Source organism: Palaemon carinicauda, chromosome 10, assembly GCF_036898095.1.
Source record: "Palaemon carinicauda isolate YSFRI2023 chromosome 10, ASM3689809v2, whole genome shotgun sequence".
Lineage (NCBI taxonomy): Eukaryota > Metazoa > Arthropoda > Malacostraca > Decapoda > Palaemonidae > Palaemon > Palaemon carinicauda.
This window is the reverse complement of record NC_090734.1, coordinates 75,300,022-75,444,200: the sequence shown is the minus strand read 5'-3', so window position 1 is coordinate 75,444,200 and position 144,179 is coordinate 75,300,022. Positions and strand designations below refer to the sequence as shown.

General features: G+C 42.4%; 2 protein-coding genes across 2 annotated transcripts; one reads left to right on the top strand and one right to left on the bottom strand.

The window, feature by feature from the left end:
• Positions 1–8,469: 8,469 nt before the first annotated feature.
• Positions 8,470–9,390, bottom strand: LOC137648057 (early endosome antigen 1-like). Its single transcript, XM_068380999.1, has one exon. It carries the CDS (start codon positions 9,388–9,390, stop codon positions 8,470–8,472), a length of 921 nt encoding a protein of 306 aa, XP_068237100.1.
• Positions 9,391–65,662: 56,272 nt separating this feature from the next.
• LOC137648649 (membrane protein BRI3-like) lies at positions 65,663–127,102 on the top strand. The gene is made up of 4 exons (XM_068381652.1): positions 65,663–65,817; positions 66,446–66,488; positions 82,064–82,381; positions 126,564–127,102. Exons 2-4 carry the CDS (start codon positions 66,462–66,464, stop codon positions 126,705–126,707), a joined length of 489 nt encoding a protein of 162 aa, XP_068237753.1. The 5' UTR covers positions 65,663–65,817; positions 66,446–66,461; the 3' UTR covers positions 126,708–127,102.
• The last annotated feature ends 17,077 nt before the right edge of the window (positions 127,103–144,179 follow it).

Below are 144,179 nucleotides of genomic sequence, written 5' to 3'. Positions count from 1 at the left end.
TATCTCTGCATCAAGGGGTCGGTTGCCTAATGCGCCCTCTCCAACCTTCTTTCCCACTGTTATCTGTACATCAAGGGGTCGGTTGCCTAATGCGCCCTCTCCAACCTTCTTTCCCACTGTTATCTGTACATCAAGCGGTCGGTTGCCTAATGCACCCTCTCCAACCTTCTCTCCCACTGTTATATGTACATCAAGGGGTCGATTGCCTAATGCGCCCTCTCCAACCTTCTTTCCCACTGTTATCTGTACATCAATGGAACGGTTGCCTAATGCGCCCTCTCCAACTTACTTTCCCATCGTTATCCTTACATTAAGGGGACGGTTGCCTAATGCGCCCTCTCCAACCTTCTTTCCCACTGTTATCTCTGCATCAAGGGGTCGGTTGCCTAATGCGCCCTCTCCCACCTTCTTTCCCACCGTTATCTGTACATCAAGGGGACGGTTGCCTAATGCGCCCTCTCCAACCTTCTTTCCCACTATTATCTGTACAACAAAGGGGTCGGTTGCCTAATGCGCCCTCTCCAACCTTCTTTCCCACAGTTATCTGTACATCAAGGGGTCGGTTGCCTAATGCGCCCTCTCCAACCTTCTTTCCCAATGTTATCTCTGCATTAAGGGGTCGGTTGCCTAATGCGCCCTCTCCAACATTCTTTCCCACTGTTATCTGTACATCAAGGGGTCGGTTGCCTAATGCGCCCTCTTCAACCTTCTTTCCCACTGTTATCTGTACATCAAGGGGACGGTTGCCTAATGCGCCCTCTCCAACCTTCTTTCCCACTATTATCTGTACAACAAAGGGGTCGGTTGCCTAATGCGCCCTCTCTAACCTTCTTTCCCACTATTATCTGTACAACAAAGGGGTCGGTTGCCTAATGCGCCCTCTCCAACCTTCTTTCCCACAGTTATCTGTACATCAAGGGGTCGGTTGCCTAATGCGCCCTCTCCAACCTTCTTTCCCAATGTTATCTCTGCATTAAGGGGTCGGTTGCCTAATGCGCCCTCTCCAACATTCTTTCCCACTGTTATCTGTACATCAAGGGGTCGGTTGCCTAATGCGCCCTCTTCAACCTTCTTTCCCACTGTTATCTGTACATCAAGGGGACGGTTGCCTAATGCGCCCTCTCCAACCTTCTTCCCCACCGTTATCTGTACATCAAGGGGTCGGTTGCCTAATGTGTCCTCTCCAACCTTCTTTCCCACTTTTATCTGTACATCAAGGGGTCGGTTGCCTGATGCGCCCTCTTAAACCCTCTTTCCCACTATTATCTGTACATCAAGGGGTCGGTTGCCTAATGCGCCCTCTCCAACTTTCTTTCCCAATGTTATCTCTGCATTAAGGGGTCTGTTGCCTAATGCGCCCTCTCCAACCTTCTTTCCCCTCTGTTATCTGTACATCAAGGGGTCGGTTGCCTAATGCGCCCTCTCCAACCTTCTTTCCCACCGTCCTCTCCATCCTTCTTTCACACCATCAACCCTACATAAAGGGGTTGGTTGCATGATGCGCCCTCTCTATTGCCTTCTAGCAAAGGCATCATCTTCCACCAAACTTTAATCGATCTCTGATGATTCTTTGAGGGAAAATTTTCAAATTAGCGTTCTTTTTGCTCACTAAATCTGACCTGAATTATATATTGAATTTGGGCCATTTACCAAGCTCCTGGGCTATGGAGGCCATTCAATGCTGATGCAAGATAAGGGGAGGAGCGGGTGAAACAACAGCCGCATAATGAAGTAAAAGGTAGAGGAGTTGGAAAGCAAGATGAAGGAAAGGAAGCGAGAACTTTATAAGCTTTTTTGGGATGCCATTGCTACACGTAGCATCTATAAAACAGTCCCACACTTATCTTTAACCAACGAAATAAAGCATGCTCGACACACTGGCGTTTATTAATCTGTTGAAAGACCCAGGCCTACATATCTGACAACTATGAAGCATGAAGTGGGAGATGATGATTGGAGAAGTATTGAATTTACAGCTCAAGATAGAGACGACTGACGAAATCCAACCGAGGCCCTTTAATTCCAGCGAGTCGTTTTCATTCCTTTGCTTAAACGTAGCGAGAAAAACGGACGTTGAACTTGAAACCTGTCAGACAGGTCTAGGTAGACGGAAAGGCAAGAAGCGGGGAGAGGATGTAGTCGTACCCTGGGGAGAGGGTGTCGGGTGTCTGTTCATATATAAATATTTATTCGTTATTTTGAAGGGTCGCGTACAATAGTGAAAAAAAAATAATAATAATAATGATAATGATAATAATAATAATAATAATAATGATAATAATAATAATAATAATAGTAATAATAATAATAATAATAATAAGAAGAAGAAGAAGAATAAGACATCAGCATTAACTGGCACAGACACGTGTCATACTTAATTACCTCCGTTTTGGTGGGGGGGGGGGGGCTGGTTAGATATAGGCCAGTCTAATTAATAGCTTCTCTTAATTATTTTATGAGAGACCAGTGAAATTAATGACGTCACAGCACCATTTGACTGGCGAATAGGAAATGAAGAAATAAACCCTTTGAAATCCTAAAGCATTAAGTAGTAAATGTCCTTTTTCTCGATGTTGTGGCCGATGTGGTAACGTCCCTGACTGGTGACGCCTGGCTGGGGTTCGAGAACCGCTCGAACTCGTTAGATTCTTTGGTCGCTGCAACCTCACTATTCTTGTTAACTAAGGATTAGAGTTTTGGGTGAGCCTGTAGGTCTATCTACTGAGTCATCAGCAACCACTGACTGGCCCTCCTTGGTCCTAGCTTGGTTGGAGAGGGGGCTTGGGCGCTGATCATATGGATATATGTCATATGTATATCAGTCTCTGCCATTCATGAGCGGCCATTAAACCTTTAAACCGATGGTGATAGGATGGGAGAAGGAAGTTATCATGTCATATGAATCATAAAATCCAATTGTGACTAATCAAAGGCACTGATTAAATTAATGAAAAATTATGGATAATTAATTCACGAGATTAAAAACAACAAGAAATACGGCACTTTAATCCCTTCGGTATTTTAAATAATTATCAAAATTTCAATGTTTAAAAGAATAAAATTATTGTTAAAACAAAAAAAAAAATTTTCTTGGAAGAAAAAGATGTAATAGCTTCATTTTAAACAGTTTGAAGTCTCTCTCTCTCTCTCTCTCTCTCTCTCTCTCTCTCTCTCTCTGTATATATACAATATATATATATATATATATATATATATATATATATATATATATATATATATATATATATATGTGTGTGTATATAAACACACATATATCAATATATATGTATATTATGTACAATTTATTTATATATATACACGTATATATTTGTATATGTATACATACATACATACATATATATATATATATATATATATAGATATATATATATATAAATATATATATATGTGTGTGTGTGTGTGTATGAGAGAGAGAGAGAGAGAGAGAGAGAGAGAGAGAGAGAGAGAGAGAGAGAGAGACAGAGAGAGAGAGACACATAAACAGTATATATATATATATATATATATATATATATATATATATATATATATATATATATAATGATTGGGAGACCAAAAAGATCTTGGTTTAAGTGTGGAAATAACAGACTCAATTCTAAATAGCAGAGGTTTTAGATTTGCAAATAATATGATAAAGAAGAGATGTTCCTTACATCAACAGAACGAGGATTTGAATAATACTTATAAAAAGATTGAGACATGTGGGTGTGTGTGTTTGTGTGTACGTAAAAATTACGATAGCTGACTAATGATGAGCATAAATTATGCATATTAGTCATTAAAGGAAAAATTAAAAGACTTAATTGGAGTTAGTACTTTAAGAGTCACATTATGTCGCTGATAAGACTGACTTCGATCCAGTATTTACATCTTGCTTTTCGTGGTTATATATATATATATATATATATATATATATATATATATATATATATATATGTATATATATATATTTATATATATATATATATATATATATATATATATATATATATATATATATATATATATATATATATATATATATATATAAATCATATATTATATATGTGTGTATGTATTTATGTATAAAAATACATTCATACATATTGATTCCATTCATACATACTACTACCACTATTATTTCAACTGTGACTACTTAAGGGTTTCGCCCAGACCAAAGGGCTCATCGGGTGGCTTTTGCCAACTTCTATATTTGTAGCTTGGTTCCCACGACCCTTTCCTAAAGCCCAGCATCCTTAGGCCAGGCATTTAAGCCATTTATTATAAGGCCAGACATTTAAGCCATTCATTTTCAGGCTAGGGATTTAAGCCACTCGTCCTCTGGCCAGGCATTTAACCTTCCATCCTAAGGCCAGGCATTTAAATCATTCATCCTAAGGCCAGGCATTTAAGCCAAACATTATAAGGCCAGGCATTTAAGCCTTTCATCCTAAGGCCAGGCATCTAAGCATTTCATTATAAGGCTAGGCATTTAAGCCATTCATACTAAGGCCAATCATTTAAACCAATCATTATAAGGCCAGGCATTTAAACCATTAGTCCTAAGGCCAGTCTTTTAGGCTATTCATTATAAGGCCAGGCATTTAAGCCATTCATTTCAAGACCAGGCTTTTAGCCATTAATTTTAAGGCCAGGCATTTATGCCATTCATCCTAAGGCTAAGCTTTCAGGCCATTAATTATAAGGCCTTGCATTCAAGCCATTCATTATGAGACTAGGCATTTAAGCCATTCATTATGAGACTAGGCAGTTTAGCCATTCATCCTAAGGCCAGACATTTAAGCCAATCATCTTATGGACAAGCATTTGAGCCATTCATAATAAGGCCACGCATTTAAGCCATTCATTACAAGGCTAGGCATTTAAGCCTTTCATCCTTAGACTAGATATTTAAGCCATTCATTGTAAGGCTAGGCCTTTAAGCCATTTATCAGTAGGCCAGGCATTTAAGCCATTTATCAGTAGGCCAGGCATTTAAGCCATTCATTATTAAGCTCTGCAGTTAAACCAAACATCATTAGGCTTGGCAAAGGCAAGCATAATTGTGCCAGGCATTTAAGCTAAGCATCCTTATGCCAGGCATTTAAGGCAAGCTTCTTTATGCCAGGTATCCAAGCCAAGTATTTTTTTGCAATACAGTTAACTCAAGCATTATCAGGCCAAGCAGTTAAGACAAGCATTCCTATGCCATTAGGGAAGCCGTCCCTCCTTAGGCCAGGTAGTTAAGCCAAACTTCTTAGGCCAGTCAGTTAAGCCAAACATCCTTAGCTGAGGCAGTTACGCAAAACTTCTTTAGGCATGGCCTCTAAGCCATAGTTCCTAAGGCAAGGCATTTAAGCCATACAACCTTAGCCCAGGCAGTTAAGCCTCGCACACCTATACAAATCAGTTAAGCCAAACATCCCTAGTCCAGGCGTTCATGCCAACATTTTAAGTCCAGTCACCTAGGCCCTTCTTCTTAGGCCAGCCAGTTAAGCGTTTCGGTTTTTTCCGGACAGATCAGCCACACATAGAGCAGGTAGTTAAGCCAAACCTTCTTAGATAAGGCAGGTCAGCCAAACATCCTTAGGCCAGGCAGTTAAGCCATACACGCTCAGACAAAGTAGTTAAGCCAAACATCCATAGCCCTGTCAGTTGAGCCAAACATCCTTAGCCAAGACAGTTAAGCTAAGCACCATTAGGCCAGGCAGTTAAGCCAATCATTATTAGGCCAGGCAGATAAGCCAAGCATCTTTAGGCCAGGCAGTTAAGCCAAGCATCAGTAGGACAGGCAGTTAAGCCAATAATCACTAGGCCAGTCAGTTAAGTCAAATATCACTAGGCTCGGCAGTTAAGCCAAGCATCATTAGGCCAGGCAGTTAATTAAAGCATCATCTGGCCAGGCAGATAGGCCAAGCATCATTAGGCCTTTCAGTTGAGCCAAGAATCATTTTGCCAGGCAGTTAAGCCAAGCATTATAAGGCCAGGCAGTTAAGCCAAGCATCATTAGACAAGGCAGTTAAGCCAAAAATCACTAGGCCAGGCAGTTAAGCCAAGCATCATTTTGCCAGGCAGTTAAGCCAAGCATTATTAGGCCAGACAGTTAAGCCAAGCATCAATAGCCCTTGCAGTTAAGCCAAGCATCATTATGCCAGGCAGTTAAGCCAAGCCTCATTAGGCCAGGCAGTTAAGCCAAGCATCATTAGGCCTTGCAGTTAAGCCAAGCATCCTTAGGATAGGCAGTTATGCCAAGCATTATTAGGCCAGGCAGTTAAGCTAAACATCATTAGACCGGTCAGTTAAGTCAAAAATCACTAGGCCAGGCAGTTAAGCCAAGGATTATTATGCCAGGCAGGTAAGCCAAGCATCACCAGGCTAGCCAGTTAAGCCTAAAATCCTTAAAAAAAAAAAAAAAAAAAAAAAAAAAAAAAAAAAAAAAAAAAAACATGCCGGGCAGTTAGGACAAGCATCATTAGCCTAGGCAGTTAAACCTGGCATCCTAAAACAAAATAGACCAGGTGGTTAAGACAATCATCATTAGCCTAGGCAGTTAAGCCTGGCATCCTTAACCCTAAAAAAAAAAAAAATATGCCAGGTAGTTAAGACAAGCATCATTAGCCTGGGCAGTTAACACTGCCATCCATAAACCTAAAAAAAAAAAAAAAAATAGGCCAGGCAGTTAAGGCAAGCATAATTAGCCTAGGCAGTTAAGCCTGGCATCCTTAACCCTAAAAAAAAAAAAATATGCCAGGTAGTTAAGACAAGCATCATTAGCCTGGGCAGTTAACCCTGCCATCCATAAACCTAAAAAAAAAAAAAAAATAGGCCAGGCAGTTAAGGCAAGCATAATTAGCCTAGGCAGTTAAGCCTGGCATCCTTAAACCTAAAAAAAAAAATATGCCAGGCAGTTTAGACAAACATAATTATACTAGGCAGTTAAGCCAAGCATCATTAGCCTAGGCAGTTAAGCCTGGCATCCTTAAACCTAAAAGAAAAAAAAAATGCCAGGTAGTTTAGGCAAGCATAATTATGCTAGGCAGTTAAGCCAAGCATCATTAGCCTAGGCAGTTAAGCCTGGCATCCTTAAACCTAAAAAAAAAAAAAATATGCCAGGTAGTTCAGGCAAGCATAATTATGCTAGGCAGTTAAGCCAAGCATCATTAGCCTAGGCAGTTAGGCCTGGCATCCTTAAACCTAAAAAAAAAAAAATATGCCAGGTAGTTTAGGCAAGCATAATTATGCTAGGCAGTTAAGCCAAGCATCATTAGCCTAGGCAGTTAAGCCTGGCATCCTTAAACCTAAAAAAAAAAAAAAAAAAAAAAAAAAAAAAAAAAAAATAGGCCAGGCAGTTAGGACAAGCATCATCAGCCTAGGTAGTTAAGCCTGGCATCCTTAAACCTAAAAAAAAAAAAAAAAATAAGCCAGGCAGTTAAGACAAGCATCATTAGCTTAGGCAGTTAAGACAAGCATCATTAGCTTAGGCAGTTAAGCCTGGCATCCTTAACCCTAAAAAAAAGAAAAAATATACCAGGTAGTTAAGACAAGCATCATTAGCCTAGGCAGTTAACCCTGCCATCCTTAAACCTAAAAAAAAAAAAAAAATAGGCCAGGCAGTTAAGGCAAGCATAATTAGCCTAGGCAGTTAAGCCTGGCATCCTTAAACCTAAAAAAAAAAAAAATATGCCAGGCAGTTTAGACAAACAATTATGCTAGGCAGTTAAGGCAAGCATCATTAGCCTGGGCAGTTAAGCCTGGCATCCTTAAACCTAAAAAAAATATATATATATATAAAATAATATTCCTTTCACAAAAATAATAATACCGGTATATTCATTTTATAAAATAAGCAACGTCGCTATGAAATAAAAATAGTTTTCCTTTCACAAAATAACTTAAGAATATATTCCTTTCACAAAATAAAAATAAGATAATATTCCCTTAAAAAAAAATGAAAAGTATTCTTATCTAAATTTTTCTTTTTTTAATTTTTAATTTTTTTTTTTTTATTTATATTTTTTTTTTGGTTTTTCATTTTTATTTGCTTTCTTTCTGGCTTCTTAATTATTTTGGATTTTTTCCTCCTGAGTTCGTTCGTTATGAACCTTATTTTCGCCTGTTTCCAACTACGGGACCAAGGGGGACCCAAGAGAACTTGTCCCGTTTTGGTTTCTTCTTCTTTGGTTTCCTTACCAAAAGTTTCCTTGTAGGTCCTTCTCCTTCTTGTTTTTCTTCCTTCACAACGACTACTCTCTTGTCGTCTTCTGCTGCAGTTTCACACCTTTCAACGTCACCCATTCCTTCATCTTTTATAGCGTTTTCCAAATCTCTTTTCTAAAGTTCCTTCTTCAGTGAAGAGATGACATCCTTCGCTGCAGACAATTCTTTTTTCATTTGATCTTCTACATTAGTCATTCGAACAATCTTACCGTTCAAATTTTTTTCTCGTTTACCTTTGTTCTCCAGTTGTTCTCAAAGACCTTCGTTCTTTTTTGTGACTGTGAACACTGCCTCCTTTAGCTCATGATTTTGTACTAGAGCTTTAGAAATCTCTCCCTGCAGCTCTTCTACTAGCCTTTGGTGTTCTTGGCTTCTTTTCTGATCATTAACACGAGCCTCCATCAGCTCTTTTTCTAGTTTGATTTTCTCTAGAGCCAATTCTTTATTAAGGAAGCTGCGTTCCTTATTGGATATTTTGAGAACTTCATTCTCTGCCAGAAGGATCGATTTCAGCTCGTCATGAGCCTTGATTTCCTTCTTGGCCTTTTCCAGTTCCTCATTCAACTGAACTATTTTCACTGTGTTTTCTTCATCCAAAGTCATTTTATCTTCAAGCTCTTGTTTCAGAGCTTTCTTCTCTCTCACAAGTGCTGACTCCATCTGATTTTGGATATCATTTTTCTTTCGAGCCATTTTCAGTTCCGCTTTCAACTCTTGGATTGATTGATAGTAATCAACAAGTTGATTTTCATGTGCTTCAATTACAGCCTGTTTATTGGCAAGTTCATTAGCTATGGTCTCATTCTTTCGCCTGAGATCTTCAATCTCGGTGTCTCCGTCAGTCTGAACTGTTACATCTGTGTTAGAGATGGGTGCAGGCTCTACCTGAACTTCTACCTCTCTGTTATAGATAAGATGTTCAGTCTGTACCTGAACGTCTGTATCTCTGTTAGAGGTAAGAAGTCCAGGGTGTACCTGAACTTGTACATCTCTATTAGAGATAACACTCCCTGCGCCTCCTGGCAGCAGCAGCTGTTCCTCCTCGCCGGAAAGTGAAGGATCTTTCCTACTGATGACAGCTTCCGTCTCCTCAGAAACTCCGTCGAGTTCCTCCTGGTCCAAGACAGGCTCGAGCTCCTCACTCTTTTCCTCCTCGGCCCAGAATTTCCTCATCAGAAGACCACCTCCCAAAATGAGGCGTAGTCCTTCCAGTTCCATCAACCGGGGTTGCTGGTTCTGAAACCCGTCTTCGGAAGAGGGACCTCCAAGTAGATATTTCTTCCCGTACTCGCTGATAGCTTTCAATGCGTTGTTTGTGAACATCGTTGTAAAACACAGAATGCAGATCACTTGACTTTGATCAGGTATAATTTGAAGAAATCGAGGTAGGTCCTCGCAGAAATATCAACTCCAAGATTGAAGGAGTTTTGAAGACTGGAGAAGTCTTCGTTGGCTTCGAGCTCGTCTCCTGAAACTGATTCCGATTATAATTTGAATGAGAGCGAGACTTTGAAGACATCTTCGTTCGGTTTGGGAAAAGTATTCACTCGGTCTTCACCGAAACTCACTTTCTACTCCTGAAGAAGACAAGTTCGTCTCTACTCCTAATTTTTTCCAAAACCGAATTTTATTCCGCCAATGGATATTCCTTAAGTAATTTCTTTTCCCCAAAGGAAATATATAGATAGATAGATAGAATGTATAGATAGATAGATAGATCGAATATATAGATAGATAGATAAACAGATAGATAGATAGAATTGTATTTATAAGAAAAAGTTAAAATTTTTATGAGGTGTGAATGAAGACTCGGAGGAGAACGGGATGGTGTGAAACCCTCTGAAGACATCGTTGGGTCGGAGAAGAATCTTCTTCTGGTCTTCACCGAAGATTTCTTTTTGCTCCAGTAGAAGACTTGCGTTTTTCTCCCCGAAGGAAATCTTTGAAAATATAAAAAAAAATCAAATCAAATTAACATAACAATTAATCTCGTATCGAGTTCCGGCATTTTGTTTTAGTCTCTGGAAAATGTTAAAGATTTAAGAACTGAAAAAATGACTAATTTATAATCTTATTTACTTTCCTTTTTCTCTATCGAAAGATTTATAATTTTATTTTTTGTTGTTATTTCATATGAAAATTAAAAGTAATTGCATTATTATAATTATTATTATTATTATTATTAATATTATTATTATTTTCAAATATTTTGATGTTTATTAAGCTTGTATATATATATATATATATATATATATATATATATATATATATATATATATATATACATACATATATATATATATATATATATATATATATATATATATATATTAATTATTATCATCATCATCATCATCAGCCGTTACTAGTTCATTTCATGATATAGGCTTCAGACATGTCTCCATTTTCGTCTGTTTATGGTCATTCTATGTCAATCTATACTTGCAAGTTTTCATATTTCGTCAATCCTTCGTCTTTTATTCCTTTCAGTGATTCTTTTGCAGTTACTAGAAACCCATTCTTATATTCCTAATGTTTATATATTATTTGTTCTTCTCATCGTGATAATTTTATGTCCTACCCATGTCCATTTCTTTTTCTTGTGTTAGAATACCCTCTTCTTTAGTTTACTCTCGTGTGTGTGTGTGTATGTGTGTTTGTGTGTGTATATATATATGTATAAATATATATATATATATATATATATATATATATATATATATATATACTGGATATATTATATTATCAACAACAACAAATACAGCCATTCATAGTCCACTGCATGACAAAAGCCTCAGGCATGTCCATATTCCTCACCACGGTGGCTACTGCAGATTGGTGATGGTGGGATACTTTAGTCTGATTGCTCATAACAAACCAACTTAGTAAGGGTGATCTTGACTAGTCCGGGTCAAGCTATCCCTACTGGGATAGGAATATATATATATATATATATATATATATATATATATATATATATATATATATATATATATATATATTACTTATCAGTCACAAAACTGCACGTGACATATATTAAAGGGTAAAATCCACAGGAAACGTACGTAATACACGAAAGCGCTTGGTACCTGGTCTTTTCCTTTCCTGTTTCCTGTGGATATATATATATATATATATATATATATATATATATATATATATATATATATATATATATATATATACATATATATGTATATGTATATATATATGTCTTGTGTCTCCTTATTCTGGACGGAACGTCCCATCACGAAAATTGGGTTAATGAGAGAGAGAGAGAGAGAGAGAGAGAGAGAGAGAGAGAGAGAGAGAGAGAGAGAATTAAACATTGTGTTACATCAGTAGGAAACAACTCTTCGTTGTCCATCTTTGATCTTTGAGATTTAGGAATAAATTTTTACCTCTACCAACGGAGTTGGGATTAGGTTATGTTTTCGCCCCTGTTCGTCCTTTTGTTTGTGTGTGAACAACTTCTTGGGCACCATTTTATTCATAGTGAAACTTTCAAGAGTTAATTGTTATGTTCAGACATGGAAGGGATTCAATTTTGAAAGTCCGAGGTCAAGGGTCAAGGTCCTAGAGTAGTGAAACTTTCAGGGATTCATTGTTATGTTCAGACATGGAAGGGATTCATTTTGAAAGTCCGAGGTCAAAGGTCAGGGTCCTAGAGTTGTGAAACTTTCAGGGATTGATTTTTATGTTCAGACATGGAAGATATTCAATTCTGAAAGTCTGAGGTCAAAGGTCAAGGTCCTAGAGTAGTGAAACTTTCAGGGATTCATTGTTATGTTCAGACATGGAAGGGATTCAATTTGAAAGTCCACGGTCAAAGGTCAAGGTCCAAGAGAAGTGAAACTTTTAGGGATTCATTGTTATGTTCAGACATGGAAGGGATTCAATTTGAAAGTCCGAGGTCAAAGGTCAAGGTCCAAGAGTAGTGAAACTTTCAGGGATTAATTGTTATGTTCAGACATGGAAGGGATTATATTCTGAATGTCCAAGGTCAAAGGTCAAGGTCCAAGAGTAGTGAAACTTTCAGGGATTCATTGTTATGTTCAGACATGGAAGGGATTCAATTTTGAAAGTCCGAGGTCAAAGGTCAAGGTCCAAGATTAGTGAAACTTTCAGGGATTAATTGTTATGTTCAGACATGGAAGGGATCAATTTGAAAGTCCGAGGTCAAAGGTCAAGGTCCTGGAGTAGTGAAACTTTCAGGGAATCATTGTTATGTTCAGACATGGAAGGGATTCAATTTGAAAGTCCAAGGTCAAAGGTCAAGGTCCTAGAGTAGTGAAACTTTCAGGGATTCATTGTTATGTTCAGACATGGAAGGGATTCAATTTGAAAGTCCGAGGTCAAAGGTCAAGGTCCAAGAGTACTGAAACTTTCAGGGATTCATTGTTATGTTCAGACATGGAAGGGATCAATTTGAAAGTCCGAGGTCAAAGGTCAAGGTCCTGGAGTAGTGAAACTTTCAGGGAATCATTGTTATGTTCAGACATGGAAGGGATTCAATTTGAAAGTCCAAGGTCAAAGGTCAAGGTCCTAGAGTAGTGAAACTTTCAGGGATTCATTGTTATGTTCAGACATGGAAGGGATTCAATTTGAAAGTCCGAGGTCAAAGGTCAAGGTCCAAGAGTACTGAAACTTTCAGGGATTAATTGTTATGTTCAGACATGGAAGGGATCAATTTGAAAGTCCGAGGTCAAAGGTCAGGGTCCTGGAGTAGTGAAACTTTCAGGGAATCATTGTTATGTTCAGACATGGAAGGGATTCAATTTTAAAGTCCAAGGTCAAAGGTCAAGGTCCTAGAGTAGTGAAACTTTCAGGGATTCATTGTTATGTTCAGACATGGAAGGGATTCAATATGAAAGTCCGAGGTCAAAGGTCAAGGTCCAAGAGTACTGAAACTTTCAGGGATTCATTGTTATGTTCAGACATGGAAGGGATTCAATTTGAAAGTCCAAGGTCAAAGGTCAAGGTCCAAGAGTACTGAAACTTTCAGGGATTCATTGTTATGTTCAGACATGGAAGGGATTCAATTTGAAAGTCCGAGGTCAAAGGTCAAGGTCCAAGAGTAGTGAAACTTTCAGGGATTCATTGTTATATTCAGACATGGAAGGGATTCAATTTGAAAGTCCGAGGTCAAAGGTCAAGGTCCAAGAGTAGAGAAACTTTCAGGGATTCATTGTTATATTCCGACATGGAAGGGATTCAATTTGAAAGTCCAAGGTCAAAGGTCAAGGTCCAAGAGTAGAGAAACTTTCAGGGATTAATTGTTATGTTCAGACATGGAAGGGATTCAATATGAAAGTCCGAGGTCAAAGGTCAAGGTCCAAGAGTAGTGAAACTTTCAGGGATTCATTATTATGTTCAGACATGGAAGGGATTCAGTTCTGAAAGTCTGAGGTCAAAGATCAAGGTCCAAGAGTAGTGAAACTTTCAGGGATTCATTGTTATGTTCAGACATGGAAGGGATTGAATTTTGAAAGTCCGAGGTCAAAGGTCAAGGTCCTAGAGTAGTGAAACTTTCAGGGATTAATTGTTATGTTCAGACATGGAAGAGATTCAATTTTGAAAGTCCGAGGTCAAAGGTCAAGGTCCTAGAGTAGTGAAACTTTCAGGGATTAATTGTTATGTTCAGACATGGAAGGGATTCAATTCTGAAAGTCTGAGATCAAAGGTCAAGGTCCTAGAGCAGTGAAACTTTCAGGGATTAATTGTTATGTTCAGACATGGAAGAGATTCAATTCTGAAAGTCCGAGGTCAAAAGTCAAGGTCCTAGAGTTGTGAAACTTTCAGGGATTCATTGTTATGTTCAGACATGGAAGGGATTCAATCTTGAAAGTCTGAGGTCAAAGGTCAAGGTCCAAGAGTAGTGAAACTTTCAGGGATTCATTGTTATGTTCAGACATGGAAAGGATTCAATTTGAAAGTCCGAGGTCAAAGGTCAAGGTCCAAGAGTAGTGAAACTTTCAAGGATTCATTGTTATGTTCAGACATGGAAGGGATTCATTTTGAAAGTCCGAGGTCAAAGGTCAAGGTCCTATAGCAGTGAAACTTTTAGGGATACATTATTATGTTCAGACATGGAAGAGATTCAATTCTGAAAGTCCAAGGTCAAAGGTCAAGGTCCTAGAGTAATGAAACTTTCAGGGATTCATTGTTATGTTCAGACATGGAAGAGATTCAATTTTGAAAATCCGAGGTCAAAGGTCAAGGTCCTAGAGTAGTGAAACTTTCAGGTTTTAATTGTTATATTCAGACATGGAAAGGATTCAATTTTGAAAGTACGAGGTCAAAGGTCAAGGCCCTAGAGTAGTGAAACGTTCAGGGATTCATTGTTATGTTCAGACATGGAAGAGATTCAATTCTGAAAGTCTGAGGTCAAAGGTCAAGGTCCTAGAGTAGTGAAACTTTCAGGGATTCATTGTTATGTTCAGACATGGAAGGGATTCAATTCTGAAAGTCCGAGGTCAAAGGTCAAGGTCCTAGAGTAATGAAACTTTCAGGGATTCATTGTTATGTTCAGACATGGAAGAGATTCAATTTTGAAAAACCGAGGTCAAAGGTCAAGGTCCTAGAGTAGTGAAACTTTCAGGTTTTAATTGTTATGTTCAGACATGGAAAGGATTCAATTTTGAAAGTACGAGGTCAAAGGTCAAGGTCCTAGAGTAGTGAAACGTTCAGGGATTCATTGTTATGTTCAGACATGGAAGAGATTCAATTCTGAAAGTCTGAGGTAATAGGTCAAGGTCCTAGAGTAGTGAAACTTTCAGGGATTCATTGTTATGTTCAGACATGGAAGGGATTCAATTTTGAAAGTACGAGGTCAAAGGTCAAGGTCCAAGAGTAGTGAAACGTTCAGGGATTCATTGTTATGTTCAGATATGGAAGAGATTCAATTCTGAAAGTCTGAGGTCAAAGGTCAAGGTCCTAGAGTAGTGAAACTTTCAGGGATTCATTGTTATGTTCAGACATGGAAGGGATTCAATTCTGAAAGTCCGAGGTCAAAGGTCAAGGTCCTAGAGTAATGAAACTTTCAGGGATTCATTGTTATGTTCAGACATGGAAGAGATTCAATTTTGAAAAACCGAGGTCAAAGGTCAAGGTCCTAGAGTAGTGAAACTTTCAGGTTTTAATTGTTATGTTCAGACATGGAAAGGATTCAATTTTGAAAGTACGAGGTCAAAGGTCAAGGTCCTAGAGTAGTGAAACGTTCAGGGATTCATTGTTATGTTCAGACATGGAAGAGATTCAATTCTGAAAGTCTGAGGTCAAAGGTCAAGGTCCTAGAGTAATGAAACTTTCAGGGATTCATTGTTATGTTCAGACATGGAAGAGATTCAATTCTGAAAAACCGAGGTCAAAGGTCAAGGTCCTAGAGTAGTGAAACTTTCAGGTTTTAATTGTTATGTTCAGACATGGAAAGGATTCAATTTTGAAAGTACGAGGTCAAAGGTCAAGGTCCTAGAGTAGTGAAACGTTCAGGGATTCATTGTTATGTTCAGACATGGAAGAGATTCAATTCTGAAAGTCTGAGGTCAAAGGTCAAGGTCCTAGAGTAGTGTAACTTTCAGGGATTAATTGTTATGTTCAGTCATGGAAGGGATTCAATTCTGAAAGTCCGAGGTCAAAGGTCAAGGTCCTGGAGTAGTGAAACTTTCAGGGATTCATTGTTATGTTCAGACATGGAAGGGATTCAATTTTGAAAGTCCGAGGTCAAAGGTCAAGGTCCTAGAGTAGTGAAACTTTCAGGGATTAATTGTTATGTTTAGACATGGAAGGGATTCAATTTTGAAAGTCCGAAGTCAAAGGTCATGGTCCTAGAGTAGTGAAACTTTCAGGGATTAATTGTTATGTTCAGACATGGAAGGGATTCAATTCTGAAAGTCCAAGGTCAAAGGTCAATGTCCTAGAGTAGTGAAACTTTCAGGGATTAATTGTCATGCTTAGACATGGAAGGGATTCAATTTTGAAAGTCCGAGGTCAAATGTCAAGGTCCTAGAGTAGTGAAACTTTCAGGGATTCATTGTTATGTTCAGACATGGAAGGGATTCAATTCTGAAAGTCCGAGGTCAAAGGTCAAGGTCCTAGAGTTGTGAAACTTTCAGGGATTAATTGTGATGTTCAGACATGGAAGGGATTCAATTCTGAAAGTCCGAGGTCAAAGGTCAAGGTCCTAGAGTAGTGAAACTTTCAGGGATTCATTGTTATGCTTAGACATGGAAGGGATTCAATTTTGAAAGTCCAAGGTCAAAGGTCAAGGTCCTAGAGTAGTGAAACTTTCAGGGATTAATTGTTATGTTCAGACATGGAAGGGATTGAATTTTGAAAGTCCGAGGTCAAATGTCAAGGTCCTAGAGTAGTGAAACTTTCAGGGATTAATTGTTATGTTCAGATATGGAAGGGATTCAATTTTGAAAGTCCGAAGTCAAAGGTCAAGGTCCTAGAGTAGTGAAACTTTCAGGGATTAATTGTTATGTTCAGACATTGAAGGGATTCAATTTTGAAAGTCCGAGGTTAAAGGTCAGGGTCTTAGAGTAGTGAAACTTTCAGGGATTAATTGTTATGTTTAGACATGAAAGGGATTCAATTTTGAAAGTCCGAGGTCAAAGGTCAAGGTCCAAGAGTAGTGAAACTTTCAGGGATTAATTGTTATGTTCAGACATGGAAGGGATTCAATTCTGAAAGTCCTAGGTCAAAGGTCAAGGTCCTAGAGTAGTGAAACTTTCAGGGATTCATTGTTATGCTTAGACATGGAAGGGATTCAATTTTGAAAGTCCGAGGTCAAAGGTCAAGGTCCAAGAGTAGTGAAACTTTCAGGGATTAATTGTTATGATCAGACATGGAAGGGAGTCAATTTTGAAAGTCCGAGGTCAAAGGTCAAGGTCCTAGAGTAGTGAAACTTTCAGGGATTAATTGTTATGTTCAGACATGGAAGGGATTCAATTTTGAAAGTCCGAGGTCGAAGGTCAAGGTCCTAGAGTAGTGAAACTTTCAAGGATTCATTGTTATGTTCAGACATGAAAGGGATTCAATTTTGAAAGTCCGAGGTCAAAGGTCAAGGTCCTAGAGAAGTGAAACTTTCAAGGATTAATTGTTATGTTCAGACATGGAAGGGATTCAATTTTGAAAGTCCGAGGTCAAAGGTCAGGGTCCTAGAGTAGTGAAACTTTCAGGGATTAAATGTTATGTTCAGATATGGAAGGGATTCAATTTTGAAAGTCCGAGGTCAAAGGTCAAGGTCCTAGAGTAGTGAAACTTTCAGGGATTAATTGTTATGCTTAGACATGGAAGGGATTCAATTTTGAAAGTCCAAGGTCAAAGGTCAAGGTCCAAGAGTAGTGAAACTTTCAGGGATTAATTGTTATGTTCAGACATGGAAGGGATTCAATTTTGAAAGTCCGAGGTCGAAGGTCAAGTTCCTAGAGTAGTGAAACTTTCAGGGATTAATTGTTATGTTCAGACAAGGAAGGGATTCAATTTTGAAAGTCCGAGGTCGAAGGTTAAGGACCTAGAGTAGTGAAACTTTCATGGATTAATTGTTATGTTTAGACATGGAAGGGATTCAATTTTGAAAGTTCGAGGTCGAAGGTCAAGGTCCTAGAGTAGTGAAACTTTCAGGGAATAATTGTTATGCTTAGACATGGAAGGGATTCAATTTTGAAAGTCCGAGGTCAAAGGTCAATGTCCTAGAGTAGTGAAACTTTCAGGAATTAATTGTTATGCTTAGACATGGAAGGGATTCAATTTTGAAAGTCCGAGGTCAAAGGTCAAGGTCCTAGAGTAGTGAAACTTTCAGGGATTAATTGTTATGTTCAGACATGGAAGGGATTCAATTTTGAAAGTCCGAGGTCAAAGGTCAAGGTCCTAGAGTAGTGAAACTTTCAGGGATTAATTGTTATGCTTAGACATGGAAGGGATTCAATTTTGAAAGTCCGAGGTCAAAGGTCAAGGTCCTAGAGTAGTGAAACTTTCAGGGATTAATTGTCATTTTTGAAAGTCCGAGGTCAAAGGTCAAGGTCCTAGAGTAGTGAAACTTTCAGGGATTAATTGTTATGTTTAGACATGGAAGGGATTCAATTTTGAAAGTCCGAGGTCAAAGGTCAAGGTCCTAGAGTAGTGAAACTTTCAGGGATTAATTGTTATGCTTAGACATGGAAGGAATTCAATTTTGAAAGTCCGAGGTCAAAGGTCAAGGTCCTAGAGTAGTGAAACTTTCAGGGATTAATTGTTATGCTTAGACATGGAAGGGATTCAAATTTGAAAGTCCGAGGTCGAAGGTCAAGGTCCTAGAGTAGTGAAACTTTCAGGGATTAATTGTTATGCTTAGACATGGAAGGGATTCAATTTTGAAAGTCCGAGGTCAAAGGTCAAGGTCCTAGAGTAGTGAAACTTTCAAGGATTAATTGTTTTGCTTAGACATGGAAGGGATTCAGTTTTGAAAGTCCGAGGTCAAAGGTCAAGGTCCTAGAGTAGTGAAACTTTCAGGGATTAATTGTTATGTTCAGACATGGAAGGGATTCAATATTGAAAGTCCAAGGTCAAAGGTCAAGGTCCTAGAGTAGTGAAACTTTCAGGGATTAATTGTTATGTTCAGACATGGAAGGGATTCAATTTTGAAAGTCCGAGGTCAAAGGTCAAGGTCCTAGAGTAGTGAAACTTTCAGGGATTAATTGTTATGTTTAGACATGGAAGGGACTCAATTTTGAAAGTCCGAGGTCAAAGGTCAAGGTCCTAGAGTAGTGAAACTTTCAGGGATTAATTGTTATGTTTAGACATGGAAGGGACTCAATTTTGAAAGTCCGAGGTCAAAGGTCAAGGTCCTAGAGTAGTGAAACTTTCAGTGATTAATTGTTATGTTCAGACATGGAAGGGATTCAATTTTGAAAGTCCGAGGTCAAAGGTCAAGGTCCTAGAGTAGTGAAACTTTCAGGGATTAATTGTTATGTTCAGACATGGAAGGGATTCAATTTTGAAAGTCCGAGGTCAAAGGTCAAGGTCCTAGAGTAGTGAAACTTTCAGGTTTTAAATGATATGTTCAGACATGGAAGGGATTCAATTTTGAAAGTACGAGGTCAAAGGTCAAGGTCCTAGAGTAGTGAAACTTTCAGGGATTAATGGTTTTGTTCAGACATGGAAGGGATTCAATTTTGAAAGTCCGAGGTCAAAGGTCAAGGTCCTAGAGTAGTGAAACTTACAGGGATTAATTGTTATGCTTAGACATGGAAGGGATTCAATTTTGAAAGTCCGAGGTCAAAGGTCAAGGTCCTAGAGTAGTGAAACTTTCAGGGATTCATTGTTATGTTTAGACATGGAAGGGATTCAATTCTGAAAGTCCGAGGTCAAAGGTCAAGGTCCTAGAGTAGAGAAACTTTCAGGGATTCATTGTTATGTTTAGACATGGAAGGGATTCAATTCTGAAAGTCCAAGGGCAAAGGTCAGGGTCCTAGAGTTGTGAAACTTTCAGGGATTCATTGTTATGTTCAGACATGGAAGGGATTCAATTTTGAAAGTCCGAGGTCAAAGGTCAAGGTCCTAGAGTAGTGAAACTTTCAGGGATTAATTGTTATGTTCAGACATAGAAGGGATTCAATTCTGAAAGCCCGAGGTCAAAGGTTAAGGCTGAGCAATACGTCAACCGAATTAACCCTAACCCTATTCAAACATGGTCATCACACGAACTTCAATTACGTCTACGTCCTAAATTGATTCTGAGAAAATCAAGCTGTGTTTGAGAGGACTGCACTCTCGGAGTGCTTATCTAGTTATTATTATTATTATTATTATTATTATTATTATTATTATTATTATTATTATTATTATTATTGTAGGTGGTGGTGTTATTACTTGCTAAGCTACTACCCTAGTTGGAAAAGCAGGATGCTTAAGCCCAGGGGCTCCAACAATGAAAATAGCCCAATGAAGAAAGGAAAAAAGGAAAAGAAAATATTTCAAGGAGAGTAACAACATAAATATCTCCTGTATAAACTATAAAAACTTTAACAAAACAAGAAAATGAGAAATAAGATAGAATAGTGTGTTCGAGTGTACCCTCAAGCAAGAGAACTCTAACCTCTTACAGTGGAAAACCATAGTACAGAGGCTATGGCATTACCTAAGACTAGAAAACAATGGTTTGATTTTTGAGTGACCTCCTAGAAGAGCTGGTTGCCATAGCTAATGAGTCTCTTCTACCCTTAGCAAGAGGAAAGTGGCCACTGAACAATGACAGTGCAGTAGTAAACCCCTTTAGTGAAGAAGAATTGTTTGGTAATCTCAGTGCTGTCAGGTGTATGAGGGCAGAGGTGAATATTTAAAGAATAGGCCACAATATTCAGTGTGTGTGTGTGTGTGTGTGTGTAAGCAAAGAGAAAATGAACCGTAACCAGATAGAAGGATCCTTCCTTATTCTATCCATAGTATCGCTCCTCCTCCAAAACCATTTCACCCTCCCTCCCTTGCTTTTCCCTCCCTCTTTTATCATTTCCATGTTCTGTCTCCTCCCTTTCCTCCCCTACCTCCTCTCCCCCTTCTATCATCCTTCCATTCTTTTTAACAAGACAGTCGCTTGTCATTAATGGAAGGGTATCGGAAGACAACCTTAACACAAAGGTCCAAAGAATGAGAGAAGGTATTTCTAGAAAAGGGGGAAGCTTTGTTGATCCCCTTCATTTTACCCTTTCCATCAGCCTCCCTTGCCCCCCCCCCCTTCTCCTAAACCCCCCCCCCCCTCTTCCACCAACAGGAGGGAGGCGTTTCGGAGATCAAAGAGAAATTCTTTGGAAAATTTTCGAAGAGAAAACTTCCCAAGTATTTGTTTACCCTCATCAAAAACTGTTCGATTTGTGGAGTTACCTTTTACTTTATAAACTTAATCGAGTGATTGATTGATTGATATATACTTGTTTGAGCAACATCTAAGGTAATTTATGTTATTTATTGTTATTCATCTCAATGCTTCATCTTTTTCTAATGAGTTTTTTTTTTTAATTCTTTTGAATCTGTTCAATGTATGGATGTTCTTCATTTCCTGTAATTAAGTTTTTTAGTTCACGTTTAATATGAGATTTAGAGTACTGAGGAAAGACGAGCAATTGCCTCGGAGGTCTGAAAGAATAAGAGTTATAATTAGGAAGGTTTCATGTTCAGACCGTTTAATAAATGATGTAAAATGAAGGGGACTTTAAAGCATAGATATATTTATATGAATCATGTTGAAGAACCTGTTTTTTGACCTTTGCATATATCTATTATTATTATTATTATTATTATTATTATTATTATTATCATTATTATTATTATTATTGCTATTACTTACTAAGCTACAACCCTAGATAGAAAATCAAAATGCTATAATCCCAGGGGTTCCGACAGGGAAAACATCCCAGTGAGGAAAAGAAACGAGGAAATAAGAGAATTCATTAACAATTAGATTAAGATATTTAAGAACAGTAACAACAATTAAAATAATTATTTCCTATTTAAACTATAAAAACTTCAATGAAATTAGAGAAAGAGAAATAAGATAGAATAGTGTGCTCGAGTACCCTCAAGCAAGAGAACTCTAGCCCAAGACAGCGGAAGACCATAGTACACACACACACACGCACACACACACACAGAGAGAGAGAGAGAGAGAGAGAGAGAGAGAGAGAGAGAGAGAGAGAGATTGATTTGATGTTTTCTGGCATCCTAACTATGAGAGAGAGAGAGAAGGATATATATATATATATATATATATATATATATATATATATATATATATATATATATATATATGTGTGTGTGTGTGTGTGTGTGTGTGTGTGTGTATGTATATATATATATATATATATATATATATATATATATATATATATATATATACATTGATTTATTTATTTATTTATTTATTTGAGGTATTCTGGCATCATGACTATGAGAGAGAGAGAGAGAGATACATTGACTGATTGATTTTTTTTAGGTTTTCTGGCATCCTGACTATGAGAGAGAGAGAGAGAGAGAGAGAGAGAGAGAGAGAGAGAGATTATCAAATTGCAGGTAATAAAATTTCTTCCTTATCGATTACACAGCTGTCGTACAGAATTAGTAGATAAATAAAGAAGAAATAACATTGTTAACTGGAAAATCTCTCTCTCTCTCTCTCTCTCTCTCTCTCTCTCTCTCTCTCTCTCACCTTCGCCACTTTCCCTCACAAGCTAATGACATTCTGTTTGCATCTTAATTTGCTAATGGACAATTGTGTTCCATTTATGTTGTCTTAATGGGGAAACCAGGGATGACTGGAGTTTGGGGAGGTGGTTGGGGAAGAGACGGATGCTGGGGAAGGGGAGGTGGGGGGGAGGTTGACAGTGTGGGGGAGAGAGAGAGAGAGAGAAGAAGAAGATAGTGTAATTGGGGGATTAATTGATAGTGGAAAATATGTTTAGGAGACAATGTTCAAATTGCTCTTCACATCAAGTCGATTTTTTCTTTTAATAGAATCTTTAAATTGAAGTATTTTAATTGTTTTTATTTTCGATTTTTTTCAAATTTTGATTTTACTGTTCGCAACCTCACCATCCTTGTGAGCTAAGCATATATGGTCTGGGGAATCCTATGTGTTAACCTGATGAGTTATCAGCAGTTACTCTCTGGCCCTCCCTGGTCTTAGCTAGGGTGGACAGTTGCTTGAGAGCTGATGATATGCATATATAGTCAGTGTCAAGGGCATTAACGCTATCCCTTGCTTTTGCCATTCATGAGTAGCCTTTAAACCTTAAAATTCTATGTCGTGTTTCTATAACGCCTGGCGATGTATTACATTGGTAGAATTTTACTGATGAAAAACCGCTTTAATAGAAGCAATTGCTATTATTGAGAGGGCAAGTCTTGTGTCACTTTTATTTGGGGGTTAAAGAATTGCTGGTGGGTTTAATGTAAAGTAAGATTTATATTTTAAAAGTAAGGGATTTAATCTTCATTTTCAGGTCTTCGTGTGTTTCCTTACCTTAAGCTCTCAACTCTCTTAAATAAATCCCTTTTTTTACAAGGCAGAACGATAACCCTCTTCTCTTATCCTGTCTCAGGATCCTTCAGGAAGCTGGGATAGATTTCAAAAGTTAATCTATTGATTGATAGGATAATATTTTTAGCGCAGTTTAATCACGAATGGTCGACATACCTTAAACCAAACTAGGGGTTGATTATTATCATTATTGTTATTATTATTATTATCATTATTATTATTATTATTATTATTATTATTATTATGTGGTAATATCAGTCATAAATGTAAACTATTTTTTTTGTTGACATTTTCTGGCACTCATTCACTCTTTACTTTTTTTTTTACAGGTAAGCTTGGCCAACCAACCGAAGTCCTAAGTTGGTAAGAGGCGTTTAAGTCAGCTTTTGAACATTTTTGAACCATCCAAGACACTGTGAGTCTAATTTTTCAAATCAGGTCATCTTTATCTATGATTATTTTATATTCGCTCTTACTGTTCCTCTTGAAGATGTTTGAAATGAGGGAGAAACCGGTCAGAATTCTTGCTTTGTATTTTGGGGTTCCTAGTATATTATAATATATATATATATATATATATATATATATATATATATATATATATATATATATATCCCATTATCATGTTGAAATAGATATAAATCTATACCTTTTAATACGACCGAACCCTAGTCTTTCAATGTGAGGAAGAAATTTGTTTATATATGTATATATATGTATATACATATATAATATATGTATATATATAAATATATATATGTATATATATATATATATATATATATATATATATATATATATATATTTATAAATATATATATATATATATATATATATATATATATTCTGTATATATATATATATATATATATATATGTATATATATATATATATATATATATATATATATATTTATATATATATATATATATATATATATAAAATTAGTATTTTATATGGCCTTCGAATAAGGCACTACTTTTGTATGTAGTGCCATTAGTGTCATTTTCCCTCGACCAATTTGCAAATAAAACAATAATCATAGATACTTTTTGTCATAAACAAACCATTTAATGAAAGCAATTAGCCTCTATCAATTATACAATTACCTAAAATGAATTTACCTTTAATGTTTTTTTCGTCATTGTAGGCGTAAGTGCAATTAGACTTCTGTTTGATGTATTTTCATGGAAGATATTTCACCGCTGGTAGAACTGTAATCTAGAACTCGCAAATATGATAGAAATATAAACTAGAGGGGCACTCAATAGAGCGCAGACCTCCGCTGCAGAAGCTTATTTCTTGACATTTTGTTAGACATGGACCTTTGAAATATCCATGTATTAATTGGCATTGCTTTTCATGTTCTTAAATTTGAACCAAGTTTGGAGTCTTTGTGACACCGTTGTCCAAACTTTAGCTGATTACGTGAATTGGACATTTCGCTTGACTGTGACCTTGACTTTTGATCTTGGTCTTCCAAAACTTAGTCATTTCCAGCATTTTACATAACAGTTGATCCCTGCAAGTTTCATTTCTCTACGATTAAAATTGTGGTCATGAAGCTGTTCACGAACATAACCAACTTTGTTGGTGGAGATATTGATAAAAAGATAATAACTACTACTACTACTCACTACTACTACTACTACTACTACTACTACTACTACTGCTGCTGCTGCTGCTGCTGCTGCTGCCAATTACGATGACTAACCTAGCCTAGAAGATGTTGGACAGCAAAGTAGGAGACGGGAAGTGAAAAAAAGAAAACTTTACAACTTGGGTCGTCTCGCGGGAGGAAATTTATTTGACGGAAAAGTTCATCTCCTAAAAACTTTGTCTTTAAACCTTTGTTTACGAATTTTCCAATTGTTTACTCTTTTGTCTAGAACGTCTTGTTTCCTCTTCTTGTTTACGTGGACAGATGGCAACAGACGTCCAAATCGGACGATTAAATCTCAGTGGCTCAAAACAAAGAAACGTCTCTCTCTCTCTCTCTCTCTCTCTCTCTCTCTCTCTCTCTCTCTCTCTCTCTCTCTCTCTCTCTCTTCTTACTGGAGAGAGAGAGAGTAAATACAAATTTCTATACATTAATACATAGATTTTTCAACATGTCTGTCTCGGTATATAGACAGGTCTATGAGAGAGAGAGAGAGAGAGAGAGAGAGAGAGAGAGAGAGAGAGAGAGAGAGAGAGAGAGAGAGAAACAAAAATTTCCATAAAATAATCCTTTGATTTTTCAACAAGTCTGTCTAGGTATGTAGATAGGTATATGAGAGAGAGAGAGAGAGAGAGAGAGAGAGAGAGAGAGAGAGAGAGAGAGAGAGAGAGAGAGAGAGAATTTTTCTTAGCCTCACTTATAAACTCTGGTATCAGACGTACATTGGTTGTAAGTGATATCGATAGGAAAAGCAGAAGATGTCTTGGGATGAGGTTGCTGGGCATACGCCCTTCAACCTGGCTCGGAAAAAGAAGATCTATGGATTTATTAAGATCAGTTCCTTTGAATTTCGTCTTCATTCCAAACTTTATCCTTACATCAAGGGGACGGTTGCCTATTGCGCCCCTTCCAACCTTCTTTAACACCGTTATCCCTTCATTAAGGGGTCTGTTGCCTAATGCGCCCTCTTCAACCTTCTTTCCCACTGTTATCCTTACATTAAGGGGACGGTTGCCTAATGCGGCCTCTCCAGTCTTCTTTCCCAATGTTATCGTTACATTAATGGGACGGTTGCCTGATGCGGCCTCACCAACCTTCTTTCCCACCGTTATCCTTACGTTAAGGAGTCGGTTGCCTAATGCGCCCTCTCCAACCTTCTTTCCCACCGTTATCTTTACATTTAGGGGACGGTTGCCTAATGCGCCCTCACAAACCTTCTTTCCCACCTTTATCCTTACGTTTAGGGGTCGGTTGCCTAATGCGCCCTCTCCAACCTTCTTTCCCACCGTTATCCTTACGTTAAGGGGTCGGTTGCCTAATGCGCCCTCTCCAACCTTCTTTCCCACCGTTATCCTTACGTTAAGGAGTCGGTTGCCTAATGCGCCCTCACCAACTTTCTTTCCCACCGTTATCCTTACGTTAAGGAGTCGGTTGCCTAATGCGCCCTCTCCAACCTTCTTTCCCACCGTTATCTTACATTTTGGGGACGGTTGCCTAATGGGCCCTCTCCAACCTTCTTTCCCACTGTTATCTCTACATCAAGGGGTCGGTTGCCTAATGCCTCCTCTCCAACATTCTTTCCCACCGTTATCCCTACATTAAGGGGTCGGTTGCTTAATCCCCCTTCTCCAATGCCTTTTAGCAAAGGCATCAGCTTCCACCAAAATTTAATCGATCTCTGATTATTCTTTGAGGAAAAACTCCCAAATCATCGTTCTTTTTCCTCACTAAATCTGACTTGAATCATGTATAGAATTTGGGACATTAACCCAGCTCTGGGGCTATGGAGGCCATTCAATGCTGATGCAAAATAAGGGGAGGAGCAGGTGAAACAACAGCTGCATAATGAAGTAAAAGGTAGAGGAGTTGGAAAGCAAGATGAAGGAAAGGAAGCGAGAACTTTATAAACTTTTTTGGGACATTGCTACACGTAGCATCTATAATAAAACAGTCCCACACTTATCAATAACCAACGAAATAAAGCATGCTTGACACACTGGCGTTTATTAATCTGTTGAAAGACCCAGGCCTACATATCTGACAACTATGAAGCATGAAGTGGGAGATGATGATTGGAGAAGTATTGAATTTACAGCTCAAGATAGAGACGACTGACGAAATCCAACCGAGGCCCTTTAATTCCAGCGAGTCGTTTTCATTCCTTTGCTTAAACGTAGCGAGAAAAATGGACGTTGAACTTGAAACCTGTCAGACAGGTCTAGGTAGACGGAAAGGCAAGAAGCGGGGAGAGGATGTAGTCGTACCCTGGGGAGAGGGTGTCGGGTGTCTGTTCATATATAAATATTTATTCGTTATTTTGAAGGGTCGCGTACATTAGTAAAAAAAAAAAATTATAATAATAATAATAATAATAATAATAATAATAATAATAAGAAGAAGAAGAAGAAGAAGAAGAAGAAGAAGAAGAAGAAGAATAAGACATCAGCATTAACTGGCACAGACACATGTCATACTTAATTACCTCCATTTGGGTGGGGGGGGGGGCGGGTAGAAATAGACCAGTCTAATTAATAGCTTCTCTTAATTATTGTATGAGAGACCAGTGAAATTAATGACGTCACAGCACCATTTGACTGGCGAATAGGAAATGAAGAAATAAACCCTTTGAAATCCTAAAGCATTAAGTAGTAAATGTCCTTTTTCTCGATGCTGTGGCCGATGTGGTAACGTCCCTGACTGGTGACCGCCTGGCTGGGGTTCGAGAACCGCTCGAACTCGTTATAGACAGGTCGGAGCCAGGCAAAAACTGCCCTTTTTTGGGGTCAAGGTTTTCTAAACTGATTCTGGTATTTTGAACCATGCTGATTCAAATAAGCTTTTGGGCCATCTGAAATTTTGCCCGAAATCCAGGATGGCGGCCAAAATCCAAAATGGCCGCCAAAAATCACAAAATATTTTTTCAAGGCGTTGGGTTTAACTATCAAGATGCTTTTTTCTTCCAGAATAGCTATTTTTAGGCAGAGGAATATGACCCTTTGGTTTAAATTCCGAAAAAATTGATTTATCCTGGCGAAATCCAAGATGGCTGCCGGAGTCGGCCCACCAACTTACGGATTGCGATATCTCCAGTTCTAGATGGGCTATGACAATAATATTGGTCTCTATCCCTAGGTTTTCAAGGGCAAGGAATCCGAATTTGTCATCATTTTGAACCACAGGCTACTCCATCATGGTTATAATGCATGTTGATGGATGTAAAGCGGCACCGGTGACACCTACAAGACTACCAATGTTACCAAATGTGAATGAAACTGCATTCACACTTGATTCTACAAATATTAAAAACAAATTTGTAAAGAACAGGTGTATTCCTAACATAATCATACAATGTTTTTTCTGATATAGTCTTGAAAATAGGTACAAATGTCCATGATGTCAAATATCAGAGAGCTTTTACATTAGTGCCCTAACTGAGCACTTGCGAAAGCTCTCTATTTTGTGTCTTTCCAGGTCCTATTTTTCCTCAATATGAAATGTCAAGATCACTGCATCTGTCAGAGCTCAGACTTTCACAACTGTCAGTCACTGAGGTATCATCATCCAAATCTGTATCGTCTTCAGAAGTATCCTCATACCCATCATCGTAGTCAACAGCAGTCATCAGCGGTGTCACATGAAGTTGATTTTCCACTGTAGGAGTCGGCTCTGAAACTTGAAAGAAATTATTATAAAGGTTTGAAGTTTTATAATGATTCCAAAAAGAAAACACTTTGGTTTGCCAGCATATTATAGAAAATGGTGTACCTTGCCTCTGTCGCTTCCTGGTTTCAGTCACTGAGGTATCATCATCCGAATCTGTATCGTCTTCAGAAGTATCCTCATACCCATCATCGTAGTCAACGGCAGTCATCAGTGGTGTCACATGAAGTTGATTTTCCACTGTAGGAGTCGGCTCTGAAATTTGAAAGAAATTATTACAAAAATTTGGAGTTTACTAATGATTCCAGAAAGAAAATACTTTGGTTTGCCAGCATATTATAGAAAATGGTGTACCTTGCCTCTGTCGCTTCCTAGTAGAAATTCCAGCAACGGGATCTCTTGTTCTCTTCTGCCTTGACCGAGCACGACCATCTTTATCGACCATCTCCGAATCTGCATCATACATATCAATGGCTTCTGTACCTTAATTAAAAGACATGGACACTTTGAATTACAGTAGTTACTTGTGTGCTTTGACTGTTGAGAACTATTTTGACTATTAGGAATTCAAATCCATGAGCTGTCATTAAACGATTGGTAGGAACATCAAGTAGTTACCAAATATTGCTATTAGATGCATAAGAATGAGGATCATTTTAAGGGCTACATATCTCTGTTTGGGTCTTGATTAGACCTTTCCTTGGTCAGACTTGGTGGCAGTCTTGAACAAAGATACCATACTGGATGAATTCCCTCGCTTGTACGCTGCCATCCTCTGTCAGCGATGGAGGGATAATCAATATTTGGTTGAAGACACTGGTACCATATCAATGCCTGTAGGTCACTCCTTTTAATGTGTTCATCTGCACTGCTTCCATCAGGCAAGATTCCCACACTTGATTTCACCTGCTTCTTGTTGAACATTCTGATTCTTGTTTCAACAAACGTCTCCTTGTCGGGTCCTGAATACATACAGGTCTGCATGAATGATCTGGGACCTTCCATCTTTTGAACGGAATGGACGGATGATCCTAATTCTGCTAAGAGATGTACCTTTCCCTTTTGACGCATCTTCTTGAGTGGTTTTATCTTTCCTACCCTGTACGGGAAGGACGTTGTGTCGCAACCAGTTATACTGTGATACGCAGGTAGGACCTTGCAGGCATCATCTCCGAAGTGTTCAACAACTTTCCTGACACTGACATACCTGTCATCTACCTTCATCATCCAGTTGTCTTCAGGGTTGCAGACTGAATATGCATAGCAAAGCAGAACCAAGATATCTGTGTATGTGGCTCGGATAAGGATCTTTGGCGATGGAGGCATGGTAGACAATCCTGGTATGTGCTTCATGGTGGTTACAGTTTGGTAGAATTTCTGTACCAGATGCAGTGATCCTAAAGGTTTCTGATTCGTGGGTAATGACCAAAGGTATCTCCAGCTTTGATGACTTGAAGTAACTGGCCAAGAACTTGATTAGCTCACTTTTGTTCTCACCATTAGTCAGGAATGAATTCCAATCCTTGCCTGTTGGCATGCTCTGGTCGGCATTTGTGATATGTACCCTGCGGCCTGGTGTACCACCAGCTCGATGAATTTGAGTCAGTTCTTTGGTAGTAGCTGTACCATACGAATCAAAGATAATTCCAACCTCCAGTGGCTTTGAAGAACTTGGTGGTAAGCAGAACTTCAACAATTTTTCACCGTATTATCTCCATGTCTGCTGGGGAGGGAGAGTTCTAACTGCTGCCATTCCATCAACAAGCCAAATGCTCTGATCTGGAGGAGTATATTCTATAGATGAAGATTCCCCCATAAGGTAATTCCTGAGAGATGACTTCGAAGTTTGCCGCAAATCTCTGTCTGGGGTCGCCAGCACCAGTGGGAGGCTCGTCAACGGATGAGAATGGGCTTCTTCTGGAGATGCTGCCTTTCCAACCAATAAGCCAAATACCAGTCTATCTTCTTTCAAGATATTCACGGCTTTTGGCGGCTTCTGTACTTTATCTAGTCCTGTTTTTATCTTCAGTTTGACTATGCTATCAAAGAAGTTAACCCTCTCATCTCCTGTAGCCTTCAACCGGAAGTGTGAAGTTATTGCTTGTGTCATATATTAGTGTTTATGAGACATTATTATGGACATTCAGACCCTCTAACATGACAATAAACCTTAAATGATTGAAATTAAGTAGTGCACAGTGTGAAGATATTCACAAAATCACAGTGATTAGGAAATAACCGATAATGCATATCGGCCTATGCAGCTATAGTGAATTTTCACCGTGACAGAGTAGCCTATGGTTCAAAGTGATGACAGATTTGAATTCCTTGCCCCTGAAAACCTAGGGATAGAGACCAATATTATTGTCATAGCCCATCTATAACTGGAGTTATAGCAATCCGTAAGTTGGTGGGCCGACTCCGGCGGCCATCTCTGATTTCGCCAAGATAAATCAATTTTTTCGGAATTTATACTAGAGGGTCATATTCCTCTGCCTAAAAATAGCTATTCTGGGAGAAAAAAGCATCTTGATAGCTAAACCCAATGCCGTGAAAAAATATTTTGTGATTTTTGGCGGCTATTTTGGATTTTGGCCGCCATCCTGGATTTCGGGCAAAATTTCAGATGGCCCAAAAGCTTATTTGAATCAGCATGGTTCAAAGTACCAGAATCAGTTTAGAAAACCTTGACCCCAAAAAAGGGCAGTTTTTGCCTGGCTCCGACCTGTCTATTACATTCTTTGGTCACTGCAACCTCACTATTCTTGTTAACTAAGGATTAGAGTTTGGGTGAGCCTGTAGGTCTATCTACTGAGTCATCAGCAACCACTGACTGGCCCTCCTTGGTCCTAGCTTGGTTGGAGAGGGGGCTTGGGCGCTGATCATATGGATATATGTCATATGTATATCAGTCTCTGCCATTCATGAGCGGCCATTAAACTTTTAAACCGATGGTGATAGGATGGGAGAAGGAAGTTATCATGTCATATGAATCATAAAATCCAATTGTGACTAATCAAAGGCACTGATTAAATTAATGAAAAATTATGGTTAATTAATTCACGAGATTAAAAACAACAAGAAATACGGCACTTTAATCCCTTCGGTATTTTAAATAATTATCAAAATTTCAATGTTTAAAAGAATAAAATCATTGTTAATACATAAAAAAAAAATTCTTGTAAGAAAAAGATGTAATAGCTTCATTTTAAACAGTTTGAACTCTCTCTCTCTCTCTCTCTCTCTCTCTCTCTCTCTCTCTCTCTCTCTCTCTCTCTCTCTCTCTCTCTCTCTGTATATACACAATATATATATATATATATATATATATATATATATATGTATATATACACACTATATATATGTATATACAATATATATATATATTATATACAATTTATTTATATATATACACGTATATATTTGTATATATATATATATATATATATATATATATATATATATATATATATATATATATATATATATATATATATATAAATATATATTTGTATATATATATGAGAGAGAGAGAGAGAGAGAGAGAGAGAGAGAGTATATATATATATATATATATATATATATATATATATATATATATATATATATATATATATATATATATATATATATATATATATATATATATATATATATATATATATAATGATTGGGAGACCAAAAAGATCTTGGTTTAAGTGTGGAAATAACAGACTCAATTCTAAACAGCAGAGGTTTTAGATTTGCAAATAATATGATAAAGAAGAGATGTTCCTTACATCAACAGAACAAGGATTTGAATAATACTTATAAAAAGATTGAGACATGTGGGTGTGTGTGTTTGTGTGTACGTAAAAATTACGATAGCTGACTAATGATGAGCATAAATTATGCATATTAGTCATTAAAGGAAAAATTACAAGACTTAATTGGAGTTAGTACTTTAAGAGTCACATTATGTCGCTGATAAGACTGACTTCGATCCAGTATTTACATCTTGCTTTTCGTGGTATATATATATATATATATATATATATATATATATATATATATATATATATATATATATATATATATATATATATATATATATATATATATATATATATATATATTATATATGTGTGTATGTATGTATGTATGTATAAAAATACATACATATTGATTCCATTCATACATTCTACTACCACGTTTACTTCAACTGTGACATACTTAAGGGTTTCGCCCAGACCAAAGGGCTCATCAGATGGGTTTAGCCAACTTCTATATTTGTAGGCTTGGTTCTAACGACCCTTTCCTAAAGCCCAGGATCCTTAGGCCAGGCATTTAATCCATTTATTATAAGGCCAGACATTTAAGCCATTAATTTTCAGGCTAGGCATTTAAGCCACTCGTCCTCTGGCCAGGCAATTAACCTTCCATCCTAAGGCCAGCCATTTAAATCATTCATCCTAAGGCCAGGCATTTAAGCCAAACATTATAAGGCCAGGCATCTAAGCCTTTCATCCTAAGGCCAGGCATCTAAGCATTTCATTATAAGGTTAGGCATTTAAGCCATTCATACTAAGGCCAATCATTTAAACCAATCATTATAAGGCCAGGCATTTAAACCATTAGTCCTAAGGCCAGTCTTTTAGGCTATTCATTATAAGGCCAGACATTTAAGCCATTCATTTCAAGACCAGGCTTTTAGCCATTAATTTTAAGGCCAGGCATTTATGCCATTCATCCTAAGGCTAAGCTTTCAGGCCATTAATTATAAGGCCTTGCATTTAAGTCATTCATTTTGAGACTAGGCATTTAAGCCATTCATTATAAGGCTAGGCATTTTAGCCATTCTTCCTAAGGCCAGACATTTAAGCCAATCATCTTATGGCCAGGCATTTAAGCCATTCATCCTAAGGCCACGCATTTAAGCCATTCATTATAAGGCTAGGCATTTAAACCTTTTATCCTAAGACCAGATATTTAAGCCATTCATTGTAAGGCTAGGTATTTAAGCCATTTATCATTAGGCCAGGCATTTAAGCCATTCATTTTTGGGCTCAAGCCATGTCGTCCTGATGGAAGTTCCTAAAGGGTAGCTTCCTTGGGTATATTATAACTACGGCAATATTACCAGAGAATTTACCTTAAGGTACCCAGAATTCTAACTCCTGGAGCGAATATCCCTGATAAAAGAACCAGGGATATGGCGAAATATCAGAGGACGTATTCTTGACACTCCACATAGCAATCTGCACCCTTCGAAGGGGTCAATTGGCAAGAAAACGAAAACGAGAAAGAAAGGAGAGCCGCTCGCAAGGTATCTCTCCTCTCCCGTTCCGTGAGCGTGCATTGCGCCGCTCACGGCGCCATCTGTATCCTTTTTTGCGTAGCTCAACAACTCGGTGTTTTTTTCCTGTGTTTCTCGCAATTCTTGGATTATTTAAACTTATAATGCTTTCTCCAACTTCTTCTGCTTTTGATAAGTTGAGTATTATTTCTTTTATGTGTAAATGTAAGCTCTTGGTAATTTTAAAAGTGATTTGATAGTGATATCGTTGTTACAAGAGCTGTTGCCTTCCGGAGGCGTCCTGGACGCTGTCGTTCGCTAGGTATGAGTTATTTAGTTAGCCAGAGCGACGTTCCCGGCTGTTTTGCTTTAATAATTTTAGCTGTTTAGCGTTACATAGGATTTCTTTATTTGATGCTTTGAGTATTTTTTTTTTGGCGAAGGATTTGCCGATTTTGGCCTACGCTAGGCCTTGAAGCCTAGTTGTTTGGCCCTAGTACTTTCCTGCATGATATTCAGATTTCCGAGTGTTTTAAAAATAAATTTATTGAAGCTTTAGGCAGTTTTATACATTTAAGATTATGTTGATTTCTTCCAAGATAGTATACGAGTGAGTTTCGGTGATTTAGGTAATCGATTCTCTTTGCGCCTAGGCTAGTTGTCTGTGGGGCCTTAGTATACTTTCTCACACTCCCCGGTTGCTCTCTTCTCTTCGGAAAAGGTGTGCAATCCCTTTCCCTCTGTTTAAGCCTTGGGCTTAACCCTAATGGTTTATCTGAATTGACTTTAGATACAACTATATTAGGGTGATTCTGTTCCTTCCTGTTTCCAGTAAGTCTGGCTTCAGGGAGGGAGCAGGACATCAGAGTTTTTAGTCTGAGTCTGTTTATGTCTAGCTTGTGGTTGAGATTCCCTTGCTAGACTGACATAGGAGGCTTAGCCTCCTTAGTTCACTTTCAAAGGTTTCTGTACGAGATGATTCCTTCTTCCTGTGATTTAGCAGACTAGTCCTGTGTTGTTGTTCTCGGTGTGGTGGATAAGATTCTCTTTTCCGTGAATAACAACGCCTTCCTTGCTTTGGTTCAGAGGGAGGTGGCAAGTATTGCTGGCCTCCCTCCTCGGATCTCCCCTAGGCTAAGATGAGTTTTCTTGGCTGCGAGTGATTCATTATCAGAGCAAGGTTGGCAGGACCCTCTTCTCCCTTTCCCCCTCTTTCCTTTGTGATGGCCTAGCCATTGCATTCCTGTCCGTCATTCTACATCTGTACCTAGCATAGGTTAGGATGTGGGGTTGACTAAGTCCCTTGCCGGCCGGCAGTGCGTGCCGGCCGGCAAGGGTCTTCTGCTTTGAGTGCTGCCCAGACCTCCCTTGGTCTCATCCATGTTTGTCTGTAGAGCCAGATGGCATTGGTCAGCAAGCCTGAAGTTATATTCTCCCCTTCCTTATGTGCACTCTTTCGGGTTGCCGGGTTATGAGGTAGTACAGTCTCTTATCCCGGCATCCATTCTGTTTTTCTTCTAGTGTTGTACCCTAGCCCGGCTGCCGGCTTGAGTGGCCGGCAGCCGGGCAGTCGGAGTTCTCTGGTTCTTTTGCTGCCGGCCGGCATTGGTTTTATACCTTTGCCGGCCGGCTATATATCACACCACTGTCTGCTGGCCGCTACGATTGGTGGCCGGCAGCCGGGTGCTATCTTGTGTAGTTGCCGGCCGGCAGTTATTGCTGGCCGGCACATGCATTTGAACCAGCGTTCTTCCACCTTATAGTTCTTAAGTAGTATACTTTGGAACTAGTTAAGGTGTGTGCCGGCCGGCACACTACCTTCTATACTATAGCTAGTATTTTTCAGTATAGTATATACTGTAGGGAGAAAACTATAGTATAGTATTTGTTACAACACTAAGTTTTTCTAACACTTATGTGTTGTCTCGCACAACCCTTTGGTGTAACCTTACAGATGAAGAAAGTGAGTTCTTTCTTGTCTACTATCCAGCATTTTAAAATCATTTTTTGGGTGTGAGCTACACCTGTTTCCTCTGGAAATTATTCATTGGTTGCTCTAGAATAGATTAACCATACGATTTTATTATCTGGAAGGTTGCAGCAATTGACTGTGCGGGAAATACAAGTGTGTGTCTTTCCTTTCTAGTTTAGTTGTGCTAAGCTATGTATATCCAGTGATACGTAGTTCACTTGATACTCATAGAATTTTTTTCTCTTTACAGGAGGACCATCCGAAGTGTGGAAGCGTTTTCTGTAACGTCCGTACCAAGAACTTCTGCGGACATGATTTGTGTAGGAGGCACGCAGCATGCGCAGTCTCCAAAGGTGATCTCCGGTATTGGGACCCGCAGGTATGTACCGTGTGCACAAACCTGATTACTGAGGCTTTTGATTCCCCTAAGACGGCGGAGTCAAGGGACGCAGCAAGGGAGAAGCTTCGTACCTGGGTAAGGGGCTTTCAGAAGAACACTTCTGGGCCCTATCTTCCAAGTGAGAAGATGAGGGCTTACCTTTTTCCCAGGGCGTCAGCTGATGCAGTGATTCCCCAGCCTCAAGTGGAGATACCAGTGGTTCAGATCCCGGTGGATGCTGAGGTCGCGGACGCCCTGCAGGACATCCAATTGGACGATAGGATGTCGGAGGTGTCCGAGCGTCTGGAAGAGGACCTTCTGGCAGAAGACCAGAATGAAGAGCAGGCTCCAGACAATGAAGAGGAAGAGGTCGACGAGGTGTCGGCTACTCTGGTTCAGGCCCCTGAACCTATTCCCTCAACATCGTCCTCTCTCCCAGATGAGCTGGGAAAGACCCTTTCCTCCATCGTTGGAATGAGCCAACAGATGCAGAGGGAGAATAATGAGAAGGCGGCTGCAATGGAGCTGGAGATGCGGAGACTTGCAGCATCACGTGGGCCCCAGAAGAAGCTCAGCGTGAAAGACCTTCCCTTGTGCTCAGATGTTAACCCTTGGAAGTATGCTGAGCACATGCCTATGACGACGGGAAAAATCGTCATTTCGGAGAGAAGTTGGGCTCAGTCCCCCTTGAGGAGGTGGAATTCTGGCCCAGCAAGGAATCGTACCCGGACTGCTATGTCCGTCTAAGGAAGGAACCAGCCTCAAAAGAAGAAACAGAGCCGAAGGAGGTCATAGTTTTGGACCATGCTAAGGCTCAAGCTTTATTGTCAAGCTCGATGAAAGAGAGGGGCTTCTCGAACTCGAAGTTACCTGCTTTGAGTAAGAAGCACCCTTCCTTTGTGTCCTCTCCTTCTAGAGCCTTCCCCTTTATGCAGAAAGGGTTTACGGCTGTGCTGAAAGCAGTCGAGGCAGGTAAGCTATGCCCCTCCTTGGAGGAGTGTAAACCTCTGTCTTTGGCCCTACCCATGGACCAGAAGGACTGGAAGGACGTCCATCTTACCTTCTCAGTCGGGAAGTTGGAGGCTGATATTGCCGGACGTCAGTTCGGTGAGAACCTCCCCAAGCTGTCTGACTTTCTTTCGCGAAGGGAGCTTGAGACAAAAGAAAAACTTGCTGCCTCAATGTCTCATCAAACAACTATGGAGACAATGGCAAGTGACCCCAAGGTCCATGAGATCTTCATGGTAGTGGCTAAGACACACCTAGTCACAGTGACGAAAGACCTTTATAGCTTCGTCAAAGCTAGGAGGGCTTATAGGGAGTTCGTGTTCGCCTCGGCTGCGGTGAGGCACGAGCCTAGGAAGCTAATCTCTTCCAACATTTGGGGCAAAGACCTTTTCCCTAGTGAAGCGGTCAAGGAGGTTGTAGATAAGGCCGCCACGGAGAATAGAAACCTTCTCCAGAAGTGGGACCTATCCCTCAAGAGAAAGTCTTCCCCGGATGAGGGTCCCCAACCAAAGAGGAAGACTAAGAAGACTAGGCTACCCTCTCGGCCAGCCAAGCCATTCAGACAGCAGCAGCAATAGCAATTTCCTATGCCTACAGTGCCCCAGATGGTGGCACAAACCCCGACCACGTACCAGTGGGTACCCCAAGCCGTGTCGACGCAGTCTCCGGCATTTAACCCAGCGTTCGAAGGGCAGTCAACTACCTTTCGAGCGAAGCCTAGAGGAGCAGCCAGAGGTTCGTTTAGACGCCCCTCAAGGGGGAGGGGATTCAGGGGTGGTCGCGGTCAAGGAGGCAAGACCTCAGGACAACAGCAGTCAAAGTGAGATGATACCGGTAGGAGGGAGACTTCAGAATTTTCGGGATTGGTGGACCTTCGATCCCTGGACCCACAGCCTACTCAAGAATGGACTGGGTTGGAGCTGGTACAGCACTCCACCCCCGTGCCCTCGATTTTTCCAACACTCCACCCCCGTTCTGGAGGAGCATATTCAAGAACTGTTGGAGAAAAGGGTAATCCGAAGGGTAAAGTCCATCAAATTCCAAGGGAGGCTGTTTGTGTTCCCAAGAAGGACTCAGAAAAACTCAGAGTCATTCTGGACTTGTCGCCACTCAACAAGTTCAGTGTGAACTGCAAGTTCAAGATGCTAACACTGCAACACATAAGGACCTTACTGCCCAAGAGGGCATTTACCGTCTCCATGGATTTGTCAGATGCCTATTGGCACGTTCCAATCAATCATCAACTCTCCCCCTACCTAGGGTTCAAGCTACATAGAAGACTCTACACCTTCAGTGCCATGCCATTCGGGCTAAACATAGCCCCAACGATCTTCACAAAGCTTGCGAGCGTAGCTCTCAAACAATTACGCCTAAAGGGAATCCAGGTGGTAGCCTACCTGGACGACTGGCTAGTGTGGGCAGCATCCAAGACAGAATGTTTGCAAGCTTCCCTACAGGTGATCCAGTTCCTAGAGTATCTAGGCTTCAAGATCAACAGAAAAAAGTCTCGACTTTCTCCATCTCAAAAGTTCCAGTGGTTGGGAATCCACTGGGACCTAGTGTCACACCAACTCTCCATCCCGGCGAAGAAGAGGAAGGAGATAACTGGTTCTGTCAAGAGACTTCTGGATTCTGAAAGGATATCAAGACGCGAACAGGAGAGAGCGCTGGGTTCTCTCCAGTTTGCCTCAGTAACAGACCCAGTGCTGAGAGCACAGCTAAAGGATGCAACTGGAGTTTGGAGAAGTTATGCATCAAACACGCGAAGAGATCTGATAAGACCAGTTCCGCTTCGTCTACGTACGCTTCTCAGGCCTTGGTCCCAAGTCAGGCAACTAAAGAAGTCGGGTCTTCTTCAGCCACCTCCCCCCTCGTTGACTATTCACACAAATGCCTCGAAGGAGGGGTGGGGAGGTCATTCTCATCGGAAGAAGGCCCAAGGGACTTGGTCCAATCTATTCAAGACATTTCACATAAACTTTCTGGAAGCTATGGCAGTACTCCTAACCTTGAAGAAAGTCTCCCCGCGTCGCTCGATCAACATAAGGTTGGTGCTGGACAGCGAGGTGATTGTGAGATGCTTGAATCGACAAGGATCGAGGTCACCACCACTCAACCAGGTGATGTTGGCCATCTTTCGACTGGCGGAAAAGAAGAAGTGGTACCTGTCGGCAGTTCACCTTCAAGGAGTCCGCAATGTGACAGCGGACGCTCTATCCAGGTTCACATTGATAGAGTCGGAATGGTCCCTAGACGCAGGATCATTCTCCTTCATCTTGAGTCAAGTCCCAGAACTGCAGATAGACCTCTTTGCGACGAAAGATAACAAGAAGTTACCCCTTTACGTGTCCCCGTACGAGGATCCCTTGGCGGAAGCAGTGGACGTGATGTCCCTCGACTGGAACAGATGGTCCAGGATTTACCTGTTCCCTCCTTACAACCATCTGTTGAGGGTCCTCAACAAACTGAGATCTTTCAAGGGAGTAGCGGCAATAGTGGCTCACAAGTGGCCGAACAGCGTGTGGTTCCCTCGGGCATTGGAACTACGGCTGAAGTGTCTACCGTTACCAGATCCAGTTCTGACCCAGCGAGTCCAGAAGTCGACTGTCTGCGCTTCATCACAGAAAACCCGGAACCTGCAGCTCATGATTTTCTCTCCCTAGAGGTGAGAAAACGTTTCGGGATTTCGAAAGACAGTATAGACTTCCTAGAGGAATATAAGTGCAAATCTACTAAAAGGCAATATGAGTCATCTTGGAGGAAATGGGTGGCCTTTGTCAAGGCGAAGAATCCGCAAAAGATCTCGATGGACTTCTGCTTATCTTTCTTCATCCACCTCCATGGTCAAGGGTTAGCAGCCAACACAATATCAACATGTAAATCTGCTTTGACAAGACCCATTTTATATGCCTTCCAGGATGACCTCGCTAACGATATTTTTAATAAAATTCCGAAAGCCTGTGCTAGGCTCAGACCATCAGCACCTCCAAAGCCCATTTCATGGTCTTTAGATAAAGTTCTTCATTTCGCTTCACTGTTGAACAATGAGGAGTGTGCTTTAAAGGATTTGACCCAAAAAGTTATTTTCCTATTTGCACTCGCGTCGGGGGCCAGGGTTAGTGAAATTGTAGCCCTCTCGAGAGAGGAGGGTCATGTTCAGTTCTTGGATGGGGGAGAACTGAACCTGTTTCCGGATCCTACGTTTCTCGCCAAGAACGAGTTACCCACCAACAGGTGGGGTCCCTGGAGAATCTGCCCTCTGAAAGAAGATGCATCTCTATGTCCAGTGGAATGCCTAAAGGTCTATCTTCGTAGAACTTCAGACTTCAAGGGTGGTCAACTATTCAGGGGAGAAACATCAGGCTCAAATTTATCACTGAAACAACTTAGGGCGAAAATCACCTATTTTATTCGCAGAGCGGGTCCAGACAGTACACCCGCAGGTCACGATCCGAGGAAAGTTGCCTCATCCTTAAATTTCTTTAAATTGTATGGATTTTGAACATCTTCGTTCATACACTGGCTGGAAGTCTTCCAGAGTGTTCTTTCGTCACTATGCAAAGCAAGTGGAGCAACTAAAGAGGTTTGTGGTAGCAGTGGGTTGTGTCATTAACCCTGCTGTTTAACTCTACGAGGAACAGTGGATTTAATTGGGACGATTAATTCCTTGGTGAGTGTGTAGTTACGAACTGTTCTACAAACTAAGTGTTAGGGCACTGGGTTGCCCACGTTGACTGTTCCACTTTCAAAGGTGAACCTAGCATAAGTGCAGACATGTGTCCCGAGCGCTTCCAACGCTAATGTAACTGATTAGTGATACAGACTTTTATAATTTTGATACCTCTGTATGTTAAAAGGGGCGCTAATGTTTTTCTTTCAGATAAACAAGTTTCTGTTTACTATCATGCTTATGCTTATTTGTTGGTTATCCTCCTCTTATATATATATAATGGTTGTTTAACCTCTTTTATTTATTGTTTGTCAATAAACTAGGTTTTGGGAACCTTGCGTCTCCTTCACCTGTGTCAATTTATTTGATATAATTTTGCATTACGTTCTATGTATATTTATCTGGGATAATTCTAATAGATTGTTCCTTTATGCAAGCATTCTTTGCATTGGTTTATACTTTCCCTTGGCGGGAGGACTCCATGCCCTGAGGGGACAGTGGCGGATATGAAAGTTTTCCGCCTACTCGGATATAAACCTTTGTCCAATCCAGCATTGAACGGAGAACTGGTCGATAATTCATATTGACCCTGTGGCTCTTTACAAACTATGCTTTACATGATATAGGGTGAGACCACTATATTGGCTTGTCTGTTATTTATACATAGGTATATGAACTCTTCGAGACTTTTCCAGAGTCTAGTAGGACTCTTCCCTGTAGGGGGCAGGAAGCACTAACATGGTCTATGGTTAGTTGAAAAGATGTATGACGGTACAATCTTAGGTCTCTAGGTCTAGTTAGCCGGGAAATACCTTCAGGGAGTACGGCACGTTTTGAGAATCCACAGATATAGTAATGCTCTGGTATACCTCCATCAGGACGACATGGCTTGAGCCCAAAAAACGGATTTTGAGCGAAGCGAAAAATCTATTTTTGGGTGAGATGGCCATGTCGTCCTGATGGACCCGCCCTTCCTTTTCTTTTATAGGGCTGTAGGTCCCCTCCCTACATACAGTATCTGTAGCACCTCGTGTATCGCTACAAGGAATACAGATGGCGCCGTGAGCGGCGCAATGCACGCTTACGAAACAGGAGAGGAGAGATACCTTGCGAGCGGCTCTCCTTTCTTTCTCGTTTTTGTTTTCTTGCCAATTGACCCCTTCGAAGTGTTAACTCTGTTCGGGGTGCAGATTGCTATGTGGCGTGTCAAGAATACGTCCTCTGATATTTCGCGATATCCCTGGTTCTTTTATTAGGGATATTCGCTCCAGGAGTTAGAATTCTGGGTACCTTGAGGTAAATTCTCTGGGAATATCGCCGTAGTTATAATATACCCAAGGAAGCTACCCTTTAGGAACTTCCATCAGGACGACATGGCCATCTCACCCAAAAATAGATTTTTCGCTTCGCTCAAAATCCGTTTATTAGGCTCTGCAGTTAAGCCAAACATCATTAGGCTTGGCAAAGGCAAGCATAATTGTGCCAGGCATTTCATAATTGTGCCAGGCATTTAAGCTAAGCATCCTTATGCCAGGCATTTAAGACAAGCTTCTTTATGCCAGGTATCCAAGCCAAGTATTTTTTTTGCAATATAGTTAACTCAAGCATTATCAGGCCAGGCAGTTAAGACAAGCATTCCTATGCCAGGTAGGGAAGCCGTCCCTCCTTAACCAGTCGTCGAACTGTTCCTCCTTTATTCGGGCAAACTCAACAAATGACTGTGCTGGGTGCTTATTAAAATTACGAAACCTGAGGCGATAGGCCTCTGGGACCAGATCATATGCTTTCAACACCAAACTCTTAACTTTATGGTAGTCCCGTGCTACTCCCTCCTCCAAGGCATTATATACCCGAATTTCCTTGCCAACTAATTTACACTGTATAAGAACGGTCCACATCTCTGTGGGCCAAGACAAACGGGTAGCCACACGTTCAAATGGCTTAAAGAACTCGGGGACGTTTTTGTCATCAAACATTGGCACTAATTTAAGTGCTGCCCCTACATCAAATTTTTCCTCCAGCCCTACCCTTGGTGAGCTAGCCCAATTTGCACTCTGCAGCCTAGCCATTTCCAACTTTATATTTGCCATCTCCCTCTCATGACGCCTAATCCGTTCGCTTTCCTCAAATTCCAATTTTTTCAACTCTATACGCTTACTTATCAATGTAAACTCTTTGTCTGCCTCAGACTCACCCAAAGCATTAGAAGGGGGAACGGGTTCCACGGGTACATTGGAAAAAGGCAAAAACGGATTGTTAGACACGTTCCCACTACTTTTAAGGGGCCCTTAGGGAAAGTTTGCAGGACCTTTATACAGTGTACCAATACGAGGAGGATCCTCAAACAAGGTTAGACCAGCTGACACACTCACCTTGTCACTCTCCACATCCTCACTCCCCTCACTAATACCTCCTAAATCATCCTCCTTATCATTAATCAAATGCTCTGCGTCAGCCATATGCTGACTAACCTTACTCAGGACTAACATCAAAACTTCCTTCCTCGTGTCCGAAGCCTTCACCACAATACCCAACCACCGTGCACACTCTAACAAAAGTTTCTTATTCAACACCAGCAGATGATTCAAACAATCAGCCGATCCCAAAAACTCAGAAAAATCGAAAACAAAATCCTCCATGATGCAAAAAAAATTAAATAATTCGGGGGGAAAGGCAACAATACTCAAAAATATACCAAACACTGAAGTAATCACTCGAGTGCCGCTCCACTGACCCAATCACTGAACACCCTGAGCTCTCTATCCTGTCACGGTCGCCACTTTGTTACGACCTCGGGTGAGGCCGTGGTGCAAGATCTTTAAAGCACTCGGAAAGAGAGGTCAGTGGTTTTAAATGTTCAATGAAAAAGGGTCAATGGAAACGAAAACACGAGAAAAACTTAACAATGTTTAATATACACTTAAAACTACAAATGAAAATTATCAGAACATATACAAATATCGGTCAGCCTTGTGACAACAGGACCAAAAATCACGTCCTTAGAATAAACATCCAAAAGGATGACCTAACCTCTAAAATATAAATCCCTAAGACAGATGAATAAATAAACAACACAAGCAATAAATCAGGGGCCCAAATTTAGAAAACTTACCTATTACTAAATAAGGTTAGGAAGGAAGGAGGAGAGCACAGTGAGGAAATACTTAAAACTCCTACCTATAGTATAAAGCTAAACCTTATAATTAATAACATTAATCACAAATCCAACAAAAAAAAAAACCCTTCTCCATACTTAAAGAAACTAATAAAGTATAAATATATATATAAATGACACAAAACAAATAAACTCTTCAATTATAGAAGGAACGAAGTATTTACAACATGGCGGGCGTCTCCCGGTGCTAGGCTAATATTTAAAGCCCCAGGGAACTCTGGCATAGATTCCCGGCAAAATAAACACTCACACATCAAAGCACTGCCATCAGAGGGAGTACTGGAGAACAGGTAAGCACGAGGCATAGGCACAGCAACGTCCTCTCAAAAACAAAATGGCTAGAAAATTATTACCTGGACTCAGTCTCCCAACATGCCTCCTCACGAGCTAACAAGCTCCCCACACAGCTGCACAGACGAAAAGACGTGCTGCAGAGGTGCCCCTCCTGCGTCCACTCGACCGGGAACAAATCCTGGACAATGGCCTGAGCCCGCAGGAAGTCCACACCCAACACTAGCCAAGTCAAGGCTGAAAAGCTCAGATACACCGTGGGTGGCAGTTCCTGAGCAAACTACCATTAAGGTAATTCAGAGGATCCAAGATGAGGTAATCCAAATAACAGCTGCAGTAAAAAGGTATGGGAGGCATTCAAGTCTAGCCCGAACTGTCTTTTTCCTTCTCTCCTGGCGAGGAAGAAAACATTCTCCCCTATGACGACAGCATAAACAAACTGACGGAGAAACTGCTAGTCAAACTCCATAATCCTTGGCAGCTTTGATGAAGAATACAACAGGTGGGGTTAGTAATACATATTATAATTCATACTAAAATACCGGAGAGGAGGCCAACAAATGTCTCTGGCAACACTGCCTTGTCAAAACTTAAACTTTAAGATTATTACGGTAATAGCTAATAATTTGTGAATTGAAGAGATGTATAACCAGCTCATAAGATGGGTCCCACTCAAGAAGGATTAAGTAAATGTATGTAAATTACATAAGACTTTCGTCATTCATTTAGTTGTTTTTTTCATTCAGTTCTGTATATGTAAGTTTATGTCATTTTAAAGAATTGAATTTTCATTTCACGTAGTTTAGTTACGAAGTCTTATGTGAATTTGTTAAAAGATATGCTGTATGACACGTATGCTAGGAATTGCATCATGTTTCCACGTGGTTGGAAGTTGCAGGAAGGTTCTCAACTAGAACTTATTATTCTTTTTTAATTTTGTGAGAGGAGGTGGGCGGAGTTAGCTGAGAGTGTTGCCTCATCGAGCAACGATAGTACCCTACTTCCCTAAGCCAAGTTACCAACCTTGTTGGCGCTAGATCCATGCGCCCATGCTAAGCGAATGCTTTACTAGAAGTTTCTAGAGTGAATTAAGATTATATATATATATATATATATATATATATATATATATATATATATATGTGTGTGTGTGTGTGTGTCCTAATTCTTTTATGAAGATATGTATTGTGCGTCAAGGTAAATGAACTCTATAATCATGAGAATTCTACAAAACCTAACTATTCAGCATGTTTGTTGTGGCAAGATTTCTTCTTGCTTGCGAGGGGAGTTAGTTGCCTTTGTGCATTCAAGTAGACAAGGCACTCACCTGAGAGAGTGTCAGTTGTACAGTATACTCACGAACCTTTTGTAATAAAGTGAAAAAACCCATTCTCCGATGTCTCATTATCCGCTGACACGGGACATATTGGTGTCAGGTGTAAAAATACGTCTGTTTGTATATGCTGTGAACGAAGTTGTTCTTTAAGCCGGTAAATTAAAGTTCAAGATGCCTAGATACACGAGAACTAACATAGCAGACACTGCTACTGCAGGAGAGGAAAACGAAGGAGCAGTTGGTTATAGAGATGAAGAATATATACAGGAACTAAGAACACAAGAATTGGAAAATAAGTTAGATAACCTAGCCGACTTAATAAACAGATTCTTGGTTGAACGAGAAGAGCAGCAGCGCGCAACCACTGCATATCCGACATACATGAATGAAGTCCAAACACACCCAAGTGAAAGTACACATGCACAGCCGAGTGAAGATACGTAAATCATAGTTCAAAAGTTCCCAGAACTCCAGGCAAGTGTTGAGCCTTTTGATGATCAGCGGCCTAACGAAGGGTTTCAATCGATTGAAGTGCTTTTGAGAGACTTTGAAGTAGCCACATATGGGTGGTCGGAAAGAGAAAAAGCTATTCAAGTAATCAGATTGCTAAAAGATGCTCCTGCAATGGAGGTAATGTGTTTTCCACAAGACAGTTTAAGAAGTTATACTGAAATAAAACGACGTTTAATTGAGAAATATGCCTTGCCTGATGCAAGAAAGGGGAACATAAAAGAAAATTACAAACCCAAACTTCGTGAAGGTGAATCCATTCTTAGCTTTGCAACTTGCATTTTTCGGGATTGCGATTCATTTGCTACCCAGAGTGCCAACCTCCCGGAAGGATATAAAAAAGTAATTGCCCGTAAACATATTCGCAGATTAGTTAACCCGTATTTATGTGGTTTTTTGTTCGATGACAATCGCTCGTTAGCAGACGTAGTGAGCATGATACAAAATATTCTAGACAGTTTGCCAGAAGAAAAAATGAATGGGAATAACTGCCCCAATTCAGAGAAGTTGGCAGCCGTGAGAGGCACTCACCAATCTCCAAAGCAGGAGAGGGAAGAACGTAGTCAGCAGGTGAGAAGAGTCTTCAGATGCTGGCAGTGTGGAGGAGAGGGGCACCGACAAGTGGAGTGGCCCACCCAAGGATCTCCTCGCTGTTACACGTGTCAGGCCTACGGTCATCTATCTCGAGAATGCCAAACAAAAACGTGGAGGGTGGGTGGGCTGTGGTACACGCACACCTCCCCCCGCCCAACATCTGAGGAAAAGGAAGCAGAAGCTAGGGGAGACGAGGAAGATCAATACCCCCCTCGCATGACATCAGAAGAAGCAGCTGAGCCAGCGATGGGAGTGAAGACAACAGACTTAGAGCAGGCAATTGGACCTCCATCGGTACCCCCGACCTCACCCCCGCAGCACTAGGTAGCAGTGGCATTGCAGCTGAGGTCATTGGCCTGTGCCCCATATATCGTAATGGCCAACTAGGAATGTTAGCAGTTAGGATTGACCTGCCAGATAAATCCATTCAAGCGCTGATCGACAGAGGAGCCAGCGTTTCACTGATTGAAAAAAGATTCTCCTCAAACCCACTACAGTTAGCGGCATCCCTCGTCCTTGACACGCCAGGAGGAAATAAAATATACATAAACCATACAACGATCGTCAACTTTAAGGTGAGATCTGTGAAATTTACACATTATTTTTTTTGTCTTGCCCACCTTGGGAATTCCAGGAATCTAGGCTATTTTCGGAATTGATTTCATTTCTAGTAATCAAATATGCATTTTGGGGGGAAAAATACAATAACAGTTAAAGCAAGAGGGTGCATTTTGCCCATAGAAAGTCATGAGAGAGTAAGTGCTTGTGCGGGCACGGAGAGACATTTAAGTAAGGTAACAGCTGTACTTGAGAGAGGAGAAGTGTTGTCTCCCCAGACACTTACGAGCATATCAGTGATCCCGTGTCACCCTCTTCCGGAAGGAAACAAGGTCGTTATTAAACCCCATGACAATTGGGCAAATGTAATTTTAGAGGGCCAATCGGAAATATAAGGGAACAGAGATGATATAACGAAAGTTAATTTGTCAAATAAAAGAGTTGTGTTAGGAAGTGATTCTGTGTGTGAATTAGAGTTATGTGAAATTGCTAATAATGTGATGTTGGGAGCCACAAGTCCAACCCGCACAGACCAACACACTCTAAATTTGATTATGCAAGTGCAAAAACTATGTCCGTCAGAATATCAACCTGTAGTTAGTGACATTGCTAACGATTATTCCGATGTAATTGTAATTGCAGATGAGCCACCCAGGAGGATTGACCGATTTCCCTTTAGCATTGAAACTGGGCAGGCGGAGCTGGTCAGGTCAAGGCTTTATAAGGTACCCATTCATTTCCAGGGAGAGTAGAAAGGGAAATTGATAAATTAAGGGGACAAGAGATAATCGAGGAGAGCAAATCCCCCTGGGCTTCTCCAATTGTAGCTGTTAGGAAGAAGGATGGGTCGGTAAGATTGCGTGTTGATTATAGGAAGTTGAATGTAGTCACTAAGGATAATGCATTTCCATTGCCTCGATCGAAGAATTACTTGTGAAGGTACAGGATAGTAAATATTTTACAAATGTTGATTTAAAATCTGGATAATATCAAGTACCCATTCAGGAAGACATTAAATGTAAATCGGCATTTATAGCAAACGATCAACTATTTTAGTTTAATTTTCTTCCTTTCGGTGTTAAAAATGCTCCAAGTCATTTCTCTAGAGTAATGATGGCAGTTTTGTCTCCATTAATTGGCCATATCATTCTTGTTTATTCAGACGATATCATAATTACAGGGAAAACGGCCGAAGAGCATAATAATAATATTCGTAAAGTTTTAGAAGCATTGCGACTTAATGGTATGAAAATAAATTTGTCAAAGTGCAAATTTTTCTGTAAACAGGTTGAAGTTTTAGGTCACATATTAACCCCAGAAGGTATCCAGCCATGCCCCAGTAAAGTAGCCATTATTAGAGATTTCCCCAGGCCCCTAAGGAAGTAGCTGGATTCCTTGGGCTCGCTGGATATTACCGTAAATTCATAAGAGGTTTTGGAGAGATAGCGAGACCCTTAAATGCTTTAGAGAAACAAAAAGTAATAAATTGGGGAGTGAAAGAAGAAAGGGTCTTTAACCATTTGAAAGCTGCCTTAACTAGCAATGCCTTACTTGCATATCCTAGATTTTATTGCCCGTTTTTAGTGACAACAGATGCGAGTAGCTTGGCTATTGGTGGCGTAGGTTCTCAACTAGATGATAAAGGTAGAGAGCGACCCATTTGTTTTGCTTCCAGGGTGTTAAAAGGGGCAGAAAAGAATTATAGTACATTCGACAGAGAGGCTTTGGCTATTCTCTGGGTTCTAGAGAGGCATCAGTTCTTTTTTCAGGGCAGTCGCAAAGTAAGCATCACCATTTACGTGACCTCTTTTACAAAGGAGATTTTACCTCTCGACAAGCGAGATAGATTGAAAGATTGTTAGAGTTTGATATAAAGGGTTTCACCACATAGAAGGTAAAGCTAACAAGGTAGCTGATGTCCTCTCTAGAGGTGCTGTAATAGGAGTAACAACTAGGGCACAAAAGAGGAACGAAGAACGTAACCAAAATATCGAAGACTGCTATCAAAATAGAGAAAATAGAGAACGGGATGTGAATTTACCTGAGGAGCAATTAGAAGACGGGATGAGCGAGAGAGAGAGAGAGAGAGAGAGAGAGAGAGAGAGAGATGAGCGGTGAAGGTGAATATATGTTGGTGGCCGAGGGCATGACCAGGCGTGTCCAGAATGAATGCCCTGATGATGCGAGTGTGATTGACTTGGTAGGTTGGGACATAAAAGAAGTCTGATAGGGACAGAAAAAAGAGGAATGGATGGAAAGAGTGCGAGCAGTGAATAAAGGGGAATCACAGAGTTATCCGTCATTTTTTAATGTGCCTCGTGAGAATTTTTCTATAGAAAATTATATCTTATATTGTGCTTACAAGAAGAGGGGAGGGGAATTTTGTGCACAGGTAGTTCTTCCTCCCTCTTTAATTAATCGAGCTATCCACATTGTACATGCAAGTCAGGGCATTTAGGAGTTGATAGAACATTAAGGAGAGCACATGAATCCTTCTTTTGGTTAGGAATGAAAAAATCTATTGAGAATTATATAAAATGGTGTCATGCTTGTAACTGTTTCAAAGAACATAAAAACACTGTATTGGAAGCCAGAAAGTGGCCTGTGATTCCTATTAAATTTTATAGGGTGCATATGGATGTGGTAGGACCATTACTTACTGGTTTAACACAACATAAGTATATACAGTATGTGTATTTATGGATGCATTTACTCGGTACACTCATTCTTAAGCGCAGGTGCTGTGCTCTTTCATTACAGGGTTTGGTTGCCAGAAAATTTTGATAAGTGATAATGGTCTCGAGTTTATAAATAAGGTGGTGAAATCGGTCACAGACTTGATGAAAATTGAACACTTTTCAGTGACCACATATAGCCCTTCAGCTTAGTGGAATCGCATAATAGGGAAGTAGTCCGAATTTTACGTTACTTAGTGGATGATGACCCCCTTCATTGGCATGCCATGCTTCCTACAGCTGAGCTAGCTTGAACATTGCATATAATGCTTCCCTCAGGGACACGTCTTTCTTTTTGGTGTATGGACAGGATCTTGTGTTACCATATACAGTACTGATTAATTCGCCGCCATTGCCAAATTATTCAACTGAGGAATACCGTGTATGTTTATTAAATCTATTGAAGAGAGTAATGAACACCACTGATAGGTTTTTGAAAAGAGCTAATGAAAAACACAGCTCAACGGATGATAGTCTGTTCAAAACCGCACCGGTAAAAATATTTGTGGGCGATCGTGTGTATTTGAAATGATTACAACCTAGGAAACACAAACTAGAGCCAGCGTATTTGGGTCCGTACTGAGTAAAGATGGTTAAATTTAACACAGTTGTGATACAAAGCATTATTAATGGCACAGTGTCTGAACATCATCAGGCACACATACATATGGTGCCTGAAGAGGTAGTTTTCAAAACTGTCAATCAGTGTTCCTCCTTACACCTGCATACGTGACATTCCTCGAGTTGATGAGTAGAATTTTTTTTTTCTTTGCTGTTGTTGTTTGAACAGACCTCATTTCCTCTCTTGACGTGTTTTTAAATAAACTTGATGATAACAATGTGTTCTTATTTTGATGCTTAATGTATATGTTAAATGTTGTGGTAATTTTGATGAGTTTAGCAATATGTATGACATATTGCTAAGTGAACCTAAAAACAATCAGAGGTTAAATAGGTCAGGTGAAATCTGCCAGGCGGATGCTGTATTATTCATGTACAGTACATGTATTTATAAGATTCCTGGTTGCTTGGGCCGGGGCAGTTTCCAAATGGCAAGTGGCTGTGGGATTAAAGTTCAGCCATGAGGATAGGCAGTGTTAGAGAATGTGTGGAGGTGGATACCTTATACTTATTGTTATAAGAGAAGGGCGGGAAGATGAATGATTTTCTCGGGAAAACGGCTAGTGGCCACTGGTTGATAGTTGCAAGTGCAAGTGTAGTAGTGATTTTAAATAAATGGTGAAACGGTGTTGGTGAGTTGTGTTGTGAAATTGTGCCGTATACCCGGACAAGTAAAATTGAGGGATGAAGGAATATCTACTCCTACCCCTGGCCTGCCCAAGAAGCCCGTATTTTCCACAACTAGAGGGAGGTTATTGATGAGGTTGTGTAATACTGATGTTAGTATGATTTTTTTTTCACTCTGGGTATTCTCTATTTTAGTTGCAGAGGTCATAAGGAGAAATGAGTGGAATTATCTATATTGTATTGTGTACATTTTTACATGCAATATTTCATTTTTTTTTTTTTGTGGGAGATGTGTTATTTTTTGGAAGGCTGATTTATATATATATATATATATATATATATATATATATATATATATATATATATATATATATATATATATATATATATATATATATACATACAGTATATACGAGGGGTGATCAAAAAGTTCGGTAAACATGTCGGAAACTGTAATATTTATTTCACCAGGTGGAGCTAAAGTAGCCTAGCTTTGAGATAGCATCGTACGTGCGTGCTGTGACGGGAGGAAGAGTTCCAGTGTGCGTCAGTGTAATACAAGAAGCCGTAGAGTGTAGTCATTGTTGTGGCGTCCGGCAGACTGAGTAAAATGTTGAAGCTTGAACAACGTGCAAACATTAAATTTTGTTTCAAACAAAACAGGCTGCACCGTCAATGCTATTTTCTACGTGGAAGTTCTGAAACGCCTGCGAGAATCCATTAGACGTAAAAGTCCAGAAAAAGGGAGAGTTGCCTGGCTTCTGCATCATGACAACGTGCCCTATCACACTTCACTGCTTGTTCGGCAGTTCATGGCTGGAAAGAATCTCACTGCAATTCCGCATCCACCGTATTCTCTTCTCCCGACTTGGCACCATGCGACTTCTGGCTATTCCCGAAAATTAAATCGACGATGAAAGGGAAACGATTTGACACCATTGAAGACATCAAATCGAACACGACAAAGCAAATAAAGTTATTGAAGAAAGAGGACTTCCAGGAATGTTTTCAAAAGTGGCAGGCATGGTGGAGTAAGTGTGTATGTGCAGAAGGAGAGTACTTTGAAGAAGATTAGTGACAAAACATGTTAATGTTCGTAATTTAATAAATATTCACACATTTACCGAACTTTTTGATCACCCCTTATATATATATATATATATATATATATATATATATATATATATATATATATATATATATATATGTATATATATATATATATATATATATATATTATGTTGCATTTTTGTATAGTACATGCCATGCCTATTCCGGGTCGGAGTGTCCTCCATATATCATAGACTAGTAAGGGCGAATGCGGGAGGAGCTTGGTGGGGAGGGGGGGGGGGGTAATGTCCTAATTCTTGTATGAAGTTATGTGTAGTACGTCAAGGTAAATGAACTCTATAATCATGAGAATTCCACAAAACCTAACTGTTTGTTGTAGCAAGATTTCATCTTGCTTGCAAGGGGAGTTAGTTGCCTTTGTGCGTTCAAGTAGACAAGGCACTCACTTAAGAGAGTCTTAGTTGTACAGTGACTCACAAACCTTTTGTAATAAAGTGAAAAAAAAAAACCATGTTCCGGTGTCTCATTATCTGCTGACACAGGACATATATATATATATATATATATATATATATATATATATATATATATATATGTATATATATATATGTATATAAAAACCAATCGTGGTTCAGTGTTTGGTTAGTGTAACGGTTTTTCCCTTTGTTAGAGAAAGCCATCGCCGGCACTATGAGAATGTCGTTATCGGCGTGGCTTGGGCACTCAAAAAATATTCGTTAAAAGTTAGCGTCTCCAAAATCTCTCCCGATTAGTTGTCCTGAGACTTTCGGGTCAAAACAGCCAATCATTGATCAGGCATAGCGAGGCCGTGGTATGGGCGCTCGAAACTGCCCCATAGTTTTCAGTCTTAGTTGGCCAGGCCTACAGAGAGTGTCACGGTGCCAGCATGCGTGCCAACGAGTACCTTTTTTCCAAGGGTTTTGTCTTAACGTAACGTAATCATAATTAAGGGCGCCCTTGTAGCTTAAATAGAATATAGCAGCTGTGGAAAATTAACAATTCGACTATTATTTGTGCATTACCCCCCTCTCAAATTGTGTTAACTATAAAATGGATTTTCTCTATCTTTGTTTCCCCCCAAGATGTGAAGTGTGAACCCCCTTAAAACGACCTAGATTGAGCCATATATATATATATATATATATATATATATATATATATATATATATATATATATATATATATATATATATATATATATATAAGACTGATCTATGCTTAGGAACCAGAGATTCAGTCTGACCTTCAGAAAGAGCCTATGTCTGACAGTCCTTTCACCAGCATCTGTGCAGGCACTACATAATTCCTCTCATATGTGAATATATGTGTATAGTGTTGTTCAAACGTTGGTGATATCATTGTGTGTTAATTTAAAAGTGAAGTGTGTCAATGTACATATATTTTACATGATAATGTTTTGTGACTGACCCTGTGAGATTTGGTTAGAAAGTGAAGAGTATTTATATTTGCTAAACCGTTTGGTAACCTTGTGTGAGCCTAAGGACGCCGGAGTAACAGGTACGTATATGTAAGTGTAATAACTGTTTATTTTCTATAATGCTAAAGTGTCAACTTTTTTCTTTAGTTGTCAGAATTAAATATTTTCATAAATTAATTTCTAGTAAAACAAGTGATACTATTATTTTTAGAAGTATCACTTTGCCCTAGTCTAAGGTTTAGTTCAGATTTAATATTTTGAGTGATTTATTTTTTGTTAATTTTTGAATTGTTATTTTTTTATATAGAATATATTCATTTTTGTAAAGTGTTGTATTATTTCGATCACCAATACTTATTTTAGTGCTTTGCTTGTATCCCCTGACTAAGAACCAAAATGAGAGGTTGATTTACGAATAGTTCCGTTAAAAGTAAAGTAATCACCCACTTTTTTAGTTTTTGTTTTGAGTGTAACGTTACGAGACCTTTAGACAGTCAGTGTTCATATACATCATAGTCTGAGAGTTGCGTATTATTCTCAGAACTCGGAGGATTTCTCTTGTGTTTCAGGTTATACAATATAATGCAGATGCATTTTGGAGCTTGGGAATTTATGTAATTCGCTAGTTGTAATAATGATAATATATATATATATATATATATATATATATATATATATATATACACAAGCATCCGTTTCTGGTCCACTGTGGGGGGAGGGGGGGCGAGGGGGGCGAGGGAGGGGGAAGGCATCAGACATGCCCTTGGTGGTGTCTTAGAGTTTGGCCATTATAATCATCACAATGGCTACTGCGGATTCGTGATTGTGGTAGACTTTTCCCTGATCGCTAATAACAAACCAACCTATAGGTGGCCTTGACTAGTACCAGTACAGCTTTGTTAATCATGGCGATGCCACATGGCTTCACCAAGTAGAGGTATCTTGACTCAGATATATATATATATATATATATATATATATATATATATATATATATATATATATATATATATATATGCGTGTGTGTGTGTGTATATATATATATATATATATATATATATATATATATATATATATATATATATATATATATATATATATATAACGGATTTTGAGCGAAGCGAAAAATCTATTTTTGGGTGAGATAGCCATGGCGTCCTGATGGAAGGTTCCTGTTTGGTAGCTTCCTTGGGTATAAGACTACTAAGATATTCCCAGAGAATTTAACCACAGGTTATCACAGAATTCTAACTTCTGGAGCGAGTATCTCAAAGGTTTCCCTTTAAAACATCGTAATACAACAGGGGACACGCATGTCTGGTCGTGCCACATAGCTATCTCCACCCCGAACAGGGTTAACGCTTCGGTGTGTAAGGGCTGAGAATAGCTGGGAGCCGTTCCACAGCTAATCTCACTCGTGGCTACTACTGATACTCGAGACGTAAACAAACGGACGCCATTACTCTAATGACGTCACGAGCGTCTTTATCCTGGCGCCAGTTGCTGCCCATCACCATGATACAATTGTGTAGGGTGGGAACAAACTGACGAAGTAGTAGGGAGGGTCCATCAGGACGCCATGGCTATCTCACCCAAAAATAGATTTTTCGCTTCGCTCAAAATCCGTTTTTTGGGCTCAAGCCATGGCGTCCTGATGGAAGAGTACCAGAGAATCAATGTATCGTGGTAGATTTTCCCCCAGAGTTAAGTGCCTAGGCATTGACAAAATAGCAAAGTAATCTTAGGTAAGAACCATAGGAACGAAGTATCCTGCCCCCCATTGGTAGGAAGTTCCCATGGGCTATGCCGACGTCAAAGTGGTATTGAAGGGCTATTCATCTTGACAGAAGAGCTTTTAAAGAGCTTAGAGATGAAGCAGAATGTTTGATATTTGTATAGGAACATTCTGAGTAGGTCAGTGGTGGTTGGGCACTGTGTGTAGGGTTCATCTCCTGATTATCAGAAGTAAGTATTCGAGTAGGAACCTTACTGAGACAAGGTGAATATAATTTAAGAATAGACATCTTAAATTCTTCATGACCATAAGAAAGGAGGAATAAATAAAACTATGACAGTATGTATTTCATAGTAAGTAGGAGCTGAAAGAGACGCACAAGTAATAAAATAGAAATTTTATTTCACAATGCAGAAAATAAATAATTTACAGCAAAAAGTAAAGTTCATTTACAGTAATAATAATGTACATAGAAATAAAGGCTTGCTTTTGAATCTGAAAGGGAATTTCAGGATTAGTAGGTACTCGTTCTCGAGGAACGCAAGTCTTTAAATAACACATCATGCTCAAGGCATGCGGCACTTGTGTAACACTATGACATTCCACCTGGGATAAGAACAGTTATAAAAGCACTAAGTGTTTTTAGACATCACTATGAATCACTCGAGGGTCAACATAGGCACCCGAAGAGTTAGAGTCCCAAGTAACTCACTGTTCTACGCAGAGTCAGGTGCAGGTTTCATAACACTACCTGCGGCTACCACAAAATGTTTGATTTCGTGCACTTGTTTCGCATAATGTTTAAAGAAAACTCGCGAGGACTTCCAGCCCGTAAAGTTCTTAAGGCTCTCGAAGTCCATGCTCTGAAAGAAGTTCAGAGAAGATGCCACTTTTCTAGGATCATGACCAGCGGGTGTACTGTTCGGATCCGCTCTGCGAATGAAGTAGGTGATTTTCGCTCTTAATTGTTTCAGTGACAGGTCGCTGCCCGATGTTTCTCCTTTGAAGAGTTGGCCTCCACCAAAGTTTGAAGTTCTGCGAAGATAGACCTTGAGACTCTCTACTGGACATAGAGAGACATCCTCCTTCAGGGGGCATATTCTCCAAGGGCCCCATCTTTTGGTGGGTAATTCATTTTTGGCGAGAAACGTCGGATCGGGGGAGAGGGTCACTTCTCCTGAATCAGCAAACAGGATGTGTCCCTCTTCTCTTGATAATGCCACTATTTCGCTGACTCGAGCTCCCGAGGCGAGAGCAAATAAAAATATAACTTTCTGAGTCAGATCCTTGAGGGGGCATGAATCATTGTCCAAGTTGGAGGCGAAATGGAGCACCTTGTCTAGTGACCAGGAGATCGGTTTCGGAGGGGGTGCTGGGCGTAGGCGAGCACATGCTTTCGGCAGTTTGTTAAAGATGTCGTTGGACAGATCAATTTGGAAAGCATATAGAATTGGTCTAGTCAAAGCCGATTTGCAAGTTGAGATCGTATTGGCTGCTAATCCTTGTCCATGAAGGTGAATGAAGAAGGACATACAGAAATCAATGGTGATTTCTTTAGGATTTTTTGCTTTAACAAAGGAGACCCATTTCCTCCAGGATGATTCGTATTGCCGTCTCGTGGATTCGGTCTTGTATTCCTCTAGGAAGTCCAGACTTTTCTTCGAGATCCCAAACCTCTTCTTTGCGGCAAGGGAGAGAAAATCATGAGATGAAGGTCCTTGATTTTCGATGATGAAGCGAAGACAGTCGACTTCTGTACTTGTTGAGAGAGAACTGGGCCCGGGAGAGGGATCAGCTTGGGCTGCAGCTCCAGGACCAGGGGGTACCAGTTGCTCCGGGGCCACTTGGGAGCCACTAGGGCCGCTGTCCCTTTGAAGGTTCTCAGTTTGGAGAGGACTTTCAACAGAAGGTTGGTGGGAGGGAACAGGTATATCTTCGACCATCTGTTCCAGTCCAGTGACATGGCGTCCACCGCTTCTGCTTTGGGGTCCTCGTACGGGGCTACGTACAGAGGAAGTTGATTGTTGTCGCTCGTTGCAAAGAGATCTATCTGAAGTTCTGGGACTTGATTGGAGATGAAGGAGAATGATCTTGCGTCTAGAGACCATTCCGACTCTATCGGGTTTGTCCGAGATAGAGCATCCGCTGTCACGTTGCGGAATCCTTGTAGGTGAACTGCAGACAGGTGCCACTTCTTCTTCTCCGCCAGACGGAAGATTGGGAGAAGCACCTGATTTATCTGGGGCGATCTTGAGCCCTGGCGATTGAGACAACGAACTACCACCGAGTTGTCTAGGGTTAGACGGATGTGGATCGAGGGTGGCGGGGATAACTTCTTCAGAGTAAGAAGGACCGCCATGGCCTCCAAGATGTTTATGTGGAACGTCTTGAATAGTGGAGACCAGGTCCCTTGAGCTTGTTTCAGGTGGGAGTGACCTCCCCAGCCCTCCAGTGAGGCATCCGTGTGGATGTTGAGTGATGGAGGAGGGTGTTGGAGAGGAATGGACCTTTTCAGGGCCATTGCTTCCGACCACGGCTTTAGGAGGCGTCGAAGTCTGTTTGGAAGCCGTCTCTTGAGGTCTCTTCGAGCGATGGATGCCGATCGTCTCCAGACTCCCGCGGCATCCTTTAGCTGTGCACGAAGCACTGGGTTTGTCACTGAGGCGAATTGTAGAGAGCCTAGAACTCGTTCCTGCTGTCGTCTTGAAATGCGTTTGGATTTCAGTAGTCGCTTGACAGACCCTGCTATTTCCTTCCTTTTCTTCTGGGGGATGGAAAGGCGGTGTGACTGAAGATTCCAGTGGATTCCCAACCACTGAAACTTCTGAGCCGGAGAGAGGCGAGATTTCTTCTCGTTGATCTTGAATCCCAGGTGTTCTAGGTACTGGGTAACTTCGTCGCAAGACTTTGTACACTCTTCGGGCGAGGGAGCCCAGACTAGCCAGTCGTCGAGGTAGGCCATCACCTGGACGTCTCTTAGGCGGAGCTGTTGTACTATGGCATCCGCCAGCTTTGTGAAGATCCGAGGGGCCACATTGAGGCCGAATGGCATGGCCCTGAAGGCGTAGCTTTTCCTTTGGAGTCGAAATCCTAGGTAGGAGGAAGCGTGATGGTTCATTGGAATGTGCCAATAGGCATCCGCCAGGTCTATAGAGACCGTGTAGGAACCCTGAGGCAGAAGGGTCCTTATTTGTTGAAGCGTCAGCATCTTGAATTTGTTGTTCTCTATGAACTTGTTGAGGGGGGATAAGTCCAGAATGACTCTGAGCTTGTCTGAGTCCTTCTTGGGAACGCAAAACAGTCTCCCTTGGAACCTGGTGGACTTTACCTTCCTTATCACCTTCTTGTTCAAGAGGTCTAGAACATATTCTTCCAGAATGGGGGTTGATGGTTGAAAGAACCGCTGGAAGATTGGGGGTGGTTGCACCCAACTCCAGCCTAGACCGTTCTTGATGATGCTGTGTGCCCAAGGATCGAAGGTCCAACGATCCTGGAATTGGCGGAGTCTTCCTCCCACCGGAAGCACTTCATTGCTTCTGGTGTCCCGAGGACTTGTTGCCTCGGCCGCTAGCTCCCTTTCCTCCTCTACCTCTGGAGGGACGACGAGAGGCGTCTCTGCTTGCACCCCTGGACGAGCCTCTACCTCTGGCATGAAAGGTAGTGGATGACTGCTCAAAGGCAGGGGTGAAGACCGGTGACTGTGACAACACCGGTTGGGGGACCAACTGAAAGGTCTGTTGTGGTTGGGCAACCACTTGGGAGGTAGCGGGTCCCGGAAACTGACGTCGTTGTTGACGTTGCTGGGGTTTCGGCTTCTGAGGTTTCCTCTTAGGCTGAGGTCCATCGTCCTGAGAGGTTTTCCTTTTTCTGGACATGCCCCACTTGTGGAGAAGGTTCCTATTCTCCGTGGCGGCTCTGTCAGTTATTTCCTTGACAAGGTCAGAAGGAAACAGGTGCTTTCCCCAGATGTTGGAGGAAATCAGCCTCCGGGGTTCGTGTTTCACGGTGGCACCGACAAACACGAATTCACGACAGGCTCTACGAGCCTTTATGAAATGGTACAAGTCCTTCATTACCGTGAGTAAGTGGGATTTGGCCAGTACCATGTAGTGATCGGGTACCGCTGTGTCACAGGCCATTACTTCAAGTTGGACTTGATGAGAAAGCGAAGCTGCTAGCCTCTCCTTCGTGTCTTGTTCCCGGCGAAGGAGGTGGTCGTTGAGCTTGGGGAGGTCTTCATTAAACTGACGTCCGGCGACGTCAGGATCGAGCCTACCCACGACGAAAGTATGTTGGACATCTTTCCATTGCCTAGTGTCAGGGGGTGTCACGATGGAGAAGGGTCTGCACTCCTCCAGTGCAGGGCAGGGTTTCCCTTCTTCCGCCGCTTTAAGGCATGCAGCTAAGGCCTTTTCCAGAAATGGAAGAATCGCAGTGTCAGGTGCGACATAGGTAGGATGCTTCTTGCTCAAGGCAGGAAGCTTAGAGCAGGTAAAGCCCCTGCTCTTAAATGCGTTGGCTAGCATAGCTTGGGCCTTTGCGAGATCGAACACTATCTCTTCTTTAGGTTCGGTCTCCTCCTTCGAGGCAGGTTCAGCACGAAGTCGGACGTAACAGTCCGGGTAGGCCTCGAAGCTTGGGAAGAACTCCACGTCTTCCAACGGGACCGTGCCGATCTTGTCGCTAACAAAGATCCTGCCGGTTGCAATAACCATATGCTCTGCATACCTCCACGGGTTGGCATGAGAGCAAGCTGGGAGATCCTTGACCGAGATCTTCTTCGTGTCTCTGGATCCAATCATCGACCTGATGGACTCCTGGTTCTCCTTCAGTCTGTCGTCCATGACAGCTCTAATCAGTCGGATCAGTTCTTGGGTGGAAGAGGAAGGATCCGGGGTCGAGGAGGTAGACGGAAGGGACAATTCCGTCGGTGTAGGGGTAGGCGGAGGGATGGACGAGGGAGTAGCTCCAATCTCCGACTCGGTGTATTCCACCTTGTCTTCGTCCTCTTCGGCTCCTTGAGCCATAAGCGTCTTCTCCGTATCTTCCGAGACGTCGGAGATCCGTTCATCATCCTCAGAATCCAAACGGCACTCGTGCATGGACTGAGCCATGACCACATCAGGTTCCACTGAAATTTGGACAGTGGGGATTGCTTCCTTTGGAACCACTGAATCAGGGGAGGCCTTAGGGAACAACAGGGACCTCAGTTCTTCGGTGGCCAGGTACGGTCCAGTAGCATTCCTCTGAAAACCACGCACCCACTTGCGCAGTTTCTCACGAGCAATGTCTCTAACCTCCGCTGAGGGAGGGTTATGGAAGGCCTCAACTAGATAGGCCTGGCAGACCGTACATTCCAGTGGATTCCAGAACTTCCAATCCCCTTTCTTGTCTGAGCAAGGGGCGTGAGTCCTGCACGCCGTATGTCCGTAAAACTGGGAGCGTTTCACAGCACAGTAGGCGAAATTGCACTTCATCTGCTCCTCCTGTGGAAGAAAGAGAAAATGAGTATGGGGGAGCCATAGGAGTGGCTCTTAAATTAAGTTAACATTAATCATTAATATTAACTTAAGGAAGGTGTGATGCATAGAGAATGAAACAGTAAAGGAGACACGCTCCATGCATCTCGCCCGGCTGGTTACCATAGGCTGGTCCTGGGATAATCCAAATGACCTAGATCATTGGATATAGTTTCCTAGGATTCCCATTATAATGGAACTCCATGGAAAGCCAAGGACAAGGTTGGGATCGAATTCATTCGGTTCCCAGATAAGAGCCAGAAGGCCTCATTAGGGGTAATTGCTTCTGGCAACCAGCCGCGCTAAGATGCACATAGCATGCTGGAAATAGAAGAATGCAAAGAGACAGCATGATCACTAATAGAGCAGTACTAGGTACTGATCTTAGAAGCAAAGCAGCTTATCTATTTGCAAGGTAGGGCTATCTAGTCTTATGATAGCTAAAGAGAGGGGGTGCAAGTATTCTTGACGCCTCCGGGGCATCCGGCAGCCGCCGGCACGCCGGAGCTCGCTCCAGCATAGATTCTGGCATTAGAACAGACAATTTTCAAAGTCAGTTAGATACCAGGATGGCGGCCGCCGGCACAACGGCGGCACGCCGGCAGGGAGCGGCGGCTCCGGCAGCCGGAGGATGCCGGATTGGTGACGGGTAAGGATGGTACAGGTAGTATCGGGTTGCCGGCAGTATATGCCGGCACTCCGGAGATCGACCGGCAAGCGGACGAATAGATAGGAGTAGGAGAGCCGCCGGTAGTAGCCGGCGGCAGCCGGCAGTCCCTCGGTACACGGGGGGCTGGGGGCAAGGGTAGGGAAGTCACCAAGAGGGAGGCAGGTATTGCCGGCAGTAGAGGCGGCAAGAGACCGGCACCCGGATAGAGAGAGAGACAGGGGGAGGGGGGAAGGGATGTAGGAAGTACCGTCAGGGTTCCAGACATCCCTCCCCCTCCCTGAGGGGGTGTACCCATGATAGAGACAGGCTCTAGCATCCAAGCAGGGGTCACTAGGGACCGGGAGCAGGTAGCCCAAGGGAGGGCTAGGGAACACCCAAGAGGGGGGGGGGGGGAGACTCCCCTATGCAGAGCTACACTAGTAACTAACCTTATAGGACACTATGAAGGTATATGTACCAGAGCGGACAGCACAGGGAAGCTCGGGTAGCCCTACTCTTCCACCCTAAGGAGGAATTGTAGGACAGGGGACAGATGAGTATAAACTAACCTAAGCATAGGCTAGGCTATACAAGAGATAGGTGGGGAGGGAGAAGAAAGGGGTCTTCCCAGGAAGGGTTTCTGTACCAGAGCGGCCACAAAGGGAAGGGAGGACACTCCCTAACCTAAGATTAGGCTGATCAGCTAAAAACGGTGCAAGAGTACAGTTTCAGCATGGAACAGAGAAACCTTCCTAACCCGGCCTAGATCAGGGCTAAAAGTCCTGAACTAGGCAAGGAAGAAGACATATCGCTATCGCAGGAAAGTCGTAGACTATCCTAGCCATAGAGGTAGGCTAGCCTAACCTCACTCTCAGACGCAATCCTAAAGGGGGTTCATTCCTTTAGGGAGGACTGAGAGGCGATATAATACTCTATTAGACAATAAATCCCTTTACTCAGAAAAGGGATCAAGGCTAAATAGAGGGAGTGCCAAGGCAGGGGATGAAGGAAGCATATAGGGGTCCTAAGGTTAGGTTAGGCTAGAAAGAATCACTGACTAGCCTATCCCCTATATGGTCCCTGAAGGCGAAAACATTTGCATCACTAGTCAAAAGTATTGTAAAATAATAATGCCACTATCTTCATAACTTAGTCTAGGATCACTGATAAATCATGCATGAACACTTGTATATAGGCTCCTGGCCTGGGGGCTATAGTAGCCGACTGGTATGAGGTCAATCGATGACCGATAAAAAGCGTCTAACACGATATAAAAGTTCCTAGCTATGAAGACTAAATAAACTAATGTATTCGATTAGTATATAATGCCGGAAGCGTTGTTGTGGCTAACTAAATAAGACATGCAAAACAACAACGACGCCATAAAATGGCGGGTCCGGTAGAGGCACAGCTCCGCCACAAAACATCAATTATTTCGCGAAATAATATTTACTTTACGGCCAGAGCTTAATTAAACAATACTGGAACCTTGTACTCAACTTTCTAGAAGAAGGCGAGGCTGAAGGTAACGACATAGCGAAGATGCAAAACGATAAAGTTCACACAAGGGAAAATCCGTCTCAGTAGGGCAGCTACTAACAAAAGGATAAAGACGCTCGTGACGTCATTAGAGTAATGGCGTCCGTTTGTTTACGTCTCGAATATCAGTAGTAGCCACGAGTGAGATTAGCTGTGGAACGGCTCCCAGCTATTCTCAGCCCTTACACACCGAAGCGTTAACCCTGTTCGGGGTGGAGATAGCTATGTGGCACGACCAGACATGCGTGTCCCCTGTTGTATTACGATGTTTTAAAGGGAAACCTTTGAGATACTCGCTCCAGAAGTTAGAATTCTGTGATAACCTGTGGTTAAATTCTCTGGGAATATCTTAGTAGTCTTATACCCAAGGAAGCTACCAAACAGGAACCTTCCATCAGGACGCCATGGCTTGAGCCCAAAAATATATATATATATATGTAGGCTATACATACACCAATCAATACTAATATTTAGATGTAAACGTATTTTACGGGCTGCCCAGCGGCAAGAGCCCGTGTCTTACATATGGTAAGGCAATCTACACACACACACACACACACAGATGTAAATTATATCTACTCAGTGTAACATATTGAAATAAAAGCTAGGTAAATCTCGAAGTGGTACGCTCATATTACACAATAAACTGTGCGCGCCACATTAATTACATTGATAACCATTGCTAGCCACCAACATCTCTCCCACCCCATCATGGCGGCGGTCTTCACGTATGCTCTAGGCACCATTGACCGATATGTCTCGTAACATCTAATGGTAGGATATCTATGGGTGTTTTATATTAAGAAATAAGTAATTTCATAGACTTTGTGTCAATGCTAGATATTTACTGTTATGCTGTACCCTTGGAATAAATAATTTGAGTTTAGGAAATATTTTTCCCTTTTCAAAAATTTTGTATCTTTTTATATATTTGTATTTCATAATGTTGAAAGAGTTGTCCTTAAATGAAAAATTAAAATCAAAGTTTTACATAAAAATCGAGTTTGTTAAAATGAAATTATATTCTGTTTAAAGTAACACCATACAGTGTAGGGTTCATTTAAATAAAATGTGGGTTAATGATCATTAACTTAGGCCTATGAGTGAAAATAGCAAACCGTATGTTTAGTCTACTTAAGAAATGATTCTAGTTAATGCATTTTAACACATTTTCATTAATCAAAGGATTCAATAATAATACTCTCCGTTTCGATGTTTTTCCTTTGAATGACTTTTTCCTTATGTTCGAACTTCAAAAATTATATATACTTTTATCCAAATATTCCTCGAAGCTATGTGTATTCTTAATAATGTACCCACGAGGCATCATTGGCAACACTGATATTGCTCCAAACAACACCAAAAAAAAAAGAAAAAAAATAGCTTTAGCAGATGCTGACGTTTTGCCGAGTAATGTATCTGGATAAATGAGTGGGTAACATCTTGCATCATCAAACCTCTGGCAGCCCAATATCCGTCGTAATGATAGCGCTTTCCGCAAGGTGTATTATTTTCAAAGTAGTTTTCAGTTTGTTACTCGTCGCCTAAGTAAATGTTGGTGTTTATGAACAAATAAGCTTTAATCTCATTAAAGAATCAGTTGTCATACTTTGACTGGCTTTTGAAAACCAAATTGAAATAACCGATAGTGTGTTTTAATTAAGGAAGTTTAATCTCTGAGGCTAAACATAATAGAGGGTGAAAGTTTCAACACACTTCTGGACATGAAATAATCATTGAAGTGAGTATATCAATGTTGTTTGAAACCGAAACTTGACAATTTCTTCCATAAAACGCTAACACACAGGCGTCTGAGTTTTTCGATTCATTGTCTTTGCTTTGCAACCTTCTTGTGTAAACGGTCACTCAATGTATCTAAAAGTTTCAAACACAACCCTTAAACCCTTAAGCACAAAGACCAAGAGAAATATTTCAACAAGGAGAAAACCAAGACAAATAATACGATGGATGATGCGACAATTATGGGAATTGCGTTGCATTAGGGTGGGTTCATGAAATTAGTGTCACGTGGAATCAATACAGAGATAATACTACAAAAGCAAAGCCATTTCTAGACGAACATAATAAACACCCATGGATATAGTTGCCAGATAGTAATTTCACGAGCCACCCAGAGTTGCCAGGTTGGCCCTTTCCAGGTCAAACCCCTCAATTGAAGCCTTTTTTCGTGCCAAATATCTCAATTTGGCCTTTTTGAAATTAATTGGCCATAAATGCTCTATTTTTGTTCATTTTTCTACTAATGGTTTGACCTTTTAAAGCTTCCGTTGTTTAGAAGTTGGCCTATTCTTATTTAGAAAACCTGGCAACCCTGGAGCCACCGTCCAGTCGGCAGTCGTCCACCACACTAGGATAGGATTGGTTCATGAGTACCGACGTAGTCCGACCGTCTCTCCGTGCACGCACTTACACAAGCAAGCTTTCCGGTTAGACTAGACAACACACTGTGTATTTGTTTAGTGTCTATAAATACGCAGAAGACACTCAGTGCCTAGCTAAGAATACATTCAATAAACCTGACGGGTAAGTAATATCTCACTAGAGTTTGCAAAATTATAAAGCATGGTCGTATTACACCAACATAAAAAAGAACTCATACACGTTGGGTTCCCGTTCGGTTAATACTGTTTTATTATTTAAACTTTTGTAGCTGTTGTATCGGTCAGATTTTGTGTCGTGGCTTAAGTTAATTACCTTATTGGGATCAAGTGTTGTATTGCGAGTGTTTAAAAGGCAACCTTAAAAGAACTGGCACTTTGATTCCGTCATTGGGAGAACCTCACGAGTCTGTCGACTCGTATGCCCTAAACCAAGATGGAGTCGTTATTGGCCTTGGAGTCGCTTTAACGTTACGCAGTTATTTTACCACTACATTTCCTTTCGTCCATGTGAAGCATTTATACAATTTTTATTAAGAATGAAAGAAATGGTTTAAATATGTTTCTTGCGTTTCATTAAAAATTTAAACTGGTTAATGGGTAGGCCTATTTAAATAATTAAACTAGGAAAATAGTGATTTGAATGATAATGTACTTTTCTAACGAATAATGGTAGTTTTAGTCGTTTATAGAATATCTGAAATAATAGGGTAATTGCTAAGGAGTGACAAAAAAATTATTGCTATTATGAATAAAGACTTGTTCACTTTCAGATTGTGAATAGGAGAAATGGCCGAAAAATCAGGTTATGGAAAGGTCAGTTGCACATTATTTTTATTTCCATATTTTGATATATATATATATATATATATATATATATATATATATATATATATATATATATATATATATATATATATATATGTGTGTGTGTGTGTGTGTGTGTGTGTGTGTGTGTGTGGACGGACCTCTAGTTTCCCAGAAACATGGTAAACAACTATAAAAAGGCAAAATTCATTGGGAGGAGTATTTTTTTTTTCAGTGTAGCATTACTGAACAAAGAGCAGTCTGTTTTCAGTATGCTTGACTGAAGAAAGCCTTGTATAGTGATGTTAGTGATAACATAACGTTATTTGATAATGTTGTAAATCTCTCTCTCTCTCTCTCTCTCTCTCTCTCTCTCTCTCTCTCTCTCTCTCTCTCAATCTTTTGGTCAAGTACGAACCGGCATTCGAACCTTTAAATCCCTTCAAGGTCGTCGTTGTCCCACCCCTAGAGCAAGTGCTTATCCGGGAACCCCGGGATGTATATTTCTCTCTCTCTCTCTCTCTCTCTCTCTCTCTCTCTCTCTCTCTCTCTCTCTCTCTCTCTCTCTCACACACACACACACACACACACACACACACACACACACACAAAACCGGGAACACGCCAAAGGGTTTATTTGAGATCAAAGTCAATTTATCACATTCATTAAAGTAAATATAGACAGAAGTTGGATCTTATCAAAAAACCTAATGACGTGTGGATGAGAGGCCAGCTGACACCCGCAGTTGTAGACTTTACAGCATGAACCAAATTCTTTGCTTGTGACTTTGAGATCACATTTAAAGAAATAATAAAATAGAATTATTAGCATTTTATGTTTTAATATGGTTTAGATTGAAATTACATTGAAACTTATCATTCTTCTCTTAGAGTAATTTCATAGTAAAAAAGAAATAGACGGTAAAACTATGTAAAATGTAGGCTAACCTTTATGGGCATAACAAATAACGGATTTTGAGCGAAGCGAAAAATCTATTTTTGGGTGAGATAGCCATGGCGTCCTGATGGAAGGTTCCTGTTTGGTAGCTTCCTTGGGTATAAGACTACTAAGATATTCCCAGAGAATTTAACCACAGGTTATCACAGAATTCTAACTTCTGGAGCGAGTATCTCAAAGGTTTCCCTTTAAGACATCGTAATACAACAGGGGACACGCATGTCTGATCGTGCCACATAGCTATCTCCACCCCGAACAGAGTTAACGCTTCGGTGTGTAAGGGCTGAGAATAGCTGGGAGCCGTTCCACAGCTAATCTCACTCGTGGCTACTACTGATACTCGAGACGTAAACAAACGGACGCCATTGCTCTAATGACGTCACGCGCGTCTTTATCCTGGCGCCAGTTGCTGCCCATCACCATGATACAATTGTGTAGGGTGGGAACAAACTGAACGAAGTAGTAGGGAGGGTCCATCAGGACGCCATGGCTATCTCACCCAAAAATAGATTTTTCGCTTCGCTCAAAATCCGTTTTTTGGGCTCAAGCCATGGCGTCCTGATGGAAGAGTACCAGAGAATCAATGTATCGTGGTAGATTTTCCCCCAGAGTTAAGTGCCTAGGCATTGACAAAACAGCAAAGTAATCTTAGGTAAGAACCATAGGAACGAGATATCCTGCCCCCCATTGGTAGGAAGTTCCCATGGGCTATGCCGACGTCAAAGTGGTATTGAAGGGCTATTCATCTTGACAGAAGAACTTTTAAGAACTTAGAGATGAAGCAGAATGTTTGATATTTGTATAGGAACATTCTGAAGTAGGCCAGTGGTGGTTGGGCACTGTGTGTAGAGTTCATCTCCTGATTATTCGAAGTAAGTATTCGTGTAGGAACCTTACTGAGACAAGGTGAATATAATTTAGGATTAGACATCATAAATTCTTCATGACCATAGGAAAGGAGGAATAAATAAAACTATGACAGTATGTATTTCATAGTAAGTAGGAGCTGAAAGAGACGCATAAGTAATAAAATAGAAATTTTATTTCACAATGCAGAAATTAAATAATTTACAGCAAAAGTAAAGTTCATTTACAGTAATAATAATGTACATAGAAATAAAGGCTTGCTCTTGAGTCTGAAAAGGAATTTCAGGATTAGTAGGTACTCGTTCTCGAGGAACGCAAGTCTTTAAACAACACATCATGCTCAAGGCATGCGGCACTTGTGTGACACTATGACATTTCACCTGGGATAAGAACAGTTATAAAAGCACTAAGTGTTTTTAGACATCACTATGAATCACTCGAGGGTCAACATAGGCACCCGAAGAGTTAGAGTCCCAAGTAACTCACTGTTCTACGCAGAGTTAGGTGCAGGTTTCATAACACTACCTGCGGCTACCACAAAATGTTTGATTTCGTGCACTTGTTTCGCATAATGTTTAAAGAAAACTCGCGAGGACTTCCAGCCCGTAAAGTTTTTAAGGCTCTCAAAGTCCATGCTCTGAAAGAAGTTCAGAGAAGATGCCACTTTTCTAGGATCATGACCAGCGGGTGTACTGTTCGGATCCGCTCTGCGAATAAAGTAGGTGATTTTCGCTCTTAATTGTTTCAGTGACAGGTCGCTGCCCGATGTTTCTCCTTTGAAGAGTTGGCCTCCACCAAAGTTCGAAGTTCTGCGAAGATAGACCTTGAGACTCTCTACTGGACATAGAGAGACATCCTCCTTCAGGGGGCATATTCTCCAAGGGCCCCATCTTTTGGTGGGTAATTCATTTTTGGCGAGAAACGTCGGATCAGGGGAGAGGGTCACTTCTCCTGAATCAGCAAACAGGATGTGTCCCTCTTCTCTTGATAATGCCACTATTTCGCTGACTCGAGCTCCCGAGGCGAGAGCAAATAAAAATATAACTTTCTGAGTCAGATCCTTGAGGGGGCATGAATCATTGTCCAAGTTGGAGGCGAAATGGAGCACCTTGTCTAGTGACCAGGAGATCGGTTTCGGAGGGGGTGCTGGGCGTAGGCGAGCACATGCTTTCGGCAATTTGTTAAAGATGTCGTTGGACAGATCAATTTGGAAAGCATATAGAATTGGTCTAGTCAAAGCCGATTTGCAGGTTGAAATCGTATTGGCTGCTAATCCTTGTCCATGAAGGTGAATGAAGAAGGACATACAGAAATCAATGGTGATTTCTTTAGGATTTTTTGCTTTAACAAAGGAGACCCATTTCCTCCAGGATGATTCATATTGCCGTCTCGTGGATTCGGTCTTGTATTCCTCTAGGAAGTCTAGACTTTTCTTCGAGATCCCAAACCTCTTCTTTGCGGCAAGGGAGAGAAAATCATGAGATGAAGGTCCTTGATTTTCGATGATGAAGCGAAGACAGTCGACTTCTGTACTTGTTGAGAGAGAACTGGGCCCGGGAGAGGGATCAGCTTGGGCTGCAGCTCCAGGACCAGGGGGTACCAGTTGCTCCGGGGCCACTTGGGAGCCACTAGGGCCGCTGTCCCTTTGAAGGTTCTCAATTTGGAGAGGACTTTCAACAGAAGGTTGGTGGGAGGGAACAGGTATATCTTCGACCATCTGTTCCAGTCCAGTGACATGGCGTCCACCGCTTCTGCTTTGGGGTCCTCGTACGGGGCTACGTACAGAGGAAGTTGATTGTTGTCGCTCGTTGCAAAGAGATCTATCTGAAGTTCTGGGACTTGATGAGAGATGAAGGAGAATGATCTTGCGTCTAGAGACCATTCCGACTCTATCGGGTTTGTCCGAGATAGAGCATCCGCTGTCACGTTGCGGAATCCTTGTAGGTGAACTGCAGACAGGTGCCACTTCTTCTTCTCCGCCAGACGGAAGATTGGGAGAAGCACCTGATTTATCTGGGGCGATCTTGAGCCTTGGCGATTGAGACAACGAACTACCACCGAGTTGTCTAGGGTTAGACGGATGTGGATCGAGGGCGGCGGGGATAGCTTCTTCAGAGTAAGAAGGACCGCCATGGCCTCCAAGATGTTTATGTGGAACGTCTTGAATAGTGGAGACCAGGTCCCTTGAGCTTGTTTCAGGTGGGAGTGACCTCCCCAGCCCTCCAGTGAGGCATCCGTGTGGATGTTGAGTGATGGAGGAGGGTGTTGGAGAGGAATGGACCTTTTCAGGGCCATTGCTTCCGACCACGGCTTTAGGAGGCGTCGAAGTCTGTTTGGAAGCCGTCTCTTGAGGTCTCTTCGAGCGATGGATGCCGATCGTCTCCAGACTCCCGCGGCATCCTTTAGCTGTGCACGAAGCACTGGGTTTGTCACTGAGGCGAATTGTAGAGAGCCTAGAACTCGTTCCTGCTGTCGTCTTGAAATGCGTTTGGATTTCAGTAGTCGCTTGACAGACCCTGCTATTTCCTTCCTTTTCTTCTGGGGGATGGAAAGGCGGTGTGACTGAAGATTCCAGTGGATTCCCAGCCACTGAAACTTCTGAGCCGGAGAGAGGCGAGATTTCTTCTCGTTGATCTTGAATCCCAGGTGTTCTAGGTACTGGGTAACTTCGTCGCAAGACTTTGTACACTCTTCGGGCGATGGAGCCCAGACTAGCCAGTCGTCGAGGTAGGCCATCACCTGGACGTTTCTTAGGCGGAGCTGTTGTACTATGGCATCCGCCAGCTTTGTGAAGATCCGAGGGGCCACATTGAGGCCGAATGGCATGGCCCGGAAGGCGTAGCATTTTCTTTGGAGTCGAAATCCTAGGTAGGAGGAAGCGTGATGGTTCATTGGAATGTGCCAATAGGCATCCGCCAGGTCTATAGAGACCGTGTAGGAACCTTGAGGCAGAAGGGTCCTTATTTGTTGAAGCGTCAGCATCTTGAATTTGTTGTTCTCTATGAACTTGTTGAGGGGGGATAAGTCCAGAATGACTCTGAGCTTGTCTGAGTCCTTCTTGGGAACGCAAAACAGTCTCCCTTGGAACCTGGTGGACTTTACCTTCCTTATCACCTTCTTGTTCAAGAGGTCTAGAACATATTCTTCCAGGATGGGGGTCGATTGTTGAAAGAACCGCTGGAAGATTGGGGGTGGTTGCACCCAACTCCAGCCTAGACCGTTCTTGATGATGCTGTGTGCCCAAGGATCGAAGGTCCAACGATCCTGGAATTGGCGGAGTCTTCCTCCCACCGGAAGCACTTCATTGCTTCTGGTGTCCCGAGGACTTGTTGCCTCGGCCGCTAGCTCCCTTTCCTCCTCTACCTCTGGAGGGACGACGAGAGGCGTCTCTGCTTGCACCCCTGGACGAGCCTCTACCTCTGGCATGAAAGGTAGTGGATGGCTGCTCAAAGGCAGGGGTGAAGACCGGTGACTGTGACAACACCGGTTGGGGGACCAATTGAAAGGTCTGTTGTGGTTGGGCAACCACTTGGGAGGTAGCGGGTCCCGGAAACTGACGTCGTTGTTGACGTTGCTGGGGTTTTGGCTTCTGAGGTTTCCTCTTAGGCTGAGGTCCATCGTCCTGAGAGGTTTTCCTTTTTCTGGACATGCCCCACTTGTGGAGAAGGTTCCTATTCTCCGTGGCGGCTCTGTCAGTTATTTCCTTGACAAGGTCAGAAGGAAACAGGTGCTTTCCCCAGATGTTGGAGGAAATCAGCCTCCGGGGTTCGTGTTTCACGGTGGCACCGACAAACACGAATTCACGACAGGCTCTACGAGCCTTTATGAAATGGTACAAGTCCTTCATTACTGTGAGTAAGTGGGATTTGGCTAGTACCATGTAGTGATCAGGTACTGCTGTGTCACAGGCCATAACTTCAAGTTGGACTTGATGAGAAAGAGATGCCGCAAGCCTCTCCTTCGTGTCTTGTTCCCGGCGAAGGAGGTGATCATTGAGCTTAGGGAGGTCTTCATTAAACTGACGTCCGGCGACGTCAGGATCGAGCCTACCCACGACGAAAGTATGTTGGACATCTTTCCATTGTCTAGTGTCAGGGGGTGTCACGATGGAGAAGGGTCTGCACTCCTCCAGTGCAGGGCAGGGTTTTCCTTCTTCCGCCGCTTTAAGGCATGCAGCCAAGGCCTTTTCCAAAAAAGGGAGAATCGCAGTGTCAGGTGCGACATATGTAGGATGCTTCTTGCTCAAGGCAGGAAGCTTAGAGCAGGTAAAGCCCCTGCTCTTAAATGCGGAGGCTAGCATAGCCTGGGCCTTTGCGAGATCGAACACTATCTCTTCTTTAGGTTCGGTCTCCTCCTTCGAGGCAGGTTCGGAACGAAGCCGGACGTAACAGTCCGGGTAGGCCTCGAAGCTTGGGAAGAACTCCACATCTTCCAGCGGGACCGTGCCGATTTTGTCACTAACATAGATCCTGCCGGTCGCAATAACCATATGCTCTGCATACCTCCACGGGTTGGCATGAGAGCAAGCTGGGAGATCCTTGACCGAGATCTTCTTCGGGTCTCTGGATCCAATCATAGACCTGATGGACTCCTGGTTCTCCTTCAGTCTGTCGTCCATGACAGCTCTAATCAGTCGGATCAGTTCTTGGGTAGAAGAGGAAGGATCCGGGGTCGAGGAGGTAGACGGAATGGACATTTCCGTCGGTGTAGGAGTAGGTGGAGGGATGGACGAGGGAGTAGCTCCAATCTCCGACTCGGTGTATTCCACCTTGTCTTCGTCCTCTTCGGCTCCTTGAGCCATAAGCGTCTTCTCCGTGTCTTCCGAGACGTCAGAGATCTGTTCATCATCCTCGGAATCTAAACGACACTCGTGCATGGACTGAGCCATGACCACATCAGGTTCCACCGTAATTTGGACAGTGGGGATTGCTTCTTTTGGAACCACTGAGTCAGGGGAGGCCTTAGGGAACAACAGGGACCTCAGTTCTTCGGTGGCCAGGTACGGTCCAGTAGCATTTCTCTGAAAACCACGCACCCACTTGCGCAGTTTTTCACGAGCAATGTCTCTAACCTCCGCTGAGGGAGGGTTATGGAAGGCCTCAACTAGGTAGGCCTGGCAGACCGTACATTCCAGTGGATTCCAGAACTTCCAATCCCCTTTCTTGTCTGAGCAAGGGGCGTGAGTCCTGCACGCCGTATGTCCGTAAAACTGCGAGCGTTTCACAGCACAGTAGGCGAAGTCACACTTCATCTGCTCCTCCTGTGGAAGAAAGAGAAAATGAGTATGGGGGAGTCATAGGAATGGCTCTTAAATTAAGTTAATATTAATCATTAATTTTAACTTAAAGAAGGTGTGATGCATAGAGAATGAAACAGTAAAGGAGAACACGCTCCATGCATCTCGCCCGGCTGGTTACCATAGGCTTGGTCCTGGGATAATCCAAATGACCGAGATCATTGGATATAGTTTCCTAGGATTCCCATTATATTGGAACTCCATGGAAAGCCAAGGACAAGGTTGGGATCGAATTCATTCGGTTCCCAGTTAAGAGCCAGAAGGCCTCATTAAGGGTAACTGCTTCTGGCAACCAGCCGCGCTAAGATGCACATAGCATGCTGGAAATAGAAGAATGCAAAGAGACAGCATGATCACTAATAGAGCAGTACTAGGTACTGATCTTAAAAGCAAAGCAGCCTATCTATTTGCAATGTAGGGCTATCTTAGTCTTATGATAGCTACAGAGAGGGGGTGCAAGTATTCTTGACGCCTCCGGGGCATCCGGCAAGCCGCCGGCACGCCGGAGCTCGCTCCAGCGTAGATTCTGGCACTAGAACAGACAATTTTCAAAGTCAGTTAGATACCAGGATGGCGGCCGCCGGCACAACGGCGGCACGCCGGCAGGGAGCGGCGGCTCCGGCAGCCGGAGGATGCCGGATTGGTGACTGGGGTAAGGATGGTACAGGTAGTATCGGGTTGCCGGCAGTATATGCCGGCACTCCGGAGATCGACCGGCAAGCGGACGATTAGATAGGAGTAGGAGAGCTGCCGGTAGTAGCCGGCGGCAGCCGGCAGTCCCTCGGTACACGGGGGGCTGGCGGCAAGGGTAGGGAAGTCACCAAGAGGGAGGCAGGTATTGCCGACAGTAGAGGCGGCAAGAGACCGGCACCCGGATAGATAGAGAGACAGGGGGAGGGGGGAAAGGATGCAGGAAGTACCGTCAGGGTTCCAGACATCCCTCCCCCTCCCTGAGGGGGTGTACCCATGATAGAGACAGGCTCTAGCATCCATAAGCAGGGGTCACTAGGGACCGGGAGCAGGTAGCCCAAGGGAGGACTAGGGAACACCCAAGAGGGGGGGGAGACTCCCCTATGCAGAGCTACACTAGTAACTAACCTTATAGGACACTATGAAGGTATATGTACCAGAGCGGACAGCACAGGGAAGCTCGGGTAGCCCTACTCATCCACCCTAAGGAGGATTTGTAGGACAGGGGACAGATGAGTATAAACTAACCTAAGCATAGGCTAGGCTATACAAGAGATAGGTGGGGAGGGAGAAGAGAGAGGTCTTCCCAGGAAGGGTTTCTGTACCAGAGCGGCCACAAAGGGAAGGGAGGACACTCCCTAACCTAAGATTAGGCTGATCGGCTAAAACGGTGCAAGAGTACAGTTTCAGCATGGAACAGAGAAACCTTCCTAACCCGGCCTAGATCAGGGCTAAAGGTCCTGAACTAGGCAAGGAAGAAGACGTATCGCTATCGCAGGAAAGTCATAGACTATCCTAGCCATAGAGGTAGGCTAGCCTAACCTCACTCTCAGACGCAATCCTAAAGGGGGTTCATTCCTTTAGGGAGGACTGAGAGGCGATATAAATACTCTATTAGACAATTAATCCCTTTACTCAGAAAAGGGATCAAGGCTAATTAGAGGGAGTGCCAAGGCAGGGGATGAAGGAAGCATATAGGGGTCCTAAGGTTAGGTTAGGCTAGAAAGAATCACTGACTAGCCTATCCCCTATATGGTCCCTGAAGGCGAAAACATTTGCATCACTAGTCAAAAGTATTGTAAAATAATAATGCCACTATCTTCATAACTTAGTCTAGGATCACTAATAAATCATGCATGAACACTTGTATGTAGGCTCCTGGCCTGGGGGCTATAGTAGCCGACTGGTATGAGGTCAATCGATGACCGATAAAAAGCGTCTAAACACGATATAAAAGTTCCTAGCTATGAAGACTAAATAAACTAATGTATTCGATTAGTATATAATGCCGGAAGCGTTGTTGTGGCTAACTAAATAAGACATGCAAAACAACAACGACGCCATAAAATGGCGGGTCCGGTAGAGGCACAGCTCTGCCACAAAACATCAATTATTTCGCGAAATAATATTTACTTTACGGCCAGAGCTTAATTAAACAATACTGGAACCTTGTACTCAACTTTCCAGAAGAAGGCGAGGCTGAAGGTAACGACATAGCGAAGATGCAAAGCGATAAAGTTAACACAAGGGAAAATCCGTCTAAGTAGGGCAGCTACTAAACAAAGGATAAAGACGCGCGTGACGTCATTAGAGCAATGGCGTCCGTTTGTTTACGTCTCGAGTATCAGTAGTAGCCACGAGTGAGATTAGCTGTGGAACGGCTCCCAGCTATTCTCAGCCCTTACACACCGAAGCGTTAACTCTGTTCGGGGTGGAGATAGCTATGTGGCACGATCAGACATGCGTGTCCCCTGTTGTATTACGATGTCTTAAAGGGAAACCTTTGAGATACTCGCTCCAGAAGTTAGAATTCTGTGATAACCTGTGGTTAAATTCTCTGGGAATATCTTAGTAGTCTTATACCCAAGGAAGCTACCAAACAGGAACCTTCCATCAGGACGCCATGGCTTGAGCCCAAAAAATGATGTAGTGATAAAGAAAACTTTTCGCTGCATATAACTAAATCAACGGGATAATGAATAGAAAAGTAATATATTCATGAGCAGAAATTTCGATGTAATCCACTTGTGAATAAGCAATTTGTCTCAGAAAAAGAAAAGATGAATCATGACAGACTACACAGTTCCAAAATTTACAATTTGTAACATTTCAACAGACCGTAGAGAAAAGTGCAGGCAGCAGTCAAAATTTCTGACTAGATAAGTAAATATTCCTTCTCTGTCATATATACAAATTCTTACAAGCCATACCTTAGTTTCTTCCCAGCCTTACCTTATTTATTCCCTTCCCTCCCTTATTTAGTTTAGTTTACTCCAAGCAATACATTATTTAGTGGTTTCTCCCCAGCACTACCTTATTTTGTTTCTTCCAAGTCCTAACATTCAGTTTTTTTGCAATTTTACCTTATATAGTTTCTCCCATTCTCTACCTTATTTAGTGTCTTCCAAAGTCTATATATGGACCGTGGTGTCTTCCTACCCCTGCCTTTAGTTCCTGTCCAGATCTACTTTATTTAGTTTCTTCCCAGCACTGCTTTATTATTGTCTTCCCAGCCCTACTTTATTTAGTTTCTTCTCAGCCCTACTTTATTTAGTTTTTTCCCAGCCCTACTTTATTTAGTTTCTTCCCAGCACTGCTTTATTATTGTCTTCCCAGACCTAGTTTATTTAGTTTCTTCCCAGCCCTACTTTATTTAGTTTCTTCCCAGCCCTACTTTATTTAGTTTCTTCCCATCCCTACTTTATTTAGTTTCTTCCCAGTTCTACCTGATTTATCTTCTTCCAAGTAATACTTTATTCAGTTTCCTCCCTTCCCTACATTAATTAGTGTCTTCCCAGTCCTACCTAATTTAGTTTCTTCCCTTCCTTACCTCAATTAGTGTCTTCCTACTCCTACCTATAGTTTCTTGCCAGTCCTACCTTTAGTTTATTCCTAGCCCTACTTTATTCATTGTCTTCATGCCCCTACCTTTAGTTTCTTCCCAGCCCTACCTTATTTAGTTTCCTCTCAGTCTTACCTTATTTAGTTTCATCCCAGCCCTACTTTATTTATTTTTTTCTCAGCACTACTTTATTTAGTTTCTTCCGAGTCCTACCTTATTGTGTCTTCCTACTCGTAAATTTAGTTTCTTCCCAGCCCTACCTTATTTATTTTCTTCCCAGCCCTACCTTACTTAGTTCCCAGCACTACTTTATTAAGGGTCTTCCCATCCTTACCTTAGTTAGTGTCTTCCCAGCCCTACGTTATTTAGTTTCTTCTCAGCCATACCATACTTAGTTTCTTCCCATCCCTACCGTATTTGGTGTCTTCCTATCCCTACCTTATTTAGTTTCTTCCCAGCCCTACCTTACTTATTTTCTTCCCATCCCTACCTTATTTAGGGTCTTCCCATCCGTACCTTATTTTGTGTCTTCCCATCCCTACCTTATTTAGTTTCTTCCCAGCCCTGCCTTACTTAGTTTCTTCCCATCCTTACCGTATTTGGTGTCTTCCCATCCCTACCGTATTTAGTGTCTTCCCATCCCTACCTTATTTAGTTTCTTCCCAGCCCTACCTTATTTAGTTTCTTCCCACCCATACCATACTCAGTTTCCTCCCATCCCTACCGTATTTGGTGTCTTCCCATCCCTACCGTATTTGGTGTCTTCCCATCCCTACCTTTAGTTTCTTCCCAGTCCTACCTTACTTAGTTTCTTCCCAGCACTACTTTATTTGGGGTTTTCCCATCCCTACCGTATTTAGTGTCTTCCCAGCCCTACCGTATTTCGTTTTTTCCCAGCCCTGCCTTACTTAGTTTCTTTCCAGCACTACTTTATTTAGCAACTTCCCATCTTTACCTTATTTAGTGTCTCCTCATCCCTACCTTATTTAGTTTTTTCCCATCCTTACCGTATTTGGTGTCTTCCCATCCCTACCGTATTTTGTGTCTTCCCATCCCTACCTTATTTAGTTTCTTCCCAGTCCTACCTTACTTAGTTTCTTCCCAGCACTACTTTATTTGGGGTCTTCCCATCCCTACCGTATTTAGTGTCTTCCCAGCCCTACCGTATTTAGTTTTTTCCCAGCCCTGCCTTACTTAGTTTCTTTCCAGCACTACTTTATTTAGCAACTTCCCATCTTTACCTTATTTAGTGTCTTCTTATCCCTACCTTATTTAGTTTTTTTCCATCCCTACGTTATTTAGTTTCTTCCCAGCCCTGCCTTACTTAGTTTCTTCCCATCCTTACCGTATTTGGTGTCTTCCCATCCCTACCTCATTTAGTGTCTTCCCCTCCCTACGTTATTTAGTTTCTTCACAGCCCTACCTTATTTAGTTTTTTCCCAGCCCTACCATACTTAGTTTCTTCCCATTCCTACCTTATTTAGTGTCTTTCCATCCCTACTGTATTTTGTGTCTTCCCTGCCCTACCTTATTTAGTTTCTTCCCAGCACTACTTTATTTATGGTTTTCGCAGCCCTACCTTATTTAGTGTCTTTCTATCCCTACCTTATTAATTTCTTTCCAGCACTATAGTGTCTTCCCAGCCCTACCTTATCTATTGTCTTCCCATCCCTACCTTATTTAGTTTCTTCCCAGCACTACTTTATTTAGTGTTCCTATCCCTAACTTCTTTAGTTTATTCACAGCCATATATTATTTAGTTTCTTCACAGCCATATACTTTTTAGTTTCATACCAGCCCTACCTTATTTAGTTCAATCCCAGCACTACTTTATTTAGTTTCATACCAGCCCTAATTTATTTACTTTCTTCCCAGCCTTTGTTTATTTCAGTTCTTCCCAGCCCTACCTTATTTAGTGTCTTCCAATCCCTACCTTATTTAGTTTCTTCCCAGCACTACTTTATTCAGTGTTTTTCTGTCCCTAGTTTATTTTGGTTCTTCCCATCCTTACCTTATTTAGTGTTTTCCCATCCCTAACTTATTCAGTTTCTTTACAGGCATATATTATTTGGATTCCTTCCAGCCCTACCGTATTTAGGTTCATTACAGCCCTACCTTATTTAGTTTCACCCCAGCCATACCTTATTTATTGTCTACCAAATCCTAGTTTATATTGTTATTTCCATGTCTACCTTATTTAGTTATTTTCCATCTCTACTTTATTTAGTGTCCTACCCTTAGTTTCATCCCAGCGTTACCTTATTTAGTGTCTTCCAAATCCTAAGTTATTTTTTTCTTTGAAGTCTATCTTTTTTAGTTTCTTCCCAGCACTAATTTATTTAGTTTCTGTCTAGGCCTGCCGTATTTATTATCTTCCTACTTCTACCCTTAGTTTCTTCCCATCCTTGCCTTATTTAGTTTCTTCCCAGCACTAATTTATTTAGTTTCTGTCTAGGCCTACCGTATTTATTATCTTCCTACTTCTGCCCTTAGTTTCTTCCCATCCTTGCCTTATTTAGTTTCTTCCCATCCTTGCCTTATTTAGTTTCTTCCCAGCCCTAATTTATTTAGTTTCTTCCCATTCCTACTTTATCCAGTTTCTTCACAGTGGATTTTTCCCAGCCCTACCTTATTTAGTTTCATCCCTCTTACTTTATTTATTGTCTTCCTACTCTTGCCCTTAGTTTCATCTCGGCTCTACCTTATTTAGTGTCTCTCAAATCCTAGATTATTTCGTTTCTTTCAAGTCTATCTTATTTAGTTTCTTTCCTTCCCTACTTTATTTAGTGTTTTCCTACTCCTACCCTTCATTTCATCCCAGCCCTAACTTATTTAGTTTCTTCCCATCCCCTCTTTATTTAGTTTCTTCTCTGCACTATTTTATATAGTTTTTTCCCCAGCCCTATCTTTTAATTTCTTTTTAGGCCTACCTCATATAGTTTCTTCCTAGCCATACCATTTTTAGTTTAGTTTCTTCCTAGCCCTACCTTATTTTTTTCGCTCAAATCCTAAGTTATTTAGTTTCTTTCAAGTCTACCTTATTTAATTACTTCCATTCCCTACATTATTTAATGTCTTCCTACTCCTCCTTTTAGTTTCTGCCCAGCCCTACTTTATTTAATTTCTTCCCATTCCCATCTCTACATTATTTAGCGTCTTCCTACTATTACCCTTTGTTGCTTCGCAGCCCTATCTTATTTAGTGTCTTCCAAATTCTAAGTTATTGTTTCTTTTAAGTCTATCTTAGTTAGTTTCATCCCTTCGCTACCTTATTTACTATATTCCTACCTCGACCCTTAGTTTCTTCCCAGCCCTATCCTATTTAGTTTTGGAGTTACCTTATTTAGTTTCACAGTTACCTTATTTATTTTCTTCCCAGCCCCACCTTATTCAGTGTCTTCCTACGCCAACCCTTAGTTACTTTCCAGCCCAACCTTATCTAGTTTCTTCATACCCTACCTTATTTAGTTTCATCCCAGTCCTTTCTTATTTAGTGTCTTCCAAATCCAACTTATTTAGTTTGTTCCCTTCCCTACCTTATATAGTGTCCTCCTACCCTTACCCTCAATTTCTTCCTAGTCGTATCTTATTTAGAATATTCCCCTACTTTATTTATTTTTTCCTATCCTTACCTTATATAGTTTCCTCCCCCCAACCTACTTTATTTAGTTTCTTCGTAGCCCTGCCTTATTTAGGTCCTTCCCAGCATTACTTTATTTAGTGTTTTCCCGCCCTAGTTTATTTAGTTTCTTCCTATCCCTACCTTTTTTTTTTTATTTTCGCCGCATCCCTACATTATTTAGTTTCTTCCTACACCTACCTTATTCAGTTTCTTCCTTGCCCTATATTATTTAGCATTCTCCCACCCCTAGTTTACTTAGTTTCTGCCCAGCCTTACCTTATTTAGTTTCTTCTTAGCCCTGCCTTATTTAGTTTCTTCTTAGCCCTGTAATTTAGTTTCTTCTTAGTCCGGCCTTATTTAGTTTCTTCTTAGCCCTACCTTGTTTACTTTTCCCATCACTACATTATTTAGTTTCTTCCTAGTCTTACCTTATTTAGTTTCTCCCTACCCCTACCTTTAGTTTCTTCCTAGTCCTATCTTAGTTTCTGCCCATCCCTACCTTATTTAGTTTCTTCCCAGCCCTAACTTATTTACCTTCTTCCCAACCTTACTTTATCTAGTTTCTTCTAAGCACTACTTTGTTTTGTGTCTCCCAGACCTAGTTTACTTAGTTTCTCCCCAGCACTACTTAAATTTAGTGTCTTCCCAGCCCTACCAAATTAATATCTTCCCAGCCCTATTTTATTTAGTTTCTTCCCAGAAATACCTTGTTTATTTTCTTCCCAGCTCTATCTTATTCATTTTCTTTCCAACCCTACTTTATTTATTTTCTTCCCACCCCTACCTTATTCAGTGTCTTCCCAGCCCTACGTTATTTAGTTTCTTCCCAACCCTACCTTATTTAGTTTCTTCCTAACCCTACCTTATTTAGTTTCTTCCCAGACTTACCATATTCAGTTTCTTCCCTACCCTACCTTATTTAGTTTCTTCTCAGGTCTACCCTATTTAGTTTCTTCACAGCCCTACCGTGTTTAATTTCTTCCCAGCCCCAGTTTATATAGTGTCTTCTCAGCCCTACCTTATTTATATTCTTCCCAACACTACCTTGTTTAGTATCTTCCCAGCACTACTTTCTTTAGTTCCTTCTCAGCCCTACTTTATTTAGTTTCTTCCCAGCCCTACTCTTTTTCTAGTTTCTTCCCAGCACTACTATATTTAGTGTCCTCCCAGGCCTATTTTATTTAGTCTTCTCAGCTCTACCTTATTTTATTTTTCCCCACCCTTACCATTTATACCATTTAGTTTTATTTCTTGTCCTACTTTATTAAGAATCTTCCCTATCTGACCGCAGTATTTTCCTTCCTGCCAGTTCCAAGACAGCATCTCCAATGAAGAAACCGACACCTACGGTGACCCACCGCCTGCCTACAACGAGACTGCTATGTCCCCCGTGAAGACTAACCTGTCGTCGGCTCCAGTCCAGCCATATCCACCTGAGGGAGCTTATGTACCTCCTCCTCCTGCTGAAGGGAATTTTTCTCCTCCTCCTCCTCCTCAAGGATATTATGCTCCACCTCCTCCACCACAAGCCCCAGTGCAGGTCTTCGTTCCCACACCTGCCCCTACAGTGTCCACTGTTGTGGTACAGACGACTCATCTCCCACCTGGAACTTGCACTGTGTGTCGGGTAAGTCAGGCAACTCTATTATATGTTCTTCTTGATATCTGTTTGTTGTATTTTATGCAAGTTTTGTTTAGTGTGACTTTAGTTAATCATATTCTTCTGTTGTACAGCTGTTTCATTCTTTACTAATGAGACAGTATTTTTATATAACTATTTTCCTACAGGATTTTCTTATTTTTATATACTGTATGAGGTTGTGCTGGATCCTCTGAAAAGATTGTATGCTGCAGTTTGTTATTTGGAAGTTACTACAACCATTAAATTTAGGTACCCATTAGTGAAAATGATTTATATCTTACTATCAACAAAGGTACAAATCTCTAAACACATTATTTTGTAAATGGATAGAAATTTATAATTACATATTTTGTTATTTAAGGAATTAAAGAAAAGTAATTTGTATGTGAAGGTTTCCTATAATATTTTTGGCAAGACTTAACAGAATTTGCATGGCTGTAAGGGAATGAAATCCAGTTGTAAGCAAATGGAAGTTGACATTCGTATTTTGATTTTGATTTCCATAAACCACAGGAAAATGAAAATATAGAGTGAATCCTGAATAGTTTCGTTTCATGACATGTTCAAGGAGAGACTTGATGTCATGAGACGAAACTAGTCAGGATTCACCCAATGTTTTAATTTTCTTGTGGTTTATTGCATCTGAGCATTGCATGATCCTGGGATTTATACAGTATATATATATATATATATATATATATATATATATATATATATATATATATATATATATATATTTTATATATATATATATATATATATATATATATATATACATACATACATATACATATGTATATATATACATATTTTTGGGCTCAAGCCATGTCGTCCTGATGGAAGTTCCTTAAAGGCAGCTTCCTAGGGTATATTACAACTACGGCGATATTCCCAGAGAATTTACCTTCAGGTACCCAGAATTCTAACTCCTGGAGCGAGTATCCCTAAAAAGACCTTAGGGATATCGTAAATATCAGTGGACGTATTCTTGACACGCCTCATAGCAATCTATACCCCGAATAGAGTTAACACTTCGTAGGGGTAAAATGGCAAGAAAACGAAAACGATAAGAAAGGGGGGAGCCGTTCATAAGGCATCCCTCCTCCCCGTTTCGAAAGCGTGCCCTGCGCCGCTCACGGCACCATCTGTATTCCTTTTTGCGTAGCTCTACGACTCGGTGTGTTTTCCCTGTTTTCTACCCAATCTTGGAATTTTCTCGCTTAATAATGCTTTCTCCAACTTCTTCTGCCTCGGATAAGTTGAGTACTATTTCTTTTATGTATAAATGTAGGCTCTTGGTTAAAATTAAAGTAATTAAAAGAGTTATCTTTGATACAAGAGCTGTTGCCTGCTGGAGGCATCATGGATGCTGTCGCTCGCTAGAATAGGATTTATTTGTTAGCAAGAGCGACGTTCCCAGCCCCTTTGCGCTTAAATATTAGCTACTTAGCTTATTTAGGAATTCTGTTATGATGCGATAGTAGTGTGCCTGGCGAAGTTTTGCCAAGGCTGCCAACACTAGTCTTCGTAGGCTAGTTGTTGGCCTATGTACTTCCTGCATGATAATTAGTCTTCCAAATGTGAATTTATTGCTTTAAGCGTTAGGCAACGTTATACATATAAGTCCTTTTCGAGTACCTTCCAAGATAGTATTGGTGTGAGTTTCGGTGAATTAGGTAATCGATTCTCTTAGTGCCTAGGCTAGGTTGTCTTAGGTCATTATAATATTATCTGTTCCCCGTTTGCTCCCTTCTCTTCGGGGAAGGGGCAAACCCTTTCCCTCTGTTTAAGCCTTAGGCTTAACTCTAGTGGTTTATTTGAATTAATCTTCAAATATATCTATGCTGGAGTAGTACTGTACCTTCCCGTTCCAACTGTATTGGTTCAGAGGGGGACAGTACAACAGTGTTTAGTCTGAGCCCGGTTTGTCTGGCATGGGGCAGAGTCTCCCTTGCTGATTGACTCGGGCATTAAGGGTTATCCCCTTGGTCCACCTTGTTGGGTTCCAGTAGTGATCCCTTTACTCGGTGACTCATCAGACTGTCCTATTGCCGTTCCGGTCTCGGGATATGTTCCCTTTTCTGGAAAGGCAATTCCTTCCTTGCCGTGGTTCTTGGGAGGCAGCCAGTAGTGCCGGCCTCCCTCTCGGGTCTTTCTCTAACTGAGATGAACTGTCTTAGTTGGGAATGACCCTTAACCAAGGTAAGGTTGGATAGGACCCTCTGTCCTTCCCTTCTTTTTTCCGTTCCTTGTGTCAGTCGTCTGCATCCTTGCCTAGCCTAGGTTGGGATGAGGAACTGGCGTGGTCTCCTGTCGGCCGGCAGAGTGTGCCGACCGGCAGAGACCATTACTTCGAGTGCTGCCCGGTCCTTTCTTGGTCCCTCCATCGCTGCCGTCTGAAGATTCAGTAGGCAGCGGTTAGGAAGCTTGACTTAGTGTCTCCCCTTCCTTTCGGCACTCTTTCGGGTGCCGGGCCCAGAGACTCAGTCTCTTAACCCGGCACTCATTCTATTGTCTTAGTATGTGTTGTCCTTGCCGTCTGCCGGCCTACAGGCCGGCCGTCGGTGGGGAGGGGTGTTCTCCAGTTCTCTTGCTGTCGGTCGGCGTTGGGTGTATACCTTTGCCGGCCGGTCTCTTGCTCATCTGCCGGCCACTACAAGTGGGGCCGGCAGCCGAGCGCTGCCTAGTGTGGGGGCCAGCCGGCAGGGTTTGTTTACTGCTGCCGGCCGGCCTGCGACACTGCCCAGTCAGCCGGCCACTAAGAATGATGGCCGGCAACGCAGTGCAAACCGGGTGGCTGCGGTCCGGCAACCACTGCCGGCCGGTTCAGGCATGGGATCTGGAGTTCTCCCCAATAAAGGTGATCTGATGTTGTGTACTTGAGATCTACCTTTCGAAAAACAGGGGGGGGGTTGCTGATCGGCAATAGCCGGCTGGCACACCACCCTCAGGTACTGTATCAGTCCTCTCTTGGTGGTATATTCAACCAAGGGAGTTCATGATGTAGTAGTTTACAACACTGTCTTTTCTATCTTACTTGTGTTACTGGTACAATCACCTGGTGTCGCCTTACAAGGATAAAAGATAATTCTTTTATCCCTGGCCGGAATGGTAATATTTTACCTTAGGTGTGAGCTACACCTAATTTCCTTTGGAAATACGTTCTCTGGTTATTCTAGTAAAGACTAACTATGTGACTTGGCTGGTGGGCTTCCACAGGTGTTTGTGTGGGTTTCACAAGTAGGTGTCTTTCCCTTATTCTTGTTGAATACTCATTTGTTACATGTGAATTGAAATTCACTTGATATTCATGGAAATTTTTCTTCTTTTACAGGAGGAGCATCCGAAGTGTGATAGTGTCTTCTGCAATGTCCGCAGTAAGAACTTTTGCGGACATGCCTCGTGTAGGAGGCACGCGGCTTGTGCAGCCTCCAATGATGACCATCGTTACTGGGATCCGCAGGTATGTGCTGTATGTACTAACCTGCTATCAGAGGCTTTTGAATCCCCTAGGTCGGCGGAGTCAAGAGATGCAGCGAGGGAGAGGCTTCGCTTATGGGTAAGGGGTTTTCAGAAAAACACCACTGGACCTTATCTTCCTAACGAGAAGATGAGGGCATACCTTTTTCCCAAGGCTTCCCCTGATGCTGTTGTTCCCCAGCCTCGGCCGGAGATCCCTCTGATCCAGATTCCAGTGGAGGAGGATGTCGCTGACGCCATGCAGGACATCCAGTTGGACGACAAGATGTCCGACTTGTCCGATCGTGCGGAGCAGGATCTCCTCGCAGAGGGCGAGGAGGAGGATCGAGATCCTATTGCCGTGGAGGAAGAGGTTCCCGTATCATCAGACGTGCCGGTTCAGGTCCCTGAACCTATCCCCTCTACCTCGTCCGCTCTTCCAGCAGAGCTTGGACAGGCTCTCTCTTCCATCGTTGGTATGATCCAACAGATGCAGAGGGAGAATAATCAGAAGGCCGCTACTTTGGAGCTCCAGATGCAGAAGATCACAGCATCACGTGGACCTCCAAAGAAGCTCAACGTTAAGGACCTTCCTCTGTGCTCGGATGCCAACCCGTGGAGATATGCCGAGCACATGCCGATGACGATTGGGAAGATCGTCATGTCGGAGAAACTGGGCTCAGTTCCCCTTGAGGAGGTGGAATTCTGGCCCAGTAGAGGGGCCTACCCGGACTGCTATGTCCGTTTGAAGAAGGAGCCGGCTTCGAAGGAGGAGACGGAACCAAAGGAGGTGATTATCCTGGATCACTCCAAGGCTCAAGCCACTTTGACAGCTGCTTTAAAGGAGAGGGGGTTCTCAAACTCAAAGGTTGCCGCTTTGAGTAAGAAGCACCCCTCCTTTGTATCCTCCCCGGCTAGGGCCTTCCCCTTTATGCAAAAGGGGTTTGCGGCCGTCATCAAGGCCAATGGACAATAAGGACTGGAAGGAGGTGCACCTTACTTTCTCGGTTGGGAAGTTGGACGCCGACATTGCAGGACAGCAGTTCGGCGAAAACCTTCCCAAGTTGTCGGAATTCCTTCTACGGAGGGAATTGGACACAAAGGAGCGCCTGGCAGCCTCGATGTCTCTCCAGACCAACATGGAGACGATGGCTAGCGACCCCAAGATGCCAGAGATGTTCATGGTTATGGCCAAAATCCATCTGGCCACAGTAACCAAGGACCTCTATTGCTTTGTTAAAGCAAGGAGGGCCTGTAGGGAGTTTGTGTTCGCCTCGGCCACAGTGAGGCATGAACCCAAGAGGCTAATTTCATCCAGCATCTGGGGTAAAGATCTCTTTCCCAAGGACGTGGTCAAAGAGATCGTGGACAAGGCAGCCACTGAGAACCGCAATCTTCTCCTGAAGTGGGGCCTGTCCCTTAAGAGGAAGTCTTCTCCGGATGAGGGCCCTCAGCCGAAAGGAAAGGCGAAGAAGTCAAGGTTTTCCTCCCGTCCAGCCAAGTCCTTCAAACCGCAAAGACAACAGCAGCAGCAGCCAGCTTTGCCTCCGGTTCCACAACTGGTAGCCCAGACCCCGACCACCTTCCAATGGGTTCCCCAAGCCATGTCATCAGCTTCCCCGGCATTCAATCCCGTGTTCGAGGGACAGTCGACCACGTTTCGTGCAAGACCCAGAGGAACAGCTAGAGGGTCATCAAGACGCCCCTCTAGGGGACGAGGATTCAGAGGTGGTCGCGGCCAGGGAGGCAAGACTGCAGGGCAGTCAAAGTGAAGTGTCGCCGGTAGGTGGGAGACTTCAGTATTTCCGGGATCGCTGGACCTTCGATCCCTGGGCCCACAGCCTTCTCAAAAATGGACTGGGTTGGAGTTGGTACAGTACTCCGCCCCAGTGCCCTCAATTTTTCCAACACTCCACCCCCATTTTGGAGGAGTACATCCAAGATCTGTTGGAGAAAAAGGTGATCAGGAGGGTAAAGTCCATCAAGTTCCAAGGGAGGCTGTTTTGTGTTTCCAAGAAAGACTCGGGGAAACTCAGTGTCATTCTGGACTTGTCACCACTCAACAAGTTCATAGTGAACCACAAGTTCAAGATGTTAACGTTACAACACATAAGGGCCTTACTGCCCAAGAGGGCATATACCGTCTCCATCGATTTGTCAGACGCATATTGGCACGTTCCAATAAGTCGTCGTCTCTCCCCCTACCTAGGATTCAAGCTACAACAAAAACTTTACGCTTTCAGGGCGATGCCCTTCGGACTAAACATAGCCCCAAGGATCTTTACGAAGCTTGCGAGCGCAGCTCTCAAACAGTTACGCCTAAAAGGGTTCCAGGTAGTAGCCTACCTGGACGATTGGTTGGTGTGGGCAGCATCCAGAGCAGAATGCTTGCAAGCTTCCCTACAAGTGATTCAGTTCCTGGAATATCTAGGCTTCATGATCAACAGAAAGAAGTCTCGTCTTTCTCCAGCTCAGAGGTTCCAGTGGTTGGGAATTCACTGGGATCTAGTGTCACACCGTCTTTCCATCCCGATGTCAAAGAGGAAGGAAATAGCGGGGTCTGTCAGGAGACTTCTAGGTTCCGAGAGGATATCAAGACGCGAACAAGAGAGGGTTTTGGGCTCTCTTCAGTTTGCATCAGTAACAGACCCAGTGCTAAGAGCACAGTTAAAAGATGCAGCGGGAGTATGGAGAACCTTTGCATCGAAAGAGCGAAGGGACTTGAAGAGACCGGTCCCACTTCGACTACGTTCTCTTCTCAGACCGTGGTCTCAAGCCAGTCGTCTAAAGAGGTCTCTACCTCTTCAGCCACCCCCCCCCCCCCCCCGTCAGTGACAATCCACACAGACGCCTCAAAGGTAGGGTGGGGGGGTCACTCCCATCGGAAAAAAGTGCAAGGGATCTGGTCCAAGCTATTTGGGACCTTTCACATAAACTTTCTAGAAGCTATGGCAGTACTTCTTACCCTGAAGAAAGTATCCCCACGTCACTCGATCCACGTAAGGTTGGTACTGGACAGCGAGGTGGTTGTGAAATGTCTGAATCGGCGGGGATCGAGATCCCCACCTCTCAACCAGGTAATGTTAGCCATATTCCGACTGGCGGAGAAGAAGAAGTGGCACCTGTCAGCAGTTCACCTTCAAGGAGTCCGGAATGTGACCGCGGACGCTCTATCCAGGGTTACACCGATAGAGACAGAATGGTCCCTAGACGCAGGATCATTCTCTTTCATCTTGAGACAAGTCCCAGAACTGCAGATAGACCTCTTCGCGACGAAGGACAACAAGAAGCTGCCGAAATATGTGTCCCCATACGTGGACCCCTCGGCAGAAGCAATAGATGCGATGTCCCTCGATTGGAACAGATGGTCCAGGATCTACCTGTTTCCCCCTCACAATCTGATGTTGAGGGTCCTCAACAAACTGAGATCCTTCAAGGGAGTAGCAGCAATAGTGGCCCACAAGTGGCCGAACAGTGTATGGTTCCCTCTAGCTCTGGAACTACGACTGAGGTTTCTACCACTCCCGGACCCAGTTCTGTCCCAGCAAGTCCAGAAGTCGACTGTCTTCGCTTCATTACAGAAAACCCGAACCCTGCAGCTCATGATTTTCTCTCCCTAGCGGTGAAGAAACGGTTCGGAATCTCGAAAGATAGTATCGACTTCCTGGAAGAATACAAGTGTAAGTCTACTAGGAGGCAGTACGAATCTGCATGGAAGAAATGGGTAGCCTTTGTCAAAGATAAGAACCCGCACGAGATCTCTACGGAGTTCTGCCTATCCTTCTTCATTCACCTCCACGGACAGGGGCTGGCGGCGAACACAATTTCTACATGTAAGTCAGCTCTAACAAGACCCATTCTATATGCCTTCCAGGTAGACCTCGCTAACGAGATGTTTAATAAGATCCCAAAGGCCTGTGCTAGGCTTAGACCATCAGCTCCTCCAAAGCCTATTTCATGGTCGTTAGACAAAGTCCTTCATTTTGCCTCATTACTAGATAATGAGGAATGTGCGTTGAAGGACCTGACTCAAAAAGTGATCTTCCTTTTTGCCCTTGCTTCTGGGGCCAGAGTTAGTGAGATTGTGGCCCTCTCGAGAGAGGAGGGCCGAGTTCAGTTCCTGGATGGGGGAGAACTGAACCTGTTTCCGGACCCTACGTTTCTCGCTAAGAACGAGTTGCCCACCAACAGGTGGGGTCCCTGGAGAATCAGCCCTCTGAAAGAAGATGCATCTCTATGTCCCGTAGAATGCCTTAAGGTCTATCTTCGTAGAACTTCAGACTTCCATGGGGGCCAACTATTCAGAGGAGAAACATCGGGCTCGAATTTATCTTTAAATCAGCTTAGGGCGAAAATTACATATTTTATTCGCAGAGCGGATCCTGACAGTTCACCCGCAGGTCATGATCCGAGGAAAGTTGCTTCATCCTTAAACTTCTTTAACTTTATGGATTTTGAACACCTTCGTTCATACACTGGCTGGAAGTCTTCCAGGGTATTCTTTCGCCACTATGCTAAGCAAGTGGAGCAGCTAAAGAGGTCTGTGGTAGCAGTTGGTTGCGTCGTTAACCCTGCTGTTTAACTCTGCGATGAACAGCGGAATCATTTGGGGCTTGGATTCTTGGGTGAATGGTTAGTTATATGCGTTGATATAACTGGTAGTGAAGGCTCTCAGAGCCCACAGTGACTGTTCCAACGTTATGGTGATGGTAGCACAAGTACAGACAGGTGTGCCAAGCGTTTGCCAACGCTATTGTCAGCAAAGTAGTAACATAGACGTTAAGTTTGATACCGGGGTATGTGTAAGTGACACATATGTTTTCTTTCAGATAATCATTCATCCATGCACTACAGTACTTGTGTAAATTGTTGGTCATCCACCTAGCATATGTACATATTTATGGTGACCATGTCTATTTATTGTTTCTCAATAAACTTGTTTTCGGGAACCTTGCGTCTCCTTCACCTATTTTTTATTTCATATTGTTTTTTGAGCATTTAGCCTATTTATATTAATCGGGGATATCTATAATAGCCTATTCCTTAATGCAAAGCCTGGATTATACTGGTTTATACTTTCCTTAGCAATAAGGACTCCACCCCTTTCTGAGGATGGTGGTAGCAGCAAGTTTAATCCTACGCAGATATAACCTTTTGTCTAATTTTACTTCGACCAGGGTGCTGGTCGGGACTTTTTCTTTTGGATACTGTAGTCCCGTAAGACTTCGCTTTACTTCATATAGAGTGAGACCACTATATGGTACTGGCTGGCGAGTGATTCATACATAGGTATATGTACTCTTCGTTCGTTTCTAGAGTCTAGTAGGACTCCTCCCTGTAGGGGGCAGGAAGCACTCTCATGGCTTATGATTAGTGAAAAGATGTATAACGGTAACATCTTAGGTCTGTCAGTCGAGTTGACTAAGAAACATTCTTGAGGAGTACGGCACGTATTGAGAATCCACAGATACAGTAATGCTCTGGTATACTTCCATCAGGACGACATGGCTTGAGCCCAAAAAACGGATTTTGAGCGAAGCGAAAAATCTATTTTTGGGTAAGATAGCCATGTCGTCCTGATGGACCCGCCCTGCTCCTTTTCAAAAATAAAATAAATAAATAAGAGTGAAAAGGATAGTAGGACCCCTCCCTACATACAGTATCTGTAGCACCTCGTGTATCGCTACAAGGAATACAGATGGCGCCGTGAGCGGCGCAGGGCACGCTTTCGAAACGGGGAGGAGGGATGCCTTATGAACGGCTCCCCCCTTTCTTATCGTTTTCGTTTTCTTGCCATTTTACCCCTACGAAGTGTTAACTCTATTCGGGGTATAGATTGCTATGAGGCGTGTCAAGAATACGTCCACTGATATTTACGATATCCCTAAGGTCTTTTTAGGGATACTCGCTCCAGGAGTTAGAATTCTGGGTACCTGAAGGTAAATTCTCTGGGAATATCGCCGTAGTTGTAATATACCCTAGGAAGCTGCCTTTAAGGAACTTCCATCAGGACGACATGGCTATCTTACCCAAAAATAGATTTTTCGCTTCGCTCAAAATCCGTTATATCACTTCATAGTCCTCAGCCTTGTAGGCCTGGGTCTTCCAACTCTTCTAGTGCCTTCTGGAGCCTAATTAAATGTTTAGTGAACTAATCTCTCTTGGGTAAGTGCTAAGAGCATGACTAAACCATCTCCATCTACCCCTCACCATGATCTCATCCACATGTGGCACTCAAGTCTTTTCTTTTATAGTTTCATTTCTAATCTTTTCCTGCCATTTCACTTCCAATATTCTTCTTAGGGCTTTATACTCAAATCTACTAAATCTGTTGGATATTGTTTCATGTCATACAGAAACACTGACCTCACTAAACTAAGATATAGCCTGATTTTTATATGAAGCTTCAGGCTATATGATTTCTAAATTTTACCTAACCTAGCCATTGTCTTTTTTGCTTTTTTCAATCTTTCCTTAAATTCCAATTCTTAACATCCTGTATTAGAGATCATAGTTCCTAAATACTGTACTTGAATGATTCTACCTCATTAATCCTTTCTCCTTCCAATGATATTTCATCTTCCATTGCATATTCCATTCTCATCATCTCCGTCTTTATTCTATTTCTCTTGAGCCCAACCCCGTGTGATATTTCATGCATTCTGGTAAGCAAGCATTGCAAGTCCTGTGGTGTTCTGCTAATAATGACAGCATCATCATCATACTCTAGGTCAGCTAATTTCCTATTACAAATCCAGTCCAATCCTTCTCCACCATCCCCAATTGTTTTATGCATTACAAAATCCATGAGGAGGATAAACAACACAGGTGACAACACATTCCCATGGAATACTCCAGTGCTCACTGGTGATTCATTTGATAGGACTCCACTAACATTAACTTTGCACTTAAAAGCTCATGAACTTAATCAAATTTACATATTTAAGAGGAACTCCATAAAAACGCATAATTCGCCACAAAATTAGCCGGTGGGCACTATCAAAGGCTTTTTTTTTAGTCCGCAAATGTCGTGAAAAGTGGCTTTCTATATTCTACACATTGCTGTACATGTCTTAAAATGAAAATTTGGCAAGTAAAACTTATACCTTTTCGAAATCCTGCTTGTTCATCTCTCAGCTTTTCATCAATCTTTCTCTCTAGTCTCTTTAGAATAAACATACTATATATTTTCATGACAACTGACGTAAGTGTGATGCCTCTATAATTATTGCAATCAGTCAGATATCCCTTTTTTTTCTTTTGCCCTTTTCACCAACACTCCTAGCTCCCATTCATCAGGATTTGCCTCTTCACGCCACAATCTGTGGGTCACTATATTTTCAGCCAATATCATTCCAGCTTTATTCCATCGTACCCAGGGGCTTAACATATATATATATATATATATATATATATATATATATATATATATATATATTATATGTATATATATATATATATATATATATATATATATATATATATATATATATATATATATATATATACAGTATATATATATATTATATGTATATATATATATATATATATACAGTATATATATAATTTATATGTATTTAGTATGGAGTAAATACCGTAGTTTGATAATGGTTTTATTAATATTTTATTTGTCCATTGAAGAGAGGTTAGCCAGCTCTTGTGGTGAGTTTTTCTCGTTTAGATTCAAGTTTAATATGTAAGTAACGTGAGACCTTCGTCGTTAATTTCATTGTATTCTTTATTCAAGATAGTATATGTAGATTTTCGTTATTTTTAAGAAATAACTTTTTATTTCACGTAATGTTGTTACAAAGTCTTATGTTACTGTTTGAGAGTGTTATGTGATCATACACGATAGGAACAAGGCCCTATGTAATGTTCTTTTATATTTTATGAGGTATTGCGTCATGTTTGAGAGAGAATACAGAATATGCCACATGTGCTTTGGAAGTTTCTGGAAGGCACTAGTGCTGGGTTTTATCTTTTTTTTTTTTTATTTTGGGGACCAAGGGTGGGCCAAGCTAGCTTACAGAGTTGCCTCGCTGTGTGATAGTTGCCCAGGAAACCCAGGTTTCGCCTCCCTGTTGCGTGAATACGCATTCGAGAGAGTAATACTTGGTAACTGACGCCTTGCCCGGTATTTAAGAGACCTTTTGATATTCAGTGTTTTATATATTGCTGTCTGGGTGTTGTTTAACTGTCTCAGAGTTCGTGTATTAATATTTTCAAGTATAACAGTTTTAATGTAAAAGCAAACTGGTGAATTTGGAATTTGAGAATTTGATTAACTTGCCAGTCGTAGTATATATTATATTATATGTTTGGTTCCCAGTCATGAGCCATACTATAATATATTTTGGTGCCCAGACCCGGGAGCCATAATTGTATAATATATAAAAATATATATAATATATACATACATATATACAGTATATGTATATAATGTTTTGTGTTAGAACAAAGATTTAAGTAATTACTTATAATCTATTTTTTTTTATTTTACATATCGTATGGTTATAACATCTTTTTACTCATTCTACATCGTACAATTTACAATTATTTAATTTTAGGTTTTCACATAATTTTCCATTCATCAAGTCTTATTATTTCAAAATACCCCTCCACATTGAGATAGTGTTTTATTCGATAAAGAAAATGAACGTTTTATTCCTTTTTTGAGTTTTAAAATACCGAATAAACAACCCCTGGTTCTCCATAGCTTTAGTCATACCTGGTCATACATTTACCCTCATGCCACCCTTCTCCAAAGTCTCTTGCCACTTTATAAACCCTTATCTGTAAGTCTTCCTCATTTTCAGTGGTAATCACCAAATCATCTGCACTTCACTTAACACATCAAAGATCACCAAAAATAAAAACTGGCTTAATGCTGACCCCTGGTGTAATCCAACACTAACTTCAAAGGATTTTGTTTCCCCAACAGCTGCAATTTTGGTTATTGCTCTATAGTAGTTGTATTCTCAGTAAATTCTCATTAAGAATTACGTTATACATTCGAGATGGGGGTGTAGGGACACCGCTTTGCATATGTTTATGCCCCGTACATCAATGACTTGATTCTTTCCTTTGGTGGTGTTCAACATCTGTCGATGTTAAAAGTTAATACACTCGGGATGAGCGCTTTCATACTCTGGTTGTAAGCATATTTCTCATGCTAGCTTTTAACTTTATTCTAGTTCCCTTTCTTCTGTAATGCTGTTTTACATATTTCACACATATACTTGTTACATTTGCTATTATGGTAAATACACTCCCCCACGTTGGGTAAACTATTTCCAATTTCTGAGCACTCTTTTTAGTTACTCTTAATATGTCAAGTCACCAACCAAGCACAGTTTCACGATTGGTCTAATACCAAAATGTGCAACATTTCAATGTGAACAGCTCAGGTATTGACACACAGTATAATAAATATTGGTACTTCCTCACTACCTTTCCCGTATATATCGTCAGGAAGGGCCCAAAACATTCCATCCGGTGAATGTAAAGTAAAGGGAGGCCTATCTGCTGTAATTTGTTCTACTTGAAGGTCTCCTTTTAATTAATGGGCTGGTTTACTGTTCGCCCTACGGCAAATGATGCATGCTCGGAGAATGTTGTCAATTGTTGGGAGCCTTGCTATGATCTAATAATGACACCGTAGTGGCGGCATTGTGTGCTTGCAGCCTGCGAGCCCTGCTAGGAAGACAGGGATATCTAATGCCACTAAGGTACTGATGTGGTGACGTTTGGCAAAAAGATTGGACTTAACGTGCTAAAAGGTCATGTTCATGTTGGATAATATCTCCCATCTGTATGTTCCCCCTCTCATCAAGATACGGTTCCAGCCTATAGATGGAGCTTTGTTGGATAGCCATTATAATGCACTCCCTGGCAACTTGAATCTTTGTTACTGTGAGTCACAGGTTGGTGGGACATGCCTTTCCAGATCTGAGCTAGTAATAGAATTTGAGGATCCAAACTTCAGCGTGTTGAAGGGCGTGCCAAGATGAGTATTAGTGAAAGAGTTTGTTTTCTTTGTTGGCTGGTTATGTGTGTGTGTTGTCATGGTGGAGGTTTCTTTCTTGGCTTCAGTGTTGTCAAGTGGTACCTCTAGAACGACCAGCTGCACTGGTCAACAGGTTGAAGCTTGCTTTAGAAAAAAGGCTCCATTTCTCCACCTTCTGCCAGCAAGCAACTCTGGACCAGTCAGTCCCCTTGTGGTATCATCTGGTGGAAATTTGTACCGAACTTACATGTCGCTCTCGTTCTGATGTTGAGTACCTTTGAATTGTGCCTAATCAGTTAGCAATTAATGTGTGAAAATGTGTCATTGCCGAGGTCCCATTGTACTCTAAGTGCTATGGGTAGGCTTTCCTTGAATAGGCCAACCTTCACAGCTACATTCCTTTCTGCGGTGGTGAAATGGAGGAGATCCCATTCCTGGAATTGCTATCCATTTGGTTAGACGAAACCCACCAAGTTTCTTTTTAGAATTACTTTCCATTCATCAGCTAGGTAAATGGCAATTTCCTCAGACTGAGTGGAAAGAAGCAGGTCATCAACCTAGATGATAGAATTTGCTTCCTTTGCTGTATCATTCCAGTTGCTTTTGAGTGTCATTTTTAATGCAAAGGTGTTGCACGCTGGGATTCACACTCCAAATAGATGAACCAGCGCACGATAGTGCCTTGGGTTTTCATCAAGATTTCCTTGTAGCCACCTATGGAATCAGAGTACGTCTCAGTCCATTGGAGTTGCTAGCACTTGATGATACGTGGGCTATTATTTCAGCTGCTATTGCCCCCTTTCCTTCCCTAAATCTGATGAGGCTCCCCTGTAAATCGTTCATCATATTTGGTCCCTGCACGACTTGGCTGTTCAATGATACTCCCTTGAATTGGGCATTGTGGTAGAAAACCACTCTAGTTTTATCAGGCTTGTTCATATTGAATACTAGATGATATGGAAAATAACATCCCTTACCGGGGTGCTACTGGATGATCAGCTGGTTCTGCATATCCTTTCTTTATCAAATTATCCAATATCTTTTCATATCTTAGTTGCCTTTACTAATTTCTGAAAGGTATTGGAAACTTGTAGTGGGTCCCGACACGCCTTTTTTGTGCATTCCATATTTGCATAATTTTGTAATATTCTGTGGATTTTCCTTTTTTGTCTGTATCCTCTTGATTTTCTACATCCCAAAACTGTTGGACTTCCCTCTCGATAGTCTCATCCCTTCCGTTGTAGAGAATTGTTTCATCAACAAATGTTCCCAAACTTGTCACTTCGCGGCTGTACCTGTTCATCGGACTATTTATCGTCCACCCTACCCTGGTTTGGACGTCACATGGTTCTTTGTCCTGCCCTCTTCTAATAGTTTCAGTGCATGTTTGAGACCTACTGTATGTCATTGGTCAACCCGTTGCATGCTGCTAATTAGGTTTGTAGATCTGGGCTGCATGCATTGTACAACACATTTAATTTTAAGTGCATCTATTACATTGTTTTATTTGTAGATTTGATTACATACCAAGAAATGCTCAGTATTCCTCTTCATTAGTTCCATGGAACTTGGGCAACTTTGATTGGGTGAAGTTCACCAATTTTATAAGGAGCTTGGTCCGGTAATCTTTGTTTTTTTCTGAGCCTGGAGTTTCATTGGTGGTTTGGTATCCCTCGTTGGCATGTTTCTCGTGATGCTGTCTGAGTGTCTATTTGGAAGTCAGTTTCCTGGACTTGAATAGGTTGTTCGTTTCTAAATAGTGTGCATTGGCACTGGATTTTTTATCATTATCTACAGTTCTTTGCCGTTTATGATTATCTTGCCGCTCCCTTGTGTCTTTATCCTTTTCCGTTCGAAAGAAATTTACAGGTTCCATCCTTCTCCATTAGTTACTTGCAGATTGCCTACCACTTTTTCTTTTGTGTCTCAAGTGACGAACTTCACTCAAGTCCTTGGAGTTTGTGTAGTATTTACTTTTGTATTTTGTCCACTTTCTTTGTCAACGCTCACCATTCTGCATCTCAAGCATTGGTTTCTCCCATTCTGTAGTGTTTGTATCTGACTTGACTTCATAACTACTCTTTCTCTTGTTTTGATGTAGGTCATGCCATATTCCCCTTTTTCTGGAGGATATATTTTTTTGTCCCTATAGGACGTGACGTTTGGACATCTTGAATGTCATCGCCCTTTGATGAGACCACATGTTCTTCATATCTTATTTCTCTTTCCCTGAAGGGTGTTGTGCATTCGTCCCTCAAGGACGTTATCCACTCACCATGTCCTTTGCAACCCTTTAATGAGGATTTGGGCATTTTCTTGTCCTTAAGGATGTGTTTTGCACACCATGTCACCATCCTTTGATGAAATCACATGTACCTCAAATTTTCTTTCCACTTCCCTGATGAGAGTTTTTGTTTATCCATCAAGGACATCATCCTCACACCATGTCCTTTGCTGTCATGTAATGAGGCCATGGATAATATAGGTATTTCCTTGTCACTCAAGGGTGTCATCCACACACATGTCCTTCGCCATTGTGACGAGGCCATGGATACCATAGTTATTTCCTTGTCCCTCAAAGGATGTCATCCACACACCATGTCCTTCGCTGTTCTGTAACGATGCCATGTGTGCCATGGGTATTTCTTTGTCCCTCAAGGATGTCATCCACACACCATGTCCTTCGACGTTCTGTAATGAGGCCATAGGAGCTATGAATATTTCCTTACTCCTCAAGGACGTCATCCACACACCATGTCCTTAGCCGTCCTATAACGAGGCCATAGGTGCCATGGATATTTCCTTGTCCCTCAAGGATTCCATCCACACACCATGTCCTTTGCCGTCCTGCAACGAGACCACAAGTTCCATGGGTATTTCCATGTCCCACAAGACATCATCCACAAACCATGTCTTTTGCCGTCCAGTAACCAGGCTATAGGTGCCATGGGTATTTCCTTGTCCCTCAAGGACGTCATCCACACACCATGTCTTCGCCCTCATGTAACGAGGCCATAGGTGCCCTGGATATTTCCCTGTCCCTCCAGGACTTCATCCTCACACCATCTTCTTCGCTGTCATGTAACGAGGCCATTTGTGCCATGAGTATTTCCTGGTCCCTCATGAACGTAGCCCACATACCATGTCCTTCACTGTCCTATAACTAGGCCATGTATGCCATAGGTATTTCCTTGTACCTCAAAGACGTCATCCACACACCATGTTCTTTTCCGTCCTGTAACCAGGCATTAGGTGACATGGGTATTTCCTTGTCCCTCAATGACGTCCTCATCACACCATGTCCTTTGCCGTCTTGTAATGAGGGCCATGGGTGCCATGGTTATTTCCTTGTCCCTTGAAGATCTTATCTATCTTTGTTCCTCAAGGATGTCATCCACCCACCATGTCAATCGCCATCCTGTAATGAGGCCATAGGTGCCAAGGGTATTTCTTGTCCTTCAAGGACGACATCCATATACCATGTCCTTCGGCGTCCTTCAACAAGGTCATATGTGCCATGTTTGTTTCTTGCACCATGTCCTTTGCCGTCCTGCAACGAGGCCATGAGTATCATGGGCATTTCCTTGTCCCTCAAGAACATCATCCACACACCATGTCCTTTGCCATTCCGTAATGAGGCCATAGGTGCCATGGGCATTTCCTTATCCCTTAAGGGTTTCATCCACACACCATGTCCTTGGCTATCCTGTAACGAGGCCATAGGTCCCATAGGTATTTCCTAGTTTCTCAAGGACGTCATCTACACACCATGTCCTTCGCTGTCCTGTAACAAGATCATGGGTGCCATGGGTATTTCCTTGTCCCTGAAGGACGTCATCCACACATCATGTCCTTTGCCGTCCTGTAATGAGGCGATACGTTTCATGGGCATTTCCTTGTCACTCAAGGGCGTCATCCACACACCGTGTCCTTTGCCGTCGTGTAACAATGCCGTAGGTCCCATGGGCATTTCCTTGTCACACAAGGACGTCATCCTTACACCATGTTGTTCGCCGGCTTGTAACAAGGCCCTGTATGCCATGGGTATTTCTTCTCCACACACGGTGTCCTTCCCCGTCCTGTAATGAGGGTATAGATGCTCTGGGTAATTCCCTCTCCCTCAAGAACGTCAACTTCACACCATGTCCTTCGGCGTCTTGTAACCAGGCCTTAGGTGCCATGGGTATTTCCTTATCCCTCAGCAACGTCATCCACATAATATGTCCTTTGCCTTCCTGTAGCGAGTCCATCGGTGCCATGGGTAATTAATTCCTTGTCCCTCAAGAATGTCATCCACACACCATGTCCTTTGCCATCCTGTAATGAGGCCACAGGTGCCATAGATATTTCCTTGTCCCTCAAGGACGTCATCCACACACCATGTCCTTCGTCGATCTATAACGAGGCCATTGGTGGCATAAATATTTCCTTGTTCCTCAAGAACGTCATTCACACATCATGTCCTTCGCCGTCCTATAACAAAGCCATAGGTGCCGTGGGTATTTCCTTGCCCCTCAATGATGGCATCCACACAGCATGGCCTTCGCCGTCCTGTAACGAGGCCATAGCTACCATGGTTCTTCCTTATCACTCTAGGGCATCATCCACACACCATGTCTTTCACTGTCCTGTAACGAGGCCATAGGTGCCATGGTTATTTCCTTGTCCCCCAAAGGATATCATCCACACAACATGTCCTTCACTGTCCAGTAACGAGACCATAGGTGATATGGTTATTTCTTTGTCCCTCAAGGACGTCATCCACACACTGTGTCCTTCATTGTCCTATAACGAGGCCATGTATGCCAAGGTTATTTCCTTGTCCCTCAAGGACATCATCCACACATCATGTCCTTCACTGTCCTGTAATGTGGCCATAGGTGCCATGGTGATTTCCTTGTCCCTCAAGAACGTTATACACACCATGTCCTTCACTGTCTTGTAACGAGGCCTTAGGTGCCATGGTTATTTCCCTGTCCCTCAAGGATGTCATCCACACACCATGTCTTTCACTGTCCTGTAACGAGGCCTTAGGTGCCATGGTTATTTCCCTGTCCCTCAAGGATGTCATCCACACACCATGTCTTTCACTGTCCTGTAACGAGGCCATAGGTGCCATGGTTATTTCCTTGCCACTCAAGGGCATCATCCACACACCATGTTCTTTGCCATCCTGTAATGAGGCCGTGGGTACCATGGGTATTTCCATGTTCCTAAAGGACGTCATCCACATACCATGTCCTTCGCTGTCCTGTAAGGAGGCTATAAGTGCCATAGGGATTTCCTTGTCCCTCAAAGATGTTATCCACACACCATATCCTTGGTCGTCCTTTAATGAGCTCGTAGGTGCTACTGTTATATCCTTGTCCGTCAAGGATATCATCTGCACTCCATGTCCTTTGCCATCCTGTAATGAGGCCATGTGTGCCATGGGTATTTCCTTGTCCCTCAAGGACGTCATCCATACACCATATCCTTCGCCGTCCTGTAACGAGGCCATAGGTGCCCTGGTTATTTCCTTATCCCTAAAGAATATAATAGAAACACCATGTCCTTCGCCATTCTGTAACGAGGCCTTGTTCCTGAGCAACGTCATCCACACCACTATGTCCTTTGACTTCCTGTAACAAGGCTATAGTGGCCATGGGTATTTCCTCATCCCTCAAGAACGTCATCCATGCACCATGTCCTCGTTTAATGAGGCCATAGGTGCCATGGATATTCCCTTGTCCTTTAAGGACGTCATCCACATACTCTGTCCATGTCCCTCAAGGGGGTCATACACACGCCATGCCCTTTGCCCTCCTGTGATGAGGCCATAGTAGCCATGTGTATTTTCTTGTCCCTCATGAACCTCATCCACTCAGAGTGTCCTTTGCCGTCCTGCAACGAGGATATACTGTAGGTGCCATGGATATTTCCTTGTCCCTCAAGAACGACATTTACGCACCATGTCCTTCGCCATCCTGTAATGAGCCCAAAGGTGCCATGGGTCTATCCTTGTCCATGAACATCATTCACACAGAATGTTTTTCGCCATCCTGTAACGAAGCCATAGGTGCCATGGTTATTGCCTTGTCCCTCAAGAACGTCATCCACACACCATGTCCTATGCCGTCTGGTAATGAGGGTATCGTTGCCATAGGTATTTCCTCGTCCCTCAAGGACATTATCCACACACCATGTCCTTCGACCTCCTGTAACGAGGACATAAGTGCTATGGCTATTTCCTTGTCCCTCCAGGATGTCATCCACACACACCATGTCTTTTGCTAACGAGGCCATAGGTGCCAAGGTTATTTCCTTATCACTCAAGGGTGTCATCCACACAGCGTGTTCTTCGCCGTCCTGTAACAAGCCCGTGGTTACCCTGGGTATTTCCTCTTTACTAAAGGATGTCATCCACACCATGCATTTCGCTGTCCTGTAACGAGGCCACAGGTGCCATGGGTATTTCCTTGTTCCTCAAGTAGGTCATCCACACATCATGTCCTTCGTTATTCTGTAACGAGGCCATAGGTGCCATAGGCATTTCCTTTTCCCTCAAGGACGTCCCACACACCATGTCCTTCGCCATCCTCTGGCGAGGCCAAAGGTGCCCTGGGTATTTTCTTTTCTTTCAAGGACATCATCCACACACCATGTCCTTTGCCATCCTGTAGCGAGGCTATATGTACCAGAGTATTGTCCCTCAAGGACATCATCCACACAGCATGTCCTTCACCGTCCTGTAACGAGGTCATAGATGCCATGGGGATTTCCTTGTCCCTCAAGGATGTCATCCACACACCATGTCCTTCACTGTCCTCTAACAAGGCCGTCGGTGCCATGGGTATTTCCCTGTTCCTAAAGGATGCCATCCACACAACATGTCCTTCGCTGTCCTGTAACGAGGCCATAAGTGCCATGGGTATTTCATTGTCCCTCAAGAAAGTCATCCACACACCAAGTCCTTCTCTGTCCTGTAACCGGGCCATAAATGCCATGGGCATTATCTTCTCTCTCAAGGACATCATCCACATACTATGTCCTTTGCCATCCTGTAACAAGGCCATAGATGCCATGGGTATTTCCTTGTCTCTCAAGGACGTCATCCCCACAATATGTCCTTCACCGTTTTGTAACAACGCCGTGAGTGCCTTGGGTATTACCTTGTTCCTAAAAGTCACCATGCACACACCATGTCTTTCGCCATCCTCTAACGAGGCCATAGGTGCCATGGTTACTGCTTTGTCCCTCAAGAATGTCATCCACACACCATGCCCCTATGCCGTTTGGTAATGAGGCTATACTTGCCATAGGTATTTCCTTGTCCTTCACGGACGTTATCCACACACCATGTCCTTCTACCTCCTATAATGAGGCCATAAGGGCCATGGGTATTTCCTTGTCCCAACAGGACGTCATCGTCACACCATATCCTTCGCTAACTATGCAATGGGTGCCAAGGTTATTTCTTTTTCACTCCAGGGCGTCATCCACAAACCATGTTTTTTACCGTCCTGTAACAAGTCCATGAGTACCCTGGGTATTTCCTCTTTTCTAAAGGATGTCATCCTAAAAGATGCCATACGCACACCATGTCCTTCTCCGTCCTGTAACGAATACATAAGTGCCATGGCAATTTCATTGTCCCTCAAAAACGCCATCCTTCCCTGTCCTGTAACGAGGCCATAGATTCCATTGATATTATCTTGTCCCTCATGGATATCATCCACACACTATGTCCTTCACCATCCTGTAATGAGGTCATAGGTGCCATGGGTATTTCCTTGTCTCTCAAGGACGTCATCCACACTATGTCCTTCACAGTCCTATAACGAAACCGTGAGTGCCATGGATATTACCTTGTTCCTAAAGGACGCCATACACGCACCATGTCCTTCGCCGTTCCGTAATGAGGCCATAGGTGCCAAAGGTATTTCTTTGTCCCTCAAGGTTATCATCTATACACAATGTCCTTTGCCATCCAGTAATAAGGCCATAGGTATCATGGGTATTTCCTTGTCCCTCAAGGACGTCATGCACACACCATGACCTTCTCCATTCTGTGACGAGGCCATACGTGCCATGATTATTTCCTTGTCCCTCAAGAACGTCATCCACACACCATATCCTTCACCGTCTTGTAACAAGGCCATAGGTGCCCTGGTTATTTCCTTGCCCTTCAAGGATGTCATTCACACACTTTGCCCTTTCCCATCCTGTAACTAGGCCGTGGTTTCCCTGTGTATTAACTTGTTCCTAAAGGATGTCATTCACACGCCATGTCCGTTGCCTTCCTGTAACAAGGCCATAGGTGCAATGGTTATTCCCTTTTCCCTCAAAAACGTCCAGGGACGTGCAGAAGGGGGGTGCTAGGGGTGCCCAAGCACCTGCCCCTTTTGCTACTGTATTAAAAGTGCCCTTTTGAGAGGGATGTATTATAAGCCTGCTGCCTATGCCACCTATTTGTGTCAATAATAATAATAATAATAATTAACACGGTTGGAGTATTCACCTCAGTAAGATGCCATGTTCTGCTTCAGCTGTCGTCTGTTTTTGAATGATGAAAAGTACAGGGACCGAGTAGCTTGGAAATCAGAGGGCATAAGCTGTTGGAGGACAGCTTTAGAGAAAATAAAAGGAGCATGCTAGTTCAGAATCTCACATGATTGGTATAGTTTGATGGAAAGGGTTCCAAAGTCAATCATTAGATATTGCTTTAGAAACAGCTAATCAGGAAGTACAAGCTGCTAGAGACGAAGAAAAGCAGATAAACAGAGAAATTTTATGTAGGTTGATCTCCATTACTCTATACTTGGCAAGAAAATGTTCAGCAAGTATGACAGTGTATTTAAATTGCACCTTCATGTATTTAGAAAAAAAAATACTGAAAAGACCCCAAGTGTCATTGCTTTCAAATAACATAGATGATGTGCGTGGACAAGGATATGATGGGGCAGCAAGTATGAGTGGAATATACAATGGATTACAGTCCAGACTCCAAAGACAGAACCCAAAGGCACTCTGTGTACACTGCCATGCACACAGCCTAAATCTAGTATTAGTCGAAAGTGCAAAATCAAGTATTCAGTTTTTAACTTTTTTTCAATTCGGTGGAGAAACTGTATGCTTTTATTACTAACTCTTCAAAACGGCATGCTGCTTTCATGGAGATCCAGAAAGCAATTTATCCAGAAGACCGCCTACTTGAACTTGAGAAGCTATCAGACACAAGATGGGCTTGCAGAGTGTCAGCTTTTAGAACCATGAGGAAGGTCATCCCAGCTCTGAAGCAATTTTTAGGAGAGATAGTGCAAAAACATCCTCCTGATGCATCAGCAGGGGATGCCTTAATATTGCTGCAAAGTATTAACTTTGAATTTCTTGTTCGTCTTGAGATTACCACCCCAGTTTTTCAAGAAACTGCCTATGCCTCTAATGCCCTACAACAGAAAGACTTTGATTTGGCTGCCTCCTACAGAAATGTGGATGGAGTGCTACAAAGTTTGAGAGAATTAAGAAATGATGAGAAGTTTCAGGAGATTTTTACAAATGTTGAAGAGAGAGCTGAATCCATGGCCATCGACCTCCCATCTGGGATTCCTGGACAAGGCAGAAGAAGAAAAATGCCTAAAAGATACAAGTATAGTGCTACATCTGCTGCTGAGGACCAGCAATATTAATCCTTGGATGAGTACTACCGTATGAGAGTATTTTATGTGTTTTTAGATACAATATCACAAGAGCTAGAAAGAAGATTCAAAGGTGGAGACAACACAACATGGGGTATCCTAAATGCCTTTCATTGTATGATAGTCCAAGATAACTGGAAAGAACCTGTGAATGAAGAGGCATTCAAGTCATTGCAAAAATTATGCCAGTTTTATGAGTTAGAAGAGGTAGACAAGCTACGATTGGAATTAAAGTTCTATTCCTCATTTCCTTGCCTGCCACAGACCACTGCAGCTACAATGCTCAACCTGATGAAAGAAAACAATATCCAGGAGATATTGCTACTTATGCTTGAACTCTTAACAATTTATGCCACTCTTCCCGTCACAACTGCAACAGTGAAAAGGACCTTCTCCAAACTCAAGCTGGTGAAGACAAAGCTACGCAGCCTGTCCAGTGAGGAGAGGTTATCTGATCTTTTGTTGCTAGCAGTTGAAAAGGATATCACAATCAACAACAGTGAAGTTATCAGCATATTCAAAGAAATGGCACACAGAAGGGTTCTCTTATAGATATAAAATGAGAAGGTCTGGTTATTAGCCAAGTGTATTGATCATACTGATTGATTTTCTTGCAGTCATTTATGTAAAAGTAATATACATAATTTTTCTTATCTTAAATTTCCTAGTTCTACTGGTAGTCAGTACTGTAGATTTTAGGTTTATAAAAAACAATAGCCCACTGGTACCTATGATATCAGTCATGTTTATCTCTTTCTTGAATTATTAATGGCTATTTTAAATAAATTTGAAAGAATATTGAGCTGGTATATATTTAGCCTCATTCATTTCTATATTTTTGCCCTTTTTTTCACTTGAGCACCTGCCCTGAAAAAGTTCCTTGCACGTCCCTGAGAACGTCATCCACACACCCTGTCCTTTGCCATCATGTCACGAGTCTGTTAGTGCACTGGGTATTTTCTTGTTCATCAAGGACGTCATCCACACACCATTTGTTTTGCCATACTGTAACGAGGCTATAGGTGCCATTGGTATTTCTTTGTCCCTCACGAAAGTCTTCCAAACACCATGCCCTTTCTCTGTCCTGTAACGAGACCATAGATGCCATGGGTATCTCCTTGTCTCTCAAGAATCTCATCCACAGACTGTGTTCTTCGCCGTCCTGTAACGAGGCCGTGGGATGCCTTGGTATTTCCTTGTTCCTAAAGGACTTCATCCACACACTATTTACTTTACCTTCCTGTAACGTCGCCATAGTGCCATATGTATTTCCTTGTCTCTCAAGAACCTCATCCACATACCATGTCCATCCCCGTCCTGTAACGAGGCCATGGGTGCGCTTGACATTTCCTTGTTCCTAAAGGATGTTATCCACACACCATGTCCTTCGCCGTGGTATTTCCTTATCCCTCAAGAACATCATCCACATACCCTGTCCTTCACCACTCTGTCATGATTCTGTTGGTGCATTGGATATTTCCGTGTTCATCAAGGATGTCATACACACCATGTGTTTTGCCATACTGTAACGAGGCCATAGGTGCCATTGGTATTTCTTTGTCCGTCAAAAAAGTCCTCCACACACCATGTCCTTTGTCATCCTGTAACGAGGCCATAGGTGCCATGGGTATCTCCTTGTTCCTCAAGAATGTCATCCACACACCATGTCCTTTGCCGTCCTGGTAGCCTTGTCGAGTGCCCCTTCTCCGTTAGCCAAGAACCCGATATCTGCTTTGAGCTAGGTTTGCTTATCCTGGAAATACATGACATCTTTATCACCACTCCAGTGCACTACTGTATCACCAGGGGTTTTATGTCACGTAAGAGTGTCCTATCATCGGAACTGAATATTGGTTACTCAAATTTTGTGCGATCAATTTTGTTGGATGAATCCGCGCCCTGAGAGTTACATAAATGTCTCTCTTATCTATTGATTTATTAACTTATGGATATCATTTCTTGCGATTCCCTTTACAACGGAAACAGCCTTGCTATGGCTTAATTCTGATCTCATCACGTAAAGTCATGCACTAAGTTTTGTTTGTATATGCACTTATTAATCCAATTACCAATATTCATTTATTCCCATTTCTATTATATATTCCTCTATTAACTCCTCTGATCACGTAAGCTAACATCATGGCCATCGGATTTTGAACAAGGACACCATCCGGCTAAAATTCTTATCTCATCATTTCTTTATTTACGTTCATTCGCCATTAATTTCTTTATCTTACTTGTTTATCTAATTTTTTAAATGAATATCACTTCACTCGAAATTTTAATAAATACTGTACTTATTATTATGTATCCCTTATGAACCAATTTAATTACCTACCTGGATTTCACTTCACTCTCCCCTTTTTTATCAATACACAATTAGACACATATTTCCTTACATTTCAGTAATATTCAAATATTACGTATCCTCAGTCTACGCACGATATTGCTTATCTTTAATTCAAGTTAATTCAATTTCACTTGTCACTCGTCAATAGCATTTGTCTCCCACTTCCTTACCCTAAAAAGAAAGAGGAAGTTACCAGACATGCGTATACAAATTAAATATTAACTGAAACCTTTCTAGTACATTCATAATCTGCAGACATGTAATTGATTGATTAATTTGAAACTTTCTGGCATCCTGACAACGTAACAAATTGTAACTGAAATAGGAGGAATGTGTGCGTGGCGCTATTCGACAACGTCCTCAGTAGATACGATCACCTCATGTAGGCGCTGTCCTCATAATTATAGGAAGTTCCCGTAGATTTAACTGTCGTCCATACCTATATCCATTAATAATAATATTTTTGGGCTCAGCCATGTCGTCCTGATTGAAGGTTCCTTTAGGCAGCTTTCTAAGGGATATTTGGCTACAGTGATACTCCCAGAGAATTGACCACAGGTCTCCAGAATTCTTAACTCCTGGCGCAAGTATCCTTAAAATAATTCTTAAGGATATCACATAATATCTGGGGACGTATTTCTTGATACGACACATAGCGATCTTCACCCCGAAGACAGTTTTCGCTTTGAGGGGGAAGAGTGGCTAATTTGAAGGGGAGCCGTTTTCAAGGTTACCCGGCGGATCCCCTCCCAGTACTACTATGGCGTACTATTCCTTTTGTAGTAGGGAATTAAGCATGGTGTATCTACCAACTGCTCTTAGTTTTGTTACTATTACAAGGATTATTACAATGCAATCTCCAGCATCTTCATCCTCTGGAAAGTTGAGTATTTAATCTTTCCTGTGTATAATTTTTGGCTCCCATTTCACAGTTAAATTACCATTATTTAGATGTGTTTAGTGGAGCAGAGCCATCACCGGAGGCGGCCAATTTGGACTGCTGTCGTACGCCATAAATGCTTTATTTAGTTAGTAGTGCGACGTCCCCGGTATTTAGCTTTAATGAATTCTAGCTATTTAGGCAAATTATACTAGTGAAGATAAGATTACACATGTAATATTTCCTCTTCTGTTTAAACGTTTTGATAGCATACGATGGGGCCTCTGTGATTTACGTAGCCGAGATCCCGACTCGAGTTAGGCTAGCCTAACGCGTTTTAGTATACTTTAGTAACGTTATCCCCGTTTATCCTCTTGTATCGTTTTATTAATTCGATCGGAGATAGCGCACCTCCTAGAATTACTAGCATAATTCGATTCTTGTCTCTTTTAGAGATTTAAGGATAAACCCTTCCTTCCCTCCGAGTGCCACCATCAGGCGGCAACCCTATCTTTTGTCTTGCCATAGAGTAGTGTACTCCGGCTTGACTGAGATAGTGTTTCTGTCCATCCACTTTGCCGGTGAGTATCCCGGCTTTGAATTACGACAATAACTCAGAGTATTCAGTCTTGTTGTCGGCAACTCTACCGATGGGGGATTAGTCGTTCCCCTGCCGGTCACACAGTTGCCGGCATAGGAAGCCCGGTTTCCCTAGTCCACAACCGAAAGTGGTAGTACAGTTGCCGCCACCTTTCTCCCTTGTGGACTAGAAGACATGTTTTACATCCAGAAATGTCCTAGGCTGGGGAATCGTTATTCCTCTGCCGGCATAGGAAACTATGTTTCTTTGATTTGTAGCCGACAGTGGGAGGCATACTTGCCGTCTTCTTTCTATAGAAAATATAAGACCCTTTCCCTTCCCCTTCTGTCCTTTAGTGACAGCCTAGCTGCCACAACATCTGTGACCGTTATTCTACAAACCCCCCCGCTGGCCGGGCTGATTACGATGCCGGCCGGGCTCCTACAAAGGCGGCTAGATTTCCGCCTTGACCTTCCCCCTAACGGAAGCCAGGCTCCGGGAAAGGTTGTGGCGGCCATGACGGCTGCCGGTGGGAGACCCATTACAAATTTGAGTATTCTTCAGTCCTCTCTTGGACTGCCATCCACAAACCCTGGAACCGGCAGTGCAGCCAGCAACAGTTATTGTGGCTGGATGGAAGCTAGAATTAATACGTTCTCTCCCCTTTCATTTAAATCCTCATTCTGGAAAGAAGGTAGTAGGGACAGTAGTCCCTACAACCCTAATTAATGTACTAAACTATAATAATACGGTAGCCCTTCTCTCCATTCTTTCTCTCTGTCAGCTAGTGCCGTCAGGTACTAGCCTAGCCGGTAGTATGCCGGCAGAACTACAGTGTAAGACTATACAGTAGCCAGTATTCCTGCAGTATAGCAGATACAGCAGTTAGAAAACTACAGTATATAATATACAGTAGTATGATAACATATTCTGTGTATCCTTTCACAGTCCATTGTTGAGACCGCTAAATAATGTTGAAGTGAAGTATTCCTTCAATATTCTGATGTATCCTAGATCATCAGAACAGAAATAGCTGTACCCTGCAGTATTAATATTTCACTTGTTGGGGAGTTAGTGCTAGTATACACAGACTCCAGCTCTATGTTCTAGAGCTATTCCACCCTATATTTCCTTGATAAGGAAATTTTAAAATATTAGTATTGAGGGAGGTCACAGCAATTGCCTGGACAGGAAACACAGATGTGTGTCTTTCCTATTTCCTTTCGAGCTTACTATCCTAAGCTATAATTATAATAGCAAGATTACTAATAGTGCATGTGAATTATTTATCAGTGTGATAAATTACCCCATACTCATTTCACTCTTTCTTTCCTTACAGGAGGAGCCCAAGGTGAGATGTGCAGTTATGTACTGCAACCACAAAAGTACGATTGTGGCCACAACATGTGCAGGTCTCATACCCCCTGCTCCATCGCAACTGAAACCCTGAGGTACTGGGACCCGAAGGGTTGCATTGTCTGCTCGACCTTGAGGACCAAGGGTTTCGGTGATCCCAAGACGACGGAGTCGAGGAATACACTTCGGAAGTGGGTAAGAGGGTTCCAGAAGAACTCTCCATGATCTTACCTACCAAGCAACACTATTAGAAGCCTTCTGTTCCCCAAGGCAACATCTGATGCGGTTGTGCCTCAGGTACGGCCCGAGCCTCCCTGCATACAACTGGCGATAGAGGCCGACATCAATAAGGCTTTGGAAGGCATGGACATCCACCAGGAAAGGATGTCAGAGGTGTCCTCGGACACCGAAAAGGATCTCCTTCAAGAAGACCCTGAGGAAGAGGAGGCCCAGCCACCCGAGGAGGAAGAAGAATCCGGATCAACAGAGATGGAAGACCCTCTACTGTCTGTGACGGTATATCAACCTGTGCCGTCAACCTCTTCGGACCCAACCCCTCAACCAGGCCCGCTGTTCTCCAAGGGCAAAGCGTTCATGGCGCAGTTCCAGTAGATGATGGAAACTATGCGCAAGGAACAGCTAGAGATGAGAAAGGAAGTCAGGGAAACACACCGCGCAGTCGCTTCTCGCAGCTCCTACAAGTGGCCCAGAGTCTCTGACTTGCCTCAATGCTCCGAAACAAACCCCTGAAGGTATGCGGAGTTCATGCCCATGATGAAAGGGAAACTCTATGTGTCGGAGAAGATGGGGGCCATACCCCTTGACGATCTCCAATTCTGGCCAAACCTTGCGGCTTACCCGGAGTGCTTCATCAGGTTGAAGAACGAACCTGCGTCTAAAGAAGAGACGGAACCTAAGGAGGTCATGGTCTTTGACCATTACAAGGCACAGGCTCTCTTGACGAGTAGCCTGAAGAAAGCAGGATATACGAACTCCAAGGTTTCTGCATTGAGCAAGAAGCACCTTACCTTCCTTGCTCCTTCCTCCAGAGCTTTTCCCTTTACGTCTAAAGCTCTCCACTGCGTGCTAAAGGCAGTTGATGCGGGCAAACCATTCCCTACACTAGAGGAGTGTAGACCATTGTCTCTAGCCCTGCCTACGGGCGAGAAGGACTGGAACGAGGTCCGTCTAACCTTCTCGATCGCAAAGCTAGATGCAGATATCGCAGGACAGCAGTTCAACGAGAACCTTCCGAAGCGGTCGGACTTTCTTCTGAGAAGAGAACAAGAGACAAAAGAGAGGCTAGCCATCTCTCTGTCTCTCCAGAACTGCATGGAGATGTGTGCAGGCATCTTAAGTACCCCAGACATGTACACAGTCCTAGCCAAGATGCACATGGCTACACTGGTCAAAGACATGTACACTTTCGTGAAGGCCAGGAAGGCCTGTAGAGAGTACGTGTTTGCCAATGGAACGGTCAAGCACGAACCCAGGAAGTTGATCACTTCATTTATCGGGCAAGGACCTCTTCCTAAAGGAAGCAGTCCAAGAGGTGGTTGATAAAGCCGCCACGGAGAATAGCAACCTTATCCAAAAGTGGGGCATGTCTTCCAAAAGGAAATCATCCTCTGACGCTGGTCCCCAACCCAAGAACAGGAAGACGAAGAAGCCACGAGTGCCTCATAGACCTGCGCAACATCCCACTGTTACCATGACCATAGTGCCCCAAATGGTTGCCCAGCTGCAAACCACTTTCCAGAAGGGGCCTCAACAGTTAGTAACCCAGTCACCAGCCTTTAACCCAGGCTTTGAGAGGCACACCACTACCTTTCGCCCAAAAGGTAGAGGATCTAGACGAGGCTCCCCAAGAAACCCCTCAAGAGGTAGAGGAGGACGTGGTCAGGGTAACAAACCCTTCGGATCATCCAAGCAATGAGATGCTCCAGGAAGGAGGAAGACTCCTCCACTTTCGGGATCGTTGGACCTTCGATCCCTGGGCCCACAGCTTAATCAAGAATGGACTAGGGTGGAAATGGAACAGGACTCCACCTTCCTTTCCTCAATTCTTCCAACACTCCACCCCCTTTTTGGAAGAATATACCTTAGAACTCGTGAACAAAAAGGTTATAAAGAAAGCAAAGTCCATCAAATTCTAGGGAAGGCTGATTTGTGTTCCCAAGAAGGACTCGGACAAACTCAGAGTCATTCTAGACTTGTCTCCACTCAACAAATTCATCGAGAACAACAAGTTCCGGATGTTAACCTTACAGCACATAAGGACCCTACTACCGAAAGGGGTGTACACAGTCTCAATAGACCTAGTAGATGCTTACTAGCACCGTCCCGTCAGCCGCCCCCTCTCCTCCTACCTTGGATTCAAGTTACAGAAGACAAAATATGTCTTCAAAGCCATTCCCTTTGGACTAAACATAGCCCCAAGGATTTTCACGAAACTCGTGGACACAGTCGTACAACAGCTACGCTTAGAAGGCTTTCAGGTAGCAGCATACCTGGACGACTGGCTGGTGTGGGCAGCATCCAAGACTGCTTGTCTGCAGGCAGCCACAAAGGTGATCCAGTTCCTGGAACATCTGGGCTTCAAAATAAAGTACAAGAAGTCTCGCCTCTCTCCAGCTCAAGAGTTTCAATGGTTGGGAATCCATTGGACCTTGCAGTCACACCGCCTCTCCATTCCACCGAAGAAGAGGAGAGAGATTGCGGGTTCTGTCAAGAGACTACTGAAATCCAACAAGATTTCAAGACTCCAACAGGAAAGAGTACAGTTCGCAGCAGTAACAGACCCAGTGCTAAGAGCACAACTAAAGGATGTGTCAGGAGTCTGGAGAAGATAAGCATCAAACGCTCGAAGAGATCAACAGAGACAGACACCAACCTTACTGCGATCGCTTCTGAGGCTGTGGTCGAAGGTCAAGAGCTTAGCAAGGACTATTCCCTTGCAACCACCTCAACCGTCAGTAGTCCTCCACACGGATGCTTCACCGGAAGGATGGGGAGGCCATTCCCATCAAAGGAAAGTTCAAGGGACCTGGTCACACCAGTTTTAAGACCTTTCACATCAACATTCTGGAGGCCATGGCAGTCTTCCTGACGTTGAAGAAACTATCCCCTCACATATCAGCCCACGTCAAGTTGGTCTTGGACATCGAAGTTAAGTGAAATATCTGAACCGACAAGGCTCGAGATCGCCCTACATCAACCACGTGATGTTGGCCATCTTTCGCTTGGCAAGAAAGAAACGATGGCACTTATCAGCAGTTCACCTACAAGGGTTCCGCAATGTGACAGCGCACGCTCTATCCAGGCGAAAGCCGGTAGAGTCAGAATGGTCTCTAGACGCAGACTCATTCTCCTTCATCTTGGATAAAGTCCCAGAACTGCAGATCGACCTCTTCACAACGAGCGACAACAAGAAACTACCTCGATACGTAGCCCCATACGAGGACCCTCGGCCAGAAGCGATGGATGCCATGTCCCTCGACTGGAACAGATGAGATCATATTTATCTGTTTCTGCCAACAAATCTCCTGCTGAAGGTCCTCAACAAGCCGAGATCCTTCAAGGGGACAGCAGCAGTGCTGGGCCCCAAATGGCCCAAGAGCAATTGGATCCCTCTAGTGATAGAACTGAGGCTGAGGCTGTTTCCTCTACCGAACCCAGTTCTATCTTAACTGGTTCAGAAGTTGACTGTCTATGCTTCATCATTGAGAACCCAAAACCTACACCTCATGATTTTCTCGCCTTAGCAGTCAAGAAAAGGTTTGGGATCTCAAAAGACAACATCGACTTTATAGAAGAATCCAAGTCAAAGTCAACCAGAAGACAATATGAATAGTCTTGGAAGATGTGGGTCTCCTTTGTCAAAGCAAACAAGCCAGCAGAAATCTCGATAGACTTCTGCCTGTCCTTCTTCAAAGGTAGTAGGTTGGCCAGGGCACCAGCCGCCCGTTGAGATACTACCACTAGAGAGGTATTGGATCCTTTGACTGGCCAGACAGTAATGCATTGGATCCCTCTTTCTAGTCACGGCTTATTTTTTCTTTGCCTACACTTACACAGAATAGTCTTGCTTATTCTTTACATATTCTCATCTTTCCTCATACATCTGACAACAATGAGATACTTAACACTTCTTCACCCAAGGGGTTAATTACTGTACTGCAATTTGTTCAGTGTACTTTCCTCTTGGTAAGGGTAGAAGAGACTCTTTAGCTATGGTAAGTAGCTCTTCTAGGAGAAGGACACTCCAAAATTAAACCATTGTTCTCTAGTCTTGGGTAGTGCCATAGCCTCTGTACCATGGTCTTCCACTGTCTTGGGTTAGAGTTCTCTTGCTTGAGGGTACACTCAGGCACACTATTCTATCTTTTTTTTTTCTTCCTCTTGTTTTTTTGAAATGGTGTGTTGGGCAGGCTTAATAGAAGGGCCATGGATGCCTGGTGGTTTATCAAGAGGTTGTCTTTTCCTTTTTCTGATTTTATCTTCTCAAAACCATCCTTACTGTCCTCCCTTCAGTTGAAGTGGGTATCCTGGAGGGTATTTAGCCTTGCATGGTGTATCGGCTCCTCCATGTTGACTAGTTTTTCCGACTTTTTACTATAGTCTATGGGTATCATCAATCACTTTTTTTTATTATTCTGTACATATTGTTTTTGTTATAATTCTTGTTAATCTAGTTTTTAAGTATGATGTCTCTTTTTTATTTCTATTAATTCTTATGCTGTCTGGAGACATTGAGCGAAATCCGGGACCAGTACGTCCTAGATTTCGTCAATGTCGTCTTCTGTATTGCAATATTCGTGGTCTTCATGCAAATATCCAAGACCTTACAGTTGCGTCCAGACAGTATGATATTCTTTTGTGCTCAGAAACTTTGGTTTCTAATATGAGGCACTCATTTGAGCTCCTTATAACTGGTTTTAAGAAGCCAATAATGCTGAAATGTGATGCTATTCCTAGGGCCAGGGGAATGGCGGTGTATATTAGGACCGAGTACCCTGCTTCTCATAAGTCCTGCTATCAATGTGGATGTCATGAGATTCAGGTAATAAAAGTTTGTGGCAGGCATAACAACTTTTATTTGTGTTCGATCTACCGGAATCCAGACATGGATGATTCTATCTTCGATTGTCTTCTTACCATTATGGCTAAGATACAAGAAGATGATAGAAAGGCTTCTTTTGTCTTTGTTGGTGATTTTAATGCTCACCATAGGGAGTGGTTAAGTTCTATCTCTCCTACCGATCGCCATGGCTTAAGAGCTTTAGACTTTGCCTCTGAATCAGGCTGTGAGAAAATCATAAATGAAGCTACTCACAGGTCTGGTAATTGCTTGGACCTCGTATACACTGACTCCCCTGGCGTTATAACTAGTAAGGTTGGTTCTCCAGTCGGAACTTCTGATCATGCCTTGATTTCATTATTAGTGAAGACTGAGCAGCCTGTCCCTGATATATCATATTCCTGTAAAATTTATATGAAATCCCAAGCAGACTGGAATGGGATTTTGCATGATCTTTTGTCCTTGAATTGGTCACAATTATATAATAGTGTAGATCCTGTTGTCTCTTTGAATGAGAATCTAGTCAACATAATTGATAGGCGTATCCCTTCTCGTGTGCTAAGGTACCGAATGAATGACAAACCGTGGTTCAATGATGATTGTAGACGTGCTTATTTGGAGAAGCAGGAGGCCTAATACCTTTGGAAGGGTAACAGATCAGATTTGACCTGGAACAACTATACTCAGCTTCGAGCTTTTGCTCAGAGAGTTTATGCCTCAACTGAAAAGGAGTACAATTTAATCATAAAAGAAACCCTCTCTGGTACAACTCAGGAACATAAATGGTGGTCTACCCTTAAATCTGCACTCTTTGGTGTAGATGCAACAGTTCCTCCTTTACTTAAACCAGATGGCTCAGTCACTCACTGTCCAAAGGAAAAGGCAACCCTTTTGGCTGATGTTTTTGACAGTAAACAGAGTAATGAAAAACTTGAACTTCCTCATTCCTGTTTTCCTGAGGCTAAACTAACTAGTTTAGCTTTTCAATCTCGTGAGATTAAAGCTCTGTTGATGGACCTTGATGCTTATGGAGGTGTAGACCCAAATGGTATTTTTCCTTTGTTTTTTATAAAGACAGCAGATTTCTTAGCTCCAAAGTTATCTGTTATTTTGCGCGTTAGCAAGAAGAGGAGCTTTTAGCACTTGTTGGAGAATTGGTAATGTTACTCCTCTATGTAAATGTGTTTGTGGTAGCTCAAGTCCCACTGATTACCAACCAATTTCCATAACTCCCATATTATCTAAAGTTTTTGAACGTCTTCTGGCAAAACGTCTTAATAGGTTTGCTGAAGGTAATCATCTATTCCCTAGTTTGCAATTTGGTTTTCGTAAAGGCCTTGGAGCATGTGATGCCCTTCTTACAATCTCCAATGCAGTACAGAAATCCCTTGATTGTGGTCGGGAAGTTTGTATGATTGGCCTTGATTTTAGTGCTGCCTTTGACCGTGTTAATCATGAGGCCCTTGTTTTCAAACTGAAACAGTTGGGAGTGGGTGGGTCGTTTCTTAGCATTATTATTGATTTTTTAAGTAGTAGATCTCAAAGAGTAGTTGTTGATGGACGCCATAGTGATTATAGGAATGTGATATCCGGTGTTCCACAGGGTAGTGTTCTTGGCCCATTACTTTTCATACTATATACACATGACATGTGGTTTGGCCTAGAAAATAAGCTTGTTGCATATGCAGATGATGCTACTCTCTTTGCATCAATTCCATCCCCTGAATGTAGATCTGGGGTTGGTGAATCCCTTAATAGAGATTTAGCTAAAATTAGTGCATGGTGCAAGTTATGGGGTATGAAGTTGAATCCTAACAAAACTCAAAGTATGATTATAAGTAGGTCAAGGACGGTGGCTCCTCAACATCCGGATCTCAGTATTGATAATGTTTCTTTAAATTTGTATGACTTTCAAAATTTTAGGTGTGTTTCTCGATAGCAAATTTACTTTTGAGAAACATATAAGGTCTGTGTCTTCTTCAATTGCACAAAAAATTGGCTTATTGAGAAAGTCTTTTAAGATATTCGGTGATCAATCTATTCTGAAGAAGTGTTTTAATTCTTTTATTCTACCTTGTTTTGAGTATTGTTCTCCTGTCTGGTCTTCAGCTGCTGATTCTCATCTTAATTTGTTGGACAGAAACTTACGGTCTATTAAATTTCCTATTCCTGATCTAGATATTAATCTCTGGCACCGTCGTTCAATTAGTTCATTATGCATGTTACATAAGATTTTTCATAACTCTGACCATCCTTTACATTCAGATCTCCCTGGACAATTCTATCCTGTTCGTAATACTAGGCAGGCAGTTAATTATAATAGCCAAGCCTTTTCCATCATAAGACTCAATACTACGCAGTACTCTAGAAGTTTTATTCCAGCTGTTACCAAGTTGTGGAATGATCTTCCTAATCGGGTTGTTGAATCAGTAGAACTTCAAAAGTTCAAAGTTGGAGCAAATGCTTTTTTGTTGACCAGGCGGACATGAGTCTTTTTATAGTTTATATATATTTGTTTTTGACGTTGTTAATAGTTTATATATGACATATCTGTTATGACGTTGTTACTTTTTTTAGAATGATTTATTGTTAATTTGTTCTCTTCAGTTATTTATTTCCTTATTTCCTTTCCTCACTGGGCTATTTTTCCCTGTTGGAGCCCCTGGGCTTGTAGCATCTTGCTTTTCCAATTAGGGTTGTAGCTTGGATAGTAATAATAATAATAATAATCCGCCTTCATGCTCAAGGCCTGGCTTCCACCACGATAACTACGTGTAAATCCGCTTTGACTAGACCTCTTCTATACGCCTTCCAGATTGACCTGTCGAACGAAATCTTCAATAAGATTCCGAAAGCATGTCCTAGACTTAAACCAGCAACCCCTCCGAAGCCCATATCATGGTCTTTGGACAAAGTCTTGCACAACACTTCAAACTTGAACAATGAAGACTGCTCCTTAAAGGATCTAACATAGAAAGTGATATTCTTGTTCGCTATAGCCTCAGGGGCTAGAGTTAGTGAAATAGTAGCCTTATCTAGAGACGAGGGCCATATTCAGTTCACAGAAGAGGGAGAACTGAATCTTTTTCCCGATCCTACCTTTCTCGCCAAAAACGAGCTACCCACCAAAAGGTGGGCTCCTTGGAGAATCTGCCCTCTGAAGGAAGATGTCTCTCTATGGCCAGTAGAGTGTCTTAAGGTCTATCTTCGAAGAACTTCAGACTTCAAGGAAGGACAGCTCTTCATAGGCGAAACCTCAGGATCAAACTTATCCCTAAAACAACCAAGGGCAAAACTCACCTACTTTATTCGCAGAGCGGATCCTGACAGTACACCAGCAGGTCGCGATCCGAGAAAAATTGCTTTCTCGCTGAACTTCTTTCAGCATATGGACTTTGATAGACTCCGGTCATATACCAGTTGGAAATCCTCCAGAGTCTTTTATAATCATTATGCGAAGCAAGTGCATGAAATAAAATACTTTGTGGTGGCGGCAGGTAGTTATAAAAACTGTCGTCTAGTGCTGTGATGAACAGTGAACTGTTTGGGACTTGACAGTGTAAGGGTGAACATGTATTAGCACCTTTGAGTGTAATACCTTTTATTTAGGATCACTATGGTGATCCTGGGACTGTTCTTTATAGATGTAGAATCTAACCAATAACACCAGTGCCGTGTGAACATTCGTACACTGTTAAAACATCCAACATCTAAGTGAAATCAATCTAATAATTTTACATTTTTTGAGTGGCAACTGTGACATACTAATATATATTTCTTCCCTTACAGGTTATAAATATATATATACTTTGAAAATGTTGTTTATGTTAAAGATTCTATTTTTAATACATTCGTTGTTGTATTTATTTTCGTCTATACAAATAAATACATGAAATGTATTTGCGTCTTATTCGCCCTACAATTATTCGAATAAATTTTCCAGTCTTTTATTTTCCTAAAATAAAAATACTTAAATATATTCCTACGTGTGAACAAACTGGTAATAGCTAAAATTCCACCTTGTTCCCACGAATACAACCTTGACGCTTTTATAGCCAATATTGACATATTCCCTGCAGGGGGCAGGAAGCCCTAAGTTAGTTCCAAACTTAGTGAATATGACAAATAACGGTAAGGTCATATATTCATTTGGTCTGGGAGACCATGTAAGTATCTGAGTCAGGGTAAAGGCACTTATACAAACCCACAGATATAGTATTTTCAAGTAATTCTCTGGTAAACTTCCATCAGGACCACCTGGCTGAGCCCAAAAAACGGATTTTGAGCAAAGCGAAAAATCAATTTTTGGGTGATATGGCCATGTTGTCCTGATGGACCCTCCCTTCTTTTTAAAAAAGAGTATACGTCTATGTAACAGAGTCCCCACCCAAAACTACTCTTATCTGCCGCTATCCATGCTTAATTGCAACAAGGAATAGTACCCCGTAGTAGTACTGGGAGGGGATCCACCGGGTAACCTTGATAAAGGTTCCCCTTCAAATTCGCCACTCTTCCCCCTCAAAGTGAAAACTCTATTCATGGTGAAGATTGCTATGTGTCGTATCAAGAAATACATCCCCTGATATTGTGCGATATCCTTAAGAATTATTTTAAGGATACTCGTGCCAGGAGTTAGAATTCTGGAGACCTGTGGTCAATTCTCTGGGAGTATCACTGTAGCCAAATATCCCTTAGAAAGCTGCCTATAGGAACCTTCCATCAGGATGACATGGCCATATCACCCAAAAATAGATTTTTCGCTTTGCTAAAAAACCCATTTAATATTTCTTGCTAAGGTGCAACCCTAGTTGCAAAAGTAGGATGCTATAAGCCCAGGAACCCCAACAAAGAAAATAGCCCAGTCAGGAAAGGAAATAAGGAAAAATAAGATTTTTAAGAACAGTAACATTAAAATAAATATTTCCCATGTAAACTATAAAAACTTAACAAAACAACAAGAGGAAGAGAAATAAGATAAAACAGCGTGCCTGGGTGTACCCTCAAGCAAGAGAACCGTAACCCAGGACAGTGGAAGACCCTGGTACACTGGCTATGGCACTACCCAAGACTAAAGAACAATGATTTGATTTTCTAGTGTCCTTCTCCTAGAAGAGCTGCTGACCGTAGCTTGAGTCTCTTCTACCCTTACCAAGAGGAAAGTAGCCACTGAACTATTACAGTGCAGTAGTTAACCCCTCGGGTGAAGAAGAATCGTCAGGTAATCTCAATGTTGTGTATGAGGACAGATGAGAATCTGTAAAGAATAGGTCAGATATTTCGGTGAATGTGTAGGCAAATGGAAACTGAACCATAACCAGAGAGAAGGATCCGATGCAGTGCTGTCTAGAGTGTTAAAAGACCTTATAACTTTTGCCGTAGTATCTAAACGGGTGGCTGGTGCCATGACCAACCTACTTGTTCGTGTTTGATTATAGCCTTATATTAACATATAGAATTGTCCACAACATTATACATACACGATGTGGTTTTCTGGTTGTTTTGGATATTGCTTTACGGTAGTTGTATCCTTTGTGAATTCTCGTTAAGAACTAAATACATTTAAGATAGAGGTAAAGGGCACTGCTTGGCAAGTGTTTATGCCTCGCACATCAGTGGCTTGATTCTTTCCTATGGTGGTGTTCAACGTGTGATAAAGTTAAAGGTTAATACGGACGAGATGAGCGCTTTCATGTTGTGGTTGTAAGCATATTTCTCTCGCTAGCTTTTAATTCTTTTAATATTGTTCTCTTTCTTCTGTAATGCTGTTTTACATATTTCTCACATATACTTATCCTATACTCGCTATTATGGCGAATACTGTCCTAGGGAAAAGCCAAAGCTTTTGGCCGTGTTTGGCAGTAATCAGATTAATGAGAAACTCGTTTACCTCATTTAAGTTTTCCTGAAACTATACTAACTAGTTTAACTTTTCATTTCCGTGAAATTAAAACTTTTATCGGACCTTGATGTTTATGGAGGTGTAAACCCAAAAGGTTTTTTAATCTAGTTTCTTAGCTCCTAAGTTTTTTATTAACTGGTTTCTTACCTCCTAAGCTATTTGGTATTATTCTCTAGACTCTAGAGCAAGGAACAGTTAATTTTATTCCTGTCGGAGAATTAGTCTATTTACTAAATTAGGTACATGTGTGTGTAGTAGCTCTAGTCTGCCCAATTTCCATAACTCCCTTACTATCCAACGGTTTGGAAAGTCTTTTGGCAAAAATTATATATGGGTATACTGAGCATAACCACTGCCGTCTCAATACAGAAGGCCTGGGCATGCCGGCCGTGTGAGACTGTGAGGGCTATGACGTAATAGCCTGAGTTGGTTGATCCAAGCGGCAAGCGTTCAAAGACAACTCAGTCTGCAATCTGTCTTCATCCGGGCAATAGCCTCTGGTGATGCTCCCTTTGTGATTTGTGTTTTATCCTTTAATATTGGATTTCATGCTGGGTATTATGCAAGGTAAAAGTTACACATAGTTTACTTATTAGATTTACGATAGTGAAATAAAAATTTTGTGTTTTATAACTGCTTTATCAGTCGGTTTATATACAAAAGCCGGTAATTCCAGCTAGGTATATTTGATATCTTGGGCAAATACAAATACCGTAAACTAAACTTATTGCATCGCTACTTCACTTGTTATATAGTCATTAATAACAAGATCGGCCATGAGAGGAATAGGATGAAAGGCAGTTCTACACTTTAATGAAGTTTTAAACTAGGATGTGATAAAATTTCAATTTTACCGTCACTGTTTTGCATCTCGCGTGGCCGTACGGGAGCGCGACAATGTTTTTAATAATATAAAGGCAAAAAGCTTAGGCAACAAATTTCTTATCATAATTTAACTCAATTTATTTTGTTTGATGGGTTATTAGTATTTTAAAGTTTGGATGTGAAATGTTTACTCAAAAATTATATAACAATAACATTATTTGCCATAAAAGCAACAGGGCGTAAGCAGGGTGACGAGATACTGAACATTTAAGTAAGGGACGCCTAAATCAATGGCGTAGGAAAAAAAATTTCCGTGGGGGGGGTTGCGGAAATGGCGCACTCACAATTTCTGCGTATCTGACAGCAAATTGCAGCATAAAAAAATGTAATTTTGGACGATTTTCATATAACCAATTGAAATTTTTACACAACGACTATCAACACCGGTAGGCCTACTTGATTAATTTAATAAAAACATACTGACGATGTTGATTCTTTGCTATAAACTCAATCACAATATCTATCAAGTCAAGGCTATCACTTTTCTAAGCATACTATGTTTTTTCCTGACGATTTAGTATAGAGTCCTTTCATTGACGTCACTGGGAATCGCCGGCGGCCATGCTGGAGGACATACAAAGCGAAAACATGGCGGCTGCTACAGCGAATATGGACAATGAGAGCAACTTTGTCAAACAATTGTCGGGTGATGATAAGCGTTTTTACAAGGAAAAACTCGATCTAATTGATGGCACATGCAATTCAGATGCTTTTTAAACTTACGAAGGCAGAACATGAGTGGGCATACATTTCCATTGAATAATCTGCTTCCAGAATTTGTTGTTTTCCATTTAATGCTTTTAAGTCCAAAATTAGATAAACACTGGGCCAATGAAGAGAGTGTTTATATTTATAAAGCTAATATTGATCATTTAGCCTAACCTTGTGTATTATAATTCTTGATTGTCAAAATGTATGTAAAAGTTTGCATTATAATGTCAAATCTTTATCAGTTCATGCCTAACCATTGTGTTTGTGTTTGGTTACAAATGCTATAATTTCTTATATTCATATAAACATAGGATGGACAAACTCTATTGTAATGCTCTTGGATGATCGTTTTGCCTCCTTGCAATTAAATGCGCAAGTCTAATTATTTTTTCGACGTTTCATATATAATAGCTTTCAGATATTATTATTATTATTTATAATCAATGTTTATTCATCACATAAGCCTGTATGTCTGCACAATTTAATACACAAATTAATATAAACATAAATATACACTTAATTATATATAGGCATGAGCACCTTGACGAAATTGAGACCTAGGTAAGTAGCCTTTGTTAATATAGCCAATATGGGCGCTTTTAATTTTTGTTTTGAAAATCTGAGATGCCCCTTTTGATGTTTAAAAATTGAGATGCCCCCTCCCCCACACACACTACACACTGAACTGACGATGATACTTGTGAAGTCACCCATGCGATCGGATATAGCATGTTTACACAGGAATAATGATACTTTTAGGGCCTAGCCGAGACTGACCTGATATGAAATGATCAGAACAAATACGTGCGTAGGGTAGTGAGGATTCACGTAGATCAGCCCGTGATATTCTGGTCAACCACAAGTCACGTCTGCGCTTGGATAATTCCTCTGTATCTTTGTCCTGATTTTGAATAACTGCCGGTTTTTTGGTAGAAACTCTTGTCATCTCTTTGTCCTCGATTCCCACAGCCAGCAATAGCGCAAAAACTGGGCATTGTGTGAATGTGAATGTGATGAGATGGCTAAATATTCAACAGTTCAACCATAGATATTCACTGAACGTGTCTTTGTTTGCCCTCCAAGATGGCGGACCGGAAGTTTGATGACGTGTATTGAAAGGACTCTATAGCTATAATTTGTTCGCCGGTTCCAATTTTATCGTTAAATCTTTAACGCCTTTCACATTTTTAATATCTGTTTAATTGATAGTTCACAGAAGACAGTTATCTAATGTTTTAATTGATATTCAGTAACACTGCATTGGTTATAAATAAATCAAGGTTTCTAAAGTGCTTTTGTATTAGCAAAATACAGACACGCACACGTAACATTGTAAACAAGTTCATGAATAAGTTAGACAAAATCATAAGAACTGTTTTTTTTTTTTTTTTTTTTTTTTTTTTTTTTTTTTTTTTTTCGCACCGTATACATTTATTGTCGTTAGTAATTAATAATTTTTGCAGGTAATAATGGTTTAAAGATTGATATCCGAGAGCTGCAATGATTTCTGTAAGATTTCCTAACTTGTAGAATAATAAAGTTGTTGACCCATCCAATAGGCGTTCCTAGTAGGTTTAGTGGAAGGGGTGGTTGAGAGTGCTTGATAGCCATTGCTTTGGTCTTGTTCGGGTTTATTTTCAGTCCTAAGACCTGGCAGCTTGCTGCAATGGTGTCTAGGGCGATTTGCATTTTACGGTGTTTGTTGTTGACTATGTGTGGGCAGACAACGCAGATATCGTCTGCGTAGATGAAGATTTGAATGCCCTCCGGGTAGTGTTCTTTCAATATATTTTCAATGAGTACATTGAATAAGAAGGGGCTTAATATCCCTCCTTGTGGAGTGCCATTTTCGAGTGGTATGTAAAGACGCAGGCCGTGACGTCATAATTCTGAGACCCCAGGCCTCCTATATTGAGACGGCAGTGACATAACTCCCATACTATCAAAAGTTTTTAATGTCTTTTGGCAATACGTCTAAATAGGTATACTAAAGGTAATCATCTGTTGAGTAGTTTGCAGTTTGGCTTTCGTAAAGGCCTTGGAGCATGTACTGGCCTTCTTACAATTTCCAATTGTGTACAGAAATCCCTTGATTATGGTCAAGAAGGTCGTGTGGTTGGGCTTGGTTTTAGTGCTGCCTTTGACTGTTAGTTATGAAGTCCTGTTTTTGAATTTGAACAAAAAGGGGTAGGTGGGTCTTTTGGCATCATTATTAAATTTGTAAACAATACATTGCAAAGAGTATTTGTTGATAGGCACCATGGTGAGTAGTATAGGAATGTAATATCTGGTGTCACCCAGGGTGTTGTTTTCGGGCCATTGCGGTTCACATTATACGCACTTAATATGTGTTTTGACCTAGATAACAAACTTGTTCAGTATTGCAAAAAGTGGCTTACAAAATTAAAATTAGTCTTTAAAGATATTTGGTAATCAATCTATCCTGATGAAATGTTTTATTTAATTTCTACCCTGTTTTATCGTTCTGCCAATAACTCAGCATAATTTAATGAACAAAAACTTGCTGTCTACAGAATTTCTTATCTCTGATCTAAATATTCCCTGACATCCATTTTCAGTTCTTGTGTATGTTGTATAATATTTTTCATAATTCTGACTATTCTTTGCATTCCGATCTTCCCAGACTGAACCATCTGTACGTAGTACTAGGCATGCAGTTAATTCTGACAGTCTAGCCTTCATCATAATACTAAACCGTATTCTAGAAGTTGTATTCTAGCTGACTAGATTATGGAAAGATCTTCCTAACCTGGTGGTTGAATTATCGGAAATTCAGAAGTTCGAACTTGTTGCAAACGCCTTTCTGTTGAACAAGTAGTCAGAAGTCTCATTTCATAATTCATATATGATTGTTCTATTTTATTCACTTTGCTGATCTTAATATAATCTAGATTTTTTATCTTTTCTCATACATAGTTTGTTAATTATTTCTCATTGCTTTTCTTACGGGGCTGCTTTCTCTGTTGGATCCATTGGGCTTGTAGAATCTTGCCTTTCCAACTAAGGTTGTAGCTTTGCTAGTATTAATAATAATTAGTGATTTTCTGGTATAAAATTTATTTAATTAGAATCATGTTATGAACAGCATGTAAGGCGTAGACCATATATTTCCTTATCTATTATTAGCAAATTATATAGTTTTCTTCATTTTATTGATCACTACAAAATAAAGTTACGAAACTTGAACATTTTAGTCTTAAGTGACCACCATATCCAAGCTTCAGAGGTCGTGAGATATTCTTTTGTTTTTCTTCCGGCAGAAAGGAAAGATTGAGGATACAGCTTCCTGCTGCACCTGGTTTTGGTGCTGTCTGCTGCTGCCCTTGGGTATCCTGCCAGGCATCATCGCTTTCTGCTGCTGCTGCCGGAGGCCCAAGTGTAGCCACTGTGGCTTCAGCATCTAGGAACAAAGGATTTGACCGTGTCGGCTCACATAGCATTAATGCACCTCTTATCCATTTCTTTTGTCTCCCATGTCTCCTGTTATCCATAGCTGTTGGCTTTCATGATACTAATGTCCTCTTATTCATAGCTATGGGCTGTCATGGTTCATGGTAATCATGCCCCTCTTATTCATAGCTGTCGACTCTCATTATACTGAATGCTCCTCTTATTCATAGCTGTTGACTCTCATTATATTAAAGGTTCCTGTTATTCATAGCTGTTGTCAGAGCTTTCGTTAATTGAAAAAAAAATCACAAAATCTCAAATGCTACTGTAAAGTGCAAGCAGAACATGTCTTCCCACAGTATACCTAACGTAATTTTTCACTAGGGTTGCATTATTCTTTGTTAATGCAAGTGTTGTTTTTTTTTTTTCTTATTATGCAGATGCCAAGACGTACGTAAGCCTCCTTGATATTTCGTTATGTATATTGGAAAAATTGCACGAGATATTAATGCTGTCTTGATATGTCGTAGATTTTGACAGTTGTACATCGATCTTTTCTACATTAAACCTTTTACATCAAGTCGCGACTATTCTGAATAGATTAGTAGGCTACATGAATGTCTTTTGCATAATCTTTCTAATAGAATAAATCTCTTAAAGATTCATATTTTTTATTTTATGCTTGTTAAACATGAATGCCCTTCATCATTTCACACTTGTCACTTTAGTATAGATACATGCAATGGGTAGGCACAATATCCACACGACTTTTTTTAAACTTTGCTTAAATTCAAGACAAACTTCCACTAGTCTTAAGGGATTTTTTTTTTTATTATTATTAATAGTTTGCTTTCATTGTGCCTATTTTACTTAATTATTTACTGACTCAAGTGATTGCTTGGAAAATTCAGATTAATTGAAAAGTTTAGATTATTGAGATAATTATATAAAAACAGTATATAATTACTTTTCAAGGCACACTAGTAGATATATATTGCTTAATCTTCAAAACATCAGTTACCGACACGTTGAAGCAAGTCACCTAATAGCAGCTTATGCACTGTAAGAGTAGCGGCTAGTCTATGAATACTTCATGTTAGAGGCTAGTAACTACTGAGCACCATACAAGGCGCACTGTAGTCATTACTTAAGTACCTTTGCATTGTCCCTTCGGCTTCTAGCTGCACCCATTACTTATCCTTTTACCTTCATTCCAGCTTGTTCAATCTCTCCTAATTTTTACTTGACAGTGCAGAGAATGTCACTGAATCCCAGCCCACACGGCTCTATTTTTGGGTGAGATAGCCATGACGTCCTGATGGAAGGTTCCTTCAGTAGCTTCCTTGGGTATATTTAACTACAGGGATATTCCCAGAGAATTAAACTACAGGTTATCACAGAATTCTAACTTCTGGTGTGAGTACCCTAAAGGTTTCCCTCTAGGATATCGTATATCAACAGGGGACGTATGTATTAACACGCCACATAGCTATCTGCACCCCATACAGAGTTAACACTTCGATATGAAAAGGTGGAGAATAACTGGGAAGCCGTTCCACAGTTACACTTGTCCGTGGCTGCTTTTGGTACTCGAAACGTAAACAAACGGGCGCCATTGCTAAATGACGTCACGTCCGTCCTCATCCTGAGGCTAGCTCCTTGCTAATCTCCATGATACAGCAGGACAGGGCGGGGCTTGAAAGGCTGGACTAGAATAGACGGGAGGGTCCATCAGGACGTCATGGCTATCTCACCCAAATATAGATTTTTCGCTTCGCTCAAAATCCGTTTTTGGGCTCAAGCCATGACGTCCTGATGGAAGTGTACCAGAGAATTAATGTATCATGGAAAATTTCCCCTTTTTAAAGTAAGTGCCAAGGGCTCCGAATAGAGGTATGTAATGTGTCCTCGTTAGTTTCCGTGGGGATCCAGCTTCCTGCCCCCCTGGCAGAGAAGTCCCGGCGGATCATACCAAAATCCGAAGTGATCATTGAAGGTCTACTCACCCTGCGGAGAGTTCGTGCAGGACTCGGAGACAAGACAGAAGGTTAATATTCGGGTAGGAATATTCTCAAGTATAAACAAGTGATAATTAATCACTACACTCCATGGAGGAGAGATCAATCTGGTCTCGAAGGCAGGACGAAGGTAAGTATTCAAGTAGGAATATTACACAGCATGAGTGGGTATATAATACAGGTAATTTATATTATTCTTCTCATTCCAAAGGAAAGGGGTAAATGAAACTATGACAATCATGTATTTCATAGTAATAATAGGAGCGGAGAGAGACGCACAGGTACTAAAATAGACATTTTATTTCATAGATTGCAGATTATAGTGATGATAATTGCAATAAAAGGTGTAAAGTTAATTTACAATAATAAGAATAATGTACATAGAAAATAAAAGACTTCAATCTTGAATCTGAAAGAAATTTCACTTTTAGAAACACAAGTTCCGGAGGAACGTCAGTCTTTTTCAGAGAAAAACACATCATGCCCTAGGGCATGTGGCACTCATGTGAAGTCTATGACATTTCACCTTGATAAGAACAGTCTATTAGAAACACTAAGTGTCCATGAAATCACTATGTATCACACAAGGGTGAACACAGGCACCCGTAGAGTTAAAGTCCCAAGTAACTCGCTGTTCTATGCAGAGTTAAACGGCAGGTTTCATAACACTACCTGCGGCTACCACGAAATGTTTAACTTCATGCACTTGCTTCGCGTAGTGCTTGAAGAAAACGCGCGACGATTTCCACCCTGTGAAGCTCTTGAGGCTTTCGAAATCCATGCTCTGGAAGAAATTCAGGGAAGACGCGACTTTTCTAGGATCATGACCTGCGGGTGTACTGTCAGGATCCGCTCTGCGAATGAAGTAGGTGATTTTCGCTCTTAATTGTTTCAGTGACAGGTCGCTGCCCGATGTTTCTCCTTTGAAGAGTTGACCTCCACCGAAGTCTGAAGTTCTTTGAAGATAGACCTTAAGACTCTCCACTGGGCATAGAGAGACATCTTCCTTCAAGGGACAGATTCTCCAAGGGCCCCATCTCTTGGTGGGTAATTCATTTTTTGTGAGAAACGTCGGATCAGGGAAGAGGGTAAGTTCTCCTGTATCTGCGAACAGGATATGACCCTCGTCTCTTGACAGTGCCACTATTTCGCTGACTCGGGCTCCCGAGGCGAGAGCAAAAAGGATGATAACTTTTTGAGTCAGGTCGTTGAGAGGGCACGAATTGTTGTCCAGGTTAGAGGCTAAATGGAGCACCTTGTCCAGGGACCAGGAGATAGGTTTTGGCGGAGGTGCTGGGCGTAGTCTAGCGCATGCCTTTGGCAGTTTATTTAAGATATCGCTGGACAGATCAATCTGGAAAGCGTACAGTAGTGGTCTAGTCATAGCCGATTTGCAGGTAGAAATGGTGTTGGCCGCTAAGCCTTGTCCATGAAGGTGAATGAAGAAGGACATGCAAAAATCAATGGTGATTTCCGTAGGGTTTTTTGCTTTGACGAACGAGACCCACTTTCTCCAGGAAGATTCGTATTGACGTCGTGTGGATTCGGTCTTGTATTCCTCGAGGAAGTCTAGACTTTTCTTCGAGATCCCAAACTTTTCTTAAAGATCCCAAACCTTTTCTTTGCGGCCAGGGAGAGAAAATCATGAGATGAAGGTCCCTGACTTTCAGTGATGAAGCGACGACAGTCGACTTCTGTACTTGCTGAGAGAGAACTGGGCCCGGGAGGGGAATCAGCGTGGGCTGCAGCTCCAGGACCAGGGGGTACCAATTGCTCCGGGGCCACTTGGGAGCCATTAGGGCCGCTGTTCCTTTGAAGGTTCTCAGTTTGGAGAGGACTTTCAGCAGAAGGTTGGGGGGAGGGAACAGGTATATCCTGGACCATCTGTTCCAATCCAGTGACATGGCATCCACTGCTTCTGCCTTGGGGTCCTCGTACGGGGCCACATATCGAGGAAGTTGATTGTTGTCGCTCGTTGCGAAGAGATCGATCTGAAGTTCCGGGACTTGGCGAGAGATGAAGGAGAATGATCTTGCATCTAGAGACCATTCCGACTCTATTGGGCTTGTCCGTGATAGAGCGTCCGCCGTCACGTTGCGGAATCCTTGTAGGTGAACTGCAGACAGGTGTCATTTCTTCTTTTCTGCCAGACGGAAGATTGGAAGAAGTACCTGATTTATCTGGGGCGATCTCGAGCCCTGACAATTGAGACATCTGACTACCACCGAGTTGTCCAGAGTCAGACGGATGTGGATCGAGGGAGGCGGGGAGAGTTTCTTCAGGGTGAGAAGAACCGCCATGGCCTCCAAGATGTTGATGTGAAACGTCTTGAATAGGGGAGACCATGTTCCCTGAACCTGTCGTTGGTGGGAGTGACCTCCCCAACCCTCCAGTGAAGCGTCCGTGTGGATGTTGAGCGATGGGGGCGGGTGTTGAAGAGGAATGGACCTTTTCAGGGCCTTTGCTTCCGACCACGGCTTTAATAGTAAGCGAAGTCTGTTTGAGAGCCGTCTCTTGAGGTCTCTTCGAGCAATGGATGCGGAACGTCTCCAGACTCCCGCAGCATCCTTTAGCTGTGCGCCAAGCACTGGGTTTGTCACAGAGGCGAACTGTAGAGAGCCTAGAACTTGTTCCTGCTGTCGTCTTGAGATCCGTTTGGATTTCAGCAGTTTTTTGGTAGACCCTGCTATTTCCTTCCTTTTCTTCTGTGGAATGGAAAGGCGGTGTGACTGAAGGTCCCAATGGATTCCCAACCATTGGAACTTCTGAGCTGGAGAGAGGCGAGATTTCTCGGTGTGTATCTTGAAGCCCAGATGCTCTAGGAACTGGGTGACTTTGTGGCAGGCTCTCAGACAATCTTCGGGCGATGTCGACCAGACTAGCCAGTCGTCTAGGTAGGCCATCACTTGGACGCCCTGAAGACGTAGTTGTTGGACGATTGTGTCTGCCAGCTTGGTGAAGATCCGTGGAGCCACGTTGAGCCCAAAAGGGCATGGCCCTGAAGGCGTAACTTTTCCTTTGGAGTCGAAATCCTAGGTAGGAGGAAGCGTGATGATTCATTGGAACGTGCCAGTAGGCATCCGCCAGGTCTATGGAGACCGTGTAGGCCCCTTGAGGCAGAAGGGTCCTTATTTGTTGGATAGTCAGCATCTTGAACTTGTTGTTCGCAGTGAACTTGTTGAGGGGGGATAAGTCTAGAATGACTCTGAGTTTGTCGGAGTCCTTCTTGGGAACGCAAAATAGTCTCCCTTGGTACCTGGTTGACTTTACCCTCCTGATCACCTTCTTGTTCAAGAGTTCTAGGACGTATTCTTCTAGGAGGGGGGTTGACTGTTGGAAGAATTGCTGGAAGGCTGGGGGTGGTTGCGTCCAGCTCCAGCCTAGTCCCTTCTTGACGATGCTGTGTGCCCAGGGATCGAAGGTCCAACGATCCTGGAATTGGCGGAGTCTTCCTCCCACCGGAAGCACTTCATTGCTTCTGGTGTCCCGAGGGTTTGCCTCCTCGGCCGCTAGCTCCCCTTCCTCCTCTGCCTCTGGAGGGGCGGCGAGACGAATCTCTGCCGGAACCTCTGCTTGAGCCCCTACCTCTGGGACGAAAGGTAGTAGCATGTTGCTCGAATGCAGGGGTAAAGACCGGTGACTGCGACACCACCGGCTGGGTGACCAACTGAAAGGTCTGCTGTGGCTGTGTTGCCACTTGGGGAGTAGCGGAACCCGGAAACTGCCGTCTCTGTTGACGTTGCTGGGGTTTCTGCTTGGAGGATTTCCTCTTAGGTTGAGGGCCATCGTCCTGAGAGGATTTCCTTTTCTTTGACATGCCCCACTTGTGGAGAAGGTTCCTGTTCTCCGTGGCGGCCTTGTCGGCAATCTCTTTCACCAGGGAAGAGGGAAAGAGATATTTACCCCAGATATTGGAGGAAATCAGCCTCCGGGGTTCGTGTTTTACCGTCGCGCTGGCAAACACGAATTCACGACAGGCTCTGCAAGCCCTAGTGAAGCTGTACAGGTCCTTCGTCACTGTTGCCAAATGTGTTTTGGCGAGGACCATGTAGAAGTCCGGGATTCTAGTGTCTCCGGCCATAAGTTCGAGCTGTACCTGGAAGGACAGCGATGCGGCAAGCCTCTCCTTCGTATCCTGTTCCCTACGAAGGAGGTGATCATTTAGCCTTGGGAGGTCCTCATTGAACTGACGACCGGCTACGTCAGGCTCTAACTTCCCCACTGTGAAGGTTGACTGGATGTCTTTCCAGTGTCTATCATCAGGGGGAAAAGTAAGGGAGAAGGGTCTGCACTCTTCCAGTACAGGGTAAGGTTTCCCTTCTTCCACTGCTTTAGAGATCGCAGTGAAGGCCATTTCTATAAAGGAGAAGGTCGCATCGTTCGGCGCAACGAAGGTTGGGTGCTTCTTACTGAGCGCCAGCATCTTGGAGTAGGTGAAACCCCTACTCTTCACTGCACTGGCTAGCACAGCCTGGGCCTTCGCGAGATCGAACACGATTACTTCCTTCGGTTCGGTCTCTTCCTTTGAGGCTGGTTCGGACCGGAGCCGGACGTAACAGTCCGGATAAGCCTCGAAATTCGGGAAGAATTCCACTTCTTCCAACAAGATCGAGCCGACCTTTTCACTGATGGAGATCTTACCAGTTGTGATCGGCATATGCTCGGCATACCTCCATGGGTTAGTATCCGAGCAAGAGGGGAAGTCCTTAACCGAAATCCGTTTCGGTTGTTTAAAACTTCCTAGGTTAGACCTGAATAGCTCGTGGGTCTCACGAAGTTTTCTTTCCATGAGGGCTTCAAGCATCTTGAAGACCTCCTGAGTGCCTGATGGAAGAGGGTCCGGGGTGGCAGAAGTCGAAGGAACAGGTTCCTCGGCCGGTGCAGGAGTCGATGCGGGAGTAGACTTGGGAGCGACCTCATGCTCCGAATTAGGGTATTCCACCTGATCTTCGCTCATAGTCGAGCTCCTCGCCCATGAGGTTCCTCTCCGTCCCTTCCGACACTTCCAACATACGTTCCACGTTGTCGGAATCTAAGTGGCACTCATGCATGGACTGGGCCATGACAATATCAGGTTCCACCACGATCTGGACGGTGGGGATCTGATCACTGGGGACCACGGAGTCTTTAGATGCCTTAGGAAATAGCAAGGCCCTCAAATCTTCGCTGGCGAGATACGGTCCGGGGGCGTTCTTCTGGAAGCCACGCACCCACTTGCGTAGCTTCTCTTGAGCGTTGTCCCTTGCCTCCGCTGAAGGAGGATCGTCGAACGCTTCGACCAGACGACTCTTGCAGACAGTACAGTGCTGCGGGTCCCAGTATTCCAGGTCGCCTTTCTTGGCGGCGCAGGGGGCGTGGGTCCGGCCCGCCTTGTGCCCGTAGAAGTCCGGGCGCTTCACTCCGCAAAAGTTGCTTTCGCACTTCATATACTCCTCCTGTAAAAGAAAGAGATCATGAGTACATGGAAGGCATAAGAATGACTTACATTACTCTAAAATTAAGATAACTTAATCTTAAGTTTTTAAGCATTAAAACGATTCATAAGGTATTATAATGCCTGAGAGTAGAGAGCGGGAAAGGAAGTAGATAGACACATACTTGTGAATCCCGCCCAGTTTGTTACCGTAACCTTATCAGTAGGCAATTTCTTTTGTGGCCGAAGGTCACAAAACGGAAATCCATATGGATAAGCCGTGGTGGGTAGAAGCTAAGCCTCTAACAGAAATTGCCTGCGAGATGTATCAGGGGCTGAGACCGCTCAGCTCCCTGGGGTAGAAGGGGAATAGGAGAGGCCCCTTATTAGATGTAGGTTCCGGCAATCGGCTGCACTAAGACACACAGAGTATGCTGGAATATTGTAATGTGCAATCAGACAGCACAGCCACAGATTTAGATGGTAAGACAATACCTAAATATAGAAGTGGCTAAGCCATCTGGCTGCAGTATGATGACTGTCGACATGTCCGCAGGTATGAGAAGGGATGCATGTCCCTTAACGTGTCCGGAGGGTGCCGGCAGACCGACGGAATGCCGGAGGCCGGTCCTGCAGGGTGGAAGGCACCAAGACAAACATATTGAGTGTCTAAATATAATACCATCGTGGCGACCGCCGGCACAGTGGCGGGTCGCCGGCAGGAGGCAGCGGCTCCGGCAGCCGAAGGCTGACGGCCTGGTGAGCTTGGATCAATTCATAAGATGGATATGTATATGGTTGTATACCTAGACCGCCGGCAATCAATGCCGGCATGCCGGTGGCCGGCTCCGAAGGTTGGCCAGCTGTTGCTAGGTAAAGGGAGGGGTGGGATGTCGGCTGTATGCTGACGGAAGGCGGCAGCCTCCGGCACACGGAAGGCTGACGTCCTAGAGGGGGGAGGGTATCTTATAAAAGAGTGTCACCAGAGGTAAGGCGGTATCGCCGGCAGTAGAGGCGGCAAGGGACCGGCACCAGGATAGATAGAGAGAAAGGTAAGAAGGGATGGGAGGGGTAAGACCACATACCCCTCCGACATCCCTCCGGAGAGAGTGCACTCATGATAGGAGTAGTTACTCATAGCATCCGGTGGCAGGGGGCCGGCAGTCGGCCGGGTGCCTGGGGTAACCTAAGGGAGGGTTAGAGGGCACTCAAGAGGGGGAAACCCCCGCCGGCTGGACCGCTGCCGGCGACTACCCCCATAGAACACTATGAAGGGTATGTGTACCAGAGCGGCCAGCTCAGCAGGAGAACAAGTTAGCCCTACCACTCCACCCAAGGGAGGAGTTGTAGGACTAAGGACAGATGTATTGGCAAGCCTACACCAAAGGGATAGGTGGGGAGGGAGAAGAAGAGGGGTCTTTCATAGTGGAGGCTCTGTACAAGAACGGCCACCAAGGAGAGGGAGAACGCTCCCTAACCTAGGTTAGGTAACCAGAATGAGATTGGTACAGGAGTACCGTCTCAAACTATAAAAGTACAGAACTAGCCCCCAGAGCCTAATCTAGAGAAGGAGGGTTAAATCCTAGGCTAGGTAGGCTGAAAGACACATCGCAAGTTGCAGGAAGGGAGGAGTAACCCAACCAGATGCAACTGTGGAAGGGCAGAGCCGTTCCTTATTTCTCGGTCGCCACCCTAAGGGGGGATCATTCCCTTAGGGTAGACCGAGAAGTGATAAATACTCTAATTGTAGCCAAGATTCCCCTATATAGAAGGGGAAGCATGGCCACACAGAGGGAATGCCCGCAGGCAGGGGATTAGGGAGCATATAGGGGTTCCTACATTTAGGTTAGGTTGGAAAGAAATGCAATCAAACCGATCACCTATATGGTCCCCGAAGGCGAAAACACTTACATCACAGTTAACAGTATGTTTAATAATGCCACAATCTTCATAACTTAACCTAGGATCACTGGTATATATCATGCATGAACACAAGTGCTAGGCTATCTAGCCTAGGGACTAAGCTAGCGATCTAGTATGGGGTCGAACGACGACCGATTAGATGAGCGCTAAAACACGATTTAAGTAATTCCTAGCTATGAAGATTAAATAACTAACAATATCAATTAGTTAAGAGGCCGGATAAGGCTGTTCTGGCTAGCTAAATAAGGCATGCAAAAGAACAGCGACGCCATAAAATGGCGCGTCCGGGATCGGCACAGCTCTGCCACAAAACACAACATTTTACGAAAAGTAGAAGTTACTTTACGGCTAGAGCTTATTTAAACAATACTGGGACCTGGTACTCAACTTTCCAGAAGAAGGCGAGGCTGTAGGTAACGACATAACGGCGATGTAAGTCTATGAAAATCGCACAAAGGGAAATCCGACCAAAGCAAGGTGCTACAGGCTGAAGGATGAGGACGGACGTGACGTCATTTGGCAATGGCGCCCGTTTGTTTACGTTTCGAGTACCAAAAGCAGCCACGGATGAGTGTAACTGTGGAACGGCTCCCCAGTTATTCTCCACCTTTCCATATCGAAGTGTTAACTCTGTATGGGGTGCAGATAGCTATGTGGCGTGTTACAGTGAACCCTCGTTTATCGCGGTAGATAGGTTCCAGTCGCGGCCGCGATAGGTGAAAATCCGCGAAGTAGTGACACCATATTTACCTATTTATTCAACATGTATATTCAGACTTTTAAAACCTTCCCTTGTACGTAGTACTGTTAACAAACTACCCTTTAATGTACAGAACACTTAATGCATGTACTACAGTACCCTAAACTAAAACAGGCACAAATATTAAAGGTGATTTTATATCATGCATTTCCTAAACATGCTAAAAAGCACGATAAAAAATGGCAACCAATGTTTTGTTTACATTTATCTCTGATCATAATGTAGAAACAAACTGGAGGTAGAGCTTTGCTTATTACCCAGACATATTTCCCATACTTTTCCCTTAGAACTACATCACATCTTCCTACTTTAGATATATAGATATATATATATATATATATATATATATATATATATATATATATATATGTGTGTGTGTGTGTGTGTGTGTGTATATATATATATATATATTTATATGTATACACATATACATACCTACATATATACATAAATACATGCATACATATATATATATATATATATATATATTATTGTATATATATGGGTTATGGAAAAAATCCGCGAAGTGGTGAATCCGCGATGGTCGAACCGCGAAGTAGCGAGGGTTCACTGTAATACATACGTCCCCTGTTGATATACGATATCCTAGAGGGAAACCTTTGGGGTACTCGCACCAGAAGTTAGAATTCTGTGATAACCTGTAGTTTAATTCTCTGGGAATATCCCTGTAGTTAAATATACCCAAGGAAGCTACTGAAGGAACCTTCCATCAAGACGTCATGGCTTGAGCCCAAAAATTCACATTAGAATCTCTCGAAGAATTTAGCAATTGATAATCAGTATTCTTGGGGTAATGTATTCATTTTTTTTTTTTCAATTTCTTCATGATTTCATTGTACCCGGTTACTCGTACATAGATATCAATAACATAGGCCTATGAACTTATTGTAATCAATAACACGGTATATGAGAAGCTCGTAATAAATAATAGACATGTGAGAAGCTCATTGTAACCAATAACATAGGCCTATGAAAAGCCCATTGTAATCAATAACGTATTCATTTGGGATGAGCATTGTAATCAATAATGTAGGCTTATGAAAAGCTCATTGGAATCAATAACATAGGCCTATGAGAAACTCATTATAATCAATAACAGGCTTGTGAGGAGCTCATTCTATTAACTAACAGGGCCCTGTGAGAAGCTCATTATAATCAATAACATGGGACTATGAGGTCATTGTAATAATCAACTTGTCGCATGAGAAACTTATTGTAATCAATGACATGACTTATGAGAAGTTAATTGTTCAGGTAGTGTAAAATCACTTCTTTAATTCCTATCGTTTTGAAGGCTTCCCATGTACTGTATAGACCCATGTTTTACTGTATTATTTCTAGTTTTCTAAGTCTTTTATTACTGCGTCCTGTTCCATAGAATTTCTATTTTTTATTATTTTCATTTGTATTCTATATCGATAAAAGTTTAACCATAAAACCATACAGTTGGGTAAAATGAAATACATAAGAAAGTTGATCGTTTTGAATCGGGATAGGTATTTGGATTGAAGTGATTGATGGATCTCACTTGATCTGAAAAAATAGTATTTTTCAATATTAAACTTACCCGATAATCATGTAGCTGTCAACTCCGTTGCCCGACAGAATTCTACGGGAGGGATACGCCAGCTATCACAATACTAGAAGGGGGTGTACTCACCAGCGCCACCTGTGGCCAGGTACTACAGTACTTCTTGTTGACACCTCCTCAATTTTTCCTCTGTCGTGCTTCCAGCAAGACGTTCTGGGATACGCTTATGATCTTGGAGTATTTTCACGGCTTTTGGTGAAGTATTTCTCTCAGATTTCGGCTGTCGCTTTACTGGAAAACTTCTATATTAGCTTAGATAGCTATTATTTAGTTCTGATTAATGGTTAACGATCTTTTTGCTTGATTTGGAATCCCCACTTGGCTAACTCTTTGATTCAAGATGTCTGACATTTCACAAGCCCCACCCCATAGACGATGTAGGTCTTGTAATAGGCGTATTCCGAAGGCCTCGGTAGATCCTCACACCGCGTGTTCTGACTGTAGGGAAAGACCCTGTCAGTTGGAAGATCGATGTGAGGAATGCGCCGGACTTTCGGAACTTGATTTTGTCCGATTTCTTAAATATTCAACCAAGTTAGAGAGAGAGAGAGTTAGGAGGAGTTCTTCTCGCTCTTCACTTTTTTCCTCACCTCATGATCCCCTACCTTTTCCTCCCCCTGTAGTGGCTACCCCCGAACCTACTATTTGCCCTCAACCTGATATGTCTGTTGTTTTGCGTGCCATTCAGGCTTTAGGTGACAAAGTGGAATCGGTGGTTAGTGATCATAAGTCTCTTATGGCCGAAGTCAAGGAACTTAAGGTCAAGAGTGCAGTGGGTGGTAATAGTGCCAGTGCTGTGACAAGTGCTAGTGTCAGTGCAGTGCCAAGTGCTAGTGTCAGTGTCAGTGTGGTGCGTGAGGGTACTTCTGTGCGTGCCAGTCGTCCTCCCAGTCCGGGACCTCTTGCAAGCTCCCAAGCCCAGGGGAGAAGCAATGTCGAAGGGCAAAAGGGTTCGGCAGGCCTTGATCGGCGCACAGAAGTATCCTCGGTGGTTGCGGGCGTGTCTTCCAGAGACCGTCACTCCCACCCGCAGACGATTGAGCCCGTCTTTTACTCGTCTGCTGAAGAATTGTCAGGGAGGAAACGTTGGACTCAGGTCTCAAGACCTCTCAAACGCAGAGTCCAGACCTCAAGAGCTCTACAACCTGGCTGCAGTCATTGGATCAGCTCTGACTCGCCGCAGTCATCAGTTGAATGCACTCCTCCTAAGAGGAGTAAGGTGCTGCCGCAACAGATCTCTTCTGTTAAGGCTTTGCCTCAGCAGACCTTAGTGTCTGCCGACCCCAAGTTGACTCTACTGCAGTCCATGCAGTCACAACTTGCGGTCTTGATGCGTGAGTGTCAGGCTGAGAAGGTTACACCTCCTCCTGCGATCGCTCCGCCTAACCGCAGTCCTGTCTGCCAGGCGTACGATGTTGAGGCTCCTCAGGATACCTTACCACGTACTGAGTTGCCAGTTTCCAGCGGTGTGCAGCTACCTCCGCCTTCCTTAAGGCAACCTCAGCAATGGGAACAGGAAGCTTATACCTTACTTCCTCCGCTTCCACTTGCGGTTCTACCAGTGAGGCAACACTCTCTTGAGGTACAACAACCTCTCCCATCCATGAGGCAGACACCTCAGCTCTCGCTGCAGCGACCTCAACCCTCCTCAAGGCGAGAGCCTCAACACCTTAGCCTTGCGCCTCAGGAACCTCAACTCGCGAGACAAGTACTGCGTTCTGCGCAGCCACTACCTCAACTCTCGCAGCTCACACCTCAGGAACCTCAACTCGTTCCTCAGGAACCTGCTACTGCGCATCCGCTAACCTTACAGCAAGCGCAACTCTTGAATCAAGACACTCATGCCAGGAGTCAGCCTCCTCAACCCATGCGCCTACCTTCTGCTACTCCTTTTGACCAGCCTTTGCAGCCTGAACCTCAGGTTTTGCCTCAGCTACAGAGACTTGAGGATGAAACCACAAGCGTTTTTGCTCCCGCTCGTGTAGATTCTGCTGTTCAGCATACCTTACCTCTCACTTCGCTACACTCTGGTGATGAGGTTTCTGATGATGAGGCTGCACACCTGGATCCCTCATCAGACGTGGAAGATTCCAAGTCTTCTCCTCCTCCTATTGACTTTCGTAAGGTCCTGGCTCTTTTCAGAGAGGTATACCCAGACCATTTTGTCTCTGCTACCCCCCGCTCTCCGCCATCTGAGTTTTCGCTGGGCATGCAGCCAGCCAAGTCAACTTATACTAAGCTCGTCTTTGCAAGGTCCTCTAAGAGAGCTCTAAGAATTTTAGGGGAGTGGTTGCAGTCTAAGCAGCAACTAGGAAAGACTTCCTTTATGTTCCCACCGACTAAGCTCACTTCTAAAGCGGGCGTTTGGTATGCCACAGGAGAGGAACCAGGCTTGGGAGTACCTGCCTCTGCCCAGGCTGACTTCTCAAGTTTGGTAGACTCTCCTCGTAGAACAGCAATGAGGCGCTCTAAGGTTTGCTGGACCTTCTCCGATCTAGATCACTTCCTAAAGGGTGTATTCCGAGCCTTTGAGATGTTCAATTTCCTAGACTGGTGCCTGGGGGCCCTTAGCAAGAAGACCTCCCCTGCGGACAAGGACTCAGCCATGCTCTTAATGTCCTGCATGGATAAAGCTATTAGGGATGGATCTGGCGAGCTTGCTTCAATGTTTGTGTCAGGAGTGCTTAAGAAAAGGGAGCAGCTTTGTACCTTCCTTTCTTCCAGCATCACACCTTGTCAAAGGTCTCAACTCCTTTTCGCTCCGCTCTCTAAGTTCCAGTTTCCCGAAGAGCTTGTTAAGGACTTGTCTGCGGCCCTGATTCAAAAGGACACCCATGATCTTGTGGCCTCTTCAGCTCGTAAGACTAAGGTTGCTCCCTCAGTCCCCAGGACTTATCGCACCCCAGTGGCTGATACTCCTGCTACGAGGTTTATTCCGCCCTTTCGTGGTAGAGCCCCCAGCCGAGGAAGCTCCCGTCCAGACTCTTCCAGGAGCAAGTCTAGGAAAGGTTCCAAGGCTTCTAAAGGCAAAAACTGACTCTCCTCCTCTCCAGACAGCAGTAGGAGCCAGACTCAAGATCTTCTGGCAAGCCTGGGAAAAGAGAGGTGCAGACACCCAGTCTGTCAGTTGGCTGAGGGAGGGTTACAGGATACCATTCTGCCGCAAACCCCCTCTGACCACATCTCCCATCAACCTCTCTCCCAACTACAAGGAAAAGGACAAGAGGCTAGCGTTGCACCAGGAGGTGTCGCTCCTGTTACAGAAGAAGGCAGTGGTTATAGTCCGGGACCATCAATCCCCGGGCTTCTACAACCGTCTCTTTCTGGTGGCCAAGAAGACAGGAGGTTGGAGACCGGTGCTGGACGTCAGCGCGCTCAATGCGTATGTCACCAAGCAGACGTTCACTATGGAGACGACGAAGTCGGTCCTAGCAGCGGTCAGGCAGGAGGACTGGATGGTCTCGTTGGATCTGAAAGATGCTTACTTTCACGTTCCTATTCATCCAGACTCCCAACCTTTCCTGAGATTCGTTTTTGGAAAGGTTGTCTACCAATTCCAAGCCCTGTGTTTTGGCCTAAGCACAGCTCCTATGGTGTTTACGCATCTGATGAGGAATATAGCAAAATTCCTCCACTTATCGGACATCAGAGCCTCCCTTTATTTAGACGACTGGCTGTTGAGAGCCTCCACGAGTCGTCGCTGTCTGGAGAGTCTCAACTGGACTTTGGACTTGATCAAAGAACTGGGTCTGTTAGTCAATTTAGAAAAGTCCCAGCTCATTCCCTCCCAATCCATTGTGTACCTGGGAATGGAGATTCGGAGTCAGGATTTTCGGGCTTTTCCATCGGCCCCAAGGATAAGCCAAGCCCTAGATTGCATCCTGAGCATGCTGAAGAGGAGCAGTTGCTCGGTGAGACAGTGGATGAGTCTCACAGGGACCCTTTCATCGTTGGCCCTGTTCGTCGAGCTAGGGAGACTCCACCTCCGCCCTCTCCAATTCCATCTAGCAGCTCATTGGGACAAGGGTTTGACGCTCGAAGCAGTCTCTATCCCGGTCACCAAAGAGATGAAGACCACTCTCTTGTGGTGGAAGACCAATCTCCTTCTCAGGGAGAGCCTATCGTTGGCGATTCAGACCCCCAATCTTCATCTCTTCTCGGATGCATCGGACTCGGGCTGGGGCGCGACCTTGAACGGACAGGAGTGCTCGGGAACGTGGAACGAGGAACAGGAAACGCTCCACATCAACTGCAAGGAGCTACTAGCAGTTCATTTAGCCCTATTGAACTTCAAGTCCCTCCTGCTAGGCAAGGTGGTGGAGGTGAACTCCGACAACACCACAGCCTTGGCTTACATCTCCAAGCAAGGAGGGACCCATTCGAGGAGCCTATACGAGATAGCAAGGGACCTCCTCATTTGGTCAAGAAGTCTAAACCTCACCCTAGTTACGAGGTTCATTCAGGGCAACATGAACGTCTCAGCAGATCGCCTAAGCAGAAGGGATCAGGTCATCCCCATGGAATGGACCCTCCACAAGAGTGTGTGCAACAGACTATGGACCTTGTGGGGTCAGCCGACAATAGATCTTTTTGCCACCTCCATGACCAAGAGACTTCCTTTGTACTGTTCCCCAGTTCCAGACCCAGCAGCAGTTCATGTGGATGCTTTTCTGCTGAACTGGTCCCATCTCGACCTTTACGCATTCCCACCGTTCAAGATCATAAACAAAGTCCTTCAGAAGTTCATCTCGCACGAAGGGACACGGCTGACGCTGGTTGCTCCCCTTTGGCCTGCAAGAGAATGGTTCACAGAGGTACTACAATGGCTGGTCGACGTCCCCAGGACTCTCCCTCTAAGAGTGGACCTTCTACGTCAACCTCACGTAGACAGGTTGCACCCAAACCTCCACGCTCTTCGGCTGACTGCCTTCAGACTGTCGAAAGATTCGCTAGAGCTAGAGGCTTTTCGAAGGAGGCAGCCAGTGCGATTGCCAGAGCAAGGAGGGTATCCACTCGTAGAGTCTACCAATCTAAGTGGGAAGTCTTCCGGAGCTGGTGTAGAGCCAATGCAGTTTCCTCTACCAATACCTCTGTGACCCAAATAGCTGACTTCCTATTACATCTTAGGAAGGAGAGATCCCTTTCAGCTCCTACGATTAAAGGGTACAGGAGTATGTTGGCTTCAGTTCTCCGCCACAGAGGTTTGGACCTTTCTTCCAACAAGGACCTTCAAGACATCCTTAAGTCTTTTGAGACTTCAAAAGAACGTCGTCTACCCACTCCAGGCTGGAATCTAGACGTAGTCTTAAGGTTCCTTATGTCACCTAGGTTCGAACCTCTCCAGTCAGCTTCCTTCAAGGACCTTACCCTCAAGACTCTTTTTCTCGTCTGCCTTGCAACAGCTAAAAGAGTCAGTGAGGTTCATGCCTTCAGCAAGAACATTGGGTTCACATCCGAATCTGCAACATGTTCTTTACAGCTCGGATTCTTAGCTAAGAATGAACTTCCTTCACGTCCTTGGCCTAGATCGTTTGAAATTCCTAGCCTCTCCAACATGGTAGGTAACGAGCTAGAAAGAGTTCTTTGCCCTGTCAGAGCTCTGAAATTTTATCTTAATAGGTCAAAACCTATTCGAGGACAGTCAGAAGCCTTATGGTGTGCAATCAAGAAACCTTCGAGGCCCATGTCCAAAAACGGGGTTTCGTATTATATAAGGCTTCTGATTAGAGAAGCCCATTCTCACTTGAAGGAGGAAGACCT

Bases quoted from the DNA above. Each gene is read 5' to 3' on its own strand.
- LOC137648057 (XM_068380999.1), bottom strand. From the start codon at position 9,390: ATGAGGAAATTCTGGGCCGAGGAGGAAAAGAGTGAGGAGCTCGAGCCT.
- LOC137648649 (XM_068381652.1), top strand. From the start codon at position 66,462: ATGGCCGAAAAATCAGGTTATGGAAAG. The intron at 66,489-82,063 runs GTCAGTTGCACA...CCTTCCTGCCAG, and splicing joins AAAAATCAGGTTATGGAAAG to TTCCAAGACAGCATCTCCAA. The intron at 82,382-126,563 runs GTAAGTCAGGCA...TTCTTCCGGCAG, and splicing joins GAACTTGCACTGTGTGTCGG to AAAGGAAAGATTGAGGATAC.